Source organism: Anastrepha ludens, chromosome 3 (assembly GCF_028408465.1).
Source record: "Anastrepha ludens isolate Willacy chromosome 3, idAnaLude1.1, whole genome shotgun sequence".
Taxonomy (NCBI): domain Eukaryota; kingdom Metazoa; phylum Arthropoda; class Insecta; order Diptera; family Tephritidae; genus Anastrepha; species Anastrepha ludens.
In genome coordinates this window covers 24,273,369-24,417,547 of record NC_071499.1, presented here as the reverse complement: position 1 = coordinate 24,417,547, position 144,179 = coordinate 24,273,369, and the positions used below count along the sequence as shown (strand labels likewise).

The 144,179-nt window shown below is 35.8% G+C and overlaps 4 protein-coding genes and 1 pseudogene across 12 annotated transcripts; 1 reads left to right on the top strand and 4 right to left on the bottom strand.

The window, feature by feature from the left end:
* Positions 1 to 23,217: 23,217 nt before the first annotated feature.
* On the bottom strand, positions 23,218 to 34,057 carry LOC128857182 (transferrin-like). The gene is made up of 3 exons (XM_054092818.1): positions 33,109 to 34,057; positions 32,647 to 33,025; positions 23,218 to 23,460 (listed from the first exon to the last, which is right to left on the bottom strand). The coding sequence occupies exons 1-3, from the start codon at positions 34,032 to 34,034 to the stop codon at positions 23,365 to 23,367; spliced, it is 1,401 nt and encodes a 466-aa protein (XP_053948793.1). The 5' UTR covers positions 34,035 to 34,057; the 3' UTR covers positions 23,218 to 23,364.
* Positions 27,780 to 27,964, bottom strand: LOC128859458 (U2 spliceosomal RNA; annotated as a pseudogene).
* Positions 34,058 to 47,568: 13,511 nt separating the features above from the next.
* On the top strand, positions 47,569 to 114,850 carry LOC128857181 (programmed cell death protein 4). Of its 8 annotated transcripts, none has more exons than XM_054092810.1 (6): positions 47,570 to 47,734; positions 47,977 to 48,293; positions 85,926 to 86,957; positions 87,088 to 87,515; positions 90,067 to 90,206; positions 114,492 to 114,850. In XM_054092810.1, the coding sequence occupies exons 3-6, from the start codon at positions 86,153 to 86,155 to the stop codon at positions 114,562 to 114,564; spliced, it is 1,446 nt and encodes a 481-aa protein (XP_053948785.1). In that variant the 5' UTR covers positions 47,570 to 47,734; positions 47,977 to 48,293; positions 85,926 to 86,152; the 3' UTR covers positions 114,565 to 114,850. The 8 variants fall into 8 exon arrangements, with proteins under 8 accessions (XP_053948792.1, XP_053948785.1, XP_053948788.1 ...); XM_054092813.1 differs by having other exon boundaries at positions 47,570 to 47,951; positions 48,077 to 48,293; XM_054092811.1 differs by having other exon boundaries at positions 47,570 to 47,951; positions 48,049 to 48,293.
* Positions 114,851 to 122,158: 7,308 nt separating this feature from the next.
* On the bottom strand, positions 122,159 to 123,268 carry LOC128856313 (mediator of RNA polymerase II transcription subunit 20). Its single transcript, XM_054091607.1, has 2 exons — positions 123,162 to 123,268; positions 122,159 to 123,104 (listed from the first exon to the last, which is right to left on the bottom strand). Exon 2 carries the CDS (start codon positions 123,100 to 123,102, stop codon positions 122,359 to 122,361), a length of 744 nt encoding a protein of 247 aa, XP_053947582.1. The 5' UTR covers positions 123,103 to 123,104; positions 123,162 to 123,268; the 3' UTR covers positions 122,159 to 122,358.
* A 4,958-nt stretch (positions 123,269 to 128,226) lies between these two features.
* Positions 128,227 to 138,146, bottom strand: LOC128857177 (uncharacterized). 2 transcript variants are annotated; one of them, XM_054092805.1, is made up of 4 exons: positions 136,368 to 138,146; positions 130,589 to 131,170; positions 128,516 to 129,126; positions 128,227 to 128,454 (listed from the first exon to the last, which is right to left on the bottom strand). In XM_054092805.1, the coding sequence occupies exons 1-4, from the start codon at positions 137,634 to 137,636 to the stop codon at positions 128,403 to 128,405; spliced, it is 2,514 nt and encodes an 837-aa protein (XP_053948780.1). In that variant the 5' UTR covers positions 137,637 to 138,146; the 3' UTR covers positions 128,227 to 128,402. The 2 variants fall into 2 exon arrangements, with proteins under 2 accessions (XP_053948780.1, XP_053948781.1); XM_054092806.1 differs by having other exon boundaries at positions 128,227 to 129,126; positions 136,368 to 138,144.
* Between the last annotated feature and the right edge of the window lie 6,033 nt (positions 138,147 to 144,179).

Below are 144,179 nucleotides of genomic sequence, written 5' to 3'. Positions count from 1 at the left end.
TTCGCCTATTTCCACAACCCAAGTCACCATTTCACAGAAGTGATTTTAAGGCGATTGAGTCGATATATGTACATAGGAGAATTGCCAGACGTTTGAAAAGGTTTCCAACAGCCAAAGTATTGAAAAAAAGCATTGCCTTTTTTGTCATGAAGATTCACTTTGAAGTAAATACAATCAATATCAGTAAATATTTTATTGAACCATTTGCGTTTTGTTGACAAATTTCCAGTTACTTTTTGAACAGAAGTTATATGCAGTTACATACGCACACATACATACATATTTATGTTTGTGTTGTTGTTTCCATGTTTTCTGCTTAATTTGCTGTTTTGCTCAAAACCTCAAACGGTCATCACAAATCGTGACATCGCCGCAGATTAGTCTCTGCTGCTGCTGATGCTGCTGCTGAGCCGGTGTCGGCGCCGGTGCAATGCTCGTTCTCAAATGTACTGCCTTTTGTTGTCACCTCTGCGGGATAACGACTTCGGCCTGGTACCTTCACGACTTGCTCTGCCTTATTTGTTATTGTATTTCCGCAATGAATGTCATTATCAGCGCCGTGTTCCCCTCAGACCTCTCGAAAAGTGCGCACCTTTCACAGCGTAAAAACCGGTTTGTTCTCTACCTATTTTTTGCCCTAAGCTTTCATAATAATTCTAGTTTGTTATTTCTGATTTGTTTTAAAATATGCAAAAAGACCATATGAAAAGTTTATTTACAAACACTTATGTGCTAGTATATATACATACATACATACATATATGTGCATATATTTGTGTATATAAATGGCCTACCTACATAATAAGTGGAAATATTTGTTATTACTTGTTTTTTTCTTTTTTGCCGGCCGGCATCGCTAATCACGGAACGAATTACCCAACAGATGTGCATTGCTATGCAGCAGGAATCAAGCGGGCAACCAGACATGCAGGCAGACCGGCAGAGCTCCAAATTTACTGTATGATTGGGGTGTATTATTGAATTAATAATTCTTCTATACTACAAACTATGCAGTCAACTGGTTTTAAAAGAGTATTTCCATAAGGTACACAGTTCGATGGGCTTAAAAGGCTGATCTGACCTACATTTGGCACAAAATTCAATCGGATTTTAAGCTCGAGGAGTGCAGCTTCTGGCTCCATAAAGCTTCAAAAGTTAGTCGGTGCGCCTTAGCCCTTTCGCGATATTGTTGCCATATGGCAACAGTAAACTTTAAAAGGCCGTCAACACTCTCTTGTAAAAAATATCAACTTTTTTGTTACATATTTTCAAAAATTGAAGTTTAATGGTTAAACAGAAATAAAATAAATAATAACCGCCCATTATATATCGGTAATACAACATTTTTAAAGAAAGCCTTTTGGCATATAGCACTTCACTCTGAAATTTGTATTTTGCATTTTTAGATTTTTGAGGCATTTTGGGCAAATGTTTTCAACAATTTTTGAATAAAGTATCTATATAGAAAAATGTTTAATCTGTCATTTGGCATATAAATATTTTTTCGCTCGCAGCTTTAAAAGCTGTGCTAATTTTTAAAACTAAGCTTGTTGCCATATGGCAACAAATTTCTCATAAGGTGTTAACTTGCATTAGATTGCAGTAGAAGTTTATTTGCGATTGAAACCAATACAAAACATTTGTTGCCGTATGGCAACATTAAAAAAAAGCACTTAACAAAAAAAAAAAAAAAAAAATTATTTGTATTGTTATTGATCCTAAAATAAATACTCAGACAAAAATTTCGATTTTTTGGATGGCGCAATAAAAAGATGTAGCAAAAGGGTTAAGGGGGTATTCTAGTCTAGAGGCCAGAGCTTTGAGCATTTTGACGGTGAATAAAAAAAAAGCTATTGAAATTTTTACTATCGACTTTTTTATTATTAATTTTTTTATATAATATATTAAGAGCACACAAAATGAATTAAAAAAAAAGAAAAATTTTTCTTGGAATTATGCGTCTTTGAAGTGGAAGGGGAAAACAAAAGACAGTGTCCTCGTCGTCACGATTTCTACCCTTGTGGTCATCGGAAGAAAAAAGATGACAAATTCTTAATTAATGTGAATGTCATTATCGTGTGACGCAGAAAAAAAGGGGAAACATTTTTTTTTTTCATAAAATGGGGGCTACTCAAAAATTGAGGTCGATTGTTCCCTAATTTTTAAGCTTTCTGGAATTGTTTACACATATTAAAAAATTGAAATTTTCAGTTTTTCGTGCGTCATGCGATAGAGATATATTTGAGGAATATTCATGATAAACTTCAAACAAATCGGTTGATTAGAATTTAAGATATCGTGCTGACCGTATCGAAAGAAGTAGTTTCGAGAAAAACACGCCTATTGTTACAGCCGTCCGCTCAAACCAGTTAGCTGTCGCGACACTAAAATAGTTGTAACTTCGAAAATAATAATTCGAATTTTGAAAAATCATTTTAGAGAGATATTTTTGAATTCTTAAACTATCGAATTTTGAAAAAAAAATCGATTTTTTCAAATTTCTTGACTAAGGGGTATTCTAAGGGGTTATTAACTGTATAAGTCCAAAAAAAGCGAATTTTCTACAACTTTTTCTGAGAAAACTTTTAAATTTATTGATCTAAAAATTTGTACATCTTTTAACTGTATTTTAAACTTAGTATTAGTAAAAATATTTATTTGGAAAGGAGGTACAGCTGATCTTCGGGAGCTTCTCTTAAAAAAGACGTTTTGAGGTGACCTCTATATCTCTGAACTGGATGCTCTGAAATTAAAAAACCAAACAGATTTCGTTAAAGTAATGTTAAATCTCTCAGCTCCGGCTCTGAAAGTATTCGATGCGGTACCAGCTGGTGGTAGCAGAGGAAGAGGAAGGTCTCCTTTGCGTTAGAAAGATTAGGTGGAGAAGGACTTGACTTCACTTGGTATGTCCAACTGGCGCCGGTTAGCATAAGAAAGAAACGACTAGCGCGCTTTGTTAAACTCGGCCAAAATCGCGTAAGCGATTAACGCGCCAATTAAGAAGAAGAAGAAGACCTGTCAGAAAACCAACTATTTTCATTCTAATCTACTTCCTATTGCACGTAAAAGGTCTTATAAGCCTTTTGATCTGACGGAGTTCCTGTGTGACTTCCGAATGGGATTTTAAGAGGGAGGGAAGAAGTATTTTATTCCTGGTTTAATCGAAGCTGCCCATTTGAATACAACCTCTTGAGCCCTCGAAAAATGTATATCTTCCTTCTTTTTACATAAAATGGTGTTACACAATTTGATCTTTAATCAAGAGTTCAGTTGAAGATTTCCCAGACAAATCTTTTGCATGTACTTACTAGCCTGATCTTTGGCGAATCGAATCAGAACGTTTCCAAAAACTTCCGCTCGAACTATCCAGTTCTTCGCAGAAATATTGATAATAATTGGCGCGTACACGTCTGTCAGGTGTTTAGCCGAGTTCCTCCTTCTGTTTATGGTGTGCGTCTAGATGTTATTCCACAAATGGAGAGACCTACAGTTTCAAGCCAATTCCGACCGGCAAATGGTTTTTATGAGGAGCTTTTTCATGGCAGAAATACATTCTGAGGTTTGCCATTGCTTGCCGCCTCTATTAGAAAAACTTTTTCTTCATATTTGGTGTTTCATACACGGAGATTCGGATCTATCTCCCGAATGGTAGCCACGCAACAACCCATTCGACTACGGCGGTCGAAGAAATGGTCTCCCAGAAATCTAAAAGTCATTCCTTGAAGTGGTGGGCATACGCACCGGCAGTAGAGTAGAATGGGGTAAGATAGGTATGGGGGCACAATAGGTAGGTGGGATTTTCGTCGCACTGTTTTTGCAGAGGTCACTCGTCTTATGTGAATTGAATACGTGGTATGGAACAACGTTCGCGACTGTCATTTCGGCCGTCACCATTGATTAGTTATCCTAGTTCTGGCGTCGTTTAGTTTTTTGAGAGCTTTTCTGCGACTTAGCATTTTTTTCATTCTACGGTGCAGTGCATTCAATGATTGTAAATATTTGTCAGGTGAGTTTTATTTTACGTAGAAAATAATGCTGAACACGAATATTGTGTTAGTTTTTTGATATTTTTGTTTTTAAAAAAAATATCGACACTAACATAAAACATGTGCTTGGGGGCACTATAGGTCAGTTGTCTTGGGGCATTATAGGTCACTACTTTTAATTGGATAAAATAAATTTTAATTGTTTTTGCATCTAAATGCTGCGTAATTATGTGCGAAAAACGCCGAAACGAAGTGAAGAGGACGTAAAAAAGGCAATCGCGGCAGTCCGAGATGGCGCTAGTGTTCGATCAGCCTCTAAACAATTTAAAATTCCGTTCGAAACATTACGTGCTCGCGTGATGAATTAAAGAAAAATTCCTAACTTTTATAACATGTGCAGTGTTCATACTCTATAAATAAAAGTTAAAACGTTAATTTCCATGCCATGTACATTGTTCTTTTCTCCTCACATATAGTGACCTATCGTGCCCCCCGATTTTGAAAATATCGAAAAAAAGTAAATTTGCCTTATTGAATGCAGCTTCTAAAATATTTAGCCAAACATAAGTCAGTATAACCAAAATGTTAGCAGATAAATAACCTTTCAAAATCTTGCTTATTTTTCAAAATCAATGCAAAAACACCGTAGCAAGAGCTCTCCAAAAAAAATGACCTATCTTACCCCATTCTACTCTACTTAATGGATTTTGTCACTTCCTTAACTTTACAGCTTCTACTGAAATCCTTATGAGAGACTACGAATTTGGCGATCATACTGCGAATTGTATAGAGTCCTGTTAGTATTCCCGTAAGAAGCGGCAAGTTCGGTTTAGAAAGCCTCAGTAAGCAGTGTTCGTCGTTCATCGCGTTTTTGACAAATTGAACCCGATACTAAGCATATTGTTAGTAAGCACTCTAGAATTCATCTATTTATCTTGTGAAATCAGGCATCTTGGATGGGCTTGTTTGAGACACTTTCTCCGTGCACTCGTATGCTTTCTAATTTTTTCGAACATCACTGCGTACACGAACGTCTGAAAAACCTTTTACCGACTTCCCAAATGTCATCCCAGCAGACGAGTTGAAACACCATTCGGAAGGAGCGATTTTGATTAAAATAAGTTGGTTTTTCCGAAACAATTTATTTAATTTTTTAATTTTTTTTTTTCTAAATCTTGCTTACACTTTGGATCGTGCCTTATGACCAGGCTTTTGTCGTGAAAATTATTTGTAAGTAAATATCAATTAGGAAGTTTTTCAGTTCTTTCTAATACTGGTCGCCCCTCCGCAGGCAATGGCAAGCCTCCGAGTGTATTTCTGCCATGAAAAAGCTCTTCATAAAAATATCTGCCGTTCGGAGTCGGCTTGAAACTGTAGGTCCCTCCATTTGTGGAACAACATCAAGACGCACACCTCAAATAGGAGGAGAAGCTCGGCCAAACACCCAAAGAGGGTGTACGCGCCAATTATTTATTTTTATTTATTTAAGTTTTTCACTCAGCGTCTCAAGTCTCCTCTTTTCATTCTCCTTTAAAATTGCGAACTTTTTGCTCACGTCTAATAAAATTAAAAAAAAAAACAACGAAACAATGTAGTGGATACACCCGTGCATGATTCAGACAACCGCACTTAATGTAGTCAGTCTCCAGATTTATGAGCTAATTGAAAGTGACGCCACGTAGTTGGTTCCACAGGCATCTCGGTGTGTTTGTGGTGTCTAAAGCAGTCGCTGGTAATTATTTAGCTTCTTATTTTTTTTATTCGTTTCTTGGAATTTTACTCGTCTTACAACTTTTCTAGAACACCTAGAGGAGAAAAGCAGTATTTGTTTTGTATGCTTTTGTAAATACACCGACTGTAATGGCATACATACGAATGCACGTACATATATCTTTTAATACAAAAATATACGCATTTACATATCTAAGTAAGTATATATGAAGTTCACAAATATATGCGTATATACAAATGTATGTGTGTATGTGTGCATAGTTGAAACGGCGACGCGCCTTGCAATATCAAGCCTGAGCTCTGCTAACTGAATATTCTCTTAAGGTCATATTGCTGATGCACTTGCCTTTTTATCCATGCTCTTAGGTCTGGAAGACAAACCTTGCTTGAGCACTTCAGGTTTTCTCCGACTAATTCGTTGTCACTTCGTTTCGTGTCGCCGATGTGTCAGTGATCAGTCCGCTTAATTCATTTTACTGGGGGCTAACTGCTGGCGTTTTTCAAAAGAGCTCTGCATTATTGGAGCGAGACTGGGCTTTGGTTTTGAAAGCCGCAAAAGTCAAACCGTCTTAGAGGTGATGAGAGTTATTCAATCGCTGTTGTTTACTCAGGATATTGTTCTCAGTTCTATTGATTGTCAGGAACTTCTTGAACAGTTAAGCTTCAATGTTACACACAGAACACTGCGCTTTCAGTTCCCGTTCCATACCAAAGCTCACCATCATAAGTGTGGTGTTATTGCAAGAGTTCTTATTGAACTCAATAAAATTTTCAAGGTCTTTCCGTCAATCCGAACAAAACTACCATAGTCTTGTTCACGAGAATATGGAAATTGGATGGACTTAGTCTTCCAACACTAAAAGGTGTGACACTTGGTATCTCCGATGAAGTTAAATGTGTAGGAGTAATCTTGGATAAGAAGCTGACTTGGCAGACACACGTTTCACTGAAGACGAGTCGCGCATTAAGGATATTTCAGCAATGCCGTAGAGCCTTTGGTAAAACCTGGAGTCTGAAACCTGCTGTGGTCCTATGGTTATGCACAGCACTTATCAGACCAATCATCACTTACGCCTCTGTGGTCTGGTGGCGACGGAGCATGGTTAAGTCCCCACTCTGGGAACTACACAGGCTGCAAAGAAGTGTACGTTTATGCGTTACGGGTGCCATGAGTACACTCTCCGGGGATGCTCTAATTGCTGTGCTTGATTTGCTGCCCCTTGGATCTTAAGATACAACAGGAAGCAATAAAAGCTATGCGCAGACTCCATAAATATGGTTTCTGGCACGAAGACGGAACTTCGGAACACAGAGAAATCTTTAAGTTGCTATCTGAGCAGTATCCACTGTTTTTGGCACCTAAAGACGAATGAAATATAGACTGGAGCCGGATGGTACTTAAACGATAATAATAAGAATCACTATGCTATGGGGGAAAGGGCAGCTGTTTTACAAGCGGAAATTTTTGCCATCCTAAAAGTAGCCGAATGGATAACCGAGAGGATATGGAGCGGGAAAAAATTGGAGTTTTCAGTGACAGTCAGGCTGCACTGAAGGCCCTGGAGAACGCAAAGCAAACCTCAAAGTTTGTTCAAGAATGTAAGAAGAAGCTTAATTCTGTCGCAAGACAGACAGGTGGCTACGCTCATTTCCTGATAAGAGAGGAGGACATTATAAGGCTGGTTTCAAATTAGGAAGGTTCGCTATAGATCAAATTTTTACCCTAAGACAAATACATGGAAAATCCCAAGAAAACAACGTAACCACATTTCATTTGTTTATTGACTTCAAAGCTGCATGTGATTGTATTATACGAACCCATCTCTTCGCTGCTATGGGCGAATTTGGATCCACTAGAAAATATTAGAGACGTTGTAAAAATTGGAAATAAGCTGTCATCTGGATGATGGTCTTTCATACCTGCTGTTTAAACTCGCCTTTGGAATAGTTTTAAGGGAAGCTGGCGTAACTATAGACGGAACTATATTCTACAAATCGGTACAAGTCCTGGCATTTGCAGATGATTTGGACATTATAGTGACATCCCTTGATGACCTTAAATAAGTCTTTATAAAATTTAATGGAGCGGCAAGATGAATGGGATTATCACTTAATACGGACAAGACGAAGGTGATGGTGATATCCCCACAAGGACAAGCAGTGCAGAACATCGACCAAAGTCTTAAAAGAGGCCCCTACATCTTCGAAATTGTTCAAGAATTCAAATATCTAGGTGTCCAAATGGACAATAAAAACAACATAAGGACTGCAATTGAACAAAGAATACTTGCCGCGAACCGATGCTGCTTTGCATTACAAAAACACGTAAAACATCCCATTCTTGGAAGACCAGCGAAAATATCAATTTATCGTACTCTTATCGGTCCACTGCTTATATACTAATAGTAAAACTTCGACACTAAGCAAGACCGATGAGCAAACCCCCAAAAAAAAATTCGTAGATCCGTCCCTGAAAATTCAAGCCGATTATATAGATGACTGATAATTCAAACATGTCTCGTTCTGCTCTAAATGCTAGAAACGTAGCAGCGACAAGTTCAGGTACTTCCCAAATATCTACAGATTATATTTTCACGTCCTTATGAAGCATGCATAATAGTAATGTATGATACACATAATTTTATGTAAAAGGTGATTTTTTAGCTATTATCTTTTTAAACAGTCGGTTTAAACAGCTGACGCACGTTTCGTGTTTTGTTTCACCATCAAATATCTTCAGTTTGGTCTATAATTTAACCATGAATCGTCTTACCAACGATCAACCTTGCAAATCATTGAATTTTATTATAAAAATGCGTGTTATCTTAAGAGGGTTTAAGATTCACTTTTTTATCGAAAAATTGTGTTCAGCGACGAAACTCATTTTTGGGTCAATGGGTACGTAAATAAGCAGAATTGTCGATTTTGGAGTGAACATCAGCCAGAAGAATTGCAAGAGCTACCAATGTATTCAGAAAAGTTCACAGTTTGGTGCGGTTTATGGGGTGGAGGTATCATTGGACCGGACTTCTTCAAAGATGCTGCGAATCGTAACGTAACTGTGAATGGGGGCGCTACCGTGAAATGATAGCCAACTTTTTTTTGCCCAAAATGCAAGACCTTGACTTGCATGACATGTGGTTTCAGTGAGACGGTGCCACATGCCACACAGCAGGCGTAACAATGGATTTGTTGGGAGGCGAGTTCGGTGAACATTTTATTTCTCGTTCGGGATCTGTCAATTGGCCACCCAGATCGTGCGACATAACGCCTTTAGATTATTTTTTGTGGGGCTATGTTAAAGCTCATGTCTATTCAGACAAGTCTGCTTCAGTTAACGCATTGGAAGACAACATGAAAGCATTTATATGTGAGATACCGGCCGAATCATTGGAAAGAGTATGCCGAAATTGGACTAAGCGGATGGACCATTTGAAGCGCAGTCGCGGTCAACATTTGATTATATGGCCTGTACTATCGATTTAAATAAAACCTTCATGCATTTTTCCGAATTTTACGTATGTTTTTTTGAAAAACTTTCCTATAGCTCTTAAAAAATCACCCATTATATATGTATGAATATACTCGTACTGTATGAGAATATTGATTTGAGTTGATTGTAATTGATTTGAACAAGTTTTTGAAGGCGCACAAAATGAATTATGCAAACAGGTGTTTCACTTTGTCTACCTACAAATGAATACGAACTTATATACGTAAGTATATAGTTATATTATAATGTTACATACTACTATACTTAGTTACATGATCACCCTATTCCTATATTATACCTACTCTTAATTCTAACTTAATCTTACTCTTATATTTAATTACTTATGCTAACTGTTATTTAAACCAACAACTGTTTTACATACTTTCTTACACTCTACACCCACACGCTTACTCACGCACTCAACATACACTCAACATACTTTCTCCCATTCTCATAAATGTAAAATATTAGTTAAGCTTTAGGTTAAGAAGAGTTTTTGTTAAACTGGGAGTTGAAATAAAGTTCTTGGAAGAAGAAGACGTGTTTCACTTCGTTATTATATATATCATATATGTACATATATACATACTTACATATAAATACTACGTAGCCCCAATTTACTTTCATTGAGTCCCACCACCAGATTATTTACAAGTCAAATAAGTCAGTTAGCGAGATATTTCCCATAATTAGCATGTAATTTCTCTGCGGCCATAAATTTTAGCAACCCTTCTTCTTCTTTGTTGAACATCTGCGGGCATTGGCTAAAAAAAATTTATTAGTTTTTAGCGCTTTTTAGAGATTCTTCTTTACATTTGCTTACCTTTTAGCATTTAATTGTAGTTTTTGTTTTTGCTTTGCTTGAATTTACATTTTTCTTTGTTTATTTCTTTTCACATTTTATCGCTTTGTCGCTTGTCGCTTGTCGACTTAACCCGCTTAATTGGTGAAGCTGAGTAAATTTGTGCGTTAGTTAGCGGACAAACTTCAATAGACGGCATGAGTTCGAAACACACCGCGAAAATACATAAAACATCAGAATGTAGAACAAATTTCCATTTTCTCTCAATAGCGGCCGCCCATCGGCAGGCTATGACAGGCAAAGCGCACAAAGTGAACAACGAATTTGGTAGGGAATCTCGACCTATCCAAATTGAAAGCGTCATGCGATTATACAAGATGGGACAAAATTAATCATCCAATGTTGCCTTTGAATAACATTTTTACTGAATAAAAAAAAAAGATTTTGAGTGATGGAAATCATTATTTTGCCCTTTACGTGACCCATTGCTTCTCTGTTCGCTGCAGTGCACAAGCTGTCTTGTTCACTTTTAATTGCTGTACTCCCTCTACAAAACGCATCCAACGGTCACGATCCTTCGCGATCACTTTGATTTCTTTGAAACATATCCTTGCAGTCTTAAGCTCTTTTTCGAGAGTTCTCTTCCTGCACCTAGGGCGTCCTTCTTTCCACTGCCTTGCGTGTTCCAAGCGAATACTTTCCTGCACATTTCTGTGGGATCCTTTCGATGGGTATGGCCAATTCACCTTCACTTCCTCTGCTTTATTTTAGTCTAGATGGGTAACTGCTCACAATTCGCACAAAGCAGTCTGTTTTTGATTTTTCTAGGCTATCAAATTCGCAATAAATATCTTAAAGAATTGTTGACGAAAACTGGCAGGTTATTTGCGATCAAGTCTGTCATGAGCCGGGTCTTAAAACCATACAAAAGGACCGATTTTGTCTACGTACAACGCCAATCGCAAAAATTATAAATCTTCCAAAAGGGTGATTAATTTTGCGTCACCTTGTATCACATACAGGGTGAACGATATGAAGTGTTACCTATTCAAAACACCATAACTTTTTTGTGTGAAATTAGTTTTTATTGATTTCCAAGACAAAATTGTTCAAAAATGATTACAATTTTGACATACATATATTCACTTTAGCTCGATACGACCACCTTTTGCCTTGACTATAGCCTTCAAACGGTCAAAAAATGAGTTGTATGCTGCACGAATGTGATCTTGAGGTATTTTGGCCCATTCTCGTATAATCGCTTTTTTCAGCACATCCATGCTGGCATATTTTTTAGTCCTCACTTCCTCTCTCTCTCCAAAATGGACCAGATGGAATAGTGATTTTTTAACCATTCTTGGTTCACACGAGCTTTATGAGACGGTGCCGAGTCCGGTTGGAACGTCCATGGTCTACGACCGAAATGCTTACGTGTCCACGGCTCTAAAGCAGCTTCTAAAATATTTTCCCGATAATTCCCGTAAACGATTGGAGAGCGTCCATGAGCGGTCACTGCGGCCCAAACCATTACTTGCGATGGGAAATTGCTTCGACTGGCCATACGTAGGCTCAAATTCTCGTATGAGCGTTCGGTCAAGTAAACCCGATAGTTTTGAGTGTTTATGAACTGCTCAATTGGGACATTTTTTTCATCAGAAAACACAATGTTAGGAATTCCCTACGTTCGTGCAAGCGCAACAACTCCTTTTCTCTTTCGCACCGAACTTTTGTTTTGCTGCAGTGAAAGATCGTGTGCTTTTTGGAACTTGTAAGCCTTGACCTTGAGCTCACTTTTCAATATGCGTCGAATGCTGTATTGCGATATTTTCAGTTCTTTGGCAATTTTTCTTCCACTTCGACGTGGATTTCGTTCAAGTCGAGCCTTCACTTTCCGAACCAGTTCTGGCGTTGTTGCGGTTTTTTTTTGGTCCACCTCCATAGCGTTTTGCAATGCTACCAGTATCATTGTAACGTCTTATAGTGCGATACACAAATATTTTATTCACTTGAGGTGCCTGGCTGGTGCCGAAAAATGGCTGGTTGTGATTTTCCAGCCAAATATAACGCAATCACACAATTACGTTTGAATTCCATCACAGAAAAAAAAATTTCAACAAAACTGAGACGCAAATGCTTTTGATGGCTTGTAAACAATATATTGAACTGTCATTAGAACAATTTTGACGTTGATGTCATGAGCTGTTTTACAGATACATATCGTTCACCCTGTATATAGCATTTTCCAAACAAAGGTGTTATTTTGATATTCAAAGAAAAATGTTATTTTTTAATATAAATGGTCGGATGTTTATTTCATAATAAAGAGGAAGGTTTGACCACGAGGACCACGTTTACAGGACAATATCCTTTTCATGAAATTTTCCATAACCGAATTGCAGAGTGGCTACCCTATGCTCTCGATAGCCTCATGAATTCCATCTTTGAGGTTTTGAATCGACCCTGGGCTGTTGGCGTAGACCTTCTCTTTCACGTGAGCCCAAAGAAAAAAGTTACAAGGTGTTAAATCACAAGATCTCGGTGGCCGATTGTGATTTTATATGGAGAAAATTAGCAACACCGTCAAAGAAAAAAATTATATAAAATCAACGGGATTTTCGAGCAACTTCCCTAAAATTTAGTAAACCATAAAACTGCATACCAAAACTTTTTCTTGAAATTCTAAATAAAAACTGTGGAATTGTAATAAAACGATTGGATTGTGGATTTTTTCAAATTTTTTTATTAAGTTTGTAGATTTGATTAAATGACTTTGTTCGACAATGAGCTATGCTTTTATAAAAAAAAAATAATAAGGAAAAATAGAAAAAACTGGCCACAATGTTGATGTGCTATCGTTTCGTCGCGGGTTTTATTATACGAGGGTCGTTTGAAAACTCCTTGCAAGATATTCCACTACTGGCGCGTATCAAGGTTATATTTAGTTAGTAGCATCTGTTGGAAGAAAACACACGACGTATCAGCCAAATCGGCCTAATTCTTGGTATTTGAGACTCATTTGAATCGAGGAAGTCGAGTCATTTTCCTTTTCCATCACCACAACGCACCAGCTCGCGCCTCAGCAACTGTGGTCGCAAAATTAATGAAAATAGAGTTCCAACTTGTTTCACATCCCCCCTATTCTACAGACTTGGCTCCCTCGGATCCGTCAGAGTTCTAATTGTTCCCCAATTTGAAGATATGGCCGGTGGAAAAAAAATTTTGTTCAAACAAGAAAGTGATTGCAGAAACTAATGGCTATTTTACAGACTTCCCTAGTTGGCTGATAAGCTGGCTAATAAAGGCTCAGCAAGCATACCACAAGGCCCTGAACCCTTTCTAGGTGTCAGCTCTGTATCGATAGGATTGACGACTTCATGAGGTATACCCATAGAAGACGTTTGTCAGAGTAGCCAACTGCTTTGTAAAAGAACCAAACAGGAAAGTAGCGAACTTTCTCCTAAAATTTAGTAGGAAAGACCTGAGAGTACTGGTGGGTGTAATCACAGGGCACAACGCTTGTAGTCAGCATAAGGCTACCATAAGAATCTTTTTTTTTTCTTGTTCACTTCTCTCGGGAGCATAGGGCCTCGACGATTGGTTTCGTTAATCTATTTGATTTCTGGCAGGGTAGGTGATTAGCCTGCCGCTACTAGTCCTAAGTGGTGGAAATGCCCAACTGTCGTTGATTAGGAATAACCCCTTCTTTTACTGCTTGAAGCGCCATCTGTGTGTCACATTTTTCTGGCAAAAGGATCGCACAGATGGTTGAGGACTTCGCTAAATTTGGTGACTGCACTATTACCGCGACTGTCCGCTTCCTCTTGCTGGCGCCACTGATGCAATGTGTAATTGTGTCTTTTTCTTTTTGTTTGTTGCTTGTTTTAGCAGGAATGAGATTTTTTGTTTGTATAGAAACGGGGAAAGTAGGGAAATTCGGAAAAGTGCAAGGGCCGTGCTTTACGTGGGACTCGAACTCACAAGCTCTGGGACTTTAGTGCACTTAGACTAGACTACCGATGCCGTACTATAAGAATCATAAACGACCCAATATTCCTATCTTGCCGGGAAAACGAGGTCACTGCAGAACATTTTCTCTGTAGCTGTCCAGCGTTTCCTAAAATCAGACTTAGGCTGTTGGGCTGTGATGAACTGAGTATGGGTAAAGTTCATACTCTTCCTCTTGAGGATCTCTTAAAATTCATCAATAGATCAAAAAGATGCACGGTAGAGTGAACTCAAACCAAAATTTTTAGTCTAACCATCCATATAATATCTATCCTTCCCCTCTATTTTTCCACTATAATCTACCCGGGTGTAGTAAAATGGTCTTCCTGACTGCATGCTTGGACTTGTCACACTACATTTAGAGGGGCCTGCAGTTTTTTTCCGCCTCCAAACGGCAGATGCTTCTTCATGAGAAGCTTTTTCATGGCTGAAGTACGAGAAGCGACCTCTATTACCAAAACTCTTTTATATTTTCTGGTTTTTCATGCCCACAATGGGTAGCGAACCCGGGCCCAAACGAATAGTTACGCATAAACCATTCAGCTAAAGCGGCCACCAGGCGCTTACTATTTTTAATTAAAGCCAGTTAACGTATTTTTATCACACAAAGTAGGGCTTTAAATCTGTTTTACGATTTGTTTAAAACAAATTAGTGTAAAAACGAGAACACCGACAAATGATATGGAAATTTATTTTTGCAAGTAGTAAATTATAAGTGGAGCAACATCGAGACACACGCCACAAAATAGAAGGAGCTCGGCCTAACACGTAACAGAAGTGTACGCACCAATTAATATTTTTTTTTATTTTTATTTTTTTAATTATGAGTGAAAGGAATGAAGTGAAAGTGGTGGAAAATTATTTATGAAATTATTTTTGTATTTTGATTTACGTTTTTTTTCTTTTTTAGTCTAAGACACAGCCCAGAGTTCTCATACAATTTGTTTATGCCATCAAAAAATATATTTGCTATATGCAGAAATAGCGAAAAAGAGTCCGAAGGAGCTCATATGAGTTAAAGAAAATTCCGTTAAATGTTCCCAAAACACTTGCGTTTCTTTAGAAAATCTCACATCGAATGTATTTTACCCTTCTTTTTCCTTAACCCATTTGAAACCAAACTGAAGTTCGCAGTGGAGATATGAAAATTGTTTCTTATTTACTAAGAACTATTTTTTAGGGAATGACTGAACATCGATTTTTAAGGCCGCACCGAACATTTTCAAGGTCCCAAGTAATAAAAAAGCAATGGATTCTTAAAAATCCAGTATTTTTATGATATTAATAAGACAAAATCCAGTATTTTTTTTAACAAAATCACAGTTGCTCGACAGCAAAGGTTAAGATACTAGACGATATTCGAATTAGTTTTGACAACAGTGACTTGACTCTACTCTGTTTACTTGATTTTTCTAAAGCATTTGTCACAGTGGATCACAAATTGTTATGTGTGAAGCTTAAAAACAATTTCGGCTTCAAAGACAGTGCGGTGAAGCTCATGGCCAGCTACCTTGGGGGCAAAACGCAGAAGGTCAAGACCAGTAAATTAACCTCTCAGTCTAAATATGTACACACTGATGTTCCGCAAGGGTTTATCATTGATCCACTTCTAACGGGTGATTTTTTAGCTATTATCTTTTTAAACAGTTGGTTTAAACAGGTGACGCACGTTTCGTGTTTTGTTTCACTGTCAAGCATCTTCAGTTTGGTCTATAATTTAACCATGAATCGTCTTACAAACGAACAACGCTTGCAAATCATTGAATTTTATTATAAAAATGCGTGTTCTGTTAAGAAAGTTTATCGCGCGCTTCTTCCATTTTATGGTCAGCTTAATCGATCCACTGAAGCGGCTATTCGAGCTATTGAGACTAAATTTAGAACCAAATTTACATTATTGGACATCAAACCACCAACCCGCGTACGTAGCGTGCGAACTGAAGAAAATATCGCAGCTGTATCGGCCAGTGTTAATGACGACCATCAATTATCGATTCGTCGCCGTTCGCAGCAATTGGGCCTCTGTTACTCAACAATGTGGAAAATTTTGCGAAAGGATTTAGATGTGAAGCCTTTCAAAATACAGCTGGTGCAAGAATTGAAGCCGAACGACCTACCGCAACGCAGAATTTTTGGTGAATGGGCTCTTGGAAAGTTGGCCGAAGATCCACTTTTTTATCGAAAAATTGTGTTCAGCGACGAAGCTCATTTTTGGATCAATGGGTACGTAAATAAGCAGAATTGTCGATTTTGGAGTGAAGATCAGCCAGAAGAATTGCAAGAGCTACCAATGTATTCAGAAAAGTTCACAGTTTGGTGCGGTTTATGGGCTGGAGGTATCATTGGATCAGACTTCTTCAAAGATGCTGCGAATCGTAACGTAACTGTGAATGGTGAGCGCTACCGTGAAATGATATCCAACTTTTTTTTGCCCAAAATGCAAGAGCTTGACTTGCATGACATGTGGTTTCAGCAAGAGAGTGCCACATGCCACACAGCACGCGTAAAAATGGACTTGGTGAGAGGCGAGTTCGGTGAACATTTTATTTCACGTTCGGGACCTGTCAATTGGCCTCCCAGATCGTGCGATGTAGGTTAGGTTAGGTTGGTATGGTTGCCCAGGGAGTGAGCACACTTGGACGAAGAAGGATTCGTCCTTTGTGATACCATTGTCAAGGAAGTGAGGTGAAGGGAAGGACCGATGAGGTGCAGGGAGAGGGCGGGGAGAGGTGGTGATGGAATGGTTAGAAGCGTGCGGATTATGAACGATGACTATGTTTGCGTCAACTGCTTTGTGCTGCTGATGAAACTCATCAGATATTTAATGTCAGTGCCAGCAGGCGTAGCAAAGAAGTAAGAGCCAAGATGCCTGAATCTTAGCCCCGCCAGAGCAGGGCAGCTAAGGAGAAGGTGCTGAGATAATTCCACCTCATCCTCCATACATCCAGCACAAAATGGACTCGAGGTGATTCTAAGTCTCACAGCATGCATTCCTCGCGCATTGTGTCCTGTGAGAGATGCGATGTAACACCTTTAGAATATTTTTTGTGGGGCTACCTTAAAGCTCATGTCTATTCAGACAAGCCTGCTTCAATTAACGCATTGGAAGCCAACATTAAAGCATTTATATGTGAGATACCGGCCGAAACATTGGAAAGAGTATGCCAAAATTGGAGTAAGCAGATGGACCATTTGAAGCGCAGTTGCGATCAACATTTGCATGAAATAATCTTCAAACATTAAATTATATGGGCTGTACTATCGGTTTAAATAAAAATTTCACTTTCCTATAGCTCTTAAAAGACCACCCTTTTTATTATAAATCACCATTTATATGATAATGGCTTCAGCGCTTCGTGTTTGAGAAATCCTAAGACAGGTTTTTTGAACTGCTCATTACAGCTAGCTTCCCAGCATTATTGTATGTTTTTTTTTATTTCGACTTCGGCCTTATTTCTTAGAAGAGAAAGGTTTACATCGAATCCTAACACTTTCCAAGTCTCCCAGAGCTGCTCACTGCGGACTGTAAACCCAATTGATAGGTTTCAAATATTGGACCACTGGATTCCATTGCGCCATCTACCTCACCTAATAACCCAGCTCATCTCAAACATTTCTTCAATTTCCGGAGCTCAAGTAGTATAGGTATGAATACCCTATGAAAGAATAATTTGCTCAACTATTAGAACACCCCTTCATTGACTGGCTTCAGGAAACGATTTCTTGCTTAGCCTTTAAGTCTGGTCAGTGCGAAAAAGCATTACTAGAAAACTTTAAAGCCTATTTAAAAATAAATTTGCTTAATTAGCTAATTAAAATTTATTGCTAAAACCTAAATGTGAATGTTTGCAAAGGCGTCACAGCTACAATCAAAATTACAAAGTAAAAAATATTAGCGGAAACCTTCGCTGTACTCCTTCCTAAAACTAGACAAATTAGATGCAATTTTAATCTATCAATATTAATTATAAATATAATACATATCTACATACTTTTATTGTAAATAAAGTGGAATTTTTCATCTGCCAGCTGAGCGAAGTCATTATCAGAATTAGGCTTAATTTGTGTTTATGCGTTTTTCCTATTAAAAATAAGTCATGCCTTACATACATACCCACACACATAGGTGTGTACTTTGTGCCTGATTGTCTAACTATGAATTTACATTCTGAGTTCTCGCTAAATTGCATAATATAATCATCAAATGAAAAATTCTGTTTCCAACTGCGGTTAGATCGTTCGAGACTTGAAAATGATTGCGGCTAATGAATAAAGAAGAAGAATATAGCGCCAGCGGGGTTTTTCTGAATTTGATAACACTAATCTTCCCAGGTTGCCGTAGCCGAATGGGTTGGGGCGCGACTATCTTTCGGTAGTGCCCGGTTCGAAACCACAATGATCTCAAATATAGCGGTCGCCCCTCGGCAGTCAATGCACATACCGGTATTTTGATAATCTAGGCGGCCAAAACTATTTTAACGTTTTTTATAGTCTTAAATACTTTTATTCATCATCATTTAGACAATGGACTTTTTTTATTGAACTGTTATATTATTAACCCTTAAATGACCGTGGTATCTTTAAAGATACAACCATTTTGTACTAGAATAAATAGAAAATGAATTTTTTTTTGGGTATTTATAGGTGAAATTATATAAAATATACATCATTATTAATGTTTTAATTATTTATTATCAAATGCCAAGTTTCACAGAAGGTGTCAAATAAAATACATTATTTGAACCAAAAAACAATTTTTAATTCAATTAATAATCTTACGTCAATAAGAACTAAAGCAAAATGAAACAAATTAAAGGAAAAAATTACAAATTTTCATTATCTGATGAATCAGATTCGTTAGGTTGGGCAGGAATGAGTAAACTTAACGTTTCCGGTAAATATGATTTTAATTTTCCTCTTTTCACATTTCTAGTGCTGCTAAATAAAGGGTCTGAACTTAAAAAAAGTCGATTAAAAATACCTCTATTGCAGGAAAATTTTCTTGCGAAGTCTTGGCGGTAAGTTCTAAAATGTTTATTCCTTGCTTCTGCAGCTTCCTCCGAAAGTTGCCCAATCGGCACCAATGCATTTTTTATGATTAATGCACCATGCACAAGTATTTTGTGCATTGTCGGTGTCATCGGGTGACATAGGTATAATTCAACGTACAACTGACCTGTGTCAAATGCATATTTATCATACTGCTCCGAGTCCACTTTATGTCCGCATGAAATTGTCTCCAATATGACTTTTAACCGATAAATGAGATCATAGTTGATTCCGGTTATTTCAGCAGCTAACTTTGAATCTTCGAAAAATCTCCTGCTTGTGTTACCATCATTCGTGTTTCCAAAGTTAGCTTTTGGCATATCAACAAGCAAACCAGTCTCGTTACGGAATCTCCGTTGGATTTCAAGTTTCCTGTCTTTCTCGAGCGTTTTTTCCGCTTCTGTCTTTCTTTTTCTGTATTTTCGAACAGGCAACTTGTAGGCAAGATGGAGAATACTCTCAAAGAGTCTTATCCTGGCGTGCAAAACAGATAAACCAAACTCAAGGCATTCGTGGTTAATATCGTGCTTTAAATGCAGCTGATTAAAATTTTTGGATGTAGCGCCACAATATAGCACTTATTGGTAGAAGTTGTGCCAGAAGCAGCGTTGCACACCTTGCCATCTATCATTGTTTTGACGAAAACGTGACTGACTTTAAAGGTTAAACTATTTAATTCTATATCCGTAGCTGACAGCGATTTCAAAGATTCAGTTACAAAGTTTGGGATTTTCCCAAACGACTTTATCACTTTTTCCACAGACTAACCTTAATGGAACAAAACAGGTTTGGAAGATATTTGAATCACAATCAGTATCACTTTCTTGTTTTTGTTTAAACTGTGACTGCTGTGAGCCGTCGCATCCCGATTTAGAAATAAGTTTCAGGGACAATCTTTCTTGTTATTTAAGGGCTGAAAGAACTACTTCCAAATAAGTTAATAAGCGTTTCACTGTAACATCGACCAAGGGCTGTAAATCACATTCGGCACTAGTGCATGTAATTCTGATAGATTCAGTAGGCGGATACAATTCATTTCTTGCTTTTTGAATAAGTGTGTAGCAGGGAAAAATTTTTTTACATGTGTTCCTTATAACTTCGTACTGAGCACTTGTTAGATCAGCATCAATCATCATTTTCAATGCTTGCATTGGTGATAAAGAGTGGATTTCTTTTTTCCTAGTGTTTGAAAATGCCTTTTTGTATTTTGTCGCACGTATCGGAGAGTTTTGAATGTCTTTTAATACTTGAGAAGCATCTCTCTTTCCACTTTTGATTAACTCTACTGAAGCAGCATGCATAATCAAGTTTTTGTCCTTTACTGTAGATCTGAGTTCTGCAGTTTTGCGTCTTTTAGATCTTTCACCTGAGTCACTGAAATGTTTCCGAGGACGTTCACATCGTTTCGGTATTGCTGCAACAGTTAATTCAAAACCTCCTTCCAACCAAGACTTGTACTTTGATAGGAAAACATCTTCCGTTTTATGTACTTGTTGCCACTTTTTCTTGATTTGTGATTTAAAATGTGAAAAATTGTGCTTAAGAGCAGATATCTGTTCGTCAGAGTATTTTTCACTTGACAAAAGCTCCTGTTGTAAAGAGTTTAATTTTTCGTCCAAATTTGGTAAATTCTGAGCTTGGATGTGGTCGAATAGGTATTTTCGAGTCACAATTCGAACCCCTGAAGTGCCTTGAGAACCTTAAACAAACCAAAAAATAACAAGTATAGAAAACGCTTTTAAAAAAAACTGTTCCATGAAACTTTTGAAATTCCACAATTAATTAATCTGCGGTTTTCTGCGGCTAAGTCTACTTTATTCTACATCTCAAAGCATGTGTACACAATCTGAAAAAAAATTCAAGCTTGGACGGACTTGGAAGTATAACTTTCAGCTTAACAAATAAAAAAAAAATATGTGTAAAAAATGCACTATTTCTCCTTGTACGGAATTCAATAAATTACGTTATTAATGAACAAAATCTAAAATGTATTTATTAAATTGCAATGGCAAAACTCCGAGTGTATTTTTGCCGTGAAAAAGCTCCTCATAAAAAAACATCAGCCATTCAGAGGTGGCATGAAACCGTAGGTCCCTCTATTTGTGGGACAACACCAAGACGCACAACTTAAATAGGAGGTGGAGCTCGGCCAAACAACCAACCACCTCGATCGAAAAGTTCCCGAAACAACCTTTAAGTCAACTGACTTTTTTTTTGTTTTTGTTAGGCAAAAAAGGGACTGAAAGGGAAGACAGCATCCGACCCAACATTCATGAACTGCATCCTTACTGGAGACAAGACGTAGATTTATGCGTACGACACGCAATCCAGACGTCAGGCGAGTAAGTGGAAAGATCCGAATGAACCGAAGTCAAAGAAGCACGTCGTTTTCAGTCAAAAGAGAAAGCGATACTTATGGTTTTATGAATTACAGCGGTATTTTACACCACCAATTTTTTCCCAGTAGGTCAGCCAGTTAATAAAAACTATTATTTGGCCATTATGAGGTGTTTACGTGAAGCAATTCGCCAAAAAGAAATTATTTGTGGGAAAACACTTCATAGATTTTGCACCATAATAACGCACTGTCACACAGTGCATCATTATCCGTGATTTTTTTACCAAGAACGACATCAAATACCATCCAACAGCCATCGGATGGCCACCTGATATGGCTCCCTGCGATTTTTTTCTGTTTGTTCGAATCAGCCCTTACGGGGAACGCGTCGCGATTTAACCGCCGAAAGGAATTAATGAAAAACTTGAAGACAACTCTGATGGCTATACCGAAAACAATTGTTGTTGTTGAGGTGGTTGAGTAATTGGCTAAATAATCTTAATTAGCGTCTCGCCCCGTTTTATTACCACTGTTCGTGTGATGTGCCTTTATTTTTTTTAAGTCAGAACCATTTCGTGAGATATAATAGCACATTTTTTATATTAATTTGCGGTAGGAAAAGTTTACCGAATGAGCGAAATCTTGTTCTAGCTAGGCCTGGACATTCGCTCAAATAGTGGAAAATACTTTATCGGTGGTACAAAATGTTCTCAGAAGGCCGAGAAGATGTGAACGATGAAAAGCGTGCCGGACGCCCGAGCACTTCAACAACACACACACAACGAAAAAATTGATGAAGTGAAGAAAATGGTATTGGCCAATTGTCGAACCACCATTAGAGAAGTTGCTGAGACACCTAGACATATCGATTGGCTCGTGCCATTCGATTCTTTTCAATGATTTGGGCATGAGACGGGTCGTCGTAAAATTCGTACCAAAACTGCTCAATTTCGACCAAAAGCAGCATCGCATGAACATTGCTAGTGAAATGTTGGACCCTGTCCGCGACCCGCGACAACCCAAATTTGCTCCAGAGTGTCATAACTGGTGACGAATCGTGGGTTTATGGTTATGACGTGGAAACCAAAGCTCAATCATCTCAATGGAAGCTGCCGCATGAACCAAGACCGAAAAAGCGCGCCAAGTTCGGTCGAATGAAAAAGTTTTGTTTACCGTTTTCTTCGATTGCAGGGGCGTTGTGCATCATGAGTTCTTGCCACGGGATAAAACGGTCAATAAGGAATATTACCTGCAAGTCATGCGCAATTTGCGCGAAGCAATCCGCAATCCGCCAGAAAGGCCCGGATTTGAGGAAGAACAAAAATTGGTTCTTGCATCACGATGACGCCCCTGCTCACACATCGTTGCTTGTGCGCGACTTTTTGGCCAAAAACAACACGCTAATGATGCCACAGCTTTCTTGTTCCCGAAACTGAAGGGGCCCATGAAAGGACAACGCTACGCTACGATTGACGAGATAAAGACGGCATCGAAGGAGGAGCTAAACAAGACAAAAAAATGATTTTTTCAAGTGCTTCGAAGATTGGAACAAAGTTGGCACAAGTGCATAAAATCTCATGGGGATCTCTTTGAAAGGGACAAAATAGATATTAATGAATAAATAAATAATTTTTGAAAAAAACACAAAATTCGCGATACTTTTTGAACATACCTCGTGTATATGTATGTGCATATCTGCATGTCTGCATATAAATCTCAGTGTTCAAACTGGTTTTTTCCCATCAAAATGTAAACTTGTGGAAAAGACATTTCGATTGAATTAAATTAAACTAGCAGCAGGTCACGAGATCGATTAAAACATTGGGATATATAAATTTATTTTTTCTGATAGTTGTTATATATTGTATAATAATTATTATGTACATATATTATGTGTGTATGCACATTCATATAAAGAATTTTAAATTTAAATTTGCTCACTCCAGTTCGCTTGAAAATGTTACTGGCTCCCTGTATTGCAGAGCAAATCGTTGAATACCTCCTCAGTAACGCCATTAATGTAGACAGGGCTTTCCGAAAATCCGATTGTGTTGTTCTATAATTTAAGAAAAAAAGAGTTTTTACGCTTTAATAAATTTCTTCTAGTACATATATGTACATTAGGGTGTCCCAAAAAAATTAAAGTGTTTTTTTTTAACGCATACCCTCTAAATTTGTTTGAATGGTCTCAAAACATCTAAAAATAAAGTTTCGTTTATTTAGAATCAAGGTAACCCGTGCCGAGTTGCGCGGAAACCTAACGGTACTTGTATAGTACGGCGCGCGCAAAGTGTCGGATTGATTGCGTGTAATTACTTGTTTGTTTTATTAGTAATCGCGGTTTTTTCATGTAGTCAACATGTCAGTGGAGTTACGAAGTTCCAAGAAGGAGATATTTTTAATAGGGGACGTAAAACATCAAATTACCGGTTCTAAACTTCCCTCTAACGGGCAAGTACTGGCAGTTTTGTTCTATAATATTCGTGAAGTGAACTTAAGTGTCAATGAAAGTGCAAATCTCACAATTCGTGAGTGTATTATTTATTGGGAAAAGGCACGTATACCGACCAGATCAATATCTAACTGTGTTGAGAACCTAGTTAACTTATACCAAGTTTGGAGAGAATTGCAAAAAAATGCGAAAAAAACTCAAGAAGTGTTTGAACAGCGTCGACAGGAGTTTGTTTCAAACTTAAACAATTTGTTTGACATCGCACATGCCAATGCTCTTCAATCGATTAAAATAAATGAAGATAAGATCTTCTTGCAGCGCCAAAGAGAACCAGGTCGGCCCGGTCACTTAGCCGGAGTGGACAAAAAACTAACAAACAAAGAGGAAAAGACACGCCTTAGAATCATCGAGGAGGAAAAGCGACGTGCTAAAAATTGTTCATCCTTAGCACCATCAACATCAACTTGCGAACCACTACTAGAAAAGTCATCTTCTGATTCTGAAATAATAGAATTAGAAGAAAATAGGCCCAGCGCAAGAGAAGCCTCCTCTCAGCCCGATAAAACTTCTATGCGGAAAAATATCATAACTCCCAAGTTAGTTGCCGCATTAGACAGGTGTCAGTTAAGTGTGAGGGATTCTGTCTTTATAATTGAAGCTACTATTGAGGCTCTTGGGCACAATACGGATGAATTCCCTATAAGCAAGTCCTCTATCCATAGAGTTCGTACGGAAATGCGAAAAGAACGGGCTGAAGCTATAAAAATTGATTTTCAAAACTAGGTCCCGGACACGGTAACTGTCCACTGGGACGGAAAACTGTTGCCAGCTGTAGATTCACGTAAATGTAAAGAAGAACGCCTACCGGTAGTTATTACGTACGATAATAAAGAACAAATTATTGCTGTTCTTAAATTGGATAGCTCGACAGGAACAGGCAGACGCAGTTTGGGATGCTATTACGAACTGGAACCTTGAAGACAAAGCGCAGATTCTCTGTTGTGATACTACTGCTTCTAACACAGGCCGCATAAATGGAGCATGTGTGCTTCTCGAACAAAAACTGGGTAGAGAAGTGCTTATTTTTGCTTGCCGTCATCACGTTTACGAATTAGTACTTAACCCTGGAGTACGAATGATCGACGATTCGACGAACATTGTTTTTTTTTTTACTAAATTGCTTTTAAATGTGTGTGTCTAACACTCTCAAATTTTGCATGGTGTTAGTAGGTCATTGCCTCTTGTTGCAAGCAGTCGTGTTTTTTAAACCGCGTTGCTAGAACATTACTTATTTTTGTTTTGTGCTCGTCGAATCGTCGAAGGTTAGTACTAGCGTGACTTTTATGTCTGGATTAATATCATTGCTTATTTGTATTTTTATATTGCGGAATTATTTACTTTGTCCTTTTTTACTTTAGTTGAAAAACAAAATGGCTATAATAAAAAAACATTAACCGATAATGAAATTGAAAAGTTTTTTGAGTGTTGTGATTATTCTGATAATGAGGATGTAATTGAAGGCGATGCAGACGAAAGCGACGTGGTGTTAAGTGACGACAGCTTTTCAAAAACTTCTTCTGAATCAGAAGAAGACAATGTTTCCCCGTTTGTTTCTAGAAACTCAGGCAGTGATATTGAAATATCAAATGAAACTGAAGAAGCAACTAGTTCACAAAACTTGGGATTAAGACCGAATACACACATCATAACATTTTCGAAAAATATATTACGTGGAAAAAACCTCCACAAATGGTCAACCGTTAAGCCTAAATCTCATCATACAGCATGTAACATAGTGCACAAAGCTCGTGGACCTACTCACAACTGCAAAAATATCGTTGATCCCCTTAAATGTTTTGAAATGTTTATAAGTGAGGAAATATTAAACGAAATTGTACAATGGACAAATGCCGAAATAAATTTAAGACACAATAATTCTAAATCTGCTACAGCCACAAATAGAATAACAAACGCAAAGGAAATAAAAGCTCTGCTTGGAATATTAGTCCTCTCAGCTGCAAGAAGAGATAATCATCTCGCCGCTAGAGAGCTCTTTGATAGTACTTATTCTGGATCACGATATGTGGCAACGATGAGTAAAGACCGTTTTTTGTTTCTTCAAACACGTTTAAGATTTGATGACAAAACGCATCGTATCCAAAGCGTCTCTGACAAATTTGCTCCAATTAGAAACGTTTGGGATTCTTTTATACAAAAGTGTATTGAAAACTATATTCCAGGTAATTATGTAACAATAGATGAACAACTCCTGGCATTTAGAGGTAGATCGTCTTTTCGCATGTACATACCCAACAAGCCAGCTAAGTATGGCTTAAAAATTATTATGATGTGTGACAGCGGCACTAAGTATATGGTTAATGCTATACCATATTTGGGAAAGGATTCAAGTAGAGGAAATATACCGATTGGAGAATATTATGTGAAGGAACTTACAAAAAGCATTCAAGGAACAAACAGAAATGTAACGATGGATAACTGGTTTACTTCGGTTCCCTTGGCAAAATCGCTATTTAGGTCACCGTATAATCTAACACTTGTAGGAACCTTGCGTAAGAATAAAAAAGAAATACCCAAAGAGCTGCTGAACATGAAAGGACGTAAATGCCAAACTTCGATTTTCTGCTACGACCAGGAATTGACATTACTTTCATATAAACCAAAGCCCAATAAAGTTGTGTGTCTGTTGTCATCATGCAATGAGGAAGGAACGGTTAATATTGATAATAAAAAGCCGCATATGATCGAATTTTATAACTCAACAAAAGGCGGAGTCGATACGCTGGACCAAATGTGCAGTGTCATGTCGTGTTCACGAAAGACAAATAGATGGCCAATGTGTATATTTTATGGTATGCTAAATATAGCATTTATTAACAGCTACGTAATTTATACACACAATATGTTTACTGCCGGAATAAAACCTCTCAACCGTAGACAATTCATGAAAGAGCTCCACAAGAGTCTTGTTGAACCATGGCAAAAAGAAAGACTGGAAATGCCAAAGTTACTTAGCAAGACAAGAGCAAATATTGAAAGCATTGTTACTCCGAATTGCAGTAAAAACAACGGGGAGTTAACCAAAAAGGATAAAAAAGAAAATAAAAGAAGCATGTGCAGATCATGTCCGTACTAAAAACGACGAATGACGAAGTCAAAATGTAATAAATGCGAAAAACCTACATATATGTGGAGAGCACAAAGTTGAACTGTGTGACTCTTGATCAATGTGATAATTTTTTGAACTTTTCTTTAACTTTTTTTCAAGCTAAGAATGTGTAATTTTTAAGTTTTTACTGCTTTTATTTGTTTATTTTTGTTTTACAATAATATTTAGTTGCATTTTTTATGATCTCAAAATTTTGTACAACATGAAATGAGTTAGTACAAAAATTAAATAAATCCTTTCCCTATGAATAAAAATTGAATTTCTTGTTTATATAGATTAATCGGATGTCAAAATAATTAAAATCATTTATTAACAGATTATGTTTGGTTTTAAGCTATAGCTGTAGTCAATTAAAAAAAATACCAGTCTAACGGTTAGACGGGATAGAAATGAAACCTTCCGTAAAACAAACTGAGAGAGAATAAGACGAAAGCAGCATTAGGAGCGGGATAATTATAGGTTCATTATAATATTGCTATAAAGTTCATATTTTATTTTCTTCATTTTATCATTATTCATCCTCAATGTTTTCAATTTCAACAAATGATACGAGTGGCTTATGATAGATAAAATATGATACAAATGCTTTGGTTTCGATGTTGTCAAAAAAAAATACCCAAACGGACCGAAGAAACAGACTTACAAATTTCTTCCATTTTCGTCTATTTGTATTCATATAAAAATGTATGTCTCTTCCCACCGAAGCTAAATGTATTTGTATATTTCTTTTTGTATTTATTCAACGCCGAAATCCCGGCGGTACTGCAATACCGGGTCAAACCGTGGCAGAGATGGAGCAGGCCCCTAAAACACTCCGCCCATCTCCAAAAATCAGTTTAACATTTGTTGCCCTCCGATGGAGGATCTATCAGATGTTAAGCTGATAGGAACAGATACCACACTACCTACTTCAATAGATTTTCTAATAAACCTTTTGAGAATTACACGCTCACAAAAATTATTTATATCAACATATAATATAACGCTTCGTAACTAAATAACTTTTAGGCCAGCGATGACAGCATGGCGCGGTAGCCGAGCGACTAGCAATGTGAACTTCCGATCCAAAATCCTTGGTTCGAATCATAAGAAAAAATAAAAGTTATTTTTATTTAGTTCGTCGCTACTTTTATATCAACATATAATATAACGCTTCGTAGCCAAGAGGGTCGCTTTTTCGTTTCACTTTTCCTCAAATCACTCCCAACGATTCTAAAGAAGTTTTCACTTCAAAAATTCGTCGTCGATTAGACAATCATTCGTTACAACGTAAGTAAAATATGTTTCGTACTCTAGGGTTAAAGGCGTGTTTGAAGCGAAAATCAGTCAAGTAACTACAAGCCCAGACATCCCATTATTCAAGAAATTCCGAGAAAACTGGAAAAATATCGATCCCGAGAAAAAACAAAGCTGTACAGAAAAGCTATGTTGTTTTAATGTTTCGGAAATTGACAAGCTGCTAGAATTCTACAAAACTGAATTAACCAAAGAAATCGTTAGAGATGACTATCGCGAATTAATTGAGCTTTCAATTATATTTCTTGGCGGAGATTCAGAGAAGAAATATAAGATTCGGCCTCCAGGTGCTATACACCAGGCTCGATGGATGGCGAGAGCCATTTATTCATTAAAAATATCGTTACTTAGCTCTCAATTCAGAATTTCAAACAAGGATAAGGCAGCTCTGTTGCACGTATGTCTGTTCATCGTGACATCCTACGTAAAACCCTGGCTCCAATGTATTTTAGCAGTAAAGGCGCCGTATCAGGATTTGTGTTTTTTGAAGGCCATGAAAAATTACGAAACAATAGACAAAAGCAATTCAAAAGCAGCTTTGCAGAAGTTTTGCCAGCATTTGTGGTATTTGACAGATGAAGTATCTATTCTGGCTTTATTTGTTGATGATGTCGATCTAGAAACTAAAGTAAAAATGATTGCTAACTTAACTAGAGAAAACCCAACAGCCCACAATAAACGTTACATTGCATCCAAAGAAGAATTCTGTAGCCCACTTTTTGGTACGTTAATTAAGCTTGGATTTTGTTCTATGACTAAGTTTGCTAATTGGTATAATTGATAACTGATCTATCTGTTTTAATTTCAGAGAGAAACATTGATGTCTTCGTCTCTGTCAAAAGCAAGCTCCTGTTTAATCGACTACAAATTGCCGACAGTTTTCTGAACAAGTGCCCCTCTTCGTGGTCAAATGATGATTCTTTTCTACAGGCTAAAAAGAAGCTGCTAGGACTGAAAGCAGTTAATGATACGGCAGAAAGAGCGGTTAAGTTAATGCAAGACTTCCATGGTTTGATCACTGTTCAAGAGGAGCAAAAACAATTTTTATTACGTTGCGTACAAGAACACAGACAGGTATATCCCGACTGTAAAAAGCAAACTTTGAAAAGAAAATTCGATGATTGATGTCCCTTTTATAATAAAAAGAAAATAAATACGGAATATGTGTTTTATTTTTATTTATTTAACTAATCTAAAAATTCAATTAAACTTTTCTCTATTGTGAGCCTATAGCTTTCATACTAACTTGTAAACTTAAAGTTTGACATCAAGTCGACACGGGTTAATGACATCCGATCTCAATAAAATTTTATATTTAAGTTTTTAGAGTCAAATGGAAAAAAAATAAAGGGTATGCGTATTGAAATTCCGAAAAAAAAAAATTCCCCCTTGTAGCCTGGGACACCCTAATATACATATAATTTAATTTCTTTCTTATATATATCTATATAACCACCGGAAAAATTATAACTAAAGAAATTAAAATAAAAAAAGTTTCTAATCGATTAATGCCAGTCCACCCAATACAATTCATTTTTGGTGGCAATTAATTCTTGCTCTGCTGGCCTATAGTCTTAGTTGCTAGTGCCTTTTCGGTTATTTTAATATAATTATTTATAATTGTATTAGGTGCGCAACTAAGTTCTCACTGTTTTTTTTTGAAGAAAATACAACTTTATTCTGAAAAAATGGTTACAAGTGAATCATTAAAAGTATTGCCCATCGCTGGCTACTATATTACTTTTCCCCATCTTTCTGGTAGATCTCGTATACCGTCGCGGTAAAACTGTTCATCTTTGAGGCTATCCACGGATCAAGCCATTTTTGATGTCTTCATACGAATGGAACTGCTGGTCAGCTGGACCATGTGCCATCGATCGGAATAAGTGATAATCGGACGGCGCAATATCTGGAGAATATGGCGGGTGGGGTAGGATTTCCCATTTCAGTGTTTCCAGATGGGGTTTTAACGGGTTTGGCAACGTGAGGCCGAGCGTTGTCATGCTGTAGAATCACTTTTTCATGCCGCTCCGCGTATTGCGGCCGCTTCTCGCGCAGTGCTCGGCTAAATAGCATCAATTGAAGTCAATTCCGATCCCAGTGATGGCTTCGCTTAGTTTCAACCGTTCATAATAAATAACACCAACTTGGTCCCACCAAATACATAGCATAACCGACGGAGAAGCATGACCGGGCAGGCCCCATGACTTTCTTTTCTTTGAATTGCTGTAGTGAATCCATTTTTCATCAGCCGCCACGATGCGATGAAGAAAACCCTTCCTTTTTTGCCGCTGGAGCAGTTGTTCACAGGCGAAAAAATGACGTTCAACATCCCTTGGTTTTAACTCATAAGGAACCCAAGCCCCCTGTTTCTGAATCATTGCAATCGCTTGGAAATGGATTGGCGGGTAACTCCTAATACTGAAGCACGCTCTTTTTGTATTTGACGCGGATCCTCATTGAGCAATTCCTCCAATTCAGCGTCTTCGAAGGTTTTTGGCCTGCCTTCACGAGGACGAAGGTCTTGGCCTTCCTTCACGAGGTCTTTGAAGCGACAAAACCAATCTCGTATTGTTGTTTCACTTAAAGAAGCATCTCCATACACTTTTTGTAGCTCTCGATGCGCTTCAGTCGCCGTTTTTTTTCGAATGAAAGAGGAAAATCAACACCTCCCGCAAATGACGATTATTCGGCACAAAATCAGACATTTTCACAAAACCAAAATTATATGATACCAAAACAAAATCAGTAATGTGTGGAAGCAGTTTGTTTACCATATATCTGAGCTTGGTTTATGACGTTAGAATCGACTAGCCCACACTACTGGCAGCATCTATTGACAAACAGCGGGAACTTAGTTGCGCACCTAATATTTCTACTAAATAAATAAACAAAATAAAACCCATCTATAGGTAACTCTAACTTCGAGTATTCCTTTTTTAAACACAAAAAAGTGATTGTTACAAATTCTGTTTCGGGAATAGATCATATACCTATATAAACGGTGGTTAAATTTCAAGGGCCGATGTTGAATGTGAACCACATTTAAACGTCAACGACACCGTTGGACTTCTTTCTTTGGGGTTATTTGAAAGATAATGCGTACGTTTCAAAATTTTTGCATTATGGGTTTTCGAAAACTTTTTTAAGAATATTTTTTGAAAAACTATTATATTATATTAATAAATATTAGCTTTTTCTGCCCAAAAATTAAACGAAAGTGTTCCGAGAGCTTGGAAGCTACATTGCTTTTGAATGCCTAACTGCTGGGATGATAAAGCATGCCATTGTGACTTAAACACAGCACTGACTTTTTTTGTGAAATCTGTTTAGAGAACAAGCCGCTAGTTTAATATTTAAATAATTCAATTCGCACATTAACTGTACATCGACGTTTTCGAAAGTGAAACCAGTGGGCTTCGAAGTTTTCATCCACCAACTAGCGGATCAAATATGCAGGATCGATAGATATCGCTTTGCTTATGCATTTTTTAGTAATTTCACAACAGCCACCCTAACCTAACCTGACCTAAAGCAACATAGCCTAAGCTAAACGAACCCAACCAGGGAATATTTCAGTAAAGAAAGTAGTACTTTAGACAGGTCTAAGTGTGTCATTACGACAACCAACCTACCGACATATCTACCTAAGCAGTAATTTGAAGTTCTTCGCACCGGAACGACCCGTACTTATATCCGGCCAAGGACTGCCCCTTCAGCAACATTCCCGTATATGTATGAGGAATGTTTTTGCTGCTACGACAACAACAACAATATATATTTTACAATAGGAATCATTTAGAATACCCAAATCTACGGAAGACGGCAAAATTCAATTCAGAAATGTTAGCCGATCTCTGTCTTACTACCCGCCTCCTTTCTCTTTTTGCTCTGCCTAATCCAATTGCTTATTGTTAATTGCTTTCACAAGCGAGGTTTTCAACGCGTCTTAGTTATTCCCGGAGTACAGTTATCTTTAACTTTAAGAACATTTGGTGTAACAAATCTTATAAATGCAAACAGAAAATGAAATTTGCAGAGCTCGCTGACCTTTTCGGCCTCGCTATCAAATACAAATGGCAAAAGCATGTTTTTTCAAAGCAAACAATTGCTGAACAACCACATTTGCCATAGATGCATACATACATACATATGCAGATATACACTTTTGCCCGGGAATACCCTGCCGCAGCTGATAGCACTGCCTGCACTGCAGCGTGGAGTGTAATTTTCAATTTGTCACAAAGACTTGCTTTGCATTGCCCATCTGCCATCCCACTTTGCTCCCCTCCCCCCAAATCACTTACCTTGAAGATAAGATCAGTAGCATTGTTGAAATCACTAAAGAAATTCCAGTTTGCACTCTGTGGACCCAAGCTCGATATCAGCGTATTGAAGACATTTTGAAGGAGACTCCTAAAATTGGAATTGGCAGCACACCGTTTGGCTGCGAAAACTGCACGCTCCAAACTGGCTTCGACATTGCACGTGCTATTATCGGCGAACGCGCCCACTGTGAGATTAGCGCAAATCAATACCTCATCGTCGGTGGGTGTATACTCGGCAGTATTTCGAATATTAATAGTTGCATTTCCCACAATAACCTCGGCACAGGTGTCATGGCCACGTTGGCGATTAAAGAAAGCAGCCGCATGAAAAGCGCGCGCAGTTGAAATGTTCACACCTCTAGAAGGAGAAGAAATATATGGAAAATATATGAAAAGTTTTCAAAAAGTACCACACTTCAACAATTTTAAAGCGCCACTCACATGGTTGCCTCGTTCAATCCCACAAGTGTAATATTTCTGGGTGCCACGGCTATATAATAGTCCGACAAGCGTTCGTGAGCATAGAGCACCGGTGTTAGACCCGCCTCCCGTGCCGACTTGTATTCGTCGTCGTCGGCCACTACCAAATCAGCCGCAGAACTTTGAACCACAAACACACAGGTTTCAAACGAATCGGCTTGGATGCATTGCAGCTTCAGATCGATGGAGTTGTTGGCGGCTACTTCCAATGCATAGAGGCACTTGTTTTGAGCCAATTGTGAGGGATTGCAAAGACGCAAGCTCTGTAGTTGGGGTTGGGGTTGGGGCTGTGGTTGCGGACGTGGAGGTATTGGACGGGGAGGACGTGGTCGTAGAAAAGAAGGAGGACCACCGGGTCCACCAGGGCCGCCAAATCCACCAGGTCCACCGGGTCCGCCAAATCCACCTGGTCCACCAAATCCACCTGGGCCGCCGAATCCACCTGGACCGCCGAATCTACCAGGTCCGCCAAATCCACCTGGGCCGCCGAATCCTCCTGGTCCACCAAATCCGCCAAATCTACTAGAGCCGCCGAATCCACCAGAAGCACCAAATCCACCAGAACCGCCAAATCCACCTGGCTGACCAAATCCACCAGAACCACCTAATCCACCAGAGCCACCGAAACCTCCAGGAGGGCCAAATCCACCAGGGCCCCCAAATCCACCATTACCACCAAATCCACCATTACCACCTAATCCACCAGATCCTCCAGGAGGTCCAAATCCACCGGGGACTCCAAACCCACCTGCGCCTCCAAATCCACCAGAGCCGCCAAATCCACCAGAACCACCTTGACCGAATCGATTTGGGGAGCGGCTTTCGAATTGAGCCTCTGTATTTGCTAGAAGCAAAAGTGTAACTGTAGCGAAAACCAGTTTCACCATTTTGGATATGGTTATACTTAAAGGTTTAGGTGTTATTTATACTTTCGGCTAAACTAAACAGGAAATCGAAGTAATTACTTTTTGATTACCTGTAAACTTCCTTATCATAGAAAAATTTTCCAAAGTCATAAATAAGATAACCGAGCTAAGTATCCCCTTATTGAGGCGCGTGAAATATTTCTTTGTTTTAAAAAGGCCAAAAAATAATAATAATAAATTAAAATTATTTCCGATATGGAAAGTTTTATGAGTTCAAAGTGGAAGTCAACTAATGACTTGCGTGTAGGTTATAGGAGAATTTACAGCGGTGATCAAATCATAAGCAACTATTGCCCTAATAGAATAATTACTTCTTTTTTAAGTTGACTTTTGTAGAATGTTGATTGGAAGAAAAAATTATTTGAGTTTTCGAATAAAAACAAATAATTAAATTTCTTATAAAAACTCTGAAAATGCATTGCATAAACTGCTGAGAGGACTTTAGAGGATATGCCTTTTCTTCTGTTCCTCCAGTCCCTTCAGCCCGTGGTGAGCTATGATTCAGTTCTAGTCTGGCGCCATGAGCACTAAATACTCCGCGACCTTCGCCAGTACTCGTCAGTCTGCATAAAGCTTCCTCATTCTTTCTATTGATGGTTGAATATCTTTTGGTGCAGTAGGTTAGGTTGAGGCGGCTGCTCTGTGGGACACACTGAGGCTCCCTATGTCCCCTAAAGTCAGTGCCACATTTCAAAATTTGTAGAATATCCCTGCTTTCTGCAGAACTGAGATCTTGCAATTCATTAAAAACTTGTCTACCTAGAATAGTAAACCTACGGCTATATAGAGCAGGATAATGGTACAGAAGGTTCCGATCATCCTCTGGTTGTTGTTGTTGTTGCAAAAACTTTGCCCTCTCAGTGTAGTGTAATCACCGGTCGACTTCGTCTAGCTCATCTAATGGTGGGCCCAGGAAACTTGCTAACCTTTTGGGTCCAGAGACTTTTTTGGACTTTTGGACTTTTTTGGTTTTTTTTTGGTGGCGAGGTTGAGTTAAAAATGCCTTCGCACCATAAGTAACCGTCGCTCCTACGTGTGTCGTGATTCCACTAAAAATATCCCGCCTCTTCTCTTGGATTTTACGCATTGCTTCGAGGTAGAGGGCCAAGACGGCATCCTAAGAAGGACACTTACTTACTCACCCTGCGTCCAGGGTCGCTTGTCTTGAGAAACCTATGCTCAATGCTCTTCAGCATAACTTTCCATTTCACGCTTCTTTTTTCGGATAATAGCCTCCACGAAATTTGAGACGGCATTACATTTTTCTTCGTCTATCATCATTTTCTCGATAATTAATATATATATTATGATTAAGATATGAGGTAGGAATGTTTGAAGTATTAAAGTTTTTTAAATTATCAATAATTTTTTTTTGACAAAATCATTAAATGATGTTATCAAACTAGGAAACTTTGAAGTTTGTTTAATATTCAATGCTGGAATATTGTGCACAGAATGTTTCGTGTCTCTGTCGTGCACTCTGAAAGCGTGGGCAGTCGTGCAAAAGATGATGCATACTTTGCACAGTGAATTGGTCACACGAACACCAGTCTTCGTCAATGATTTTGAATCGCTTTAAGTGTGCCTTATTGAAACCATGGACTGACCAAAAAGCTGTGTCAATTCGAATGATATCCCAAAGAGTTGTCGGTATGGTTGAGTATCTTCAAGAATTGGGAAGAAAGTCTTTGTAATGGAGCCAGTGGAATCGTCGGCATACTCCTGCTGTCATGAATCGAATATTTTAAGACGTATTTGCCGTATTCCACATAGCTTAAAGGAAATGCAGTGTGTACTAGATCGACCCCTTGATTTGCAGCTTATTTTGCCTGCTCATCTGCGCGCTCTTTTCCTTCAATGCCGATGTGTGATTTGACCCAGTGGGAGTCAATTCTGTGTTCCTGGCGAAGAAGGTGCAGGTGCTGATGAATTGATGCAATTAAGGCATTAGGATTGCTCCGATTTTCCTAAAGCTTCCAAATAAGAGCGACTGTTGCTATATATGACTAGTTTTTCCGTTTTCAATTCTGTAATCTCCGGTCGTCTTCGTCTAGCTCATCTAACAGTAGGCCCAGGAAACTTGCTGACCCTTTGGGTCCAGATGGAGAGGGGTGTAAGATGAGTAGGTTGCGAGTAAGGCATGTGAAAAGGTGGTTAGTGACGTTCAGGGTGCCTTCACATGCCGGGCATATGTTTGGTATGTCGGGGTCGATTCTGGATCCAGAACGTAATTGTGCCAAGGTTACGCGGGACTCTCGGGGAAGTTGGAGCTCTTCGTCTGCAATGGGTGGTGATTGGACTCCGATGACGGCATTCGGGGGTCGGTGGTAAGAGTCTCCCGATGAATGTCGTTAATTGTCTGCCTGTACACTGTCCGATCCAGTAATTATCGGTCTGTTTTGTCCTGGATCTCGTCCGCGTATTTAAGGAGGTGCCTCCTGATAAGCCTGGGAGATGACTCAGGCTCAAGCAGGTGTCTGCATAAGTGGGACCTGCAGTAACACCCTAACAGTAACTGCTTGCTGAGCAGTTTATCATGTTCCTTCATCCTGTCGCAGTCCTAATGGCAGAGTTTTGACAAGTCTATAGGTTCGTTCACAGCGAATCACTGGTTCCAGGCGACCAGACAGGCGCAGCATAGTTTACACCCGGCCGGTCAATTGCCTTAAATGTCGATAGCAACATTTCTTTGTCTTTGGCTCAAGTGCTGCCGGTAAGCGATTTGAGGGCATTGTTGCGATTCTGGACTTTAGTGGGAATAGCGATAGTATGCGCTGAGAAGGAGGGAAAACTGCCATCCTCGGGTCGTGTCTGCCTATTAGACAGTGCCCCGTTATGACTGAAATCAATGTGCTAAGACAAGACTGTGCCTATTTCTGCTTAGCATTCAGAGGCGGCCACATTTATCGGGCGATTCTGCAGGTGGTTTCATTACGCCAGCTTTCAATCGCTGCTCTAACAGTTCCTTCAAAGATAAATAGCTTACATGTTTGTAAGGGTATGCCTATGCTAGTGCCTGTGGTCTCATCAGACAATTTAGTGCCGAGTCTCGCTAGCTGATGGGCTATGCAGTTACCCTCAATGTCGCAATGGTCAGGAAACTATGTTACCTTTAGGTGAAATGACTCTGCCATCTCGCTAAAAGATGTGCGGCATTTCATGGCTACCTTGGAGGTTGTCAACTGTTTTGTGACGGATTTTCTCGCCGCTTGGCTATCAGTGGAAATGTAGATATCATCTCGAGGTATCGCATCAAAGTGTACCAGTGTCGTGGCTTTCGTTATTGCCATCAGTTTAGCTTGAAAGACACTGCTGTAGTCAGGGAGCCGAAAACTGAAGGAGATCCCCAGATGTTCGGAATACACATATACCTCCGCCCACCCTGTCTACGAGTTTTGAGCCATCTGTGTATACATGGATACACTCGTTCTGTCTTACCTCGTCCCGTTTCCACTCTTTCCTTGAGAGTAGAAGGATCGTGAACGTTGTAATGGCCAGTGTAGGTGGGAGTGCATAGTCCACCAGCCCGGGTAGCTCCAAAATGCCAGCCAGGATTTTACCGTGACCGTAATCCGGGTTTGACCTCTTACTTAGAGTGTGCAGCCTTATTGCCGAACTGCGCCAAATATATATTGCCTGCAGATCTACCGAAAGGAAGTTTAATGTCACATATTTCGATGGTGTGATTGACATCGCACCGGTTATAAGAACAGATGCTCGTCCTTGAACCTTATCAATTATAGTGAAGTAACAAGGCTATTTCCCCAAAATTCTATTGCTCCAGCTCGTAATGATTGCACGAGTCGGCAGAAGGGGTTTACCTGAGGATTCCCTGACATCTATCTTGTCTGTCAACAGAATCAACTGGGTAATCGAATGCTTTTCCCCTCTTCAAATCTCCAGGTATTGATGGTATCATGCCAGTGAGGCTTCAGAGGATTAAAATCTTGCTGGTTCTTGCTCTTTATAAGATCTTTTTGGCTTGTATTACCTTAAACCATGTTCCCGCTTGCTCAAAGAAAATCAGGATGGTCTTCATTCCTAAGGCAGGAAGGAGAGGTCACATATTAGCCAAGGACTTCAGGGCTATAAGTCTTTTATTCTGAAGGTGTTTGAGATAGTGATCGCCTATCATATTCGAGGTTACTCTGAAGCCACATTATCTCCAGCTCGGCACGTTTACCTGAAAGGGAAATCTACTGGAACAGCCTTAGGGACCGTAGAGAAATCACTGGAAAGGAAACCATTCACTTTGGTGGCCTTTATGAACTTAGAGGTCGCTTTCAATGATGTTAGGGCTGAGTCAATTGTCACTGCACTAAATAGGCTAGAGGTAGAAAAATCTCTGTCTCTGGAACTCGTCCCTGCTAGGCTGTAGAGAAATTAGTAATATGGCGGGGAAGCCACAAAGGTAAGCTACATAGCAGACCGTTATTCGACTCTGAGCGAATTTAACAGAATCAGCTGATAGGCTGACGGTCCTTGGGTGTGTTTACGAAAAAAACTGAGATTGTGTGGGTGATATGCGAAAAAATCAACCAATGGCCCTTCGATGCCGTTTGAACAACGACTGATCGGACGAGTGTGTGAATGCATGTGAAATTATTGTACAGAACTCGGCGGCCGAATCCCCAATTGATGCGACGTCCAATGTCCCTCTCACAATTTTCTTTTTCACCATAGTTAAATAGAAAATCTGGTAATATATCATCTTTGTGTCAGTTTTAAAATCGACAGTTCATTTTATTCACTGTGAGAATTTATTTTACGTGGTGAAGATCCCGATACCCCAATCGTTGACGACGGAATTGTCGTTTCGCTACCCGACTATGACGAGGTGAGAATAGCAATATCACGGCTAAAGAACAACAAAGCCGCGGGCGCCGACAGACTACCGGCTGAGCTATTCAAACATGACGGCGAGGAGCTGGTAAGGTGCATGCATCAGCTTCTATGCAAAATATAGTCGGATGAAAGCATGCCTGCCGACTGCAACTTAAGATAAGAATCCACTTAAGATAAGTGATCCTGCAATCTGTGCCAATTACCGCGAGATTAGTCTTCTAAATATCGCCTATAAGGTTCTAGCGAGCGTATTGCGTGAAAGGCTGAAGCCCACCGTGAACCAACTGATTGGACCTTATCAGTGTGGCTTTAGACCTGGAAAGTCTACCATCGACCAAATATTCACAATATGCCAAATCTTGGAAAAGACCCATGAAAGGAGAATCGACACATACCATCTTTTCGTCGATTTCAAAGCTGCATTCGACAGTACGGAAAGGAGTTGCTTGTATTTGTAATTTGGTATCCCCAAAAAGCCTTAGCTACGTCAAGAAATATAGCAGAACAAACTTGTTGGTTTTCAAAAGTTTTTTTCAATTTTACTACAATAATTATTCGATGAATTTGGCTGTGAAAAGCTATGATAATTTTAAATTTTCACAGGTTTAACCAAAATTTCATTAAAACCCATTACAATTAATAATAATAATATATGCCTAGAAAATTTGTATCTGATCTCCCTTTTCTCCATAAAATGCGGCTGCTTTTGAACGTGACTACTATACGTTGGGCTTAGTTTCGATGCCTATGACATTGGTTGCATTTAACACCTTTAATAAAAAATCATAAAATTCCTCAAAAACGTTAAAATTGTATTTGTTTTGTATTTGAAAGTTAAAACTGTATTTGTATTTGAAAGTGTTCATAGCATCGAACATCAGCATAATTAATAAACACTAAAGCAGAAATGTCAATTATTTTGATAAGCAAGGCAGTTGCCATGCGTGAGCAGTACCAAAAGAGAATTCCCAAAATTGAAGCAAAAAAGTTGCCCTGTGTAAACACGGTCTTATTAGAAAGCATTCATTACATGTACAAAAGCTCATTTAGGTTTCACTTTATCCTAGACACAAACCAACAAATGAATGGTTGCAAATTAACGCAGTGAAGTAACATCAAAATTATATTTGTATTATAGGCTACAATCAAATCTTTGTTTACAAAAAATTATTACGATTGCAACAAAAATATATGAAACACAATTCGTTAACACCGAATTTGATGCATAATGCAACACAACTACAAACGAACATTGATTAAACTGAGGAGGTTCAACGGGAATTTGAAGGAGAACAAAACTGAGAGGTCGAATCACAAAAGTTACTTTTTTCACTTCAAATTAACATAAAGAGACTTAATAAGAATATATGTATGTATAAGAGATTGTAAAAATTAAAACATAGAGAAAAGCAACTTTGCAACAGTATGTAAATGAACGTTCTCTGCATACTATCGCAAGTTAATTTACATTAACGTTCTCTGCAGTATGTGTTCGCTCTGCATTGGTCTTGCATTGGAATCTGTACAAGGTGAAATCACTAGAGCAAAAACTGCATTTCTATGCAATTTTGATATTTGAATGGGAAAATTTCAAACAAAACAACAACAAAAACCCGTATCAATTTGATATTGAAAACATCAAATAGCAAGAAAAGGTACCAAATAGCAAGAAAAAGTACCAAATAGCAAGAAAAAGTACCAAATCCATGATTTGCTCACAACACCTTGTATGAATTCGTCTTGGCATTGGTATTTCTCACACACCCATGGAGAACACATAAGTATGTGTTAAAAGTCACGTACGCCAATTGGTGGACAAAAACAAAGCTCTTGTGGGGGGGATATTGCGGCAGAAATACATTTTACACACACTACCATTCGGAAGTCCGCTAGTTCTCCATGCATGAAACATCAAATGATAGAAAGTTTTTTCCTAATAGCATTCGCCTCTCGACAGGCAATGGCGAACCTCCGAGCACATTTCTGCCATGAAAAGGCTTCTCATATAAAAACTATTTGGCGTTCGGAGTGGGATTAAAATATTTGTACATGTATATGTATATGTGTATGTAGATAAGAAAAATGAAATACCACCACAGCTGCGACCAATTCGCTGAGAAGAATATAAAAATCAAAACAGAAATATCAAAATATAGTAGACATAAATAAGGTAAAATACCCCTCCCGTTACCGGTTCGCTAAACTCTACGTATTGGAGAGAAAACACACACTTTTTATATTGAAAAGTTCGCTTACACTGGCGACATAAAAAATGTGGACATGTTGAAATTTTATATGTATATACATTTTTACTGCTGTTTATTTATACCTATTTTTGCAACTTATAGTTAATTAATAATTCAAATTAATAGTTTAGTCATACTCTCGTGCAGTGACAATCAAAATCAGTAAAAGTTCTCTCAGTAAAACGTAAATTTCTGCGACCAACTATGCCTCCTAAAAAAGGCACCCGGCTGTTCACGCCAGAGCATCTAGTATTTTGTGTGTAGCCTGCCGTACGTGGACTCATGCCAATTGTACGGGGCTTACCAAATCCGTATTCACTGATTTAGCAAACAAAGTTAAATTACAGGGGTTCCTGTGGAAATGTGATTCCTGCAAATTGGAGGTTAGTGTCGTCACCACGGACGATCTTGAATCCGATGATGATGATGAAGATAACGATAATATTACCATGAATAAGCTAAGAAGACTGCTCGACGACCAATGCTTGAAGCTGAAGAACACATCTACGTAAAATTGAAGTGCAATAGTTCTGATATCATCGTCGGGTGCGTCTACTTTCCTCCGAGAGCTTCACTCGCAGCTTTCCAGACATTCATTGATACGCTTCACTATCTGAAGGAAAAACACCCTGCACTGACTGTGAAAATCTTATATACGAAAGTTTCTCTTCGCTGGAATGCCAACAATTTAACAATGTCCATATCGATAATAATAACTTGCTTGATCTCTGCTTTAGTAACATTTCTATTCAGGTAGAATATACTCAGGCAATCACCACGATGAATCTGTATCACCCTGCTCTTGATATCACTATCGAGCTCCAGCCCAGTCTAAAGCCTGCAACACCGACTTACTATGATTTCAAGAACGGTGACTATGATAATCTCAATAACTTCTTCGTAAACGCTGACTGGTCTAACTTACTTATATTCATCAAGCACTTTAGACTGCAAAATAAACCCATGGCGGGCGATGGCCATGTCTCGTCGATAATAATCTTAAGGGCAGTCAATTGTCTTTTGCAAAATGCGGCGCATTTGTAAATTGAAGAAGCTATCTTAGGAGTCCGTGTACGCACAGCTGCCGAGTGAAAGAATTTCTGTAGAAAAGCACTAGAAGTGAGAGCAAGCTTAGTTTCCTTATGTTCAAAGTATATTAAGCGTTTCCACGACAGCCGGTTCTACTTTACCGAAACGACCCGGATTTATATCCGGCCAAGGACTGTCACTCCAGCAGCATTCCCCGTATGAATGTTTATGTTGCTACAACAACAACAACAGACCAAGCTTAGGATAAAGTTTCCTTATATTGTCGATTAGTGATGGTAGACCGTTAGAAACATTATTTTGCACCGGACCAGCTGTGAAAAATGTTTATGATAATTTTTAATTTCCATATATTTAACCAAAATTTCTTTAACAAATTATAGTAATTAATAATAATAAAGAAATAATAATAATAAATAAATAAATAATAATAATGTATGACTAAGAAAATTTTTATCTAATATAGTGCATTTTTCTTCTTTTTGCAAACAGCAAAGTCCATTGAAATTTAGATGAAAATGTTAGCTAACCCAACAAACATTTAATTGAAAATTTATTTTGAGGTTAAGTTGAGACATCCATAAAATACGGCTGGTTTTGAACGTGACTTCAAAAAGTTGGTTCCAGTTTTCGACGCCAATTACCTTATCTTCAAACATTGATCGCATATAATATCCGTAATAACAAATCATAAATTTCCCCAAAAAACGTGAAAATTATGCACATATGTTTATTTGATAATACTTAATTATGGTTATATTCGAAGATTCTCAAAAAATTCGTTTAATTAGTTCATTTCAGTGTTCATTGCATCGGTCATTAACCTAATTAATACGCAATAACGCAACAGTGGCCAATTTTTTTGATAAACAAAACACCCATACCGCACCAAGCCGCCCAACAACGGGCAAAGGGGTGGCGCTCGTGGGGAAGTGTCAATAGTCACGAACCATCAGCGCGTTTCTAATGAATGTACATTTACATATACATATGTATATATTTTTATACATACTGAGAAAACACGCATCCCAGCAAGAAGAGTGCCGGTCACGTTCCCGATCACGTATCCGGCACGCGTGACCGTTAAACGGTCACTAACCACGCCTCTTTACAATCACGTTGTTAAGAGCGTTGGGAAAATCGTGCCAAAAACTTTGTGTACGTGTGATTTTCTATCCCTTTTATACATATGGATTCGTTTCAGTGCCAGTTTCATATAAACGTAGCGACGAACAAAATAACTTTTAGGCCGGCGCCGACAGCACAGCGCGATAGCCCAGCGGCTAGCAATGTGGGCTTCCGATCCAAAATCCTTGGTTCGAATCACAAAAAAAATTTTTTTTTATACATTTATTTTATTTTGTTTTATGATATGTTTATGGAGATTTTTTTCATGGCAGAAATACACTCGGTGTTTTGCCATTGCCTTCTGAGGGGTGAGCGCTATTAGAAAAATAGTTTTCCTTAATTTTGGTGTTTTCACCGAGATTCGAACTGACGTTCTCTCTGTGAATTCTGAATAGTAGTCACGCACCAACCCATTCGGCTACGGCGTTTGTTTACTTTGACTGATGCAAAAACGAGGAAAAATATATGAATGAAGTTTGCTTACTGCTTATACATTTTCCAAAGGTGACGGAGAATCAAAAAAAAGTCGATTGTGTTAGAGTTTCGGTCACGCCCCAGCAAAACCTGCGTGCATATGTGTTTGTAACAAATAAAAAAGTGTAATTGTGTAATTGAGTTTCGGTCACGCAAGTTTTGCTGGGATGAGAGAACTTACACATATACATACATACATACGTGAAGGGTAACGTGACCGCCACTCTTCTTGCTGGGTAACAAATTAATAATAAATGCGTAGAGAATATATTTCTCATACATGTATGTATGTATGCATGAAACTTTGCATATTACTTACATACATTCAATATATTTTTCCACCTGCATTTTAATCGTTATCTATATACAATAACATATTATATGTATGTATGTAGTATATTAAGTGTCTTTGACACTGTTTTTATGTTCAAACACCTACTAAATTAGTTAATATCGCTGCTGAAATTCGCACAGCATGAAAAAAAGGAAACAGCTGATGCAATAATTGTGGTTTTTGCCTACACAAAATATTATATGTTTCATGCTACGTGCCGGAAAACACAAAATGAATACAATTTATGAGTAAAACAAAGGCACGAAGTGAAATTAAAGTTGCCTTAAGTTTAAATATTGGTTACCAATAAATATTTTATATTTTAATGATTTTGATCTATTTTTTTATTTTTTAAAAGCTTAAATAACAAAAGAATTGTTATATAAACAAAAAGATAACGCAGCGCTAGCAACGGATGCTTTCAGCTGATTTTAGTGATTAATAATTTAACTAATTAATAGTTTAAACTTTATTTGAAATATTAGAAATAAGTTCCATTGGCAGTTGCAGTCAACGATTGCCGATGAGCAACATATTTAAAATCAAGAAACGGTTAACTTTCATCCCCTTTACGCCAACAAAATTTAAACTCTGTTTGTAGACTACAAAAAAAATTCAATGGAAAAAACAAAATAAAATAATAGCAAAACAAACAGTAAAATAGGGGAAGCATGCAGGTATCACAAAGAGGCCTGCCATATTTAGATAACTAAAATGTATTTTATTTTAACTTAATTCAAAAATGTATACTTAAATTTCATTTTTATTAAAAATATTAATTTTTATTAAAAAAAAAATTTACTTAAATTTGGTTATTTAAAAAAAAAAAAACTTAATAAATAAATTTAACTATTGTAAATTGTTTAAATTTTTAATTAATTAAAAGCATTTTTTTGTAGTGAAACTTCTTAGGGGTCGCTGGACGAGCGAGAATGGAGAGTAAAATTTCAAGGCCATGCAACGTTTTGGGCATTTTCGTTCCGCGAGAGAGAAAAAAGATATAACGTAGAGGAAAAGCAGAGAGAGAGCCATACCTTATAGAAATCTTAGGCTCTTTAGGCTATTTTTCCTGAGTTTTTCCTTGTGGTTGCTAATTTCTAGTGAGAAACAACACTGCCTACTTTTTGGCGCTTATTTCCATTTCCTGGCTAGTGCTTGTGCGTACTATAAGGTGCTATTCATTGCGGCGTCGGATTAATTGGTATTGCCTTGCGGTAATTTGTGCCGTTGCTGCGGTCTTGGAATATTTATGCTGTTAAAACACCAATAAACCTCATATTGCCGATTTGAAATTGGGTTTAATTGCATTACATAGGTAGGACTAAACAATAGTTACGTAATAAATTTCATGGTAATACGTGAGTTGAAACCAAAGAAATCCTATTTCTTACGTCTTTTTAGCCCACAAGGCCCGATAAGATCTTCAGCAGTATTTGAAACACGTAGCTACACCTACAAGGGTTAATAAAAAAAAATAATTGGCGCGTACACTTCTGTTAGGTGTTTGGCCGAGCTCCTCCTCCTATTTGTGGTGTGCGTCTTGATGTTGTTCCACAAATGGAGGGACCTACAGTTTCAAGCCGACTCCGAACGGCAGATATTTTTATGAGGAGCTTTTTCATGGCAGAAATACACTCGGAGGTTTGCCATTGCCTGCCGAGGGGCGACAGATATTAGAAAAATGTTTTTATTACAATAATTTTGCTTTCACCGAGATTCGAACCAACGACCTCACTGTGAATTCCGAATGGTAATCACGCACCAACCCATTCGGCTACGGCGGCCGCCCCTACAAGGGTTAGTTTAAAGAATTATTCTCAAACAAAGTATTCCCTTGCAAGGTTTAGTAAATTGTGAAATTGGCAATGCATTGTATTTTGAAGAACTAGAAAATAATGCGACTGGCCTGTTTTCACTTAAGATGTTACATACATCTAGAATTTTCAAAAACTCGTATTTTTTTGTTTCGATATTTCGCAAGTATAAGAAGAATTAAGAATACACTGTGAAATTTTCATGCGGAAATTCCCAATACTATAGCTTCTACAACTCATTAACTGGAAACTACTTTTTCCGGCACGGTCTGCATGATAACTCATACAGTTTTTAATATTTTTTGATGAGATTTTTTTTTTTTAATATTCGAAAGTGTTTTCACCATAGTCTGGAGCTTTGATATTTTTATTACAAATTTTTTATAAACATAATTAAAGTGTGACATTTATGAGGTACAACACATACGTTTTTTAAAATGGCGTTAATTGCAAAATTTTTTTAAATTCAAAAGTCGGGCTCGATAGCTCGATAGCTTCAATTTTAGTTTACAGGATTTTTTTTACTTTTTACAGATTCACCAACATTTCAGGGAGAAATGATGCAGACTGTGGAGTAACTTTTTTTCATTTTACTTTGGGTCACGTGATTTTTTATGTACCAATTTTTGTAAAGAAAAATTAAAATAATTTTTTTATAAAGTAAAGAACAATGAAAATACATTTTTTTTATAAAGTAAAGAAAAATTAAAATAATTTTTTTTATACTAATAAACAATGAATACAATTTTTTTATATTTATTTTAATTGCTTTAATATTTATATTCATTTGCCTGTATATGCATGATAAGGTATTATGCTACGAAATTTTCGCCTGAGGGTTGGGGTTTTATAACAACATTTTTATGTATTTGTTCGCATATATATCTCTCATAAAATATTATTTTATAGTGCAAATTTGGATTAAAATAATACAAAACAATTTTCCAATAATATAAAAGGTTTTTTTTTTTGGTAAAAGGAAGAAAAACTTCACTTTGCCCCTTCAGATTATTAGACTCTTTTCATTAGTTTTCCATATGCTATAAACTATATAACTACCCTTTTGTATTATAATAATAAAAACTTGTCAAGGGGCAATGATTATTCAACATTTTTGATTAAATTTTCCATATTCTATAACCCTATTGAATTATAAGTAAAAATAATTTTGGAAAAGGTCTGGCAGCCTTATGCTCAAATATATAGTTGGTATGAGAAATTTTGGAGGGGCAAATTGAGCAGCGAAAAATGGAATATTCATGAAAAACAAAAACAATCGAAAAATGTCATCAGGGGAACTGAGCAAGAAAAACAACACCAGGGTTGCATTGAACAACCATTTAACGCATGCTAGGTGAATTAAATTCCTAACTTTCTAAAATTAACTTTACAGTCTATTTAAGTATTCCGTGCAATTCTACAGCTCTAATTTAACAATGTTCAATGATTTTTATTCTTATTCAAACTAATTAGGTGGGGCTAAAAATTTAAATAAATAAATGTTTTCAAGTACTCTTTTCAATTTACTCAGTGTGTCATTTCACGATATTTTTCTTGCCAGCTATGCAACCCTGCCGTCATTGTCGAGCGGAGAATTCAGCAGATGGTTAATACTTTGAGTAACACTTCACCAGAATTTGTTGAACCACGAAAGTGAATTTTTGTAAGAGCGCATTGCGATCCAATGACAAGGAAGATTTAAATTTTCTGATATTGAAAAACAATTTTCTTATCTTAAAAAATAAATCTTCTTTAAAAGTGAATTGCAACAAGGTGGAGCCTTTGATTTCCGTTTGCAAAAGCAACGGCAAATCGATTTGTACTTTTAATATTTTTGCACCCAGTTATTATAAACTAATTGGAGTGAAAAATAAACTTGTGTAAAGAATTCATGTGAAAAGCTGTTCATGAAAACTTGAACGCGAGGACGAAAGTTTTGCTAAAAATTCGTTCGACGTAAAAAGCTGCATGCACAGAGAAAATCCAATAGGTATATCCTGCTTTTTTTTCTCTAGTGTGTCGAAAAAAAAATTGTATAAAAGAATTTTGAAGAAAGAAAAAACTAAAACTGGAAATTTTAAACGCAGTTACTGTTTGAACTGTTTTTCGTCTCAGGTACGGGAATCATAAAAAAAAATCTTATTCGATTGTGTACATCCTGTGTATCCTGTTAAAAAAAAAACAAGTATTTTCCAGAAAAAAGTGATAAGTTCGCCCTTTTGTGTTGTCATTGCCAACGATTAAGCGTTCGCAGACGAACAACAATAAAACAAACTGTAAAGTACAATAACTGTTAGAGAGTAAAGACTTCCTTGGCGATTTGTGGACGAAGGTAAGTCATATTTATTTTGCTTTCTCCATAATTCAGTTCGATTTGTACCACAGTTTTGTTTTATTTTGTACATTTATTTAGTGATTTTCTAGAATTTACGAAACAACTGTGCGCTACTTCTCTCATTATGTGCGGAGATCGTAAGAAATTCGCTGTCGTGGCCACAAAGTTCCAGTCAGCTTGTAAATCTGTAGATCAAACAATAATCCCGTTTATTTATACGGCACTTCGCCAGCAAAGTGCTGATGTAATGTTATTCTCATCCAGGCAATGTATGTACATGCATACGTGGTTGTGCAGAAATGTATGCACATAAAACAAACATGCCTCGTTCTTCGCCAGTCACTTTGCCAAAAACTAGCAAGAAGCAATTTTAATCAAAATTACATCTTTCGCCATAACTATTAATTAAAACAGCTCATGAGGCATATAAAGTAACAAGAGATAATGTATTAAACGTTGCCTATCCTACGTTGTTTTTTTTCCAAAACAATGCAACGTAAAGTTTCTATCTTTAAACCGCACTATTTCTGTGGATTTTTCGAGAATCTTTTTCACTCTTCTCGCTTTCATCAATATGGTACATACACACGTTTGTTTGCACGCCACCGAATCGAGCTGAAAAGCAGGGCGATAACATTTCTTATTGGCGTTTGTTGTTGCCGGCCTCTCCAGCTGTTGTGCTACTAGTTGTGTAGGAATGAGGAATGGTGGAGTAAATAGATGTGAATATACAGTGAAATTTCAATCTTGATAAAGAAAAGAACATAAAATGTTTGACGAATTCACTGGAAAAGCCTCATTGTTGAGAAATTTTCCAAACAAAAATGCTTCGTAGATATAACAAAAACACTTTAAACTGATCACCCCTAATTATTATAACTTAATAGTAAATTGATAAAATATTTAGATTTAATTACGAAAAAAAAAAAATAGTTCAAATAGCATTTTATTGCTGTTGGTTTTTTACCTCAAAGCAAGTTATCAAAACATATCGTTTTCCCCGTTACCGTAACCTCTACATAGCGAATTCTGAATACATACATACATATGTATGTTAACGGTGGTACATTGAGCGCATTGTTTCAGGTAGGGGTTAGGGGTAATCAGAGGCTCGAAAAATGTTGATTTTTAATAATTATTTTCTGCTAGTCAATTGCTTTATTTTACAAAAATAAAAACATAGCATTAATGACAAGTGTAGCAAAATTTCAAAAACAAAAAAATTTATCAAAAATAAATTTTGATTATAAGTAAATAAATGATAAATTTATAAATTAAAGAAGTGAAAGTTATCGCTGTATGCGTGGAGGCCGTTTCTCCAGAAGTCCCTTGCGGTGATGTTGTTGTAGCAGCATAAACATTCCCCATACTTACATACGGGGATTGCTGCTGGAGTGACAGTCCTTGGCTGTATATAAATCCGGGTCGTTTCGGTAACGTAGAACCGAAAAAAAACCTGCGATCAGGCACGAGTTTTTTATGTTTTTCAAAAGCAGTATACATTTTATTGAAATCCGCCAAGTGGTTTTTAAGTTACATTGATCACATCTTCAAAAAACTTAGTTTTGAGAAATACCCATTTATTGTTTTTTTTATTTATTTTATTTTATTTTTTTTTTTTTTGTATTTTTTTTTTCTTTGTTGCACGAGCGCCCTTTGTTAAAAAAAACTTAGTTTTGCAAAATACCCATTTATTGTTTTTTTTGTTATTTTATTTTATTTTATTTTTTTTGTATTTTTTTTTTTTTTTTGTATTTTTTTTTTTTTGTATTTTTTTTTTTTTTTGTATTTTTGTTTTTGTATTTTATTTTTGTTTTTGTATTTTATTTTTTTTGTACTTTTTTTTTTTGTAGTTTTTTTTGTATTTTTTTTTAAATTTTTTGTTTTTTTGTATTTTTTTTTTGTTTTTGTTTTGTATTTTATTTTTTTTTGTATTTTATTTTTTTTTTGTATTTTATTTTTTTTTTGTATTTTTTTTTTTTTGTATTGTTTTTTTTTTTTTGTATTTTTTTTTTTTTTTGTATTTTATTATTTTTTTTTGTATTTTTTTGTTTTTTATTTTATGTTTTTGTTGCACGAGCGCCCTTTGTTAATTGTTGAATAACTCGAAAAGTATTTGTCGGATTCACTTCAGATTTTCACAAATCTGGGAAAAGTGGACTCCACTTGCTTTAGATCGTATAAAAAAATTGCCATGCGATCATCGTACGCATTACAGACAGCAAGAGGTAACAAAAAAGTGCAAGTTTCGAGAGACTAACGAATATCGCTGATTTTTAACATTTTATTTCGCTGAGCTGTCAAGCCTTTTCTTCCCTACAAACTGCAAAAGCTCGAAGTTCTGAGACCGTTAACCAATTTTCTTCTTATGAGCTCAATTTCAAGAAATTTTTAAATTTCTTTTGTGTAAATCCGATCGAAAAACGTCCCTCTGGCAACAACACCAAAGGTGTACGGATATTTTTTATTTTGTTTTAACAGCACTTCCAGATACTAATTTTCATTAATTATGAATCTTCGGACAATCATTCAGTTCTCATAATAAAACCACTAGTAGAGGATGCCACGTGAGCAGATTTGGTTTACGTAGGTAGCAACATTCACCACATCCAATTTTATTGTATGTTTCCTTTTTTTTTTTTTTTGTAAATCCTTCTGCGTAAACCTTTGCAACAAATTGTGTCTGTGAAATACTCGTAAATGTAACTTGTACAATGAAGCTATAAATGAAATATATTTTGGCGCGATAACGTCTTATAATCCGATATAGTCGGCTGCACGCACAAAAAAAATGCGGCGTTATCTTGCTCATTCGTCGTTACCTTGCTTGAACTGCACGCGAAAGCGCGGAACGAACGACAAGGAGCACAATCGACCCCCGCTTTCGGCAACGTTCGACATCTGGCTCTCTCCTATTTGAGTGAGCATATATATGAATGTATATGTGTATGCGCATATGTATGTATATAAATTAACATATTTGTATTTGCATATGCCTTCTTCCTGTGTGCATTGGTAATGAACCATTTCTCTATGAGGATTATTCATTTGATTTACTTGAAGAATTCAAAATAAAACCAATTGTATCATTATCATCCTTACCGAATTTATAATTAGAGACGACTAATGACGAAACATTTATCAAATCCATGAAAGATATGTTCAATTTCGATTGTGCATCAGACGTTAAAAAGTCAACAACACTAAGAGGCTTTGACTTTTTTAAGACACTCAGAAATACTCCCTTTCATTTCCTACTTTTCTTATCATATCAAATCGTAGAGAATAGATTCGTACATAGGTATGATTTGTATGCATCTTTACATTTAGATTTGTTCTTATTGTTTGAAAATTGCGCGAAATTGTATATTTGCATGGTTGTATATATTGGCATAGGACATATTTATTTTAGACTATGAAAATTGCACCAAAGTATATGTATGTATGCATGTTTATATGCATATTTTTCTTCATATAAAGGGTGGTTAAATTTCAAGGGCCGATGTTGAATGTGAACCACACCTATAAACGTCAAGTTTTTTTCTGCATTTCATTTAAATTTTTCAATTTCAGACTAACTCAATTTCAACAATGGAAAGATACACAATCCAGCAACGCGTTAAAGTTATTCAGGCATATTATGTAAACGGGCGTTCAAATCAAAATGCATATCGCGCACTTCGTGCTTTTTTCGGTCAATTTAATCGTCCAAATGTGCGTACAATCGGAAAAATTGTGAAAAAGTTTGAGCAAACCGGGTCTGTAAGAGATGTGAAAAGACCAGTGCATGCTCGTAGAGCTCGTACTGCAGAAAATATTGCTGCTGTTCGCAAAAGTGTAGTCGAAGAGCCATCCACCTCAACTCGTCGTCGTGCCCAACAATTGCACCTCTCACGCTCGTCTTTGATGAACATTTTGCAAAAAGACTTGCATTTATATAAACATAATAACGCACACACGTACACAAACCAAAATATAACACAACAAAACACAACATAACACAACATAACATAACATAACATAACACAACACAACATAACATGACATGACATAAGAAAACATAACATAACATAGTACAACATAACATAACGCAGCATAACACAACATAACAGAACACAACATAACATAACACAACATAACACAACATAACATAACACAACATAACATAACATGACATGACATAAGAAAACATAACATAACAAAACATACTAAACATAACATAACATAACTTGCAGTTCAAGCAAGGTAACGCTGCATGAGCAAGATAACGACGCATTTTTTGGTGCGTGCACGTCAAAAAAAAACTGTAAAAAAAAACATTAAAAAATATTAATAAAAAAAATTGTGGTGTGTTAATAATTTTTCAACGAGGGATATATGAGAAGATATAGTAGTGGTACGAATTAATAGGGCAAGTATGACAATAACTTCAGGCTTCATTTAATCTTATTTAACTTTTTCCACATCTTCTAAAATGTTTTGTATTCACTCCAGAAAAAAAACCAAACTTCTAATTACAAAATAGAATGTAAATAACAGACGCCTATAACCAGCGAAACCCGGCATAAATAAACAGCGAAAAGAGTAAAGCGGAACAGTAAACACTTTTTTATTCGCTATTCGCTTGCTTTCTATGCTTACCGGCAAAAATGATTATATACATACAACAATTATTCGTTGGCTTGGTGTGGGTTGATACAAATGGAATTTTATTGTATTACATAAGTGAATACATACATACAAGTACACACATACATGTGAGTACATATGTACACATATCTATATGTATGTATTTGGTTATCCACATGTGTATGCATGTCCGTGTGTGTACTCTAAGATTTTAATTGAACGATGAAGTTTCTGCAATAAATTCTGTTTAGACCGCACTTTTTATGCCTATGTTTTTTTGGTCTGTTGGTGTGGAAGACACCGTAGCTGAAATTTTTTCAAACATTTATTCGTATGTATTTGTATTGCGCATTTATATTTCTGTAGACATAAAAGTTCAATTTTGAACTGGCTCAAAATTTTGGCAGATTTTTGACAATTTTTTCCGCATGAGTAAAGTGTGTGCAACACCGTCAAGGAAAAAAAAATGTAAAAAATCAAAAATAATTTGTAGTCATTTTAAACTCGTACTTTATTATACTAAAATTAATGGGTTATTAAATTGCATAGGTACACTATTTTTTTTTTTTTTAATTTTGTTTTAAAAAAATTTCGGATTTTTTAAAAACTTGTACAAAATCTGAAACTTTAATTTGTACGATATTTGTTGCAAAGGGTGGTTAAGTTTCAAGGGCCGGTGTTGATTTTGAATAAAATACAATTTTTTAGGAAATTATTGTCATTTCTCTTTATTATGATAATATTGGTATGGCTCAATTACGTATGGAACAAAATATTGGCCAAATGGCCGCGGCCTCGGCGGCACACCTCCATCCGATGGTCCAAATTTTCGATGACCCTGAGGCATAATTGAATTTCTATGCCGTTAATGTGCCGAATTATCTCATCCTTTAGCTCTTAAATTGTTGCTGGCTTATCGTCTTGTACACCTTTTCTTTCAAATAACCCCAAAGAAAGGAGTCCAACTGTGTCAAATCACATGATCTTGGCGGCCAATTGACATCGCCGCAACGTGAGATTATTCGGCCATCAAATTTTTCGCGCAAAAGAGCCATTGTTTCGTTAGCTGTGTGACAAGCGGCACCGTCCTGTTGAAACCACATATCGTCCACATCCTTATCTTCCAATTCGGGCCATAAAAAGTTCGTTATCATCTCACGATAGCGAGCACTATTCATAGTAACTGCCTCGCCTGACCGGCCTCAGTTTTGGAAAAAATACGGCCCAATAATGCCGCCGGCCCATAAACCGCACCAAACAGTCACTCTTTGTAGGTGCATTGGTTTTTAGGCAATCACTCATGGATTATCATTCGCCCAAATGCGGCAATTCTGCTTATTGACGAATCCACTCCACTGAGGTGAAAATGTGCCTCATCACTGAAGATGATTTTCTTCACGAAATGCGTGATATGCATTTTGATTTGAACGCCCGTTTTCATAATAAGCATGAATAACTTTAACGCGTTGCTCGATTGTGTATCTTTTCATGGTTCAAATTGAGTTAGTCTGAAATTGAAAAATGTCAAATGAAATGCAGAAAAAAACTTGACGTTTAGGTGTGGTTCACATTCAACATCGGCCCTTGAAATTTAACCACTCTTTATAAAAATAAATATCTAAGTCACCGCGTACCGTAATTCTCCGTCAGAAGTGCCATTAGAATTAATATTTACAATTTTTGGTAAATATATGCCAGTTTTCACCTTGACTTCAAATTGCACTCAAACTTGAATGCTTCAAAAACTGTGTTGCAAGTCCAACCGAAATTTTATATCTTACAAAATTAATTTATTACTTTAGGTTCCAGCACTTTTTGCTTCAATTAAAAATGTGTTAAAAATTTAGTATCAAGTTGCGCTTGCCTTCCATGTACAAAAAGCATCTAAAACAAACTTAGCAAGCGTTAATTAGATGAAAGTGAAAGGCTGACGCCCAGTTATTAAGTCATATTGCGCAGTTAAAAAACTTAATAATTAATATCCTAGTTATGCATTCATATGTATGTCTGTACACGGAATTTTATTGAAATGGACTTGGCTATAAAATAGTTTAACAAACGCGACCTAAAATTCTTAAATTGAATTAAGTCGTGCGCCACTCGAAAAAAAAAAAATAAAAACAAACTGTCAATTAGACCCGTAATGTGTAGCATAATTTGAATAATTCACTTGAATAGAATTCACATAAAAAGTTTTGTTTTTGTTTTCATTAACTCTCCGCGACGGTGTGGACTTTTTTCTAATGAGATGCACAATTATTCAAATGCAAATTATTCAATATATTTGTAGTAGGTACACAGATTCGAGTCGGCATAATGTTGTTTATCGAATATGCTAACTAAATACACAAGAGTATGTAAATGCAGGCATACAGTATGCGGTAGAAAGATTGATACACGAAGCAGAATTGTAAAATTTTCTTGATAATTTGTTTAATATTTTTTTAAATTTTTTTTCTGATGACTTTTCTATTGACTTTTTAATTTAGAGTTGTATTCATGTAAAACAGATACGTTTTATAACGGGTTCCATTCTGCATAAGTGCATGATGGAAAGAATATTGAGATGGCGCCTCTTTTGGTCCCGTTACTTGGGTCTCAGCGAATTTAATAACGAGTTACGTGATTTTAGCTCCAGTATGGCCAGATTATCATTTTCGTAACTTGATTTAGCATTTTTTTTTTTTATTTAGTCTCGGAGTTTTAGTTCTTTCTTCATGACATCTTTCTAGCCTTTTCTAATTAAAAGTGATGTTTATATTTTGGTTAAATATACATTTTTTAAAAATTAGTTCAATAATTCACTCAGTTTTTTTTAGCTTTACTTTTTTTAACATCTGTTAGCATTGCCCGCGATGGCAGTTGTTGTTGGTGTTCTTCTGCTTTCGGCAGTCAAATCTCTCTCTCGCTACTGCAGTGTTGCCTAGCTTTGGATATAAAAACGCACTAAAATGCCCATTTAAGGAAAATGAAAGAACAAATACTTTGTCACTTTGTATGCGTGACAAATTGTCTTTAGAATGTGTGTTTTTTTTAATAAATGTGTTATGGTTATGTACAATTTAATTTATGAGTTTTTTTTTTGTTAAGCGAGACTCCTTTGTTAAGGGAACGACTTATTTGCTATGTTTGAGGTTATGTAACTAGATAAGGTACTCTTTTTGTAAAAATGTCAGTATGGTTTTTTTAGTATTTTCTGGTGTTTTGTTGTTTTTTTACAATGAATATAACTCTTAATGTCCTATGTCTCACTAAGGATTGATGATCGGAAGAAACGATTACACCTCTATGGCTTTAATTCGCATTCAATAAATTCAAAGGCTTTTTAAAATGTGTAAAAAGGTTTTCAATCTTAAGAAGAGCTGAGAGAGGGGCATTTAATATTTTTGCATAACCTTAAATGGAGCCAAAAATTAAATTTGCACTTTCAAATTATCAAATTTTTTAAGAGTAAAAAAATTTTCATTAGCACTAAAATCTTCTCAAAATGACCTTCTTTTGTATAATAATACAGTTTTTTTTTTAACTTAAAGCTTTGGTAGCTTTAAATAAAAAAAAAGAAACAAACACGAAACTTCAAAATTTTCGCATTTTCGGTATAAAAAAGTACAAAATTTATTGCGAAGAGCAAATGGTTGGCAATACTGCACCACTTGGAAAAACGTGACATCACGTACTCTCTGAGGGGTGCAATCTTCTTTCTATCATGCTTGGCATAAGTGTGAGTGGAACCTTTTACGGTACACAGAAAAATAGAGATACAAAAAATATAACCAACACACATTTGTGAGCTGGAAGTAAGAGAGGAAACGAGAGCCAGTTTGTTGTTGTATTGAACAAATGGAGGCAACGGATCTCCTATATATAGATTAAGCACATTAGCATATCGTGCTTGGTCGGTCGGTCGCAAGCAATAATAGCTCGCAGAGCGAGTGGATCTTAATACTACGTCTACATATGCTCCATACCATCTTAAAGAGATTTTTAAATGACTCCTTTCGTTGCAGAAATCATCTCATTTGAACGAAGTAGTTCGGCGAGCAGTTAGAAAAAAACAACAATTTGATTTTGTACTTCCAATCAAAGATGATGGATATCAAGATTTGCGACATCTGTGAGAGTATTTTTGGTTAAGAGTAACAATTTAATGAATAAGGAAAACGGCATTGTAGGGGGCATTCGCGAGTATTTGTGTGAGAGTAATGCTGGCTGAGACAAAACAATTGAATAAATAAGAAAGAGAATGGTCTTGTAGGATAAATTCCCACGTGAATAGCAATAAAAGTGGAAAAAACAGTGTAACAAAAAAATGAACACAAATATTACTACATGAGTAAATCAACTGATTTTGTAAAATTTTATAAGGACACTATTCAAGTTGAATAAGCCTTAATTTCTAGGTTATTAAATGTAGGTATAGGTTAACTATATCTAGCTGATCTGAATAGATCTCACATAGACCACAAGGGTATGTAGTGTTAGCAGTGTTGTGTTGTGTTGAAGTCGTTTATCTTTCCATGGTTCAAATTGAGTTAGTCTGAAATTGAAAAATGTCAAATGAAATGCAGAAAAAAACTTGACGTTTTAGGTGTCATTCACATTCAACATCGGCCCTTGAAATTTAACCACCCTTTATATAAAAAAATTTACTTCTCGAAAAAATTCACTCACAAGAGCAGCAATAAATAAAGGCTCGAAAAACATTTGTTAACGGCAAAACAAAAAAAAAACTTCAAGCCAAAAATTTATTTGTTTAACAACTTTTTTTAGATGTTTGTGTTCTTTTTTTCTTGTAGTAATTATTGTTATTTACCTTTAATATAGTTTCTCCATTATGGTTTCTATATTCGTTTTCATTTTCTTGATAGCCATATACCTACATAATTTTTTGGTGGCCTACGTGATCAAGTTGACGGGCGTACAGAGCCGATCAGAGTACACACCCGCCAACAAAATTCACTTGTGATTTGATTGAGCATACATACATACATACATTCATACATACAATACATCTGCATACATACAAAGTAGATACATATTTTTGAGGGTCTTTGCTCAATGCTGCTCCACCTTCGGAGGGGAAGAAAAGATATGGAAGCATAATAATAAAATTGTGACGCATAAAATAACAAACAGAACGCGTGCAACAGTTACGTAGACATACCTGCAGACAGTTGCCGTCAAAATAATAACAGTGGATTGAGAGGAATATCAGAAGAGCAAATGTAAATAAATTACATTGTTTTTAATATTCCAAGCTAACAAAATTGTAAATAAAGTTTCGCCAGAAGTTTTTGCCATTCAGTTTTCTTTAATGTGATCCAATGCAAAGTACGCTAAGGAGCAAAAATTGACACACAAATCTTGATATGAAACGATAACAAAAAAAAATTATTCATATATTTGCACTTGTAGTCAAAACTGTTAGAGATTATTTGCAGCAGGTGGACCTTTGGGAAAATAAGAAATTACCAAAACAGCAACTACTACTTGTAAACAAAGCTAACCACTAGTGTATTGTTCCCACGACAGTCGGTTGTACGTTACCGGAACGACCCGGATTTATATCCGGCCAAGGACTGTCACTTCAGCAACATTAACCGTGCATGTATGGGGAATGTTTTTGCTGCTACAACAACAACAACTAGTGTATTTTAACGAGTCGAGTGCTGGGAGTATAGTACTAAGTAAAACGAAGTTTCCCCTTCTGCCGCCCATTTCGAAGACTTGTTTAAAAGCGAAAATTGCTCTCATTGTCCTGTTGGCGACGATAGGCATTAGGGTAGATTCACACTATGGTGCCGATCACGGTTCGTTCTCGGTCTAGTCTCGGTTCGGTAAAATCTTTCGACATCTACATTTGTGTTCTTACATCGGTCCAGTCGCGATTCATCGTTCGTTGAAAATGAAAATGAAATTGAAAATTTTTTCAATTCTCCAATAGGTTGCTATTGTCGAAAGACTGAACCGAGAACGCAACGTTATTCACACTATCAGTACAAGTCGCGGCAAGTTCGATCACGCTCCAGCAAAATATTCTTCGAACTTGATCGATGCTGGAGTGTGACTGTACCGAAACTTGAACAGCACGGATAGTGTGAATACAGTCATTGTTTTTCGTTTGTGAATATTTTACCGGACCGAGACTGGACCGAGAGCGGACCGTGATCGGCATCATAGTGTGAATCCGGCCTTACTCTTTTTTTTTGACCGCAACTGACCGAATTAATTCTAGGGGTTTTAATTGTAACTTCTAGAAATATTTTTGGTATGCAATTTTGTAGTTCTTTTTCTATAATCTATTATTTTATTTATTTATTAATTTTTTTAATAGTTTTTGATATTATTTTATATTTCTTTATATATTTTTTTTAATAGTTTTTGATATTATTTTATATTTCTTTATATATTTTTTTTTTATATACTTTTTATATATATAGTTTTTATTTTTGCTTTATTTTTTATATTTATTTATTTTTTTTTTATTTTTTATATTTATTTATTTTTTTTTTATTTTTTATATTTATTTATTTTTTTTTTTATTTTTTATATTTATTTTTTTATTTTTTATATTTATTTTTATTTTTGTCATATATTTTTAAATATTTTTTTATACATTTTTTTTATATATTGGGTGTGCAACTAAGTTTTAAAAGTTTTTTGTTTCGATTTCAAAAATTTATTGTTAAAAATTGGTACAACCTATTTTATCCAAAATACTGTCCATCACTAGCTATAACTTTTTCCCACTTCTCTGGTAATGCATGGATTCCGACCCAATAAAACTGCTCGCTTTTGGAGGCGAAGAACTCATCAAGCCAATTTTGGATACCTTCAACCGAAGTGAAACGCACTCCCGTAAGGGCATTCTGCATCGACCGGAACAAATGGTAATCTGATGGTGCAAGATCTCGGCTATAAGGCGGGTGGGGTAGAACTTCCCATCCGCTACCATCGAGATAGGTTTTGACCACTTGTGCGACATGCGGCCGAGCATTGTCATGATGAAAGATCAATGTCTCATGTCTAGTTTCCCATTCCGGACGTTTTTCCGCGATTGCTCGCTTCAATCGCATAAGTTGTTGTCTGTAGAGTGCTCCGTTTATCGTCTGACCACTTTTCAGTAGTTCGTGGTAAACGATTCCCTTCTGGTCCCACCAAAGGCAGAGCATTACCTTGCTGCCATGGATATTTGGCTTTGGCGTCGATGGTCCGGGTTCGCCACGCTTAACATACGCTGCCTTGCGCTTCGGATTGTCGTAGTGAATCCATTTCTCATCGCCAGTAATAATGCGATGCAAAAACGACTTCGCTTTGTATCGTTGAAGCAGCATTTCGGAAGCAGTGACACGGCGTTCGATATCCCTTGGTTTGAGTTCGTAAGGCACCCAGTTTCCGACTTTCTGGACCATTCCAATGGCTTTCAGCCGCTTTGAAATGGCTTGATGAGTCACGCCTAACGTTGTCGCAAGTTCTTCTTGGGTTTGACACGGATCTTCGTCCAATTCGGCGTCTTCAAAAGTTGGTTGCATTCCTTCGCGCTCCTTGTCGGCTGTGTCAAAGTCACCACTTTTGAATCGTCGGAACCAGTACTCGCAGGTTGAAATTGATGGAGCATTCTCACCGTAAGCCTCACACAGCATCCGATAACTTTCCGCTGCACTTTTCTTCAGATGGAAGCAAAATAGCAATGCTTCCCGCGAATGAAGTTTTGTAGGCACAAAAGCTGACATAGTCTTTGTATAAAAAAATTTTTTGTTTACACTTCGACGAAATGACACAAACTAAGAAACGACATATACTTTTTATATATTTTTTATTTTCTCTTATTTTTTTTGTATATATTTTTTACATATTTTTTTTATAAATTTGTTTATAAATTTTTTTATATATTAAAAAATATTTTATTATATTTTTATATATTGTTTATATAGTTTTTACATATTTTTATACATATATTTTTTATATTTTTTTATATAGTGTTTTACATTTGTTTATACTCATTTTAATTCATTTTTTTATATATTAAAAAAAAAATATTTTATGTTTTTTTTATATTTTATTTATATATTGTTTTATATATTTTTTTATATATATTTTTTTATATATATTTTTTTATATATATTTTTTATATATATTTTTTATATATTTTGTATATTTTTTATAAATTTTGTATATTTTTTATAAATTTTTTATATAATTTGTAATATTTTTTATACATTTTTTATATAATTTGTAATATTTTTTATATATTTTTTATTTTTAATGTATTTATATATTTTTTTAATATATTTTTTTGTATAGTTTTTAAATTTTTTTTATAATTTGCTTTATATTTTTTTGTATATTTTGACGGTGCTGCGCATTTGCTCAATATAAAAAGTGCATGTAAAAATGTTAAGTAATACCAAAACAATAGCCACAACAACACACACGTTAGCCAACATAACTATCTATGTATGTATGTGGCGTCTAGTCTATGCTTGCCGCCTCCTACTCTCCACCCACAACAATTGGCTGTTGTGCATGAGTTCAAACTATGCGTGTGCTCCCTCTGGCAACGAGCCATTTGGCTTCGTGCTTATTTTCATTAAGTAAACATTTTATTGGGAAAAACATAAAAGAAATGCTGAAAATCTTTTATTTGCGACGCACTTTTCGTTGCTTGGGTAAAAAGTTTCAATAAAAATGTTTTTAAAGGATTTTGATGGCATAAATTGCGACTGTTAAAAGAAAGTTTCCTATAAATAAATATAGTGCAAATATAATTATTTTTATAAACGAATTCCGTTTTCTTAAAATCTAACTGCTTGGCATAATTATAAAATTGTGAATTTTTTTCTAACTACATCCTGTGGATATTCAAATTCACATTGGTGAGTATCACCCGGCATTTATTTTTGCGACGCAGTTTCATTCTCAAACACACACACACTCGGGTCGTATTTCTCCTTATTTACTGTTGTGCATACATACCTACATATGTATATGAATATAATACATATTCCCGCCAATGGGTGGAATTGTTTGCACAGGGTCTTTCAGTTTAGAGTTTATTTTTTAAACTCTCGTTAAACGGGTTCTTGTCTTGTTGTCAGTTATAGTGGAGGAGGGAGGGGTATTAATGAATTACATATATGTAGTCCAAAGGCTTAAAATTGGGCTTTATTGCCGGTCAAAGTTATTTGGAATATTGCGAAATTATTCCTTCTTGTAATCTAGTTCGCAATCTATCATCCTTTACTTGAAATCACGACCAACTATGTATTTTTTAATTATCTGAAAATTCCTAATAATGTTTGTACGGTACTTTGGAAATACCCTAAATATATTTTAGCCGTTCAATTGCCAATGGCCACACTTCAATAACATTTTCAGTTGAACCGTCGTAACGAATATGCGTTGGTATTTTGAAGTCTTGTCAGTCGATTAAATTTTTTCGATTGATTTTTTTTCGCTCCTGGCTCTTGAACTAATTTTTGTATGTATTGTAAATATTCTAATTAACATCTGTCAAACGAGACGCCATCAAATTTGGGCAGCTGTCAAAATAATCCACTGGTAAAAGGAAACTCGAACTTGAAAACGCCCATAGAAATGTTCATACACGAAATACAATTAATATACCCCTGTGCATATATCCATACATATGTATGTATATGCGTACACTTTATATAATATATGTTTGTATATACGTTTGCATGTGTACTTAGCTTTTTTGATGTATACAAATTTTCAAGGTCATGCGCTGTACGTTCCACATAAACATATTTATATTTATGCATATATACGTACATAAACATATAAGTTTCCCAAGCAGTAATTACTCCCCTAACTTATTCCCGATGCGACGTGCTACTCTAAAGTCAAATGGTGACATAAAGCAACTACGTGTTTGTAGATATACTTTGCAAAGGCTTTCCCGAAAATGCTGTTATAGTAAATTGAATCAGAGCACAAACTTTAATAGAAACCTTTAATATCAATTCAATGCAAGCGACTTATGGTGCCTGGAATCAGTGCATTTTGCAGGTATTAGTTAGAAGCTAACGGAAAAAGCGCTCGCGTGGGCAAAGATCCTGCAATTAAGAGCAGATGTGAGAGTGAGAGTAACTTAGGCTTCCCCTCACTTAGAAGTTGTTGGATTTAGTGCAGACAAACTCTTGAAAGCTGACAAGCACAGAGAACGTTAAATATAGAGAAGTCTCACGAGCTACGAATGGTGTGAATTGTCAAAAATGAAGTCTAACCGCGGCCGGGGTTTAACAGAGCTGATTGCAGTGAATTCTCTCTTGCTATATTGGCTCTGCACACAGAGAACGTTCTCTGTATATCATAACGTTCTCTGCTTTTACTTCTGTAGAAAATCAAATTGACGATTAGCCGACGGCATTTTGCAAAGAATTTGCTTGTTCATTTCTACATATGTTCCCTTGATGAATGAAAATTTATTCAACTAAATGATTATTGATGAATAATTTGAATATTTATTATATGCGCCAACATTTCAAATCAAAGTAACTTTAATATTTTGATTTAATTTAAAAAAATGCACTATAAAACGACCTCTCACATCTTGGTATGTGCATTTTAGTAAATTGAAAACTATACAAATTTGATGAAAATTTTTACATACAAGTGCTTTGGTATTTTGACATATGTATGTAAATATATGTATATCAATATATACATACATATGTATATGTATTATGTTAGCTATGTTTGTGCAAAAGTTCCATTGGATCTTCAATTCTTATAGTGTTACATATGTATGTACATATCATATTTACATTTGAATATGCATTCATTTGTTCCTTTGCAAACGAAATTTTTTTCAATTTAGATTTATTACTTGGAATAATAATATATATGTATGCATTTTATAGATAGTATAAAACTTTGAAATTTAAAATAAATAAAGGAAAACTTCAAAGAAACGTATGTATTTGCATATACAAAAAGAAATTGGGCATTGTTATACATACATTTGTTTGAAATAAAATTGACCGACAGCATTTTGCAAGGCATTTAAGGCATTACGTTTTTATTTCTGTTCTGTAATTTTTCATCCACATCCTATTGCAGGAGGTATACAAGCATGGTTTGTATACAAGTTTTGATATTCAAAATAAATAAAAGAATAATTTTAACAAACCCAAGATATCCTCCATATTTACATATTTTATAGGATAAAAAAGCATATTCGTATGTTACCGTAAGTATGTATATTTGGATTAATAACAAAATCTGTTTAAACTGTTTCTTACTACAAACATATGTATGTACATGTATGCATACACATGTAAGAAACAATTAAGCAAAAGTTCAATGTACTGAAGCAACCATGACCTACCTCACGTATTGGCATATTGATGCCCTATTGTGTATGTCCGTACATACATATACATACATTCTCGACTCCCAGCAAAACTATGCTTATTAGTATATACATACATATGTATGTACATACAACAGCACACACAAAGCACTGGCTTTATGCCTCTGCACGCGTATGTTTCCAAAGCTAAAATTATAAGCCGAGCGACTGCAAGAACAAAATACATTCATAGGCGCAGTCGCAGCGGTCAGATTTTTTTAGTCGCAACGACGCTGAAAAATCCAAAATATTCTATAACACTAAGTTCGAGCTCATATGCTCATATGCCCATATGCCAATTTTCTCGCCAATTCGAAAATAGTCAATATTGTAATATTTCGCGTTGAATTATTTGCCAATATTTGGTAAATCTTGAATTTTTGTCAAGTCGAGTGGCCGCGGCTCCGTACATATGTATGCATCAATATATGTATGTAAATATGTGTTCTAAATTCTCGACAGCAATAGCAAATCGAAATATTTTTTCTGTCGCAAGTGCTCGCAGCTTCATATGTATGTATGGCTATGGCAGTTTGTATGCATGTATTTATGTACTATATATGCGCGTTTGCTTTTGCATGTCCATAGGAACGATTTTTCATATGCAGATATTTATTTTATTGAGCTGAACGAATATATTGCTATTGTAATGAAATCCTGTCAATTATATTATTGGTATATGTTTCTTTAAGATCCTCTTACCAAATAAATATTGCTATCCTTAAGAAAATGAAATACTATTTTTTTTAATTTTAATTTTTTATTTTTATTCACAAGCAATTTAAGTAATCTTATATGTACATGTATATATATTACAATGCTATAAATAATAGGTATTTACATGTCCTGAAATGAAAAAAAAAAATATAAAATTGAGAAAGCACGAATTACGAAATTGTTCTCATACTATAACAATTTCTCACACGACTTCGATATTGACATCGATTAAGTCATTGCGATTTACCTGATTTTTAAAACACTACTCTCAATCCATCATGATTAAGAAAAAATTGTAGTGCTTAAAAATCTAGGCTCGGGTGCTAGCTGAAAGAGAAGAAAAAATAAAAAAGAAACCTGTAAAATAGACTAAAAAATAGAGAAAACCTGAAACGGAAAATACCTGTAAAATATATAAATAAAAAAAAACCTGAAATATAGAAAAGTGGAAAACCCTGAAATAAAAGAATAGGTATCATCATATGCAAAAGATAGCTAATAGATTATTAATTACCTGTGTGAACGGCGAATCTCTTTTCGTGGGGCCCTGGCTTACAACCTACAGCTTTTTTAATTTATTTTGTAGTTTTCTTTCTTTGACTTTATTGACCTCATTTCGCAAGAGCCACTTTGCATTCTTGAATAAAAGGACAGTTAAGAGAAAATCTAATAGCTTCTCGCGATGATCTCTACACTCGCCAGATCCTACAAACCAGTCGGGAAACACTTTTTGTGTTTTTTCTTTTAGAGCGGACAACATTAAACACCTAAGACCTGCAATGTGGGCATATTTTGCGAAGAGCTGACGGTACCACACCATTTGGAGTCGACACACTTCGAAAACCCTGTCTTCAGGATTGACAAGCCTTAAATCGCTGTCATCCGTGAAGTTTTTTGATCTTATCAGGGCTTCTGAATGCAACTTCAGCTCCCCTTTTGTTTTCGTCATGGCGTGGGTGCACTTTTCACATTTCAACTTGCACAGCATTTTCTGGTAAATACCATAGCCTGTGAAGTAACGCTGCACTTGTACCTCAGCCTTATTACTTTCTTCAGCAAAATGTATGTCTTCCACATCAATCTCTTCTAAAACGAGATCCTCATTTCGCTGGTCTCCTACCTCTGTCTCAAGATGACGATCCTCGGGGCCTATATACCAATCTAAATTTAAATCGTCATCATCTGTACAATTAGAACCTTTCTTCTCAAATCTCTGGCGTAAAATTTTCATTGAGATCAGTCGCGCAACTATGTATTGAATTTCGTGAGCTGAGGGATGGGTATTCATACCCTGACTAGCTCGTATGCGATAGAAAAAGTTTTCTAACGCATCTTGATTCATTTTCCCGGTGAAAATAAATTTGAGGGAGCTGTGCTCAATGAAAAGTTCCTCGCATAACATTTGCATCGCTGAAATCGTTATGCGGAAACCTTCGATGCACTGCACGCGTGCGTTTTCCGGCAACTGGAATGACCGCAAAAAATCTAGATGTTCATTCAATCTATCAATTTTTTTGCTGTCACCCCGCCTAATCGGACATTTTGAAGGATTTTTCGACTGGAATCTTTTTGCATCCAATTCATCGAACAGATCATTCATTTTTTTAACGAACATCTGTGTGGGCTTAGCGCATTTTATCACGTAGTCGTCACTGCCTAATAAATTTTGGGACAAGGCCATGTCGATACCAGAGGCTACCGAATTGCTCAGGACCTGAGTCGCGCGTGAAACGCTCATTTTATCCATAAAATTGGGATATATATGGGCCTCCGTTAGTTTCGGACAAATTTTAAAATGGGGATTCATTTGATCTATATCAAACAATTTTTCAATCACCTTGAAGCTTGTCACTCCATCTGATGTTAAGATGTCATATTTCATCAAGGTATTTCGGACGGACTTTATCAAGTGACAGTAATCGAACATGCAAAAAATTGTTGTGCCTTCGTGCACGTAAAAGGGGCTATCCTCATAAATCCCCAAAGATTTAAAGATACTACTGTTGGAGGGCCCTTGATCGCAAACTATACCTTTCAAATTTAACCCCATTTTTTTTAGTTGTGCGACATTTTTGTCCAAAATGGACATCAATGTCTCCGTACGTATACCACCACTGGAGATATAATACGAAAACACGTATTTCCATTTGGAGCACAATCCCTTAACCATAAAAAATAAACATTTATTCCCAATTTTGTTTTCGCGTTGACCTTCCCCATGGTCTACAAACCCATCGATAACATCTCTAGCTTTATTATAGCTCAAGTCCGACTTGATGATAATTTCATCGAATAATAGAACGCTTATGCGTTCGGTGTCGGACATATTTGAAACAATTTTTTCTAAATTATCACAGACATTGGCATCGAACCCCGGAACAACATATTTGATGGGGCGCCAACGCGAAAGGGATGATTTATGGGGCAAAGCAAAACCTAGATCGTCACGCATAAACGTATATGCTTTGATGTTTTGAGCCAATGTCTTTTCCTCCTCGCTATAACGATTTTTTTGGCCACTGACGATCATTCTTGCGAAAGTTACAGCATCACTGCTTGAAGTTTCTTCCGCAAGAACTGCACGAGTACACAAATATTTATATTTTTGCAGTAGCTTCTCATTTTCTGCTTCTAACTCTTGAATTCTTTTTTTTAATTTTATTTCATTGCTCCGATAATAACGAGCAGCCTGAGCAAATCGTTCGCTACTGCTTGTGATTTCTAAGTCCTCACAGATGTTTTTGTTTTTGGGTACCTGCCTTGTTTCCTCTAGCATAGAATATTTTTCGAATTCTTCTAACGTGAGATCATTTGCTACACCTACACCTACTGTACGATTTACGTACACTTTAGTAACGGGCGGGCAAACCCAATCAGAGCCAGTACTAGGTGAGCGACTTCTAGTAACTGGCTCTAATCTTAAAGATGGAACAGCCCCATCTAAAACTTTATAACGAGTTACTTGCTCTGGACTAAAGTGGCGCTTACAAACATATAGCCTGTCAGAATCTGCTGGTTGCACGTTGCAAGCCAGGGCCCAACTAATTCGAGCCTCTCCTCGTCGAGGAAATTCGTACAACGTATGACCCTTTTCCACCACGCATCCTACCACGCAACAGCTCCGTTGCTTTTTTGGAATTGTACAGCTGTATGTAGGGTCATCGTCGTGCCCTATTAAGAAAATTTATTTTATAATATAATATAAACGTATAATAATTCAAAGAAGGTTATAGGCATGTTTTTATGATGGAACTCCCTTCCCACAGCCCCCAGGCCGCGCCACCACTCTCATTCATCACTAATAATCGAATGTTGCTGAATGTACTTTAAATCTCTTCCTATTAGTCCCTACTCCTACTACTACTATTTTTACCTTACTTTCCTTTTAATACTTTATCTTTACTACTATCTGTAATTTTAATTTTAATTTTGATTTTACTGTTTATCTTTTTATGTAAACTATTCTTAAGGTCAATCATTGTAAAAATAACCTATGGTTGTATGTTTTGACTTAGTAATAATAAATAATAATAAATAAATAATATTTGCTTAAATTTAATCTAAAAACTCTTAGTTTTCCCTATTTCCCACTATTTATAGCACACTCTAGACTTCACAATCCGCATAAGCTGTTCAAATGCAAAGTTCAAAAACGGTTTGAGATAGAAAATTAATAAAAATAATTTTGCTTGATATTTTTCTGATTGGTTGTTTTGATTTTATTCAACAAGGCATAGTAACGGATGCCGGGTATTGTAATATTATGGTTATTAATAAAAAATTATTTTCTATGAAATATATGCACATACACATTCAAAAATAATTTCAATTTCTTAACTTCCTCCACTTTCCTGCCTCAAAACTCTAATGCTACCAGTTAGCAAACCTCACCCTCAATAAAACCTATCCACCCTAATATTATATCAAATGCATGCAATAAAACCTATCCACCCTAATATTAAATCAAATGTATGCAATACATATGTAGGTATGTGTGTTTGATATTCTTGTAGGTTCGCTTTAGCGAAATATAAAAACACACATACCTACTTATGTATTGCGCAAAAACTTACCTAAACGAAGGGTGGGGATGGCACCCTTTTTCAAACATTGTCCCCCCACAACACATGCCTCAAAGTGTTTTACACACACAAATGAGTTGTGGGATGGAAGATGTTCCGTCCTGGCAATATGTAAATTCTCCCTCCATTTGTCTGCTAATATGGGGTCCTGTGGGAAAGAAAATAATTTCACTTCACTGTTTTTTAAATAACACCCGCGCACACGACACGTTCTGCTCATTTTTAAATCGAAAAAGTTTAAAAAAATTCGGAAAATCGAAAGCGTTTGAAAATTGCGCGACGTCAATCAAAAGTTTTTCTCAAACTAAAGTTCATTAGACTCTTTTGGTTTGACATGGAAATTTTGGCGCAAATTACGCAAAATCAATTCAAATTCAAAAATGAATTTTCATGCAAATAAAGAGACAAAAAGCACCTGTAACCTAACTTTGCCACAAAACGGAAAGTTTCCAAAAAAAAAGCTCTTAATTCTCAAAAGCTGTTAAATTTCTGCAGTTGAGCATATTTCTGTTAACGTTCTGTGAAAAATGTCGCTGTTGTGTACCACGCGCGCAAAACGAGTACCCCTGAAAAGTGCTGCCATTTCAGTCATTGAGACTTCTCTATATTTAACGTTCTCTGACAAGCAGCGCTGCATTTGTATACAAACAGTGAGTACAAAAACGAAATATTGGAAGTTTTGAGAAATTGTTCTTATTTGAAAGAATTTTTTTTGAAATGCTTTCATAAATTTCTAACCAATTAAGTGTGTGGTGCACGTGAAGAGTTGCGGGCTCGAACATATAATAAAGATCCGTTCCTTTTGACGGTAACTTTATTAATTAATTCAAATATTCAAAATATATCAACAATGGTTGGGCTATTTGCGAATAAAATTTTCCGAAAATTTATTAGATACTCAATTAATTATTTTATAGGTAAAATTTGCAGAAATTTGTAAACAAACCGTTTGACGTTTACATATATTCTTGCAGAAAAATATTTGCGCTCCAGCACTTTTTACCGTTACTCTCTCTTTTGAGAGTTGTTTTGCTATTTACCAGTTCTACAGGTTTTGGTCAAAAAATCGCTGGGAGTACAGCGAATAACTCAAAACTTACATACCTATGTACATACATATACATAGTTACATACACACATATTTAAGTGTTGAGACTTAATAAACCTTTTGCGTAGTTCTAAATAAGCTTTGCTTTCTTGTCGGGTCAGTTTTTGCAAAAAATTTAGCTGTTAGAATCCATAGAAGTTGACACGTGGGATGTTTGGATTTTTTTGTTTGACTTCTTTGAGAATATGGGTATATATTTATTTTATGTTGTATTAGCTTTTGAATTTGCACTCAAACCGGTTAACAGTCATTAATATTCCGGAAATAAAAACAAAATCTAAGACAAATAATTCTTCCGCGTACACCGCGCCGCTTAGGCGATTTTGTTTTTTTTTTACGATTTTTTTTTATTATTAAAATTAAATTTTTTTTTTTTGTTTTTTGTTTTTTTTTTTTTTATTTATGGTTTTTTTATGGTTTCTTGTTTTGTCTGTTTTTATGGTTTATTGTTTTATTTTTTCCTGTGTTTTTTTTTCCTTTATTTTTTTTTACTTCGTCATTTTTGTTATTCTTTTATTTTATTTTTTTATTCTTCAGTTTTTTACTTCCTAGTTTTTGTACTTTTTTTTATTCCTTAATTTTTGTTAACATTTTTTTTTAATTTTGCTTTAAAAATTTTTGTTGTTTTTTTTAATTTTTGCTTTAACATTTTTTATTGTTTTTTATTTTATTTATTTATTTTTAATTTTTGTTTTATTCTTGTTTTGTATGGTTTTTTGTTTTATTTTTATTTATGGTTTAATTTTTTTATGTTTTATTGTTTTATTTTTTTCATTTATTTATTTTTTTTATGTTTTATTCCTTTATTACGTTTATTTTTATTCCCTAATTTTTTTTATTCCTTAATTTTTTTTATTCTTTAGTTGTTTATTCCCTAATTTTTATTATTGTTTTTTATTCCTTTATTTTTCTGTATTCCTTAATTTTCGTTAAAATTTTTTTTAATTTTTGCTTTACATGTTTTTTTTGTTTATTCTTTTTTTGATGGTTTTTAGTTTTATTTTTATTTATGGTTTTATTTTGTTTTTTTTGAAGTTTTATTGTTGGTTTTTTTTCTTTAATTAATTTTGTTCAGTTTTTTACTTCTTAATTTTTTTTTTTTATTCCTTTATTCATTAATTTTTGTTAACATTTTTTTATAATTTTGCTTTAAAATTTTTTTTTTTAATTTTTGCTTTAAAAAAATTTTAATTTCAATTTAATTTTTATTGTTCAATTTGATGGTGTTTTCAAATATATGTATCTTTGAATGTACTTTTAAGCTTTTTTGAAAATACTTTATAAGTTAAACAAAAGTTATCACACATTTCCATTAGAATAAAGCACCACACAAAATAAGCTGTGCCCCACTATATTTATGAAGATATGTAAATATGTGTGCGTCTACCGCATGTTGCACATACATTTTGCTCTTACATATATTTTATTTATATTTACATATATTTATTTGTTTTTATACCTATTTACAAACATACATACATACATATGTGTGTATGTATAAAATACATATTCAAGTCACTCTGTTGTTGACATGCTATCAGAAGGGTTTGTTGTTTTTATTGTAACCGGTTTCTGTTTTCCATTACCTTATTTTTATCCCACACCACATCCGTGCTTCCCTTTCACGCAAACCCCACACAGTCTGTTTTGTGACGCGTACTCGTTCTCGCCTGCTCAATTCTGCCCTGCTCAATAATATTCCAGTCTAATCTGTTTTATATGTACATATCGACATATGTATGTAGGCATTTTGTATGCTCTCCCCTCTTTGGTTTTCGCCTTTCTGTTTTGACCGGCTTAACCTTGAAAAATTCGTTGTTGATATTTTTGCTTTCATTACAATGTTCAATTTTCGTGTTTCGTTTTTGTTGTGTTCAGTTTTCTTTTCGGTGGTGTGTTGGTTTGTCGTTCCGAAAATATTTTGCGTTTTAATTTGTCTTATCGTTTGATATGTACGTGTGAATGTTGTTGATTTCATTAACTGCCGGACGGACGCTACTCAAATGCTCAGGGTCACTCAAATTTCCATCCACCTGCGTTTGCATCTTCCCAAGATTTACTTTTATTTTCACTTTGCCTTTTGTGGCTGTTAGATAGGGTGTGTCAGCTGCTCTAAAGAACCCGCACCGCCCTTCCTTCCTGCCGCTTTTAGTTACACATTGGTGTATGTATGTGTATACGTTAATAGAATATCTTGAAAGTTTTACAGTGACGTGCGATGAAATAGAGCCTGTTTTAACTAAAGTCTTCAAAGCAAAGCCGGCTTTACACGACTTGTGGATTTTAGTATTTTATTTTTGAATTTTTTTTTTAAGAATTATATTTAGTGATTCTTGTTAAAAAACTATTTAACCCTCCGTTTGATACCTTTCTTAAAACCTGCGGTTGGGCACCCGGGTCTGGCCTTTTTTCCTCCTGTTCGAGGATCCTTTTTAAAAAGTTATATCCTTTATTATATTCGATATATAAATCGATAGAAAATTAAATTTTAGGCAGCTACCTAGAAGCTCAAGTCGGAAAAGTCTAGTCAAACTTGGGTGCCCAACGAGGGTTAAAAAATTAAAATTATGAAAGCTCTCTAGTTTTATAAGTAAGTAAATATAACTACAGCGGCCGCCGTAGCCCCGAATAGTTGTGCGTGACTATCAAGCGGAATTTAGAGAGAACGTAGGGTCGAATCTCGATGGAACACCAAAATGAAGAAAAACATTTTCCTAATAGCGGTCGCCCCTCGGTAGGCAATGGCAAACCTTCGATTGTATTTCTGCCATGAAAAAGCTCCTCATAAAAATATCTGTCGTTCGGAGTCGGCTTGAAACTGTAGGTCCCCCTCATTTGTGCAACAACAGCAAGACGCGCAGCCACAAATAGGACTTTTATTAATAATATTTGAGCATGTTTTATAAACATGCACTTTTTATTTCGAGTCTTTCTTAGTTGTGCTATTGTACGCCCATAAGTGCTTAATTTTAATTATTAAATATTGCGAGGAATCGAACCAGCTCCTTAGGAGGAAGCATTTGTAAGTTTTCATCCTCTAGTAGGTACGAGCCCAGCATTCTGTGTCTCCTGTGACCTAATGCTTTACAATTGGTGATTAAGTGTTCCATGGACTCCTCTTCATTACAGCAGAACCTACACAAACTAATGCTAGATAGTCCTATTGCATTGAAATGCTTATTTTAAGTGGCTTGTAAGTGCTCCATAGAGTAATCTGAGGCTCTTTTTATCTAGGATTAGAGCAGATTTTGATCTGTTGGTATTCAAGTTCAGCAATTTTTGGAGTGATAAAGGCTGTTTGTGTCGTTTCAGTATTCCTTGGTTTTTATTTGGATCCATTTTTTGATTTTAGGTTGTTTTTGTTCAAGCCGAAAATGGCTCTCTCCGCTGCTTGTTTGGCATAAAAGTCTGCCTTCTCGTTTCCTTCATGTCCCTCACGTCCTGATAACCAAATAAAGGAAGCCGCCTGATTAAGAGTCGTCAGTTTGTTGAGTGCATTGCAACAATCCAAAAGGACTTTTGAATTAAACGTAAAGCTACTTAAGGCGTTGAGGACTGATAAACTGTCGACAATTATTTTAATTTGTTACTTTCCCGAACCCTCTTTTGTTTGATACGATTTCCACTATTCACGTCAAAAAGCTCCGCATGGCAAATTGTAGTATCTGTAATCAGTGTTAAAGATTTGTGTGCTCTGGACCCCCACTATTTCAGCCCCTACTCCCTGGAGCGTTTTAGATTCATCTATATACCATTTTTGCAAGTTATCATGTAGCCATGTTGGGCTAGTGTTCCGCTCTTCCCTAGACGGGTAGATATCGATAGTGTATCTCTTAGTAAAATTGAGTATGGGTTCCGTATGGTCATTCCCCTGGGTCATGCATGCTGCATGTTCAACCGTGTTTAGGATATTCTAGTGTCCAGTAAGATCTGGTTTAAATTTGCCTTTTAAATTAAAGGAGAGCGCCTGCTTCCTCTTGTATTGCTAAGTGTAGTGGTGGTAGATTTAAAAGCGCTTCCATCCCAACAGTTGGGGTAGTTCTCATAGCCCTTGTTGTGCTTAGGCATGCCAGCCTCTTTTTGTTGTCTATATCGTTTTGATATAGCTGTAATTTTATTGGTTTTTGTCTACCATACCAATGCATGGGCGCATAGCAGGATATGCCCTCCAAGTCATTTTAGAGCTCAGGCCCCAGGTCTTACCCAAAAGTTCTTTTGTACAGGGTTTGATTGAAAAGTAATGAGCCTTCCCGCGCAGAGCGTCTGCCAATCGATCAACCGAATCGGCTGGTGGGGGAAAATTATCGTTGGACCTTCCCGGTCCCAGTTCGCTGGCAACAGCGGTGCAGTCAACATCGCCCCACGCGTGAAAGCTGTTTTAAAAGTGTGTTGGGATTTTGCAGTGGCGAAAATGCAGCGATCGTTGGAGCAACGTTACTCGACCAAATTTTGCGTAAAGCTAAACAAAACGAGTACCGAAACCATTGAGCTACTCAAGGAGGCTTACGGGGACCAATCTCTGTCCAGTGCCCAGGTAAATCGTTCAAGGAAGGCCGGGAGGACATCGAAGACGAACAGCGATCTGGAAGGCCTTCGACGACGCAAACAGACGAAGATGTGAGCCGGGTTCGTGAATTTTTGAACATTGACCATCGTGCTAGTCTACGTCAGATCAGTGAATTGAACGCGATTCCGGCGGATGAGTTTAAAAAATGTTTCCTGCAGTGGAAGGACCGCTACCAGCGGTGTATTGACGCTAAGGCTCCTATTTTGAAGAATATTAGTTGTACAAGCCAAAAGGTTTAATAAAACTGCTTAAAAAAATAAGGCTCGTTACTTTCCAATCAAACCCTATAGTCTAAAGGTTTTTCATTGCTTTTTTTAATACTGAGTACTGAGGTGTACCTCTCAGGAGATTGTTTTTTATCCAGGATAATTCCTAAATATTTAACCACAGTAAGATAAATTAATTTCAATCTTATCCGACCAAAGATTATGCCGCCAAATTCAACAAACTTCTGTGCAAATTCTCATATTTGGCTTTAACATGATTGACAGTTTCAGTAAAACTCTTGTCCGTAACTTACTTTTAAACTGATTTTTTCCTATTGTAAAGGTGTTAAAATTCACGGGTATAAAATATACCTGTAAACATCAAAAAGTGTGTGTGGCTCTATTCTATCACACATCACTGTATGTGTGCATGTACGTATCTGGAATTTGCCTCCCTCTCCTTTCACTCACATACTTACATACATTTCTCTCTCTCCACCAGTTACAAGAAATTGCGCAGTATTTTTAGCATCCGTAAAATTGCCAATTCCTCTTATCATTTTTCTTGCAATATTGTCATTTGTAATTGTGGCATCGCGGCGTGTTGTTTGTGCTAGTTGCAAGTGTTGGCCTCCGTGAAAAGACTGAAAAGACGTTATAGCGTACGAACGCAATTAATTCGCTAGAGCATGCAATTTGCTTCTTAAGTGTTTTCAATGTGATTCTAGTGATTTTGAGTGGAGGTAGGTCAGTTCTAAAAAGGGAAAGCTCAGTGATGATGATGACTATTACATGAGATCTAGTACACACATACATACATACATACATATGCACATGTGCACTATCAACAAGCAGCAAGCAATTTGTAATTTGTATTTGAAAAACGTCAGCACTTAAAAAATACTCGACACATTTCGTTTGACGTTTTCTATTTTTATTTATTGCACGTCAGTTTTGGTAGAAAAGGAACTCGATTTAAATATCCCAAAAGTATTAAACGAGTGGTGTGTTTTGCATTCCATTACTGCATTGTTGTAATAATAAAATAAAAAAATATTATTAATAGCCATAATGCCATGTCGAGGCAGGCCAGGCAAAGTACAGTACCGAAGGCGTGATATCAAACGTGTTAATTGAGTGACTGTGAGTGACTAGTGTAACTATTTCATGGGTCCCGTGTCATGAAATGATATAAATAATTTTTCCCAATAGTGACAGCGGTTTTGATTTTTATTACGGTGGAGAAAGCTCAGAAGGTGTGGCCAACATCAGAACGTTAAACGACTCTCAGCGAATTTGAAGGAATCAGCTGACTTGCTGACGTATCAGGGGGTGTGGCAGCGGTAGGCAAAAACTAAGAGTGTGTTGGTGATTTAAGAAAAAATCAACGCAGAACCAAAGCGAATCTATTAAAGGTGATATCAGTAGATCAGCTGGGTTGGCTTTCCATTGCTTCCATGATAAATTTGCTTCTAATGTCTAAGTGCGTGGACCGAATTTGTAAATTATAACACGCAAATGTAGTCACTATATCAGCCTTTTGATTCATAGTACTTTTTATAAGTTATCATTAAGAATTAATAAAACATTTAACGTTAAAAATGCTTCTTTTTTGCATAATCTTAAAAAAATTCCCTATTACAGACTCATATTTTACTTAATATATGTAAGTACAGAAAAGTAACAATATTCGCTTATAAACACTCTTGGCCGGGATTCGCAATTATGTCTATTGGGCTATTTTTGGCAAACTATAATGTCTTTTTTAATGAAACTTGGTGGAGGTGTTAAAGAACACTCTTTATAATTCCAAATTATTCGGGGAAATCATAATTTCGTAATTATTTGCCTTCAAAATGCCCTCGGGAACTTCACTATAATTTGACACTTCACTAAAATTCACCAAATATACACTCACACGCGTGTTTTTACTTATTTTTATCCTTATATTCGAATTATTTTTATTAAAATTAAATGCAAATTCATTTGTCCATACAATCACTTTCCAATTTTAATCGCGAATAAGAAGAAGATTGGAATTACAATAGTATGGTGTTGCAGGATGCCCGCAAATGAAAACAAAAATATGAACAATAATTAAGTATTTGAGTTTAGTGTTAATGATGGGGATGGGGGTTATTGTGCCTCCTTACTACATACACGCATATGACGTTTTAATTTTGGGTTCAATGGTTTTAACACGGAAAGGAGTTCTAAGCAAAAATACTGTGGATTGCGTAGCCGGAGTTGGACTGATGAGGGTTATTTTTTTGAAGCGCGGTCGAAAGCCGCCCATGCGGATAAAATTCGATGCAAAAATTCTACAAATTTACAAAAAATATTTCTCAATTTTAAATTACAGCAAAAAATACTGCAATTTTACAATCAACCCTCCACTGAACATCTTTGCATACGAACTTCGTTTTTATTTCAGGTGGATGGCAACAACAACTTTTCGCTAAATTACAGAACTTAAACATTAAATACTTAAAAACTATAAGCCTCCGGCTGGTGCGGTTTTCAGTTTTAAGATGGGGATATACACCTCTATCGGCCCGTTTTAACATTTTCTTTCAAAGCAATATACATTATACTAAATATTTCCCACACTCTTCATTAATTCAAGTTTTGAGTTGAAGCTATTATTACTCAATAATACTACGAATTTTATTAAAATTCTATTATTAAATAAATGTGCGGGACGAACTGTCAAAGGAACGGCAGTGAGAAAAGAATAAAGCGAAACCGAAAAAACCCAGTGAACCTATGAGGTTGAGGTTCGATAGAACTTTGTTGTTTTTAAAAATAGTTAAATTAACCTTCGATAAATCATTATTTTAAAAAATAGTGAAAATGTGGAAGAAAAATTCGCGCAATTTTCCCATTATAAAAATCCATGCCTCGCAATTTCAGTGTCAAGATCTTTGTAGAAGTGAAGTTACAGCTTATTGAAAGAACTCTGTAAATTTTCCTCTTTATTTCATTATCACAGTAGTATTATTTTTATTGGTCCGATGTGCATTTTCCTCTGTATAAACCACGGCTATAAACAAATAAAATATAATCAGCTGTTAACTTTGATAAATTACATGGCTGGAATTTCGCGGTTTCATGTTTTTTTTTTTACCTTATCAACTTTGGTTGCTTTGATACATTTTTAAAATACGACGCAATTTAAACTGTAAAAAAAGAGAAAATACGAAATGTAAAAATATTGCATTTGGAGTACTCACGAGCTCGTTTGTACCTTAATACATATGCACGCACATATATTTTTATTACAAGATTAAGAACCCGTTTTTTAGAGTCACGCGAAGCATTGGCTTAATTTTTCATACAAAGAAAAATATGAAAATAAATAACTTGCATAAATATTTGTAGTTGTCAAAAAAATAAAAATAAAGTGAAAATAAAAAAAATATATATAAAAAAATATATACATATATAAAAGTATGTATAAAAAATATATATATAAAAAAATATATACAAATGTATATAAATAAAAAAAAAATAAATACAAAACAAATATAAAAAAATATATAAAAATATATATAAATGAAAGTATGTATAAAAATATATATATATAAAAACTATATTATAAAAATAAATAAATAAAAAATATATAAAAAAAATAAACACAAAATATATATAAAAAATAAATACAAATATATATAAAAAAAATAAATACAAAATATATATAAAAAAATATAAAAAACTGTATATAAAAAAAATAAATACAAAACAAATATAAAAAAATAAATACACAACAAATATAAAAAAAATATTTAAAACAAAAAATATATTGTATAAAAAAAATATTTAGAAAAATATATAAAAGTATATATAATATAAAAACATATAAAAGTATATATAATATAATATAAAAACATATAAAAAATGTAAAAGAAATACAATTCTTTTTTAATTAAAAAAATAAAAAAAACTGAAATAAAATAATAAAAAAATAACATAAAAAATAAAAAAAATAACACAAAAATATAAAAAAAATAACAAAAAAATAAAACAAAAAATTAAATTAATTTTGCGAAAAAATTGCTTCCGTATCCTTTACGACTTGCTATGTGTAATTTGAATTTTAATTTTACTGTTAATCCTTTTATGTAAACTATTCAACTATTGTAAAAATAACCTATGGTTGTATGTTTGGCTTTAATAAAAAAAAAATACACAAAAATTAAAAGGAAGAAAATAATAAGAAATAAAATAACATAAGGAAAAAAAGAAAAAAATTGAAATAAGGAAAAAAAGAAAAAATAAAATAAAATAAGGAAAAAAATTAAATGAAACAAGATTAAAAAAAATAAAAATAAAATAAAATAAAAATAAAATAAAACAAAATAAAATAAAATAAAATAAAAAAATTAAATAAAAATAAAAATAAATAAAAATACACAATTAATAATGATAATTATCTACTCGTAATATAGAATTACAGCGCACGGTTTCCAATATTTTCTTATACTCAATGAATTTTATATGACAATTTTATTGATATCAAACGAATGCTGTTTGAGAAAGATTTAATCTATTTTTTTTTTAATCTGTAAGTAAAGTTTTGCAAAACAGACATTAAATGTATCTCGGGAACAATTTTTGAGTGGTGTGTTTCTCGGGCACATTCGCATTAAAGCCCTAAATTGAGTTGTTGGAAGAGCGACTCGTCTATCTACATATATACTTAAGAATTTACATCAGTAACTACTTTTTCTTCCGAACTCGAACGGAAATTGAAAAACTCTACCTTCTTTAAGTAAATTCCGCAGCATAAGCACGAACTATAGATGCAGCTATGGGCATTTCCAGGTGTTGATATTTTTAATGAATAGCAGATATAAAAAGCTTTTTATCCAAACCGAATTACAATCGCTTCTTCTTCTTTGTTATTTTAATGTTTTCATTATATTTTTCGACTGCTTGCGTGCGTCTGGCGTGTCTATGCTTTGTTTTAGAATCGCATTTTATTTTTTTTTTCTGCTAAAAAGCTGCATTCTTTGCGCATTTTTGTTATTGACAAATGGTGCACTTGGCAGGTAAAACAAAAGAGAAACTACCAACACGCGCACAGACAGATCTGTCGGCCAGAATAGACGCATGAAAAAATAGATGGCGACGCACTTCTAAGGCCTTAAACTCGAACGTAACCATGCATACTTAGGTACATTTAAGTATGTACAGTGAGTGTTGCAGAAAATCGTACATGGAATGTTTATATAATGCCTATTTGAGATAATGTCGATAAAATCACAGAAATAATCGACCGGCTTGTTGCTGAGTCGGTTGTTAGTAGTCACAGCCTCGCTCAAAAGCTAAAGATCGATCATAAAACAGTTTTAAAAAAATTTCTACTTAAAAAATATAGTTGAAAATCTAACAAAAACAGCATGAATTCAAAAAATGTGTCAAAAAAACTACAAAAAAAAATTTAATTTTTGAATATGGTTTAATTGTACTTCCATTTTGTAATGCCTATTAACCTTAAAATATGTCCTCTTAGCCTATAAGAATCTATTATTCTATTCATTGGCCTAATAAATAAGTAAGTAAAACATTAAAACTCCACATAGAAAAATCTCATTTCTAAAGTTTTAAAAGTAACCACTTCAAATTTTACTAAAAGTGAATGTAAACGAAATTGAAAACTAAAAAAAATTTTAAGCAATCTTAAATTTAAAATCTTACGAATTTGACCTTGGTCTATTGCTTGAAAGTGTTTTTTTTTATTGCTCACAAATATTTTTTTTATTGCTCGAAAATATTTTTTTTATTGCTCGAAAATATTTTTTTTTTATTGGTCGAAATTTTTTTTGTATTGCTTGTGAAAGTACTGTTATTTTAATTGTTTGAAAGAACTGTTGTTTTTATTGTTTGAAAGTTTTTTTTTATTCCTTGAAAGCTTTTTTGTTGCTTGAAAGTGGTTTTTTGTTTGTTTTTTATTGCTTCTTAAATTTTTTTCTTATTGCTTGAAAGGTTTTTTCTTAATTTTACTTTTTGAAATTTTTTTTAAATTTTATTTTTGAAGGTTGTTTTTTTTTTTAATTTAATTTTTTTAGTTTTTCTTTAATTTTATTTTTTTAGTTTTTTTTTTTTAATTTTAGTTTTTTAGTTTTTTTTTAATTTTATTTTTTGTTTTTTAATTTTATTTTTTGCAAGTTGTTTTTTGAAAGTTTTTTTTTTAATTTTATTTTTTGAAAGTTTTTTTTTTAATTTTTTTTTAATTTAAGCTTTTTTTAATTAAATTTTGTTTTTTATTTAATTTTTTTGAAAGTTTTTTTTTAATTTATTTTTTTAAAGCTTTTTTTCTTAATTTTACTTTTCGAAAGTTTTTTTTCTTAATTTTATTTTTTGAAAGGTTTTTTTTAATTTTATTTTTTGAATTGTTTTATTTTTATTTTTTGAAATTTGTTTTTTATTTTATTTTTTTTAAGTTTTTTTTAAATTTTATTTTTTGAAAGTTGTTTTTGTTTTAATTTTATTTTTTGAAAGTTGTTTTTTTTTTAATTTTATTTTTTGAAAGTTGTTTTTTTTTTTTAATTTTATTATTTGAATGTTTTGTTTTTATTTTATTATTTGAATGTGTTTTTTTAATGTCATTTTTGAAAGCTTTTTTTTCTTAATTTATTTGTTGAAAGCTGTTTTTTTTAATTTTACGTTTTGAAAGTTTTTTTTTCTTAATTTGTTTTTTGAAAGTTGTTTTTTTAATTTTATTTTTTGAAAGTTTTTGTTTTTAATTTTAGTTTTTGAAAGTTTTTTGTTAGTTTTATTTTTTGAAACTTGTTTTTTATTTTATTTTTTTAAAGTTGTTTTTTAATTAAATTTTTTTTTTTTAATTTTATTGTTATTTTTATTTTATTTTTTGAAAGTTTTTTTTTTTATTTTTTTTTTTTTAAAGTTTTTTTTTTATAATTTGTGACTTGAATTTATAACAATTTTTTTTTAGAATGGGAACTATAATCTCGTAATAAATTAATAACAAACAAAAAATGTATAGCAAGTAGCAATGTAGCAAGTAAAGAAAAAAACGTACCATCCTTAGTGACACTCACTGTACACAGAATTCACGTACAGCAGATAGAGTGCAGTTAAAAACAAACCTTCAACTAGTACTTTGCCTCTAAGCGCATGCCGGTGCATAAACTATTTGCGCAAATGGCATCCAGGCCAGTCAGTTGGTGGTCGACTCCTACTCACCTCACCCGTCGCCTACTGCTTGCCACCGTGTCTAAGCAGTTACATAAGTACCTAACTACTTTGGCTAAGTATTGTCCGTAGCATTGAAACACTTGGGTGTTCGTGTGCCATACATTTACATACTTACACATAATATTTCTGTGCTCTATACGTCTCAGTGACTGTAAGTTCATATTGCATTGTAATAAGTCAAGATTGGATTCGCTCGCTGCTATTGGCAGTATCAAATGACGGTTGGAATCGCTTTAGGTGTAGTTAAGTTTGGATTGGTTGGCTGGATTCGTGATTGTTTGGTGCATTGAACGCGCCGTAGAACTGTGTTGTTGTCGTATCTCGGTTGACCTTTAGCGACGCATCAAGTTTTTACCCGGTGAAATGCTTGACTTGTGCGTTTTAGTTTAAGGCCAAAATGAGAGAGCTCCTTACTTTTACAAGGTTAGGGTGAAGCTGATTTCGAGTAGCCGTATTTCTTCAAGAATGAAAGGACAGCGAAAATTGAGGGGGGAAATATTATAATTTTCCAGCGGCGGCACTCTTCTAGATGTTGTTTACGAGAGAGCTACAAAGAGTGTCAAAATAGCAAGAAAAATGAAAAGTTAGGTTAGGTTATGGGTAACCAAGGAAGAGATAATAGAAAAAATACTATTTAAATTTATTATTAAGAAAAAGATTTGCTTGCAAGTAAAGCTTTAAAATTTCGCCAGTAATTTGACAAACTTTTTTTTTAAATTTAAAATTGACCATAAAGTTCCCGGAATGTATTTAGAAAACTCAAAATACAAATTCAAAATTCAATATTACAAATTCTTCAAAAGTAATATTATCGCCTTCAAATTACCTCCCATCAAGTGCAACGCACCTTTTCTAGCGTTTGATCAGCTTCCGAAACATTTCCGGAACTCTATTTTCGGTATGGCCATCCGAGCCGTCTACGATTTTCCCTTTACTTCCTTTCGGCTGTAAAAAGAGGGTTTTTTACTCGATCAAACAGAAAAAAGTCGCAGGGAGCCATATCAAGTAGCCATCCGATGGCTGTTGGATGGAATTCGTTTCGTTCTTGGTTTAAAATTCACGGATAATGATGGAACTGATTTTTTTTCTAAAAATCCCTTCTCATTTGGCGAATTGCTTCACGTAAACGTCTCATAACGCCCAAATAATAGTCCTTATTAACTGGCTGACCTTCCGGCAAAAATTTGTGGTGTAAAATACCGTTATAATCCATAAAAACCGTTAGCCGCGCTTTCTTTTTTTTTGACTGAAAACATTTTGTTTCTTTCGCTCGTGGTTCATTTGGAGCTTTCCACTCACTCGCCTGATGTCTGGATTGCGTGTCATATTCATAAACCTAAACCCACGTCTCGTTGTTGTTGCTGTTGTTGTTGTAAATCATAAATATTCCCCATACATTTACGGGGAATGCTGGTGAAGTGACAATCCTTGGCCGGATCGGATATAAATCCGGGTCGTTACGGTTGCGGACTGTCGAGGGAACGTCTCGTCTTCAGTTGTGATACGTTTGATGAATGTTGGGTCGGACTCAGCCCTGGAAATCATGTCTTTGGCGGTATCAACGCGTTCCCTTTGTTGCATGAAATCCACGCCTTTTGGGAGCAACTTTGCAAAAACACGGCGTAAACACAAACCATTAATTGGTTCTACGACAGTCGTTCTACGTTATCGGAACGACCCGGCCAAGGACTGTCACTTCAGCAGCATTTCTGGGGAATGTTTATGCTGCTACAACAACAACAACAAACCATTAATCTCATTGTGCTGAGCGGATCCATAAGCAATGTTCAAATCCTCTGCCACAGCCTTTTGTTGGTTAATTTGTGGTTATTGATTAGCTTTTTTTTCTCACTTTATTGATGTTTTCATCCGTTTTCGATGTCGACGCGGCCTGCCACTACTTTCGTCAAGCTCGTTGGACCACGATTCCAAATATTAACAGCCAGTCCAAATGATCTTCTACTGAAATGTAGGCGAATACAGGGTGGCTGATGAAAGCCGCTACCAAAAAAAAATTGAATAACTTGTTTTCTTTTTAAGTTATCTGTTCCATTTTTGTTTTAATTTGCAGATTGATCTTTAAAATTTATTCAAATGGATAACTGGGACACGCAAACAAGAATTTGGATAGTCCGCCGCTATCACGCACTGGAGTCCGTAGTTTTGGTACAGAGAGAGTACAGGCGGATGTTTGGCGGCGATCCCCCGAGCAGATGGACCATAATGAGACTGGTGAATAATTTTGCTGAGCAAGGAACAGTCGCAAGAAGGCCTTATCATCGAAACCCACCAGTTCGGACGGAGGAAACGATCGCTGCTGTAGCTGCAGCTATACAAAGCAATCCAAGGGTTTCAACAAGAAGCTTATCTGCTCAACTTGGTGTCAGCCGACAGTCTTTGCAAACAATAATGCACAAAGATTTAGACTTATTTCCCTACAAAATTCAAATGGTTAACAAACTGAATGCAGCAGACTTGCCGATTCGCTTGGAATTTTGCCAGAAGATCCTGCAAATGGTGGAAGAAGACCAAAACATGTTAAACTGCCTTTTCATGTCTGATGAGGCCCATTTAGATTTAAAAGGCAATGTGAACAAACAAAATTGTCGAATATGGAGTACTTCTAACCCACAGATACTCCACGAGACGGAATTGCATCCTCTTCGCGTGACAGTGTGGTGTGCGGTTTCTTCACGCTGTATTGTCGGGCCTTATTTTTTTGAAGAAAATGGTCGCACCGTTACGGTTACTGGAGACCGTTATTTGAAAATGCTGAAAGAATTTTTCTATCCAGAACTACGCCGAAAGAGAATTCCTTTCAACTCTGTGTGGTTTCAACAAGATGGGGCAACGTCTCACATAGCCCAGACTGTTATGACAGAGTTGCGACGAAAATTTCCCAATAAACTGATTTCAAGAAACTCCGAATTTCGTTGGCCCCCCAGGTCGCCTGACCTTACTGCACCTGACTTTTTCTTGTGGGGTTTATGTAAACAAGAAGTTTATAAAACAAAGCCAACAAATTTGGATGAACTAAAACAATCCATTCGGGCAACAATTGCGGCTATTCCTGTCGCAACTCTCAAAGCAGCAATGAACAACTTTTTACTAAGATGCCGCACTTGTGTCAACGAGCATGGGGGGCATTTAAATTCAATTATTTTTAAAACTAGTTAAGCTACATTTAATAAAATTTAATGACCTTCAACTTGAAAAAAAAAATAAATGAATTCCATACACTAAAAAAAAAGTTATTTGAGTTTCTTAATGTAGCAAAATTCATCAGCCACCCTGTATATAAAAGTTCGGTCCGAATCAAATTTTTTTTTTTTTTTAGTTAATTTTTATTTCTTCCTTTAAGTTTCCTACTTTTTAGCTACTCTAAATCAGGTGGCGGATATCGACTGTAGGGATCGACGAGATTCATCAGGAAATTTCTGCAAATATTGGAAATCTCTGTAATTTATTATATAATTTAAAGTAACCACTAGTAATGACAAACCTTCTCATTAAAACCAACTATCTTTCCGAAAACTAGGGAATTTTTGAGAAACTATCCAAAGTGAATTCTAAGTTGATCTTCATTTTTTTTTTTTTTTTGAAAGTTTTGCATACAATTTTCTTTTTATTAATAAATAAAATAAATAAATAATAACTTTTAAATATAAATAAATATTTTGCCTTTCCTTTTCTAATAATTTGATCTATTTTCTCTCTTTCAGCAACAAGGCTGGATTCCTAAATTGCCATTGTGAGGCCCTAAACGTACGACATTGCGGCTTTTAAAAACTCCACCTTTAAGCACATTTTGAGTACAATTAGCTAACGGGTTTCTAAGCACCTGCTATAACAGTACAATTTGTGTGTGACATACATACATACCCAAAAAATATCTACACACATACAACTCAGGCAAAGTTTGGGAAGCGTTTAACCTCTATTAGCAGAAATGGAGGTCGAAACCACTCAGCAAAATGGTAATACGAGCTCACGCGAAAGCTCCATCGAGCGTGAGCTTAACGAAGATGTGCAGCAGGCTGTGCTAAACGGCTCTTCAGGGTCGCCGAAAGTTACGAATGGGCACATGAAGAAGCCGTTGCCTGTAGGTGATGGTCATGATCGCATCAAGCGCAGGGCCAGACGTCTTATACACCGACAAAATAGTCGTGGCGAAACAAATGGCGTTACCGGTTCAGCTATAGCTGTTATGAATGGAACTGCTGGCGGCTATGTGGTGCCACATCGTCGTTGGAAGAATAGTCGACGTTCGCGCAACGGCCATGGTCGTGGTTTGCCGAAGAAGGGCGGCGCCGGTGGTAAAGGCGTTTGGGGCGTGTTCGGTTCCGAATTGTTGTGTGATGTGATTGTTGAGGATGAGAATGATCCCAACTACGATAGCGAATATAATGACAGGAATATCGAGCTGCGTGAGGTTATTCCCGAGATGACTCCGGAAGAATTCTTCAAAAAAGCTGAACCTATTATATTGGAGTATTATGAGCACGGCGGTACCGATGAGGTGGCGGTAAGTTTTGATGAAATACTTACCGGGCCGTTGCGACCATATGTGACAAGCGTTGTGGTAGAGATATCAATGGATCATAAGGATTCGCAGCGTGAAATGACTTCGGTATTAATTTCCGATTTGTATGGACGCGTCATAACCGGCAAAGATATCGAAAAAGGGTTCGAAATTTTGCTGAATAATTTGCCTGACTTGACACTGGACACACCAGACGCGCCTACCATACTAGGTAAGTTGGAGTGGTTGGTGATGTTGCCAGATACGTCCACAATAATGATATTTGAGTGAAATGGTTAAAAATGTTGTCATTCATGTTTTGTTTTTTGTTTTGCTGTTTACTTTTTTACTACAATTCGCAGGCAATTTTCTCGCACGTGCTGTCGCCGATGACTGCCTCCCACCCAAATTCGTCACAAAGCCGACTGATCTCGATGCGCAGAGTCAACAAGCTGCCGCAGCTATACGTCGGGCTGACACCCTACTGCACATGAAGCAGGGATGGGCTCATTTGGACAATGTTTGGGGCATGGGCGGGCCGTTGCGACCAGTAAAGACCATTACCAAGGAGATGACTTTGCTATTGAAGGAGTATTTGTCATCTCGTGACATTCAAGAGGCACATCGCTGTCTACGCGCACTCGAAGTACCACATTTCCATCATGAATTGGTGTATGAAGCCATTGTCATGACACTTGAATCCCTCAGCCATACAACTGAGGAAGCCATGTGTGAGCTACTCAAGTCATTGGATCAGGCATGCTTGGTGTTGCCAGCCGGCATGGAACAGGTGTGTAATTGAATTGTGCAGAGTTAAACGAATTTATGTGTTAAAGAAAGGAAGCGTGATGTGTGTGTGTATTACAAAAAAAAAGAACGATTTAAAATGAGTTTATATTCAAAGTTAAGAATAAAGTCGCGTTTGACTCTCGTTTCACTTCCAGTTAAAAAAAATAATTAAAAAACAAAAATGAAAATCATAAAATTAAAACAAAAACGATATTAAATTATAAAAAGTAAAAAACAAAATGATATAAACTTATAAAAATTGAAAAAAATGATATAAAATTATAAAAATAAAAAAAAAATATATAAATTTATAAAAATTAAAAAAAAAAAAAATGATATAAAATTATAAAAATTAAAAAAAAAAAACGATTTAAACTAAATTTATATTTAAATATAAGAAGTCTCGTTTCACTTCTAACCAGTTAAAAAAATACTTTTTAGTAATTAAAAAAAAATTATAAAATAAAGAAAAATTATATAAAATAAAAAAAAATTATATAAAAGAAAAGAAATTATATAAAATAAAAAAAATTATATAAAATAAAAGAAATTATATAAAATAAAAAAAATATATAAAATAAAAAAAATTATATAAAATGAAAAAGGTTATATAAAATAAAAAAAATTATATAAATAAAAAAAAATATATAAATAAAAAAAAATATATAAATAAAAAAAATATTATATAAATAAAAAAAAATATTATATAAATAAAAAAAAATTGTATGTAAGATTAAAAAAAATTTATATAAAATTAGAAAACTTAATAAAATTATAAAAAATAAAAAATATTATAAAGTTATGAAAATTAAAAAAAAATGATATAAAATTATAAAAATTAAAAAAAAAAGATAAGGACGAATTATAATTTTTAATTTTTTTTTTATAAAATTTATACATATTTTTTAGTAATAAAAAATTAAAAAAATTTTTTTTTTTTAACAATTCTGATACTTTCCTATACCGAAACGTATAAGAAAATTGAGATTTTACATAATTTTCGAAAACAACAATTCAGTTTTAAAAAAATTTCAAAAACGCATTTTTTAGAAGTAAATTTTCTTCACACAAATTGCCTGAAAAACGCATACGAAATGGGGAACTATTTGACCATTATTAACGGAGATAATGACAGATTATTTAAGAAATTTGAATGGTGACGTTTTAAAAAAGTAAAATTTTTCTTTAAACATATTTTTGTTTTACAAGTTGCATAAAAAGTACGAAAACGAGCATAAAAATTAACATTACGTTCAAATATAAAACAGGATAAGAAAGGCAGTTTTTAAAATTTTTTTTTTTGTTTATTTTTATTTGTATTTAAATTTTTTTTTTTTTTATTTTTTTTATTTAATTTTGTTTTTTTTATTTTTTTTTTTATTTAATTTTTGTTTTTTTATTTTATTTTTTGTTTTATTTTATTTATTTTTTATTTTATTTTTTTTTATTTTATTTATTTTTTAATTATTTTTTTTTTTAATTAATTTTTTTAATAAGACAAAAATTTACATAAAAAGTACGAAAGACATTTTTTTTAATGTTAAATTTTTACAACTTTTTTCCTTCGCAAAAGTTAGTTGCATCGAAAATATCAAAATGTATAATAAATTGAAGGGTAATTCAACATTATTTTCGTTTAGGGTAATTTCTTTTTTTTTAAAGGCAAATATTTTTTATTCATTATTTTTTTGAATTAATCTCTTTGTTTTGTACTCTTTTTCTGCCTACCTGAAATATTGCTAAAAAATCTTTTTTTAATTCAAACTTTTTTTTAACAAAACACCCTTTTTTTAATCATTTTTTTTTTTGTGAATAAATTTTTTTTTTTTAATTTTTTAAAATAAATTTTTTTTAAAAAATTTTTTTTTAAAATAATCTTTCTTTAACAAAATACATTTTTTTAATAACAATTCTTTTTTTTTGGTAAATGATATTTTTTTTAAATTTTTTAAAATGAATTTTATTTTAATTATTTGTTTTTTAATTAACCATTTTGCTTTGTTTTTTTTTTAATTAATCTTTTTTTTTAATTAATCTTCTTTTTAATTAATTTTTGTTAATTAATATGTTTTTAATTATAATTTTTTTTTATTATTCTTTTTTTTATTATACTTTTTTTTTTATTTATTCATTTTTTTAATTAGCCTTTTTTAGTTTCAAATTAATTAAATAACATTTTTTTAATAACCGCGTTTTTGTAAATAACTTTGTTTTTTAATTAGTAAATTTTTTTTATTTATTAAATAATTTTTGTAATTCACCTTTTTTTGTTTAACTAACCATTTTTATTTTTCAATAATCACTTTTTTTTTATATAAATATAATTTTTTTTTAGTTTTTTAAGTAATAATGTTTTTGTTTTTACTTTTTCTGCCTACCTGAAATATTGATAAAAAACAACTTTTTTTAATTCACAACGTAATCTATATTTTGTTTGTTATAGAAATACATTTTTTTAATAAAATCAGTTTTTTTTTCTAATTACCTTAAATTTCTCCAAATAATTGTCTAAACTTCTGAAAATAAGTGCCTATTTCTAATTCCTTCCACAGGGCTTCCTGCGCGTATTTGACGACATGGCTGACATTGTCTTGGATGTGCCTCTTGCATACATAATATTGGATCGCCTTGTAGAGCGGTGCAATCGTGCTGGTTTTATAACTGATAAGATTTTATGTAATATGCCCTCTAGGTAAGTTGCCAAATTTCACTTTTTCCAAACTCAGTTAAAAGAATTACCTTCAAAATATTTAAATACCTATTCGATTGTTGTAAGCTGGTGGCTCTAGCGCTCTAAGCAATGTATAGCAATTCCTCACATTTGTTGTACATTGCGCCAAAAATAGTTTACATTGTTTATTGAAGAGACAAAAACACACACACACGTTTGTGTTAGAGGCTCAATGCCTGAAGTGATAACATGAGTACGTTTGCATTAGCTACATAATTGCAGCAGTAGGAGTGGGGCGATAACACCACTGGTACTTAACCGCTTATCAATATTTACTATAGGTGGCTTAGACCCGGCGAGAAACCCATTAGTTCCGCACTACTTAGTGCCAATAGTTCCTCGCAACATTTCTTGCGTTTGCGTATTAATGCGGCCTTTCGTCCGATATGATTTGAGAGTTTCTTTGCCTTGTCTACAGAACCCTACCAAAATTTCATAAGTGAGAATCCTAGCTCACTATTTGTTGGTGATAATTCAACTTCGCTTTAGAGCGCTTTAAACCTGGAACGAATAAAATTCACACCAGGCTACCGGGAATGGCGCGCTTAGCTCATGAAGTTACCCGATCAGTAGTTGAGAGAGGATACTTAGCATCGCCACTTGACTATGTTGAGTTTGAGGTCAAAGAAAATGCAAAATGGTAAAATTTTCCGGGACCATTTATGTACCACTTTTTTTTTAAATTTTATTTTATTTTAACAAAGCTCGCAATATGTGTCTACATAGTTGAGACTTTTCCTGCAGGGTACCCACACTCGTGTTTACGTGCAAAACATCAACTGATACGATTTTTTCGGTGACCCACTTCAAACGCGCAGTCTAGCAAATACAGCTGTTATTCTTGTACAAATTTACTATGGAAATTTATTATGCCGCTTATATTAGGATTGTATTTTAATAATATATTGTGCCGATAAGCGTCTGTTTGGAAAAACGCCAGATTTTTTAACAGCAGCACTAAATAAATAGGACGCACACACAAACGTATTTTTCCACTGATTCTCATGGGAAAGAGAGAGTGTTTTAAGGCGACAGAAATAGATTAGATTTATAATACCGAAATTAGTCTATTTCTATCTTGAAAATATACACAACAACTGTGGGCTCTTGGCAAAACAACTTAAATCGACTTAACATTTTATGCCTGTTGAGCACCAACAACAGTTTTGAATTCTGATGCAATATTTAAACTATTAATATTTAATCATTTGCAGCTTCAGCTTAGAAATCTATTTGAATAAAATTTGCATAAAAATATTAAATGTTTTTGTGAAAGATCCATGAATTATTAATGTAAAAGCAAAACTTGCTGAAGCCAGCTAAGTTGTTTGCTTTGCAAACAGCCGCAGATTTACATACATGTATGTGTGTGTCTATATGTACATATGTATGTATGTATGTGTGAATGTCTTTCGAAAATGTTTCTTCTGGAAAAGTTTTGCTTTTGAATTTCATGTAAATTTAATTTTTTTATCATCATCAAACAAACCTGACAAAAGTAGTGGCTTGTAAGAAAAATCGAGAAAATTTTTATAAGAAAATTATTAAAAATGAGAACAAATGCGAATATCGATTTCTTGAATATTTTTTCAGGTTAGTAAATAAAAAAAGTAAAAAATAAAAAATAATACAAAAATAATAAAAAACAATAAAACAAAATATAAAAAAAATTAAAAAAAAAGTAAAAAATAAAAAAAATAATAATAAAAAGTAATAATAATAAATACTAAAAAAATAATAAAAGGAAAATAATGAAATAATAAAAAAATAATAAAAGGAAAATAATGAAAAAATAAAAAAAAAAATATAAAAAAAATTAAAAAAATAATAAAAAAATAATAAAAAAAAATTAAAAAAAAAATTAAAAAAAATAATAAAAAAAAATAATAAAAATAATAAAAAAAAAAAAATAATAAAAAGTAATAATAATAAATAATAAAAAAATAATAAAAGGAAAATAATGAAATTATAAAAAAATAATACAAAAATAATAAAACAAATAATAAAAAATAATAATAAAAAAATATTAAAAATTAATAAAAAAATAATGGAAAGTAATAAAAAATAATAAAAATGATAAATAATAAAAAATATAAAAAATAATAAAAAATAATAAAAAATTATAAAAAATAATAAAAAATTATAATAGGACTCTGAATAAGTTCGTGCGGTTTTTTTTCGAAATTTGAAACTTTATTGACGTAAAATGGTTACAAATTTAATATTCAAAATATTGTCCATCGCTTACTACTACTTTTTCCCATCTTTCTGGCAATTCACGGATTCCCTTTGTGAAAAATTCGGTCGGTTTTGCCGCAATCCACGAATCGATCCATTTTTTGACTTCATCGTAATTACGGAAGTGCTGGTCAGCCAGGCCATGTTGCATCGATCGGAAGAGATAGTAATCGGATGGCGCAAGGTCTGGACTATACGGCGGGTGGGGTAGGACATCCCATTTGAGCGTTTCTAAGTATGTTTTGACCACTTGTGCAACATGTGGCCGAGCATTGTCATGTTGCAAAATAACTTTGTCGTGTCTATCGGCGTATTGCGGCCGTTTTTTTCGCAGTGCTCGGCTCAAACGCATCAATTGTCGTCGGTAGACATCCCCCGTAATCGTTTCATTCGGTTTCAGTAGCTCATAATACACAACACCCAGCTGGTCCCACCAGATACACAGCATAACCTTCAGGCCATGAATATTCTGCGCCGACGTCGATGTTGAAGCATGGCCAGGGTATCCATACGTTGTCCGACGTTTTGGATTGTCGTAATGGACCCACTTTTCATCGCCAGTCACAATTCGATGCAAAAAACCCTTTCTTTTGTGCCGTTGAAGCAGTTGTTCGCATGCAATAAAACGGCGTTCAACGTCTCTTGGCTTCAATTCATATGGCACCCAATGGCCTACCTTTCGGATCATTCCCATGGCTTTTAAACGTTTGGAAATGGTTGATTGATCAACTCCCAAAGTTTTTGCAACCTCTTCTTGCGTTTGAGCCGGATCTTGATCGAGCAATTCCTCCAATTCGGTATCCATGAACTTTGGCTGGCGGCGCACCCTCGCGTTCTTCGTCTTCCAAGCCAAAATCACCACTTTTAAAGCGTGCAAACCACTTCTGGCACGTTCGCTCAGATAGAGCATGCTCACCATAAACTTCCACCAAGATACGATGACTTTCGGCTGCTTTTTTCTTCATATTAAAATAATGAAGAAGAATTCCCCGCAAAAACACATTATTTGGCACGAAATTCGACATTTTCAAGTGTGGTAAAAATATTGTTGTTTACGCTTCAAATAAAAAACTTATACTGACGTTTGTGCCTTACGACAGTAGCTCTCCAATGAATGTTTGGAAATGTGGATCGATGGAATAATAATCAAGTTACGCCATCTGTTGTAAAACCGCACGAACTTATTCATAGTCCTATTAAAAAATTATAAAAGATAATAAAAAATTATAAAAGATAATAAAAAAATGAAATAAAAACTAAAAAGAAAAAAATAAAAAAATGAAATAAAAACTAAAAAGAAAAAAATAAAAAAATGAAATAAAAACTAAAAAGAAAAAAATAAAAATATAAAAAGAAAAAAAAGAAAAAAATATATATAAAAAAAATTAAAAAATAAGAAAAAAAATATAAAAGAAGAAGAAAAATATATGTAAAGAGAAAAAAAAAAACAAAAAATATTTTTTAACATAAAAATTATTATAGTGCAAAGAACGCAAAGCTGTCGCAGATTGACCGGACAACTTGCAAAATAACTTATAATCTGGACGAGCAAAGCAATTTTTCGTGATGCCGTATGTTGTAAGAACACCACTAAATTAATAAGAGTGCAGAGGACTGCATGTATTGGCATCACGAGGGTGTGTATAACATGTCTCACTCCCGCCCTTAACGTCATTCTGTACTTTCATCCCGTTGATCTTCAAATTCAATCCATTGCTGCTCACAGAGCGCTATTAGGTTGAAGGACGTTGGCCTCTGGAGGCAATCTCCCGTAGGACACATGTAATAGCGTATTGAGGCAGATCTCTCCATCCACCAACTGGGTTTTGAGGGTTGTGCTAGGGCTGTCTTTCTAAGCAGGCTGTGTGGCACATCTTTCAATTCAAAAAGAAAATGAAGTTGTTTGTAATTTCAAACAGTTGGGCTTTGTTTTATAAAAACGTGTAGGAAAAAAAATTTTCGAATATGAACAGGAGTTTTTAACCACTTCACTCTTGCAGCTTATTATACCAAAATTCCGTGGGCTCGAAAACTGCATATGCCAAAATTTTCTGTTAACCCCTTGCCTTACTATTACATCTCGAAGAATAGTACACGTGCAGACAATTAAATTTAGCGCAATTCTATGAGTGAATTTATTATAAAATAACTCTTGAAACCGTTATCTATATTAAGGTCAATTTAGCTAGAATATAAAAAAGACCATGTGCAACAATAATAATATTTTTATGTTTACAAGTTTAAAGAAATTCGTATGATTTTAAACATTAAAATATACTGCGGGCGACGCCCGTCAAACTCGAATTTAGTACAGAAAATCTTGACGGGCGAGGCCCGTCATTTCCGCTCAAGGGGTTAATGTTTTTTTTTTTTTTTTATAAAAAAAATTGTCAGAAATGAACGCGATGTTTGAGCCATTTTAAACATTTGCACCTTATTATGCCAAAATTCGATGGACTACAAAACTGTATAGATGCGTTAACATTTTCTAAAAATTCTGTTTAATATTTATCTATTGAAATTTCTATAAAAGTTTATACGTATTATTTTTTTAATTCGCACAAAGTTTCAAACTTGCATTTATATGGTTTTTGTACGAGAATAAACCACATACATATATTTTCATAAAATATATTAAAATTAATTAAGAAGGAAATAAACTGTCAAAACTTGTCAGTAAGCCCCTGTGCTATAGTTATTAAATGCACTGTATGCCACATTTCAAATTACTTATAATTTTGCGCGGTGCCTATTACTTTTGGTCAAGGCTCTGTATACTTTTTTCAGTTCACTTCGTATTTGTTCAGCACTTTTTTTTTTGCTGGGTTTTTTGTGCAGTGAGCTAATGCAAGCAAGCGCTTTTGTTTATTGGCGTTGCGCCGTTTTGTTGATATGCATTAATTAATGCAATTTACTTTGCTACACAAACGCAGTGCATACAGAAATATAATAAAAACAAAATGTGTGTGTTCGTGTTCTAGTGCGATGCAATAAAATGTATTTGTATATATATATGGGCTTACATTTACCGGCCGGCCGGCCGGCGTTTTGCTTTCGTTCATTGTTCATTCGCTCACTAGGTATTTTTCATTTTTCTATCTCTGCCTTACATAAGAGACCCCCAGCTCTGTCAATAGCGTCGCAATTTGTCTTGATGAAGTGCACACACATACGCAAACATACAAACATACATACATTTATAGCATAAAGAATTTCTGTTTCTATTTAAAAAATCCATACATTTTTATTACTTTTTGCCAACATTAAATTTTAGTGGAACAATAAAAAAATTATAGTTTTGCTTCTGACACTTTCGCAGCCGAGCTGAGCCGAGCCGCAAGAGCCATTAAACATTTTCTCTTTCTCGCTCACTCAACAATTCTTCTGTACTATACTACACCTGTGTTTGTATGTACATATGTGAAAGTTATGTAGCTACTTGTACATGCGCATGTACATACAAATTTGTTTTTGTTGCTTATGGCGGTTGTAGTGGTAATTATTATCGCAGCGATTGCATAATCATTGTATACATTCTCTGCTTCTATTTTACCGGCAATTTGTTGCTATTGTTGATTCGTTGCTCGTCCTCCATTTGCCCCAACTTGTCACGACGACGACGACGACGCCACTTTGTTCGTCTCGTTTTTGCGAATGTGTTTGATTTTCGTATGTTATGTTTCTTATGTTTTCATTTTCATTTTTTTTTTTTCTTTTGTGTTCGCTCAACCTGCTGTGCCTTTTGTTTATTTGCATTATTCTGCTTTCAGCACGTTTATAAACTTAATTTTCTGCTGCGCAATTTTCGTTTTGACTTTTATCTGTGGACGGTGCGCACAAGGCTGGGGGATTTTTGATGTACATACATACATATAATATAAAAATATACATAAGTAAGCACATCCGTGTAAGGGTGTGTGCTTTTATTTTAAATATATATAATATTTATTTTTATAATGTGTATGTATGTATGTGCGTACAAACTCACAATTCTTGTTTACGACTTGTTTTCTCCACATTTTTGCCGGTTTATCGTCGGTTGTCATACTGTGTGGCCTCGCGTACATACCTACATACATATATAGATATGTATATGTATGTGTCTGGTAATAAGCAGTGACAGCCAGTACTTCATACGTGTATGTTGTCAATCAGCTTTAACCCTGTACTGATAGTGTTAATCTAATATATTTAGCACTCAGTTGGGCACCCGGGTCTGGCCAGACTGGCCTCTTAATTTTTAACATAATTCTGAATTGAATTTAACTTATTTCCTGTGTAGCTAACGACTTGAGCTTCCTAAAATTTAATTTTCTATCGATTTATGTATGTATATATCGAATATAATAACGGGCATAACCTTTTAAAAAGGATCCTCGAACAGGACCAAAAAAAAAAAGACCAGAACCGGCTGCTCAACAGAAGGTTTTAAAAAGCTGTCCAATGGAGGGTTAATGTAGTAATTATTTTAATTTTAATTAATTTTATTTTTATTCAAGACCCTTGTATTGCACATGGTTCTAGGCTGTTCTGTTTGCGCCGTCCCATGTGATGTCGGCATCTGCTAGCTCGCGAAACATTGACATTCTCCAAGTGTTTGTTGTTGTTGTTGTAGCAGCATAAACATTCCCCATACATAAACGGGGAATGAATGCTGCTGAAGTGACAGTCCTTGGCCGAATTTAAATCCGGGTCGGTCTGGTTACGTAGAATCGACTGTCTGGGGGACGCGTCGTTGCTGATGGTGTTCGGTATTCTACAAATGATGCGGAGGCATTTGTTGAAGAAAGATTGTAGCCTCTGTGTAATGGTTTTAGAGGCCAGACCAAAACAAATTTACCCGAGGCGAATTAAACAAATATGTAAATGTTAGAAATGTGTTGGATCGACAAAGGTTAGGTATCTAGGGTTAAATTGTAAACGATCTTTCAAAAGTAACGCGAAGGGTTAAGAAAAAAAAATAAAAAATATTAGGAACTCTAATTAATTATAACAAAGGTTTTCTTCCTCTTCTTGAGGCTGAGTGTAATAAAGCGCGCCAGTCGTTTCTTTCTCGTGCTAACCGGCGTCAGATGTTTTTTATTATTATTCGGCCGCCGTAGCCGAATGGGTTGGTGCGTGACTACCATTCGGAATTCACAGAGAGAACATCGGTTCGAATCTCGGTGAAAAACCAAAATTAAGAAAAATATTTTTCTAATAGCGGTCGCCCCTCGGCAGGCAATGGCAAACCTCCGAGTGTATTTCTGCCATGAAAGAGCTCCTCATAAAAAACAAAATATCTGCCTTTCGGAGTCGGCTTGAAACTGTAGGTCCCTCCATTTGTGGAGCAACATCAAAACGCACACCACAAATAGGAGGAGGAGCTCGGCCAAACACCCATAAAGGGTGTACGCGCCAATTATATGTATGTATATTAGTTTTTTTTTATATTATATTATTATATTTTTTTATAATATAAATTTAATATATTTTTTTATATTATTATATTTTTTTGATGGGTGAGGTAGGGTTCAAAATGTCTTCGAACTTACAGCGACTGTCGTCGTCTGCGTTGAGTGCTGTGGCCACTAAAACAATCATTCCTCTTCTTTGAGACTTCCTTCCCGGGACTACTTTCTGCATCCCTTCGAGCGGGCCTAAAACGGTGTCCATAACTCACGTCTCGGTATACCATATTTATAGCCGGCTTCATACTCCTCTTATGTCTCTATCTGTGAGGTTTCACTCTGTTGTACTGTTGTAATAGAACATCTTCAATGTATATTTTAAACGCATTTCAGCTGTTCTTGCGTTCAGCATTTTCATGTTTGGCGGCACGATTTTGGTATAGGTATTTCCGGGAGTATTCGCGGCCCAAGTAGAACTGAGTCATGAAAAAGTTCACTTCCCCGAAGTGCCTTTGAGCTCTTTTGCCTATTGTTGGAATGATTTTCTCCGCCGTTCATCTGCCTCTCGATTCAGCGTCCCCTCGGCTTTGCCACCGCAGCATGGTTTGACATCTCCGTTCCGCGACGCTGGTGATGACGTGTTTCTTCTTGGAGTCCCACGCATCCATTCGTTCCCGGGCCATGAGGTCGACGGGAATCTCCCCGCTGATCACGAAGACTACAGCGCAAGAGACAGTGCGATAGGCTGAAGCAACTCTGAGTGCCGCTGTTCGTTGCATTGGCTCCAGTTCTTTGCGCGTGGTTTTAGTTTTTTTTTTTGTATGATTTTGTTGCTATTATTTGTTAATGATTATTTTTTATATTTTTTTATTTATTTTTAATTAATTATTTTTTATTTATTCATTATTGCTTTTATATTAATTAATTTTTATTTTTATATCTATATTATTTATTATTGTTTTCAATTAATTTACTTTTTTATATACGTTTTTTTTATTTAATTAATTTATTTTTATTTATTTAACTAATTTGTTTTTTATTCAATTTTTTTTTATTAAATTTATTTATTTTTATATTATAAAAATTTTTTTTATTAAATTTTTTTTATATAATATATTTTTTATTTTTTTTTTGTAATTTAGTTTTATATATATATGTATATATATTTGTTTTATATATATATTTTTTTTTGTTTTGTGAATATAAAATATCTCAAGAATATTGTGTAAAATTTGACGAACAACGGACGCGTTCCAGGCCGAGTTTCTATACCTGCTCGACTTTAAAGCATTTTTCGGACAATTATTTATTTTTATTTTTTTATTTTTAAAAGCTTACATGATATACAATTATAAGTAAACTCAAGCAAACGCAGTGCTAGCAGCAGAGGCTTTCGGCTGACTGGTGGTGATATGTGTTGGATCAGATACGACGGAGTAGGTCGGTGTCCTTTAGAAATTTGTAGGTTTTTTTAATGTTATCTTCAGTGACATCTTTTAAAAGTTGAAGAGGATCTGTGTTGCTGAAGTGGTGATGCCTTTGAGAAGCAAGTTCTGGGCAGAATACCAGTAGGTGATCCACACTGACTGTGGCTTGGCAGAAGGGGCAGGTGTTGGATGTATTTCTACCCTGTAATAGGTGTACGCTAGTTATTATGGTGTGCCCAATACGGGGTCGTGTGTATGGGGTAATGTGGTTGGTGGGTACCGATGATGGATAGGCAAGTTTTGTACGTTTGGGGTTAATGTTCGAATAATGGTGTTTGTAATGCGACCATTCACGAAGTAACTTTGTTTGCCTCTGTTCATGAATAAGCCGGTATATGTCGCTGGGTAGGATGACTTCTGATGTGACTGTTGGTATAACGGAAATATCCTTGGCAATTGTATCTGCCCTGGTTATTCTTTTCCGTCTACGCCATAACTCAACTGGACCACTTTTGGACCAACCGTTTTGAAATTTTGCTCAGTACTTCTTCACGACATTCAGCAGGCTTCCTTGGGAGCCATTTTGTTTGGTTTTTAAAAATCGTTTAACTTACAATAAAAAATTAAACAATTTTTTTCAATGAAGGTCTGTTTTTCGACTTCCAAATACTACGAAAGAAATTGTTTCAGAATATCAATATTTTGGAATGAAAATTGAGGAACATTCAAATGTTGTATTGTTATATGGAAACTGACTAAATAAACTAACACTAAAATATTCTTAAAAATATGGACTTTTTCACCAAGTTTCACCCGCCGTCCCTTAACTAAGATTCGAAATTCATACAATTAAATACTGCTAGCGCCATGCGAGAAGTCATAGGTATGCATACACCTGGTGGTAAATGCGTTGAAGTGGCTCCAGGCAGCAGCGTGAAAATTAGATTTTTTTTTTTTTTTTTTCAAAAAACTATTGCTAATATTTGAAACTATTTCTATTCATTTTAATTTTTTTTTTTTTTTTTTTTTTTTTTTTGAGTCAGTAAAATTCAGACCGCTAACGCGCCAACTGGCCACGTTCTCATGTGACAAAAGTTTGCTTACATACCTGAATACCTCTTTGTGTGTGAGACAAAGAGAGAGAGAGCGCGAAATAGAGCTTTTGTGCAGTGCAACAACCTGCATTTGGTTCAAGATCGCTTCAAAGCTATATGACAAATGCAACACCAACCTCCAGCAGCTGGCGGCGAACAACTCACCCACTCCCACCCGCCCGTCATGGAGGCACACACTACAGCGCAGTGCACTTATCAATTATTCGCACCTCACTGCGCGTACTCCCCCTATAGTGCACACACATACCGCGATTTGTACATTTTCGGCTTGCATTTGTGTGTGTGAGTGTGAGTGTGAATGCGAGTTTGTTTGTGAGTGCAATGATAAAGCTTTTTATTTAACTGCAGTTGTTGTTGTTTGTTGTTTGTGGTAGGCAGCAGTAATAAGTAGGTGCAGTTATTCAATAGCTGTTGTGATGTGGTTGTTAGTGCGCCACTCCCACTTTTTTACAGTTGTCGACGAGGCAGACGCATTTATTTATTGGCTCTGCTCAACTCTGTTGTTCACAAATACATACGAATAAAGCTCTTTTGAAAGCTCCAATATTGGGAATGCACAACATGTTCGTGTGAGTTTGTGGTTATGTTTTATCACAAATTTCATTATACGCATATATACATACGTGCATATACATATATACGTTGAGTGGATATACAATTTGTAGTTGCTTGCATGGTATCGCTAAACGCAATTCGCCTTGATTGAGGCTATTGCACTTTAGCACTCCATTGCTGCAACTCTGTTTATTATGCGTTTATCGTAATTTTCAATGCAAGTTTGCTATAAATATTACATATATTTATTTATTTTTATTTCCAAAGCCATTACGTATGCAGGCGGACACGTAGTGCGCTAAGTGAAATGTTGTAATTTTGCTGACATTTCGAACTTACTTGTATTTGTCATATTCGTGGCAGGTGTTTTATTTCGAAAGTGTCAAACAAAAAAGTAAAATATACAATACAACTTTTTTAAACTAACTTCACTTGAAAATTTAGTATGTAGTTACCGAAGCGGGAATGGAATTAAGCATCTTTTGCAAGTACTTTGAAATCCTAACATTTTTGGAAGTTAATAATATCCAGTCACAAATAAAATCTAATTATTATTTACAAACAATTTTAGTGCTAAATGTAGCAAAGTCAAAAAATGTAGGTTTTTACCAAAGGCACTTAAGCCGTTAATGTATGCCTTTGAGCGTATATTGAATGAAAATTACAGTACCATTACAGATTAGAATTGAATGTTGATCTCTATGTAATATGCAAAATACGGCATTTAACTAAATTCATAAATTTACGCTCACGCTCAAAATAATGAGCACACACTATTTTTACCAGTTTTGACTACTTTTTTTTAATTCATAATTTTTTTTCTCAATATTCATAATTTTTTCTTAATATTCATATATTTTTTTTTTAATATTCATAATTTTTGTTGTTTTAATATTCATATTTTGTTTTTTTTTTAATATTCATAATATTTTTTTCTTAATATTCTTAATTTTTTTTTAATATCCATATTTTTTTTTAATATTCATATTTTTTTTTAATATTCATAATTTTTTTTCTTAATATTCATAAGTCTTTCTTAATATTCATATATTTTTTTTTTAATATTCTTAATTTTTTTTTAATATCAATATTTTTTTTTTTAATATTGATATTTTTTTTTTAATATTCATAATTTTTGTTTTTTTTTATATTCATAATTTTTTTTTTAATATTCATATTGTCTTTTTAATGTTCATAATTTTTTTTTTTTAATAGTGGGTAAGACTCCGTCAGAAAATATGAGATTTGCAAGTGGTCTTTCGATTTCTTTGAAACTTTGGGAAATATTAGTTCTAGTTAAGATACATTCGAGCCTAAAAGGATTTTGAAAAATTTTCAAAATTGAGTCATCTACGCCATGTTGAAAATCGGGACCGTGTTTTTTTCAAAAATCAATATTTCTTGAACCGTTGGATGGATTTCAATGCAATTTACAGACAATATAGAAACAAATAAGTAGTTTAAATTAGTATTATGTTAAAAAAAAAATTTCGAAATTTTGACCAAAAAAAAAAGTCAAAAAAATTTTTTTAATCAATTTTTAGTTGATTTGGCCAGTTTTTTAGATTTTCTGTTATACACGTAACGATTCCTTATGATTTAACCTTTATTTTGAAAAAAAAAATTTATGGTGTCTATAATAGTTCTCGAGATATTGCGATTTTAGTGGAAGCGCGCACCGTGAAGTTCGCGGTTACGCAGCGCGGGAGTAGAAAAACGCGCACAGACGTGCAGCAGTCTGCTCCAGTCACTTCATACAGGAACACATAACGCAGCGCGCATTGCACACCTGTTACCTAAACCGTGCGTGCGCGCTTCCACTAAAATCGCAATATCTCGAGAACTATTATAGACACCATAAATTTTTTTTTTTCAAAATAAAGGTTAAATCATAAGGAATCATTACGTGTATAACAGAAAATCTAAAAAACTGGCCAAATCAACTAAAAATTGATTAAAAAAATTTTTTTGACTTTTTTTTTTGGTCAAAATTTCGAAATTTTTTTTTTAACATAATACTAATTTAAACTACTTATTTGTTTCTATATTGTCTGTAAATTGCATTGAAATCCATCCAACGGTTCAAGAAATATTGATTTTTGAAAAAAACACGGTCCCGATTTTCAACATGGCGTAGATGACTCAATTTTGAAAATTTTTCAAAATCCTTTTAGGCTCGAATGTATCTTACCTAGAACTAATATTTCCCAAAGTTTCAAAGAAATCGAAAGACCACTTGCAAATCTCATATTTTCTGACGGAGTCTTACCCTAGTCGTAATTTTTTTTAATATTCTTATTTTTTTTTGTTTTAATATTCATAATTTTTTATTAATATTCATAATTTTTTTTTAATATTCTAATTTTTTTGTTTTAATATTCATAATTTTTTTTAATATTCGTAATTGGTTTTTTCTTAACATTCATAATTTTTTTTTTTTAATATTCATAGTTTTTTTTAACCCTCCGTTGGGCACCCGAGTCTGGCCAGACAGGCTTTTTCGACTTTGGACGTTAATTTAACATATTTCTGATATAGCTAACTACTTGAACTTTCTAAAATTTAATTTTCTATCGATTTATGGATGATATAAACTATAAAAAGGATTCTCGAGCAGGACGAAAACAAGGCCAGAGCAGACCCGGGAACTGAAGTTAATTTCGGAAAAATGCGTTTAGAAAAATGTGTGATTAGATTATTAACCTTTTGGGGACGAGTGTCGGCGTATAGCCGCCCAAGCCATTTTAGCGTTGCGGACGCGTGTCGGCATTTAGCTGCTTAAATTAGTTCGTAGCTGTAAGGCTCGCGACGTCTGTCGTTCTAAGCGATAAGATATGCATAGATATAGGTTTTCATTCAAAGACATTAGGGCCATTAACGATGAAGTCTCATCTTCCTTATAATGTAAACTTACGATGCGAGAGTCAGTCTGTCGGTAAAGTCACAACGAATTTCAGTTCCTCGATTAAGTCTCTCAGTGTTGCTGCCAGAGGAACCAGCAGGCTTTTTATATAATAGGACTATGAATAAGTTCGTGCGGTTTTTTTGAAATTTGAAACTTTATTGACGTAAAATGGTTACAAATTTAATATTCAAAATATTGTCCATCGCTTACTACTACTTTTTCCCATCTTTCTGGCAATTCACGGATTCCCTTTGTGAAAAATTCGGTCGGTTTTGCCGCAATCCACGAATCGATCCATTTTTTGACTTCATCGTAATTACGGAAGTGCTGGTCAGCCAGGCCATGTTGCATCGATCGGAAGAGATAGTAATCGGATGGCGCAAGGTCTGGACTATACGGCGGGTGGGGTAGGACATCCCATTTGAGCGTTTCTAAGTATGTTTTGACCACTTGTGCAACATGTGGCCGAGCATTGTCATGTTGCAAAATAACTTTGTCGTGTCTATCGGCGTATTGCGGCCGTTTTTCTCGCAGTGCTCGGCTCAAACGCATCAATTGTCGTCGGTAGACATCCCCCGTAATCGTTTCATTCGGTTTCAGTAGCTCATAATACACAACACCCAGCTGGTCCCACCAGATACACAGCATAACCTTCAGGCCATGAATATTCTGCGCCGACGTCGATGTTGAAGCATGGCCAGGGTATCCATACGTTGCCCGACGTTTTGGATTGTCGTAATGGACCCACTTTTCATCGCCAGTCACAATTCGATGCAAAAAACCCTTTCTTTTGTGCCGTTGAAGCAGTTGTTCGCATGCCATAAAACGGCGTTCAACGTCTCTTGGCTTCAATTCATACGGCACCCAATGGCCTACCTTTCGGATCATTCCCATGGCTTTTAAACGTTTGGAAATGGTTGATTGATCAACTCCCAAAGTTTTTGCAACCTCTTCTTGCGTTTGAGCCGGATCTTGATCGAACAATTCCTCCAATTCGGTATCCATGAACTTTGGCGGCGCACCCTCGCGTTCTTCGTCTTCCAAGCCAAAATCACCACTTTTAAAGCGTGCAAACCACTTCTGGCACGTTCGCTCAGATAGAGCATGCTCACCATAAACTTCCACCAAGATACGATGACTTTCGGCTGCTTTTTTCTTCATATTAAAATAATGAAGAAGAATTCCCCGCAAAAACACATTATTTGGCACGAAATTCGACATTTTCAAGTGTGGTAAAAATATTGTTGTTTACGCTTCAAATAAAAAACTTATACTGACGTTTGTGCCTTACGACAGTAGCTCTCCAATGAATGTTTGGAAATGTGGATCGATGGAATAATAATCAAGTTACGCCATCTGTTGTAAAACCGCACGAACTTATAAATAGACCTATTATTTTATGTTTTATCCTGCGCACGATGGCTAAGCGATCTAGAGATTATACGTTAGATAGTGACAGTTCTAACGAATATTACTTTGAATCTGATTAGACGAAAGATGACGGCATTGCTTCGTCAATTTGAACGATATCACAGAATGCCGGAATATAAAACGTATACGTAAATACAACATAACTTCTTTTTGTTGCTGTTTTTTTTTTTTAATTTGTTTGTTTATAATTAGGTATTTCTTGAGTATATGAAAAAATTTTCTTGGGTTAAATAAAGCCTTAGTTTTTATAACCTTCAACGTAATTATTTTCTTTACTGCGCACTTCAATACCGTCCTCAGCGACGCTCGCCCGTCGAGCGGCTCCGTCCCAAAGAGCTAATTGGCAGAAATGTATCATATTATTAATTCAGAAGAGGCCTACTTTGAAGGCAATGAAATAAATTCTAAAGATAAACAAAAAAAAAAATTTTTTTTTAATCAATTCCCGCCACATTTTTGATATAATATTGCGTGACCTCATTTTATATTTCTATAAATAGAATACAATATAGTACATACATACATATTAAGAATATATGTATATCGCCATGTTCTTAATCAAAATTGTGTCCCGCGTGTGCTACTTTATTGTGCTTGTGATAGCAAGTCTTTCTATTTTTGCAAACACGAATCTGGAGAAACAAAACAAAAGCTGTGGGAATGGGAACACAAATGTTGGCTAAATACGCCCACGTTTTTTGAAAAGATATTAAGGAAATATGCAATTTTCGTATGAGATATATTCTCTTAAATGAATATAAAAATCTGATTTCTAAATTGGCGATAAGGTGGCAAATGCGTTGTTGTTGCGTGAATGTTGTCATAGAAGAAGCGATTTGAAATTTAGTAGTTCCCACTATTTTATAAGTAATATTTTTATGAATTCATTTAGAAATACAAAGTTTTGGTCATTTGATGGATTTGCAAGGTCTGTGCAAACAAATCAAGGCTTCTAACTAAATTGAAATCCAATGCCAATATGATGTGAAATCGTCGCCAGATCCCCGTGAGGTAAAACTAATAAAGCAACTTTGGCAATCAGTACAAAAGGTTGTTGTTGTAGCTATAACTACACAGGAAAAGCTGCTGAAGAGACAGTCCTTGGCTGGATATAAATACGGTTACGTATAATAAAATAAATCGTAATCCAAATGGTCAAGAAAAACATATTTTTGGTTTTTTTTTCAGAAACTATTCGCAGAAAGGTGCGCAACTAAGTTCTCGCTGTTTTTTTTTTAAGAAAATACAACTTTATTCTGAAAAAATGGTTACAACTGAATCATTGAAAGTATTGCCCATCGCTGGCTACTACTTTTTCCCATCTTTCTGGTAGATCTCGTATACTGTCGCGGTAAAACTGTTCATCTTTTGAGGCTATCCACGGATCAAGCCGTGAGAAGATAAATTGAAAGTGGCTCAAAATGAATCATCCTATCGGAAGATTTATAATCTTTACAAATGGCGTCGTACATCAATCATATTTGAACCCTCTGAACTAAACAACTGGATAGCTGTAGTATACAAACAGACAGCAATGGAGCGCGTAAAGGTCAAAATGAAGCTTCCCATACCCAAAATCATTTTTATTTAGTAGAAAAGTTATACAAAAACAAAATCGGATGACTAATTTTGCGCCACCTTGTACCTATGTATGTATTTTTTCACCTATTAATAAGTTTCGCCATGAATTTTTTACAATGTAGGGATCCCAGGTTCTTCTTCGTCTTAATTGGCGCGATAACCGCTTACGCGATTTTGGCCGAGTTTAACAAAGCGCGCCAGTCGTTTCTTTCTCGTGCTAACCCCGGCGCCAGTGGCAACACACCAAGTGAAGCCAAGTCCTTCTCCGCCTGGTTCAGATTTTCTTCATTTTGAGAAACTTTTTTTTTTTTTTTACAAGTTCACTCTTACAGCTTCAGTTTGTAGAATAAATGGACTTATAGTATATTTTATTTTGGTTTTATTTCACCTACTTGCCTGACTAGTCTCTACATGGGCTGCTCCTTAAAAAGCAGCTTAATAGCAATAAAATACTTTCTGTTAAGGTCGACATTTCTCAGAAATATCAAAACCGCTATAAGGTATTCCAATTTTCTTTTCTTTTTTTTATTGTTTTTAGGAAATTCTAAAATCGCTTATAATCTATTTATTTGTGAGACAAAAAGATTTTTAAATTTTTTGGATTTTTTTTTAATACATTTTTGTAACCTTTTTTTTAAATTTTTGGAACTTTTTTTTTAATTCGTTGGAATTTTTCATTAAATATTTTTCCTTTGGCTTCACATTTTTCAATTTTATATATATGTATGTACATATATATTTGTTTTAACATTTTTTGTGTTTGCTTTTTTTAAATTGTTTTTTTTTTATTTATTTTTTGTTTTTTTTTATTTTTTTTTTGTTTTTTTTTTTTATTTATTTTTTATTTTTTTTTTAATTTTTTTTTGTTTATTAAAATTTTTTTTTCTTAACTTTTTTTGTTTTCTTTTTTTAATTTTTTTGTGTGTTTGCTTGTTTTAATTTTTATTTTCTTTTTAATTTTTTGTTTTTATTTTTTTAATTTTTTTGTCATTTCTTTTAAATTTTTTTGTTATTTTTGTTTTAATTTTTTTTGTTTGTTTTTTGTTTTAATTTTTTTGTTTCTTTTTTTTAATAATTTTTTGGTTTTTTTTATAATTTTTTTTAACTTTTTTTGTTCTTTTTTCCTTCTAAATTCTTAGATTTTTCTATTTATGTAAATTTTTTTTGTTAACTTTAAATTTGTATTTCTTTCTTAAAGAACATAAATTCTCCAAATAACCACGTAAATACGAAGTAAATCCCTTCAAATATTTCAGAAATATAGTCGTAAAAAATTCACGCCTAAAAATGTTGCGACCTGCATCTTCTAGAATTTTTTAAAATTTTTGGCCTAAAAATATATTCTCTGTACTTTGCACAAAAATTTGTTCAAAATATTTTTGTTAGATTATTATTTTTATTTATTTATGTATATTACTTTCATGTATCGGAGAAAGTTTGACAAATTAGTAGCCGTGCTTTTGGTTTGATATCTTTTTTTTTTGTTTTTATATTTATTCATTTTGTTTTTTTTATTTTATTTTATTAAATTTAATTTTTTATTTAATTTTTAGTTTTTTTAAATTATCTTTACTCCGTCTCGAACGAAGCCAAAGACCTCTATAAATGTTTGTAATATATGCTTACATATTTGTATATAAAATAGCTTTCATATATCAGGGAAATTTAGACCTATAAATATTCACCGCCTTGGTTAGAATTTTTTTTTTAGTTTTTTTTATGTTTTTGTCCAATTTTTTTATATTTTGTTTTTTGTTTGTTTTTTCTTTCCTCGTTTTTTATTTTTTGTTTTATTTAAATTTTTTTTATTTTTGTCTAATTTATCATTTTTTGTTTTTTTTTTTTAGTTTACATTTTTTGTTTTTTATTTATTTTCTTTTATATTTTTCTTTTGTTTGCCTTAATTTTTTCTTTTTTTTTGTCTTAATGTTTTTTTATTAATTTTATTTTTTCTTTTTTAATTTATTTTATGTTTTTAATTATTTTTGTTTTTGTCTTTCCTTGTTTTTTATTTATTTTCTTTTATATTTTTTTGTTTTATTTAATTTTTTTTATTTTTGTTTTAATTTTTTTATTAATTTTATTTTGTTGTTTTTAACTTTATTTTATGGTTTTAATTTTTTTCTTAAAATTTCTTTTAAATTTTTTATTTATTTTATTTAATTTTTTTAATTTATTTTTTATTTCTTTTTTATTACTATTTTTATTTTTTTATTTACTTAATTTTATTATTTATTTAGTTTTTTATTATTTTTAATTTTGTGTTTTTTTTTATGTATTTTATATATTTTATTTTTTATTTACTCATTTCATTTTATTTTTAGTTATTTATTTAATTTTATTTATTTTTTTCTTTTATATATTTTTTCTTTTGGTTTTTATTATTTTTATTTAGTTTATTTATTTTTTTTTAGTTTTTTTTTTTAAATTCGTTCTATTTCGTCTCGCTCGAAGCCAAATACGTCGTCCTCCAATGCGTACATATTCTTATATAAAATAATATGTGGAAATTTTCAATTTGCCTGTTACAACAACAAACATTTTCTACTTAACACCAACCATTTTCTGTCTGAGCAATACTTATTGCGCCACCTCCATCTCCCCGTTGTCATAAAGCTTCTCGTAAACAAGTTTGCTTCGCACGAATTGTATTGATCAGCCGTAATAGGGCAGGGGATGGCGGCAAGCGCTGAACTGCAGCCCAAAATCTCGTTGGAAGTGAAAAATTTGTCGATTGCGTCGATTTGTGCACCAATGAAGGGGTTCGATGAACTTAGGTTTGTGGTAGCTCACTTTTAGAAAACACATAAACAATAAAAAAAACAAAATTGTGCTACCGAAGAAACGCATGAAAACAACGGGTGTGGCCCTTGTTTTCCGCCAACCATGTAACAAAGTTTTGAAATTTCGAGTTAATCGAATTAATTTTGTGTTTGCTTTGTTTTAAATGCCTTTATTGGTTTTTTTGATATATCTTGCGTTTACACCGAATCAACCAGCGGTGACATACTAAGTTGTTGTGCGGCTGTTTGGCGTTTAGCGGTGCAACACATCAAACAGCTGAAACTTACAACCGAATAAACAATTTGGGTCGCTGCTCTGTATTTTTATTTTTGCTTCTTTTTTAAGCTGCGTTACCGGTTAGTCATTATTTGGTTAAGATTTCACATCGTCGATGCTGTTTCAAGCCACCGAGGTGCAAAAAAAATTAGCTTCAAGGCATTAAAGTGATCTGGCGGCGATCTGGCGGCAGTCTAGGTAGGGGTGGTGGGTATCAGCATTTGGCGCGGGTGGCCGGTGCTATCGGCTCCAGTGTGGACAAAACGTAAGCAACAAATGAAGAAAACTAGTTTCAGTTTATGATGGCAAGAAAGAAACGCAAATATGGCAGCAGCAAAACGAAAGAATGACACAAAAAAGTTCAGGCGACGACGACGGCGACGAACAACGTGAAGCAGAAAAGGCTCGCGGTTGCTGATAAATACACATACATACACACACACGACGGCACACGTGCAGTTTGCATTGCAGCCAGCTGTTTTGCTGCTCTCGCTAGTTGTGGATGCGTTAGTTGGTGTTGCTGTGGCGAGTGAGAAAATGAGGGAATGCAAAAAAAGGTCAACGGGTGAATGAACTCCCTGCAATCAGCCAGCTATAGTTCGCCATGACTGTAGTAGTAGCAGTACTCGAGATGTAAAAAGAGGAAATCGGCAAATGTTGAGAGATCAACTGACAGCTCACGCAAAGAAAGCCGATGGCGGTGCGGTACTCAAGAAATTCGCACTGGCCGCGACCGACGAAGTCTAATCGTTTAGATTTGAAAATTCGCTTATTTGTGGTGCGTTGCAAAATGTTTATAGATGTTGGGCTTTTGTAGTAGAAGTCGGTGTGGGGTTATTGAATAACAGACTAAAACTGAAGCACTTAGGCATATACATCACTTTCAATATATACGCAACTTTCCTTCCTCTATTCCTATTCCTATGGTCCATGCAAATCTGCTATTGATCGAAAAGGTCTATTGTGGAAGTATTCTATCAGCTCTAATCTTGGTAATTTTAGGGCAAATTTCACTTCCTTAATCACGAGATTTTACCGATAGTCTAATACTTGGTTACTGTACTTGGCTAGAAACCTCTTGACTGGGGAATGAGAAATGAGCTTGGCGCATTACCTTTGTAGAGAACACCTGACTTGTACACCACAACTCAGATCGTAATTTCGTTGTTCTTTCACAGAGAACGGCAAGAGCGTGAAAGTTTTTGTATGGATTAATAGTTTGACTATCAGTTTCAGGGGTTTCAGCTTCCACGATTGAAGTGAATTTTAGGTTTTTCGATAAAAACTAGAATTTTCTTCAAATGTTTACAAAGCCCAATCGGAGAACTTTTCTGGGCTTTAGATGATCATAACTTCTTGACCTCATTTCACATGGTAAGGACCTAGGCTAAGATTTTTAAGTCAAGTTCGTCACAAAATGGTCGGTTTTTTTTTTAAACTGGGTTTTTTTTTAATTTTTTTTTTTATTATTATTTTTTTTTTTTAATTTTTTTGTTCATTTAGTCATTGTTCCCACGACAGTCTGTTTTACGTAACCGGAACGACCCGGTTGCTTTTTGATATCTGTGTTATTGTTGTTCAATCTGTTTTTTTGTTTTAATTTTTCTTTGTTTTTAAACTTGGTTTTGTTTTAATTTCTTTTTTTTTTTGTAATTGATTTTTTTTGTTTTAAAATTTTTTTTTTTTGAATTTTTTTTTTGAATTTTTTTATTTTTATTTTTTTGTTTTTTTATGTTTTTTTGTTTTTTTATGTTTTTTTGTTTTTTTTTGTTTTTTTATTTTTTTTATTTGGTTAGTCATCGTTCCCACGACCGTCGGTTCTGCTTAACCAGCACGACCCGCATTTATATCCAGTCAAGGATTGTCGCTTCAGCTGCATTCCCCGTATATGTATGAGAAATGTTTATACCGCTACAACAACAACCATAAAAATAATCATGTACATTTATTTTATTTTCCATTTTGTTCATATGTAAAGAGTATTTTGAGACAGTGCCGAATATAAGATTTTTTAAATCCTTTTTTTATCTGGATTATTTCAAATAAATTTTTATTTTTCTCATAAATCGCGGAAAGTAGAAAAAGTTTGTTTTGTTATAAAAATAAATAAATAAATCAATCAATACCTTTCCAAATCCACTTCAAAAATGTTTCCTTGTCGAATATTTTCATATGAAAAGATTTACTAGACAAACGGTATTTATGTAAAGCCTCATTCGAATATCCTGCCATATAATTTCCAAACCTCTGTAATTTATACAGTTACCTGTACCAGTAAATGCGAATTATATACATACCTATATAATTATTTATATTATCCCCACACAAATGCAAGTAACCAGCAGCAACGGTCGAGAAACTGCATTGACCCAATGCGCCTGTAGTGAACTTTGCAATGCCGCTCAGCGAGAAAAGCTCACCTTACGTTGAGATGCACTCGACAATCTGCTGTGTAGAGTTGGTGGTTGTACTTTACGTCAATACGACAAAAGCTTTCGTCTCTGAACCCAGAAACCGGTGCAAGTTGCAACAGCCCACGTTTTGCTACCAATAACAAGGCGAAACAACAACAACAACAACAACAACCTTTTCGCGCGCTTTTCATTCATGCATCCCTGCTATCCGAAATAGTGTAAGTGTGCGTTGTTGTCAAAAGCAGCCAAAGCTGCGTGAGTGAGAGATAGTGTGGGCGGCGGGACGTTGGCGTTGGGTTTGGTCCTACCTTTGGCACTGGCGCAGCTGCCCACGTGGGTGGGAGTGCTCCACCATTTGTGTAGATGCTTAGGTGTGCTTTTGGTATTGTGTTGTGCGCGCGCATTCGGTAAATGCAGCGGCTGTGAAATCAATGCTTCTTTAATTTAATGCAGGGGCTCTTACTTTCACTTTTCATTAACCTTAGCCTATATGGCTGGCTAGCTGGCTGGCTGGCTGTGGAGGTTAATGGCGAATATGCGCCGATTGAATGGAATAAATTTGGCGGTGGTGGTGTGTTGTGGAAAGGGCATTGAAGCGTGTGTGCATTTTTGAGTTTTGTGGACAATAAAAATTTAAAATTTTCAGCAAATATTTGTATGCCAAAATAAAATGTCATTAATAATTGTAAAAGGTATCGCCGTGTGTGTGGAGCCCGTTTCTCCAGAAGTCCCTTGCGTTGATCTTCACTGGTCCTTAGAGATTCATAGAAAATCAATCGGACAAGAGAAATTAGTTTTATTAATAAATAGATAATTTTGTGCCTGATCGAAGCTTTTTTTTTTTTCAAAATTAACAATATGGCGGCCTCTGGAAATTAATTGTTTACAAAAAATCGAAATTTTGAAAAAAAAAAGTCCTTCGACCAGGTAAAAGTTTTTATGTTTTTCAAAAGCAGTATAAATTTTATTGAATTCTGCCAAGCGGTTTTTAGGTTACATTGATCACCAGTTCAGAAAACATAGTTTTGAGAAAAACGCATTGAAGGTTTTTGTTTTTCTTTGTTTTTGCCCGAGCGCCCTTTGATAATTGTTGAATAATTCTAAAAGTATTTGTCGGATTCACTTCAAATTTTCACACAATATTTTTAAGATACTTTACTTTAAGAAAATGCAAAAAATCAAAAAACGTGTGTGTAGCGTAGTACATATAACAGAAGTGAAACTTTCAAGGCAGGGAAAGATGAGAGAGACAGAGACCCGAGAGAGAATGAGAGAGAGAGAGAGAAAAGAATATATATCTAAATAAATTCACAACATAAGGAGAGAATACAAATAGACAAAATTTACAAAAAACTGAGAAGGGTCGACCGGTGTAGGTAAACGCCGGGCACAAACCATGGCAACAACGCGCACTACTCCGAGCGATTATCACCCGCACAAACGCAGCGATTCTAGAATCTCAGCAACGGCACAAATTACCGCACAGCAATACCAATAAATCCGACACCGCAATGGACAGCACTTTATAGTATGCACCAGTACTAGCCAGGAAACGGACATAAGCGCCAAAAAATAGGCTCAAAAAAAGAAACGCCAAAAAATAGGCTCAAAAAAAGAAACGCCAAAAAATTGGGACCAAAAAACGCCCCAAACAGTAGGCACCAAGGAAATATAACGCCAAAAAGTGGACACCAAAATATATTTCCTACAAGTTTACACCAACAAACAAGCGCCAAAAAGTAGGCAGTGTTATTTCTCACTAGAAATTAGCAATCACAAGTAAAAACTCAGGAAAAATAGCCTAAAGTGTATCTAAGATATATATAAGGTATATAGCTCTCTTTCTCCTTTTCCTCTACGTTATATCTTTTTTCTCTCTCGCGGAAGGAAAATACCCAAAACGTTGCACGGCCTTGAAATTTTACTCTGCATTCTCGCTCGTCCATCGACGCCTAAGAAGTTTTACTTCAAAAATCCAATTTTTTGAAAATTCTAACTACCCTTAAGGGGGTTAAAGTGATGGTATTAAATTTTATATTTAAGTGATATTTTATATACAAACAACAACAATTTATCAAAAAAATATATATCTGTAACACTCTCTCTTTCTCTCTTCTTCTTTCTTTGCAGAGGACGTAAACGATTTGTCTCCGAAGGAGACGGTGGCCATATTAAGCCACAAACTATTCCGCTACGCGACTAGTGGAGTACGTGGCTATTAACTATAACTAAAGCAACATACACAACAACAACAAAAACCAGAATCCGAACTTTTTAACCACAAAATAAATGCATTCTTTCTACAAATCAACCGACAAATATTAAAAAACAAAATTAAAAAAAAATTTTAAAACAAAAAAAAGTATTAAAAAACGTAAAAAAAAAAAAATAAAATGAAAAAAAAAATTAAAAAAAAAAAGAAAAAACTCTTACAACTATAACCGACAGCAAAAGTAATAATAAATCAAATAGTATTATCATCCGCTGCTCTAATAAAACCGAGTAAGAACTGTGAGGATAAAACGATACCGACCAGCAACAAACAAATAAGTGAATGCTACAAATTTGAACTACTTCATATGACACACATTTTTCCACACCCACACATACACACACATGGACAGCAGGCGTATAATAAATCGCAAGAAAATCAATCAACGAAGGAGGAAAAAACACTGGAAAGCAAATTTGGTAAAAAAGTAATATAATTGACAACAACAACAAAACAGGAACAAGTAAAGAATACGCACCATTCCCACACGAACCACACCACAAACCTAAAAATAAAAATGTATTGACACCTTCAGTAGTTTTGCTCCAGTTTTTGAGGGGAATGTATGAAAATTATATATAAGTATTTGTTAGTGGCCTCGCTAGTAAATTTGTATGTAATTGGAGCAAGAGAAAGGAACAGGAATAACCAAGAAAAAACAAAAACCAATATGTAATGAAAATATGTAACTGTACTACTCGAAAAGAGCACACACACTGCATAGCCTATCAGCAACAACAGCAAAACTATTAGTAAAACTTAGCAATCAGTAAAGCTTAGCATCAACCCGACACTCACTTTTCCGCTATCATTTAAAGCCCGTTTATTGTAATTCCCTTTTTTATTAATTGAAACTAAATGTAATATTTTTTAAGTCTTCATTGGTATGATTTAGATTTTCGCAAATTTATTATACGCGCCTAATAATGGAGTTGTTTTGTATTTTTACTTAAAAAACTTTTGTAAAAAAAAAAAATAACCAAAAAATTGCCATCCCTAACAATAGAAATTAATTGAACCACATAAAAACAATAGAAGATGCAAAATAAAATAAAAATACACAACACAAAAAACTAAATGAGTATTGCAGTAGTTTTTTTTTTCTTCAGATTTTCCGCGTTGTTTGTGCGACGACGACACAAAGAAATTGCAAATTTGTGTAGTAAAAATGAAAAATTGCAATCTTCTTGAAAAATGTAAATGTTTCTACAAACGTACGTTAAATTGGCAAACAAAAAAACAAAACATTAAAAAAAAGAACAACCAAAAAAACAAAAGAAAAACCATAAGAATATTGTAAAAAAATTGGTGACACAAGAAACGAAAAAAATGCTTATAATTAATTTGGCGCTAATAAGTGGCGAAACAAGCAAAATATACATACACATTTTCGCACTTTTAACTGCATAGCAAGAAACAAAACAAAAAAAAAAACAACAACAAACAAAAAATTTACTCAAACCAAGTAGTAGCGTTGCAAAAATCACCAAAAGCAGCAAAGCGGCTATGGTTTTTATGTAAGCAAAGTTGTATTTTGTGTAAAGAATGAATTATATATGTAAGAGAAGAAGGGTATAATATATACATACATATTTTCTCAATACCGGAAAATGCATGCGCACAAAAGTAGAGAACCGAGAACCAGCAGCCAGTTTTGTTGGTTGGTTGCTTAGCAGCGGAGCAGCAGCTTAAATACTTTTAACAGCTGCGCGCGCGTATTTACAAATTTACATTTGGTGTTAGTCCCTAGAGTGGGTTGAAAATAAAGAAGACGAAGACGAAGAAGAAGAAGAAGAAAGTCAAGAATTTGCGTTACTTCGATTATCATCAATTTCAATACTATGTAAAATTAACTACTTTTTAGAAATACTACATTTACGAGTATATTTTAAGAAGAATGCTTTCTCATAAATTGTATTCGCGTTTTTTTTTTTTTTTTGTGTACTAAAACTAAGGAAAATTGTAAACTTTTGAAGCAATTACGTTTAAGTGTTAATAACGTGACAAATTGCATGCATTCAAAAAACAAGAGAAAATTTATCGCATGCGAATATATTTAGTGAGCATTTAACAAAGAGTCGAATAATTTCTCTCTCATGAAAATAACTCGTTACCTACTTTAAGACGAAAGTTTAGAGTGTAGGAAAAATGTAACTCACCTGTTGTGATGCTGTGTGGGGGAGCATATTTTAAGGAAGCAAGTTAATAGAGCGAAAAATTGCAAAAAAAAAAAGTCTACTCAGTGAGTGACAAACAGATGAATTGTGGCAAAGATAGAAAAAAACGCAGGTGCGCAAGAGCGAAATTTGATAATTACATACAAATAGATGGGGTAAAATATGCGCGCATGCATGCATTTATATGTTTGTAATTACGCCATGAAAAGGCGATTTTCTTTGTTCAATTTTTTGCTATCAAATTTATTAAGGGCACAGATACCTGTAAAATTTCGAAAAAAAAAATTTGTTTTTTGTTTTTTTTGTTTTCATAAAATGTTAATATAATCCTTTAAGAGCAGAGTAGCGGTGCAACGATGTGCGTAAGCTTGAAACATTTTCTTAATTTTGGTGTTTCACCGAGATTCGAACCAACGTTCGTTCTCTCTGCGAGTTCCGAATGGTAGTCACGCACCAACCTATTCGGCTACGGCAGCGCACCTACCATACACACAATTTCGCTAGTAGGTTAGAGGTTAAGTTGAATTGTCCTGTAGGGCGGCAAACTCAGGCTCATAACCCATAGTGATGTCGCATGGGGTGCTTGTGCCTATCACTCCAAAAACCAGAGTGTGTGCTTTTTAAAAATTTTAGAACATCTCTGATTTCTGCAGAACTGCGATCTTCCAGATCACTAAAAAATTGTCAACCTAGAATAATAAACCCACGTGTGGATAGAGTGGATAGAGCAGGACAATGAATGGCACAGTAGTTGCGAGATTGTCTCTTCCTCCACCTGATCAAGACAAGTTCTACAACAGAAGTCATGTGTTTGCACACACATTCTTTGGGCGTGTCTACCTTTTAAGCAGTGCCGCGTTATGACTGAAATCAGTGTGCTAAGACTGTGTCAAGGCGAATTTATTACAGGTGACAGCAAACACATATAAGTAAAACACGCGTAACTTCGGATGCCACCGGCAGCCGATTTCAGTTCGCTCGTTTCACACACTCGTTCAAACGACAACGAAGCAACCTGAGGGAGAGGCTGCATTGATTTTTTTTCTCCCATATATCACTAACACAATCACGGTTTCTTCGTAAGCAAAGCGTTGTCTTGATGACGCCTATTACATCAGCCAATCAGCTGATTCTTTCAAATTCGCTGAGAGCTAGTTAACGGTCTGATACTTGGCCACACCTCTGATTGATGTGGTATAAAATTGGATTGAAGTATAAGATTCGGCATAAGCGCACAGTGTTGCTAAAATTGGTCCAGTTACTTTACTGAGAGTGTCGGCGCTTCTTCTCCATAAAATGCATTCACAATCACGTGGTTAGCAGCAAAAAATCTCATAACTTCTAAACCCCCTTGACATTGCTTAAACGGAGAGGGACAGACTACAAACTCACTTACCGAAAATCTCTAAACAATTTTTCTTTGATATTTGCACTTTTGTCAATTATTTTTTTTTAATATTTGAATTTCTTAAATTTTGTAAATTTTTTTTTTTTTTAATATTTCAATTTCTTAAATTTTGTAAATTTTTTTTTTTAAATATTTGAACTTATTACCATACATTTTATCAATCGATAACTTCAAAAATCGATTATTTCGATTTTAACTGATTTTTTTTTTATTATTTGAACTTATTAAATTTTATGAATTTTTTTATTGCCTTAAAAACAAGTAACTCGCTAAGTTTGTTTATTCTGTGCTGTCTGTCTGCTCTCAAATTCGCCGAAAACAAAGCAGCGGCACTGCGCGCCACCCTGTGTACTCTCTGCAGTTTGCACACTAGGGGGTACCAACAAAAGTTTCCGTTAAATGCTTTACTCCAAAAGAGAAAATTTGAACATACCGACAATTCAAATTTATTTATTAAATAAGTTGCACGTAAATTTAAATTGTAATTCTACAAAAACTTGCTAATTAATGTCGAAATTTATATATTAACTCTTTGTTATGCTCACAATAATGCGAAGTTTTGCTGTAGATGTCACTCTTACAAACACACACACACACACACACGCAATCAATTCCATCGTGCTCTAATAAGCATTTACTTGAAAATTATGCAAATTGTGGACTTGTGGGGGAAATTTCACCCAATAATTATACGCAGCTTCATGCGAAGACACACACACACACATGAATGCGTGAGAGAGTGAATTTTATTCCTAATCTACTCTAACTGTTAACTATAAGCATTTCTTGAAAAACAATAAGCTAATAAAATGAACAGAGCCAACAAATACATTTAAACCACAACAACAGTGCTAAGTTAGCCGAGGCGGCGAGACGTAGTAACAAACATGAAAATCATCAGCATCAGCGGCAGCAGTTCCCTCCATCCTCCATCCTTCATACGTACATACATAAATATCTGCAGGACAAAGAAAAAATGCAAAATTTTGTGACGATAAAGTTTGGCTTACGCACGAAGTGACTAAGAAAAAGTAAAACAAAAGAAAAATAAGTAAATTAAATAAATAAGTCGCACTTATTGTTGAATGTAACTAATAATTACTTTGTACTTCTTTTCAGTTTTGGAATTTCTTTTTTAGAATATATGGTAATTGTAATAAGGAAAATTATGCATAATTTATTTAAATTTAAATAAAATTTTGGCTAGAAAATCGGCTGCTTTTTACTTTTGTTCAACTAAAAAAAAATTTACATATATTATTAGATTTTATGCCTTTGCAAAATTGAAATTCTTTTTTGTATTAATTAAAGTAAAGATCAATAATTAGAAGAGCGAAAAGTGCTGCGCTAAGCGTAGCTTACTACCACTACAGACGTAAACCGCATACTATAAAACTTACTACTAATTCTACTTTTTAATTAAACGTTATTACTATAAATTTGCATATACATAAATACATACATACAAACATATATCTTTAATTATATATATAAAAATATGATATAACAACATACCTACGTATGCTACATATTTACATGTATTTCAACAAAATTACTTACCAAGTAAAAAATAAAGTTCGTACTACATATTGCAAATATTGAAGAATGATAAATGAAGTGCGTTGTTATTTCGAGAAGAAGGGATAGATGAATCTAGTGAGTATGTGAAGCGCTGAGGGGCCTTAGGTGGTAATAGGTAGAAGTGGCAGTCGGTCTTTACACCTTAGGTAATGGGGTTATATAAATAGTTGTAGAGTTTGTTGTTGTAGCAGCATAAACATTCCCCAAGCATATATACATGCGAGGAATGCTGCTGAAGTGACAGTCCTTGGCCGGATATAAATCCGGGTCGTTCCGGTTGCGAAGAACCGACTGTCGTGGGATCTCCTATTTGTCACTAGACGGTTGGGTCGATGCGTAACTGGCATTCGGAAGTGTATAGTTTCGAAAACTCTGGCATGAAATATCAATTGATGGAAACAGTTTTTTCTAATAGCAGACGTCCTTCGGCAGGCAACGAAGCAAACATGCGAGTATATTTTGGGTCCTGAAGTATATTGAGTCATTCGCTTTTTGTTGTATTTATCAATGATATAAGTAGTTGTTTTTCTTCCTTCTGAATGCAGATGAGTTAAAACTATATTCTATATATTCTATTATTTCAAAGCCGACGGCGATATACATAAACTTCAAGCTGATGTTAACCGTTTAGTTAATTGCTGTAGTGTCTGTGGTTGTTGTTGTTGTAGCAGCATAAACATTCCCCATACATGCACGGTTAATGTTGCTGGAGTGACTGTCCTTGGCCGGAGGTAAATCCGGGTCGTTCCGGTTGCGAAGAACCGACTGTCGTGGGACCGGTGTAGTGTCTCTCGACTATCGCTTAATATTAAAAAATGGTTTAAACTCACGTTTTCAAAAATAACTAACATCATTCGTACTTCTTATAACATCGGGGATGATGTACTTCACTCTGTTGAAGAAACCAAAGACCTAGGGGTTGGCTTTTGTTGCACGTTTTACATTTCTTAATCACACAGATTTTATTCTATCTAAAGCGTGCTCTATACTTGGTTTTATAAGAAGGAATAGCTCGAGCTTTACACACCCTATACTTTTAAATTGATATTTACAGCATTTGTTCGATCTAATTACATTAGAATATGCCGTGTTTATTTGGAGGCCTTGCCACCAATTCTCTATCAACAGAACTGAACGAATCCAAAAAGTTTTTCTTAAATATGCTCTCTCTTCCGGGAATTTCTTTGATCCTGTCCCGGCATATAATTTTCGCAAGTGCAAATCAGTGAAGGCTGTGCAACAAACAGCGGCACGCAGAGTTGCTTCAGCCGACCGCACTGTCTCTGGCGCCGCAGTCTTTGTGATCAACGGGGAGATACCCGTCGTCCTCATGGTCAGGGAACGAATGGATGTGTTGGACTCCAAAAAGAAATACCAAACCATGCAGCGGTGGCAAAGCCGATGGGACACTGAAACGAGTGACAGATGGAAGGCGAAACTTATTCCATCAATAGGCAAATGCATCGAAGCATTGAAAGCCAATATTTAAACCACAATTGACGCCATACGGCCAGATTTATTGGAGAGTAATCGAAAACTCGACTGATCGAATGGACGATGTAACTTGTGGTAGCGGCGAACAATTGCCGGAAATCATATTCCAAAAATAAATACCATGAAATCAGCTACCAGATTATAATACAAAAAATGCATTCCAACAATATTTATATTTCGAATTATTGTATCATTTTAAGTCCTCGAGCTCTTAAAAACGCACCCTATACTGGTACTGCTATAGCTGTTTGCGCATCTTGATATACCCATCCCTAATAAATTTTTCTGTTCAATATTTTTTTAGAAAATTTTAACCCGCCAACTGTCCTTTTAATGAACTTTCATAAAACTGCTTTAAAAAAAGCATTTGTCCGAACTCCCTTCGTTTAGTTGTGCGTCCTTATTTTGTTCCACAAAATCCATTCCACAGTGTTTTTTTTCTGAGATATAATAATTATAATTTGGCTCACACAGATACCTGTGTGGCGACGCTGGAATCGAGAGATTTATTTATATAAAATATTCCCCTATATTTTTCATAATTTTTTTTAAATAACGAAAAAGTCGTTTTAAAGTACTGAAATTGATTATACTGATTAGAATCCTTCGCGAATTCCGAAGATTGCGCTAATTTTTTAAATTTATAAACCACAGTCCTTTCTCAGATATACAACCGACTCGTACCGCTGCTACAACTCGGTGATATATTTTGATAGGGTGATTAATTTTGTGCCACCTTTTGTTGATGCTTTATTAGCATAGTGGAACTGCCATTTTTGGAGCTCAACTAAAAAAACGCCAAGCGTAAGTACCCATTGTTCCAATTATCAATTCGTCGTGGAAAATTTTAAATAAAAATCTTGGCTTATGTGCAGCTGCTACAACGCGTCCCGGCAACGACAACCCGCTACTAGGAAAGCGAGGTATACACCGTACAAATTTATTTAATTTAAAATGAAATTTTGACCAGTTTCTGAGCCCTTGCGCTATCATTTCTTCTATGTTACTTAACTATTTTAAAAATAAAACTCTTAAATTACCGCCAACTAAAAAAGGTAACTACTACTACAAGAGCCGCATTCGTTGATTGCCGCCTTGCATGCCAGCTGCCGAATTTTGCGCTGATGCTGCACCGCCACTGCTCGCCACCGGCAGCACATTTTGTTTGCGATAATTTGTAAAACTCTCCAAATACTGATTGATCGTATCGATCGGTTCGTAGACATCATTTTGTTTTGGATGTATCTGCTGCTGGCCTATAGGATTCAATATTTGTTGTGAAAAGTAAGCGGGGTATTCTTTGGCGATTTGCATGCCTAGAAAGCCTTGCAGCATTTCACGTATCATTTCCCAACAATACGAAAGTACTACACACGGCCGATATTCGATCTCAATGAGTATGCCTTTGAAGTTCTCCATCATTGTCACCGAACCTAGTTTTATGAGGAAATCACCATATTCAAAACGTGCACCCTTTGATTCGATTTTCGTTTGCTTTTTAGACGTGTACACCGTTGTCATTTTGAGCATAAGCAAATCGAAGAGGTTGTCTGCCACTAGTGGTATTTGCTTGCCAGCACCATTGTCTAATGTAGCGAAGGTGGTTGCTGGATATTCGGAATCGTGAAGTACATGCACAGTTTTGGCTGGGCCATGGGGTGGTGTGGAAATGTAGGTTTCGCAATCTACCAGGAATTGGCCGGTATGGATGGCACCCAGCGCCAAAAGGCGCTTTGTAAGGTAGTCAATTGCTTGCGCGCCAGTTTTCCCCTCAGGTATCTGATATGGCAGCAATACAGTGACACCCATTGCTAAGGAAGAAAACATTTTAATGAATTTATATTTACGGCGAAAGACACTTTATTTACCTTCTTCTAATTTGAGGCCGGTTTGTTTAGATTCACAAATTAAATATATTTTGCATGGTCACAGCTGATACGGAGGGCCATAATGGGATGGAAATGGAACACAGTATGCAGCAAGTGGTTCATAATTAGATTTTTTCATTTCGTTGGAAATTTACTGTGAACTTGAAATTACTTATTTATTATATTATATATTCGAACTCTTTCGAAGAAAATCCTTTTTATTATTTTTTTGGGTTGACTTTGCATTATGGCAACGAAAGTTTTGCTTATAATGTCTCAATGTGTGGATCTAATTTAAAAATTACTACACACAAATGCAGTCAAATATCAGTTTTCTGATATATACTATTTTCTTCATAAATTATCATTAAAAACTATAGCAAAATTTAACGCTAAAAATTATAATTTTTAGCATAATACAAACACCGAAACAGAGTAATATTCACTTATAATCATTTTTATTGGGTGAGCATTTGATATTCAACTTTGTTTTATTCAAAGTCTATTATTAAATTGCAAAATAAGCACAATAAAGAACAAAGTAATTGATAATAAAAATAATAAATAAGACGAAATAAAAAACATGCCCGTGGCAGCCGGTTCTACGTACCAGAATAACTCGACGAAGGGCGGATGCGCCAGTAAACTATTCCTATCTAGTGCCTCTAGCTGAATCTCACGCCTCGTTTATCTTTACTGGAGCATCTCTATGCAGCAATACTGACATTGAGTCTAACCTTAGGCCCGAAGTTTTTTTCTGCTGCATTTGTCAAAGACGGCTCCACCCAAACTTCGCATCGGTCAGGTACAATTAGTTCGACAGGTGGTGCCTCTTCAATACCCGATTAGACCTTATTACACATGGGGAGTGGCCCACTCGGTTTTTAGCCACATGTTGCTGCCTTCATTAGGCGTCTGTACCCATCCCCATGGCCTCTTACTGGCGTAATGCACTGGCGCAACCATCTAGCACCACAAACGGAATCTCTACGGCTCTTCCAAGTTCACTTGAGCAACCTTTGTAATGGTAATGGTTGTACGGGTTAGGCTAGGGCCTTTATGCACTGCGACCAGATTGATTTATTTTGCGCCCCTAATTACTTAATTATAATTATTTAGAATACCGAGAAATCCAACTAGCTTCTTAGGAGGGAGCAATAGTAGGCCTTCCTGGTCTAGTAGGCACGAGTCCAGGATTCTGCGCCTCCTGTGGCCTAATGCCTCATAGTTGGTGATTAAGTGTTCCATAGACTCCTCTTCACAACAGCAGAACCTGCATAATCTTATACTAGTTAATCCTATTGTGTTAAAGTGTTTATTACAGGCAAAGTGACCAGTAAGTGCTCCACAGAGTAATCTGAGGCCTTTTTTATGTAGGGTTAGAGCAAATTTTGTTCTGTTGGCATTGAAGTTCAAAAACTTTTTGGAGTGGATAAGGCCCATTTTTTGGTTTCCTGTTTTATATTATTTTTGTAAAAGCCGAAAAATGGGGTTGGCCCAATAAAATGCCCTTCTGCCCCTTACATCCAGCCCGCTGCCAGCTTCTCGAAATTCACCAACGACACTTTCAGCGCTCTTCCCATCTTTACCGATGTGTACGTAGCCGAACGCGTATTCCGCAAGGCGATCATCGCTGCTATGGCTCGCTTCATCCTAGATGGAGAGATCCGTTATATACATCCCAATTTCCCAGTCGAGGCAGCCATGTTAGCACACGAGCGTGACCGCTTACGCCATACCGACCCCGGGGATCCCCGAACAAGGGATCTTAATTTGGAAGCGGATCAAATGGACGGAGCACCTGAAGACCTGCAACTTCACCTCCCATGTGAGTCAGCTGTGGTACACCGTAAGGTTTCTATCGAACCAGATAAAGCACAAAGACAGGGTGCTAATTACTTTCGGTGGTTGTATTTCGTCGGATCCGAAGAGAGGATTTTATAGTTTTTTAGCCGGTATTCTCTGGTCGATAGGTCCAAGTGCCGTGCCATCAGACGGCTGCACAAACTGCTACACAACATGACGTGTAAGTAGTCATCAACAAAGTGAAAGCTTCCAAAGCCAGTTTTTCAGAATGACTCGAATGGAATTAACATGCTGATGCTGAAAAACATGGACCCATTGCACGGAGGGTAGCCCCACTATTGAAACCCGCCAACCAAGGTCGTTTTTTCGCGCTATAACTCTCCTTTCCCAAATAGGGAAGGCACTTAAGGCCCTGTTACTCCTCCCACTCCTCACGAAACATCTGACCCAGCTCTACATAAACATGCCTTCCGTAGAGAGCATAGTAACCCCACAGCCTACCTACTTATCTACCTACCTTCCACAGCACTTACAGCTTTAAACACTCAGGTTAACCTCAGGCTTAACCAAAACCGCCCTAGCGAGAAGACTGCCTTAGTAGCTTGGATCTCTTGAAGGCTTTTGATACAGTCAGCCATTTCACGCTACTAGATCGCAACATTCTCATCTCCGCCACATGGTGTAACCACCGCTTTTTATTTGGCATATTTTTCTCACTCAAGACTCCTGAGACTGGGCGTCAACTTTGCCAGCTTTGAAACCCTCAGACGGGGATATCGTTTCGGCATCGACATGAAATTTTGGAATCTGGTCACTATTATTAAAGGCGAAAGTGGCGTGCTCTGTTTTCTGCTTATGCGTAAGCCATTTGCTTCCAAGACTTCAGCCCACTGTGACAATTTATTTTGTAAAGCATCAGCATTCTCTGATAGTAGAGCGACATCATCGGTGTACAACAGTGTCCAAGGCAATGCATCTTGTAGTTTGCGTGTTAGAGTATCTATAACCAGGTATAATAAGGGACTGAGGGCCGAGCCCTGATGTGCCCCTACGTTTATCGAGAACTTCTCAGATACATCGCTAGCACATAAGACTTGTGATGTCGTATGTAAGTCCTATGCATTTCTCTAAGTGTCTTCCATACTAGATCTCTTGGAGCTCGACCAATAAGTCGAATTTACCTTCTGGCTGCAAATCATCCAATGGGCACGGCGGCGCAAAACACCCTGGATTAGGAGGTGACAGCTCTTGGCCATTGTTCTCTAGCTATACCAGGCATCAGGGTGAGTTATCTTCTGAAAGACAATTCCTCCTGGTGTTTGGAGCCGTTTAGAGATTCGATTAAGCCCCTGCACCGCGTCAAGGTGCCTGCCGTAGCAGGAGTTTCAAGCTATACCAACGCGTCGTTCCGTAACGTTTTAGCCACTTCATAGCTACATCCGGTAAGTGATGAAATATTCCATGACGCAAAACGCATTTTATTTCTGTCGTTAGTATCATTTCTCTTTGACGTAAGTGTGAATGCATTGCTTCATTCATCGCTTCTGGGGGACGCCCTAGTATGTTGAGCACTCACTTTTTGGTTGCTATTCACAATAAGAAGGCGTTCGATCCTATCAAACGAGACGCAATATGGCTGGCACTGAGTAGAAAAGGAGTTCTCGCCAAGATAATCCGCCTCATCAAAGCCCTCTACGAGAACTCCGAACTGGCAGTGCTTCACAAAGGCGATATCAGCGATCCATTCACTACCAACGCAGGCGTAAGACAAGGTTGTCCCCTGTCACCCCTTCTCTTCGTCATCGTCCTTGATGACATCATGAGCTAACTGAACCTGGACAAAAAAGGCATCGTATGGAGCTTCCCCAAACATCTTGAGGACCTGGACTTCGCCGATAACATCTGCCTCCCCTCTCACAAACTCTCTGACATGCAAGCGAAGGTGGACAGACTAGTCGCGATGGCACGTACTGTCGTACTGGCTATGAGAGTTAACCACAATAACGCAAGGCAGATATTAGTTGACGGATGCCCGGTGAAATTTGTTGAAAACTACTGCTACCTCCGCTGCATCATAACGGCAGATGATGGAGCAGATGAAGATGTCAACTTCAGGCTAAATAAAGCAAGGGCGGCATTCGGGCGAATGCATACAGTATGGGAGAGTTCGTAAATTTCTAGACGCACTAAATTACGAATATTCGGTTCATGCGTGAAGTCCGTATTGTTGCGCGGAAGCGAAACATGGCTGGTCTCTAACACCATCACACAGAGTCTACAATCTTGCATCAACAAATGCCTCCGCATTATCTGCAGAATATTCCGGCCAAACACCATCAGTAACAACGCATTGTGGAGATTAACGGATGAGGAGCCCATCCTTAGGTAAATCAAACGCATTACACACATTGAGAAAACTACCAGATAGTATCATGAAAATGACACTGGACTGGAACCCGCAAGGAAGCAAAGGTCGCGGTCGACCAAAAAACACTTGGAGATGGTCGATGTTGCACAAACTAGCAGATGCCAACATCTCATGAGACGGTGCAAAAACAACAGCACAGAACCGTGTACGATGGAAGAGTCGTGTCGTGGCTCTATTCTCCCGAGAGGAGTGAGCAAGGAAAACAAAAATTCACATTTGTATGAGGATGTGTTTTTGGTCTTAGGTTTTGTGCTCTGTTTACCACCTGACGAGCAAGTTGGTAGCGCAATCTGTCTATGTAGAGTTGTAGGTGCTGCCATTGACATTTATAATATGTTCTTCCGTCACCACCTCACGTAAGCGCTGCCCCCAACAAATGCAGTCGCGACATGTCATTGACCTCACTTAGTGAGGTTCATCTGTCTTTGTGGAGAATTTTCTCAACCTGAGCACTCGTTTGCCCTTACTAGCAAGCTAGTTTTTATCACTTACACCGGTAATCGCTCGGTCCCCTTTCCTTGTTAGCCGCTCGAAGTTCGAAACGTTGCTCGCTCTGTGCCACTTGGAGTTGTGGATTAAGAGTTTTCCATCGAAGGCATTTCCTAGACTGTCCGAAGGTTTGAAGACTAGCAGTTTTTTTTACGACCTGGTCTGGTCGACTTGTTGGTTCGTGAGAGATGTGTATTTCATTTCCCTCTACCCACCTAACTATACAAGAGAGGGATCTCATATCCACCACGCGCCCTGTAGGGTTTGCAAGCTCCCCCTAGCGGCACTGACATTTCCTTGCTCAAAATAAATAAAGCAAAATTAGTTTAACTGATTTTTTATTTTATTTATTACATTAAATACACACATTCATACATACAAACAGACATATGTATCAATACAATTGTTTAATTTGGAACTAATACCTACTCATGAGATATTTGGTTGCCCTGTTATGTCCATCAAAAAGTGTAGGTAGAACAAAACAACAACAATACAAACAAAAGAGTCTATAGGCATCAATGAAAATCCAATAGTTTACCAACACATCTACGTAGACATTTAAAAATTCTGAAATAAATCTAATTTTGAGTGTCCACACACATTTGGTATCACTGCTTCTGTACTCTACTTGCTGTCTTTGATATCGTCGACCGTCTTTTTGCCAAATAGCTGCGGCGTCTTGAAACCACGGAAACTTTTGCGCAGTGAGTTGGTCACTCGCTTCTTGTAGCTCGTACTGGTGCTGGTCACTGAAATCTTGTCGTCCGGCACAAATCGCCGATCAAATCGACGCGCACTGTCCGCTTCTTCTGTTGAATTGCTCTCATCGGAATTGTTTTTCAAAAACTTTCTATTGAAATGCAATTGTGGTGTTCCCCATTTTTTCGCTATGAAAGCTTCAAATTCCGGATCACTTTCTGAGCCACTCTCATTGCTGGAAAATTTTCCATTGTAAATGTTTTTAAGTTTGACGCGCTCACCATCTGTTTCACTCACGCCTTCAGTCGATTGGGCACCGCCACTTTTGGGCGTGGCACCGCTAGAGTTGTCCGCATAGGGTATGTCGTCCAGCTTACGCGTAACAATCACGTCGGCCGGTACACTCTTCAGGTTGACACCTTCGATTTGTGTCTGTTGAAAGTCTGTCGGATGTACGCCAGTATTGGGGCTGCTGCGTTGCGAATTTCGCGATTTACGTGGCGTTTTTATTTCCACAATACGTACGCGATAGTGCAATAACTGGAAATGGAAAGAAAAGGGGAGAGAGAGTGTGAAATGGTAAAAGTGATAAGAAAACAAATAAAATGCAAGGAAGCGTGGCGTGAAAGTGGAGAGATATTGGTTGCTCTCTTGTCAAACGTGACGTAAAGGTAGACGAAATGTGCGAGAGTTTTTAAAATGGCCAACTTTTGTAAACAAATATAAAAAGTTAGGTTAGTTTGATGTAAAGGAGGAGTTTAGTAACAGTAAAAAAAGTTATTTACAAAAAACTAAAAAAAATTTTTATACAAAACTCTACAATCTCCTTAGTTCAACAGCTTATTCTGTCAAACTCAGTAAGAGTCGAGTGGTGGTACCGCACTAAGCGCAACCTTATGTATTCTCTCAACCGTGAGTAGAAAAATAGGTACTGATTCAAGGATGATAGATACCACGTTTGCTCGTTAGGTATGGTGAAAAAAAAGTTTTTTTGAGGGGAACTTTGGATTCTTCGTCATTCGTTTTTTGTTTCACAAAATTTAGCTTTAGCTTAGTGAACCACAAAACGGATGACGCCGGCATATCTGTCAAATTCGCCATATAACGTTTGCTTTTTGAACCACCTATTTTTTTGAGAATGGTAACACAAATGGTGAGTCTTCTTCTTCTTCCGCGGTTACAGTAAATGGCGAGCGTCACTGTGGCATGCTCAACGAGTTTTTGTTTCCAAAAATTGAAGAGGATGACATGGACGACATTTGGTTTCAACAGGACGGTGCAACTTGTCACACTGCCAATGTTACACTCGAAATTTTGGCTACCGTTTTTGAAAACCGAATAATCAGCCGAAATTCCCATATCAATTGGCCGCCTCGGAGCTGTGATTTAAGCCCGTTGGACTATTTTTTGTGGGGAGCCGTTAAGGATCCAGAGACGATTGATGCTTGAAAATATGAAATCGAAGTTGCCATTCATGAAATTGGAGCCCAAACCATCGAAAATGTGCTTAAAAATTGGAGTGATCGAATGGCCTACTGTAAAGCCAGGCGTGGCAGTCATTTGAACGATATTATTTTTCATTCATAAATGACAATGTTCAATCTTCAAAAAAAAAAGTTTGAAAAAATATTAATTAGTTTTTTTTATAGCCGATTCAAAAAGCAAATTTTACATGGCCCACCCTATAGTAGACCTCTAAAAATCTTTTCACCATGATACTGATTCAATTTCAAGAACAATAGAAACACGATTGCGTCCATCAGAGAGTGCATGACGTCGCATTGGTGCAGTTGCATGAGAGAAATGTGAAAATGCGAACAAGAATACAAGAAAAAAAAGAAATTAAGAAATCACACAAACAACACACGATTTGCAAATGCACAAGTGCGACGTCACATACTCCTACACCGATTCTGTCAAATTCGCTGCGAACAAAGTGGCGGTACCACGATCGGCGCCACCTTATTCTCTTCATGAACTGCTGATTCAATGGATTGCTCACCCGATCTTCATCGATGAATTTGGCCAGATCTGTTAGTTGCATACTAATACAAGAGCCCTCCGCCAAAATGTCATTATCATATTCACTATGCACTGGATACTTTTGTGTGATGGCAATGGCTTCATTCTCCTGATGTACAATTGTCACCTCGAAGGCATAATTGTGCTTCTTCTCCTTGATGGTCGATGTGCAGGCCATGGTGAATAGGATGCGCTCCTTGTCGTAGACTTCATAGAAATTGAACATCTCATCGAATACAATGAAGACATAATAGCCGGTGAGCGGCTTCTGCTTTACACCCATATTCCAAATCATGTCTGTGGTTTGTGAATGGAACACCTTGTCGGCGTGATCTTTCTCCAGGTGGTCCTTCCAGTGTGCCTCACGTCCAGCCCAATCGCAATCACCCCAAACACGGCCCATAAAACATTTCATTGGCTTGTAGATGCATTGTTTCTCGTGCCAGCTCAGCAATTCAATTTGCAAACGTACCGTACAACCGCCTGAGGCATTCGAGCAACGGAAATGCGCCTTGGAGCATAGCGCTTCCACGGTGAGAGAGCGTATAGTGGTGAACGGTTCCTGGTGGAGGAGGGAGAAGTGAAGATGTTAGAAATATTCAAATTATATCAAAAAAAAAAAAATTATGTATATATGAGCTTTCTACATACAGGGTGGTCCACATAGTATTTGGAATTTTATTCGGTTATAAATAAAGGGTTTTCCAATAAGAGGTGTTATTTTGATATTCAAAGAAAAGTGCTTTTTTTAATATAAATGATCGGATGTTTATTTCATTATAAAAAGGAAGATTTGCCGTTAATAGTGGAAAATAACATCAGGCAAATGACCACCACGACCACGCGTCAGGACAATACCCTTTTCATGAAATTTTCCATAACCGAATTGCAAAGTGGCTGCTCTATGTCCTCGACAGCCTCATGAATCCCATCTTTGAGGTCTTGAATCGACCCTGGGCTGCTGGCGTAGATCTTCTCTTTCACGCGGCCCCAAAGAAAAAAGTCACAAAGTGTTAAATCACAAGATCTCGGTGGCCACGTAAAATATCAATGGTTTCGTTGCTTGTGTGGCACGTAGCGCCGTCTTGTTGAAAATAAACGTTGTCCAGATCAATACCATCCAATTCCGGCCATAAAAAATCGTTAATCATCTCTCGATAGCGATAGATAACACCTGTTATTGGAAAACCCTTTACTATAAAAGACATTTGACACATAACAAAGGGTGATCATATTGGATGTACTTTTTCCAACAAGGTTTTTTTGACAGTTAACGCGTGACTACTGTCAAACTAAATGCATACTTTTTTTCAGTATTCATTGACATTTCATCATGGAAAGACGTACGCGTCAATGACGTTTACAAATCATACAAATTTATTACGAAAATCAACGCTCTGTGAAAGGTTTTTATCGCGCGCTCAGGCCAACTCATGGTTTTCAGCCATGAGATCCATTCTCGGCTTATTGGATAGGTCAATAAGGAAAATTGCCACATTTGGGCTGAAGAGCAGCTCGAAGTCACTCAAGAACAGCCGTTATATCTATTGAAAATAACCGTTTGGTACGGCTTATGAGGTGGGGGAATCAGCGGCCCATATTTCTTCAAAGACGAGGCTGGTGCCATTGTAAAAATGAATGGCGAATGCTATCGTGCCTTGATAAACGACTTATTGATGCCGGAAATGGAAGCTCGTGATCTCCACATTATTTGATTTCAACAAGACGGCGGATGGCGCTACTTGCCAAACAGCCCGTGAAACAATGGATTCACTGCGTCATCGTATCGGTGAGCAATTTATATCTCGTCTTGGACCAGGGGATTGGGTACCAGGATCTTGTGATATCACACCTGTGGAGTTTTATTTTGGGGGGGCATGTAAAGGGTGAATGCTTTGTGCTTAAACAAGCTTCGATTGGGGCATTGGAAGTCAACTTTCAGCCAACTAAAGTTATTCACGAGATACCGACCGAGGTCCGCCAGCGAGTCATCCAAATTGGTGCTTACGGATGGCAGAATTACGGCGCAGTTGAGGCTAATATTTGAAAGGGATTAGCTTTAAAAAACGAATAATAAAGATCGCCAAATTAATTTGAATTTGTTGTTGTTGTTGTTTTCTTCAATTTAAAATACGATACCTCTAAGTTGATCACCCTTTACACTCGTCCAATCAGTCGTTATTCAAATCACGATGTAAAGAACGCAGAGGTGTGGCTAGCATCAGACCGTTAACTGGCTCGCAGCTATTTTGAAGGAACCAGTTGACTGGGTGACGTAACCAGTGTCATGACAGCTGTTGGCTTACGAAAAAACTGAGATTGTGTTGGTGATATACGAACAAATCAACGCACCCATGGCTACTTAAAACAGAGAGTACTGCAGTATGATACAGAGGAGGGCTACTGCGTGTCAGTTGGTGTACCGCAAGCATCTGTTTTTGCACCAACCCAATGGAACTCTATGTATGATGGCATTCTTAAAATCGAAATACCCGCTAATGCCCGTCGGGATACACCGACGATATCGCACTGGTAGTGATTGATAAGCATATAGACAGATTGCACCATGCATGTAATGATGCCATCATAACAAGAATACAAAGGTGATTGAATAATGCCAGCCTGGAACTAGCTGCCCAAAAAAACAGAACTGGTGCTGATCAACAGTAGCAAGCAGAAAGAAAAGCTGTCAATATCGGTTGGTGGCCACGATATAGAATCCCAGAACGCTATAAAATATCTTGTCATCTACATTGATGCCAGACTAACATTCAGGAAACATCTTATAGCTGTTAGTGTGAAGGCGACAAAGGTTAACAACGCACTTATGGGCATGCTAACGAACATAGGAGGACCACAGGGTGCCAGGGAAAAAAATCTTTCCATAGTGCTGTACACCTCTCCAATCTGGACTGGAGCAAAGAAATGACATTTTAAAGAAGTACTGCAGGTCAGTAGAACAAGTGCGTTGAAGGCCGCATGTGCCTATAGAATGGTGTCGGGCGATGCAATCTACGTCATAGCTAGCAAAATGCCAATAAACATCCGGGCAAACTTACAGAAGAGGTTGTACTGCTCGCAAGATACGAAGCCGGCAGAGAAACTCAAACAAGTAGAACGTTCTACCTCGATAGCTGACTGGCAATCAAAATGGGACCAGTCATCAAAAGGCTGATGGACGCATAAGTTGATCCCACGGATTAACAAGTGGATTTGTCGAAAACACGGAGACGTTGATTTCTTCCTAAAGCAGTTATTAAGTGGACACGGATGTTTCCAAAAATATTTGCATCGCCTAGACTGGACTGGTAGTCCTTATTGTCGAGAATGCTTGGTCGAAGAGGAGACCGTCGAACATGTGGCTTTTTGTTGCAACAGGTTCGTTGAGGAGCGCGATGACCTAGCAAGAACAACTGGGGTATTTCGGACGCCCAATAACCTACTACCACAAGTGTTTGAGTCGAATGAAAAATGGAGGGTGGTACAAGCTTTTGCAACACGAATTATCGTGGAACTTCGCAACATTGATTGGTGGCGAAGGGATGGTGCGAGATGAACGCGGCAGCAACCACAACTGTCGCATTGATAAAATACAGCAAGACGAAGAGCAGACGAATATAACTGACGATTGAGCTTATTGCACACGACGGCCTACAGACGTAATTACCAAAACGGTATCCTTTTTACAGCTCGTCAAGAAAAAAAAATGGCTCATGTTACATCGTTGCCGTTCGTTAATTTGTTTGTTTTTTCTTCTCTTTGGGAGAGAATCTTCTGCCTGATGATGGCTAATTTTGTTAACGAACACAACTTATATTTCCCATTTTTATTCAAGCGAAAAGCGATTTATTTTCGAACGTCCAACCATGATTTAAATTTTTGACAGGTCACGCATGTTATTTTAGCTCTCAAAGTAAAAAAAAGTATTTGATCAAATTTCAAATGCTAGGCGGACCACCCTGTATATGTATAGTATATAGATATTTAAATATAAATGAAAATTCAAGTGGATACGTTGACGTCAGTGATATCAAGTTTTCATTACATGAATTATAAAATGAAATTCTCTCGACTTTGACCATACGCATTTGCCGGTTTTTGTATAATAAATAAATTAAAAATAAAGCAAAATTCAATTACTCAAAATAAACATGTACGTCGCATTGATGAAATCATTTTGGCTATTTGATAAAAACAAAAATTGAAAAAAAATTACATAGTCACATAATTTGGCGCATTTTTGTGCGCTCAGATAAGATTACAATGAAATTAATAACGGAAATATTGCCGACTTGCCGGCCGACACTTCTACGTTTTTTGTAAATTTTGTATATTTGTATTCTCTGCAAATGTTGTGAATTTATTTAGATATATATTCTTTCCCTCTCTCTCTCTCATTCTCTCTCGGGTCTCTCCCTCTTTCTTTGTCTGCTTCGAAAGTTTCACTTCTGTTATGTGTACTACGCTACACGCACTTTTTTTTCATTGTACTTTCGGTCACGTGTTTTTTTATAAACTAATTTTTGTAAAAAAATGAAAATTAATTTTTTTTTATAAAGTGAAGGAAAATTAAAATAATTTTTTTAATAAAGTAAAGAAAAATTAAAATAATTTTTTTCATAAAGTAAAGAAAAATTAAAATAATTTTTTTCATTAAGTTCAAGTCCTAATAAACAATATATACAATTTTTTATATTTATTTCTGTTGTTTTCCTTTCTAAAAACTGTTTTCCTTTTAACGCATTTTTGGCGCTGCTGGACGTATGTAACCCCTTAAACCGCGATTGCCAAATCGTCAGCGTAAGCAGTGACGTAGCAAACCTCTCTCTCCCTCTCTAGGCTCAGCAACAAGGAGTGCACTGCACAAATCTAGAGGAGGCGGGAGAGGACACCTCCCTGAGGGGTTCCTCTGCAGACCTGTCTGCTTGTTCGTGCTCGATAACACAAAAATGTTTAATAGCTATTCCGAATTTTTTCAAGTAGGCGTTCGTTAATGTCAAAAAAAAAAAAAAACTCATCACTCAAAAATTGAGAGAACAAAGATAAATTTGCAAACAGGCAAATTATGTTTTTGTAAAATTTGGTCTTTTGTGCACTTCTGGCCTTACACCGGTTTGAAATTTCCAGTTTATAGTCAGATACGCTAAAATTAGCAATTTAACAATAAAAAAAAAGAAAATTACAAAGTACATTTGAGGTAATCTTTTTGGACAACACACAAATTTTTAAACAAACTCAGCTTTTATGCCTTCTTTTACCGGTTTCGCGAATTTTTGCTTTCCCCACTCTTTGGGAGAGAATTTTAGCTACGCTCTTTATTTGGTTTGACGGCTGGTGATGGCTAATTTCGTTATCGAACAGAACTATCATAATATAATAAATATAAAAAGTAGTGACGTCAAATAATATTCGATAACTGCACTCACTAAAATCACTTCACATCAAATGCAAATTGGAAAGCAAATTTGTTGCTGTCAAAAGCAAATAAGCAGATAATAAAATAAACCTTCAAAATACTGGTTAGAAACAGTAGTCGTTTTGGATGCGATTTCCATAGTCCATTGTTTTTAGTCTAAGCAAATTGTTGTTGTAAATTTAAAAACACAAAAACAAATCAACTCCTAGACTATTGAGCGCAAAGTTTGAAAAATCGTATACGAATACTACTCTACTTTATGGACACAAACGATTTCTTAGGTGCAACACACAAAATTATTATTATTCTACTCTATGTAGTTTGATTCAAATCTGGTACATACCTTACACAGCGGGCAGAGTAAGAGCACCCTTGTGCACTGCTGACAAATACTGTGCCCAGTCTTGCATAGCAAAATCGGTGTTTTCATCGGATATGCACAACCGGGGCATTTGAGTTCCTCGATCAGACGTTCATAGTGATTGACGGAAATCTGTTTGGGCGCTTCCGGCGATAGGGAGACAGGTCGTTCCACCACCCGACGCAGTGTCGGCGCAGTTTCTTCCCTTAGCTGTACGGTCGCCACTTTGATTGGTTGCGGCAGCATAGAGCTGGTAATTAAAGTAGGTGCCAAAGTCGTCTTCGGTGTTGCTAGGCCTGATGCAGTACTACTCGCACCACTAGAATTGGCTAAAGTTGGTGATGTTGGTGATGTTGGTGTAGTTGTGGGAGTGGGTACAGCGATTGGTGCAACCGGCGACGGCGGAACGCTTGCGATTGGTGATTTCGCCGCTGTCGCTGCTGCTGCTGTCGCCGTTGGCGTAGAAGGCACCGATGTGGCAGAGTAAGATTTCTGATCGCCAATACCAATGCTACGCGTACGACTCAACATAGGCGGTTTGGGTGGCGGTGAGCTCGTCTTACGCGGTAGCGTTGCATATTTAGTAGTGGAGAATTTTTCCGATGTCGTCTTTTCAAGGCCATTGATATCGGTTGCGCTGGAGCTACCCAAATTCGCACCGCCCACGTGCGCCTGTTCCTCGCGTGTATGTGTACGTATTTCATTGAGGACAGTTTCGGCGCCATTAATCGACTGGGTTTTGATCTCACTTTCGGTCTTCTCATCGATCGTATACTCGCTAATTGTGTTGTTGAGAAAGAGTCGGCGCTTCTCATTGATCTTCTCGATGCTCTTTAAATGACCAATTATTTTCAGATCTTCGTTGAGATCCTTACGTAAATTGTTGGAGTTGGCATTGATGGTGTTGTTGGCTGTTGCGGCTGTTGTTGTTGTTCTTGTTGTGGCTTCACTCTTGCTGCTGCTGCTAGCATGTGGACCATCACCAGCGCTCTGGTCGTTGCTGTCCGTTGACTTCTTATCGTTACCGTTTTTGGTTGGTTTGATGTCCTCTGCCTGCTCTTCCTTCTCAGTCGGCGGAACGTTGGTGTCACTGGTACTGGAGTTGATGGTGACTTTGGTGCTGTTGCTAGTGCTAGAAGTAGTACTCTTGGCATTAGTGAGGCTGGAGGTAGACACTACCGCTACAGTCGTAATTGCTTTGGCTTCATTGCCGTTCAGATCGCCGACCGGCACTTCGTGTATTACGTTCATTTTTTGGCTCAGATTTTGGGATTATATGCAATTGTAAATTTAGTTGTATGGTCTTTAATTATTTTTGTTCTTCAATTTGATTTGATTTACGGTAATTACGAATTAAATGAATATAAATACCGTACGTTTACTGCTCTGTTGGCAAAGTGAATTTTAAATTGTCGTTTCGATTTAATTTTCTGCTTCAAATTTTAGTTGAAAGCAACGCAATCATACATTTGCTACTTTTTAATATTCTTTATCTCTAAGGTATCTTATCAATTGCGGCCTGAGAACGCACCGGCAACTCCCCACCACCACAACCGCCGACACCATAACGGCAGTCGGAGAGTGTCAACGATAATCGATATAATAATTTGTAAACATCAATGAAATGGACTGGAAAAGAGTTTCAAGAGAGTGCCGTTAATTGGCTACACTCTGCCTATTCATTTCAAAGTTTACGCCAGCAGTTCTAATCTCGGCGCTAACAACCGAGCGACAGTTTGACATCATGAATTAACAAATCTACCATGACAAAAAGCGTTACCACCGTAAGTGATAATAAAAGGTGTAAATAAAGGCAAATTAAAGTGTTTATCTCATCCACTCACTCACGCCAAACAAAATCTGAAGAGATATGGAGCTGTTTGTTTGTTATGATAGTTCAGTTAGGGTGAGTCAGCGGTTGCTTTTTTATTACATAAATGCTGTAAAAAACGCCGTAATATATTGTATTTTCCAATAAAGTTTACTGCCTTGGCTAATCCCAAATGGGACTGAGAAATGTCACCGATCTCCAAACGAGATGACTGTGACTCAGATACCGAAACGACCCGGATTTATATCCGGCCAAGGACTGTCACTTCAGCAGCATTCCCCGTATGTAAGTATGGGGAATGTTTATGCTGCTACAACAACAACAACAACTGTGACTCAGAGGATAACTGCAAGGCTGAGGAGTTAGCTCGTCGTGAAACCAGCCTACATGTTACTAATATCAGGGATACATCAGGTGTTCCCTTCTTTTTCTTCTTAATTGGCGCAATAGCCGCTTACATGACTTTGGAGAAGTTCAATAACAGCGCGTTAATCGTTTCTTTTTCGTGCAAACCGGTACCGGTTAGAAACCCTAAGTGAAGTCAAGTCCATCTCCACCTGATCTTTCCAACGCAGAGGAAGCCTTCCTCTGCTACCACCAGCTGGTAGCGCATCGAATACTTTCAAAGTCGGCGCGTTTGTAGCCATTCGGATGACTTGACCTGGCCAACGTAGCCGCAAGATCTTTATTCGTTGCACCATGTCTATGTCATCGTAAACCTCATATAACTCATTGTTCCATTATCTGCGATACTCGCCTTCACCAACATGCAAAGGTCCAAAAATCTTCCGCAGAATCTTTCTCTCAAGCAGTCCAAGGGACCCTTATCGGATGTTGTCATCGTTCAAGCTTCTGCCCCATATGATATGTCGGACTTGATAAGAGCCTTATAAATTGTTAGTTTTGTTCGTCGAGAGAGGACTTCACTACTCAGTTGCCTACTTAGTCCAAAATAGCATTTATTGGCAAGAGAGAGACAGGCATTCCCTTGCAGGTCTGCAAACTGCAATCAAATTACGATGCAGAGGTGGCGTTTAGAACTCACCTGTGGCTCTCAAATTTTGTTCGGCAATAAGTGTTCAATGCACGAAATCTCTATTCACCCCCGATGGGCGTCATAAAGTAATTTTTCTTGATGACAATGCACCGCCGCATCGAACAAGAGCGACCCGGGAATTGGGGGAGACGTACGATTGGGAACCGCTGGTGCATGCGGCTTACTCACCAGACTTGGCGCCTTCCGATAATCACTTGTTTGCATCGATGGGCCACACACTTTCCGCTTCAATACTCACGACGAAGAAGCCAAAAAAATGCCTCGACGATTGGTTTGGGGCCCAAAATGGCCATTTTTTTTGGCGCGGCATCCACAAATTGCCTGAGAGATGGGGAAAATGTGTCGCTAGCGATGGCTTTATTTTGAAGATTAAATTTGTAACCATTTTTTGGTAATAAACGTTTGAAATTGAAAAAAGTCTCCTTTCATTGGTATACACCTGATATAGCTACTCTTGCACCAACTTCCTTATAGAGTTTTAGTGATTTGCATGCTTCTCAAGAGTTACCCTGCAGTATGATATATGCCTCATTTGAATAAAAGTTCTAAAACATATTTACAAAAAATTATGACAATCGTCCATTTTTTCGGGCTCACAAGGTATATAACCCCTTAACTTGTAACAGAACTTATGGCAGAACTTAGCAAGATAAGCAACAATTTAATTAAACAACACGGCGGCAATAATATTGAATAAAAAATAATGAACTATATAATTAAAATTAAATAACATTATTTTTTCTAGAATTAACACAATTTAAAAAAATGTTCACTTTTGAGTATATTAATTTAGATTCTTTAGTCTGATTATACCGATTTTCCCATAAAAAAATTTCTCTTTTCAAAAATAACAGAAAAACATCAGAGAAAATGATGTTTTAGGTGTTAACATTTTTAGGTCGCTCGCTGTAAGTAACGAGCTCGCTTTGATTAGCAGAGAATTAACGATAATATATAATAAGATTATGAATTAAGAAGAAAAATATAGGACGGAAATATTTATTACAATAGATATTTACTTTGCTGGCTACAATAAATTTTCCAATCACTCTAAATAACTGTCATCCTTATCTGGCTTGCGAAGAAGATGCGATGGTTTGTGGTTCTGAATGGGTTCGATGGATGGGTTCTGATTGTTTTAATCCGGTGCAAAAGGTGTGAAGTTGTGAAGCCAATGGATCCACAAATTAGTCAGACTGATTTATTTTTACCGCTTAGGAGATGCAAATGAGTCGGTGACGCATGGCGAAATGTAAAAATGTTACTTATCTATGAAAAATAAATACACATCTGCTATGCATGAACAAATTGGAGGTGAACGTGAGCTTACATTAAGTCTATTGATCAAGCAAATCATTTTTAACAGCTGTTACAAATTATCAACTTTTGGTGTTCATGTACCCAAAAAACTTGCAAAGTAGGGGAAAATGAGAGAGCAAGGTTAGGTTAGGTTTGGCAGCCGCATTGCACATAGAGACAGCGATGCCACTTAGACCACGAAATGGGTCCGTTGTGAGCCGCAGAGGCTCCCTTTCCATATTGAACCATCCATTCCATAGGAAGGCCCCAGGGAAATCGCAGACGGCTACTGTCATTGGTTGCTGACTCTATAATTCTATTTGCAGCACCTATCTGAGCGGGGACCAAAAAGTCTAATCTACAGGAAGTCACCCATACATACAGGCAAGGCGCGCTGCGTGTAGCTTGCGCGTATAGAACGGTGTCTGATGATGCAATCTGCGTAATAGCGAGAAAGATATCCCTAAACCTCTTGGCAGAGGAAATGTTTCGACTCTATAAAAGCAGCGGAGCGACTGCTCACAATAGGCCGGTGGCAGCAGCGGTGGCATGAGTTACAAAGCGGACGTTGGACCTACAAATTCATACCACGTGTTGATGAGTGGTTAATGAGAAAACATGGAGACACCGACTATCACCTTTCACAGTTGCTCAGCGGACATGGCTGTTTTCAGGAATACCTGCACCGTTTTAAGTTGGCAGGTATTCCTGAAAAGGTATTAAGGGCTGTCCCTTTCAGTCCAAACTGCCCGAATACAGACGAAAACGCAGAACACGTCATGTTTATTGCGACCGCTTTAGAGAGGAACGAGCTATACTGGAGCAAGCCCTGGGTCATCAACCGTTCTCCAGCACCCTCATACGAGATATGTGCGCAACCAGCGGTAAGTGGGAGGCAGCGCAAACGTTTGCAGGTAAGATTATGACGCGACTTCGCCATATTGATTGGAAACGCAAAGGTTTTCAGCTACAGAGAAGGCGGACAGTCTCTGACGAACCAACAACAAGCACAGACGTTTGAGTGAAACACTCAATACAGTATCATACAGAAGACAAGACGGTAGTGAATTAAGATAACACTACTGCAAGCTTTCCGATGCCTTCTTTACTTTGGAACCACCCATAAACATAGTGGGAGTAATTGGGACTATCGACGGTGTATAGCCTTCATACGCCTACAGGAGAGAAATCTAGACGCAGGTACCTGTTGTGTCTTCGGACATAAACTCGGCTCTACCCAGAACTTATACTTTTGTGCTCTCAGGGTAGAATTAGCCGAGGTGGAGGATTGTTATAGTATTAGTGGGAGCGTGCCGTACATACCATTGGAGTGACGGCACCTTTGAGATGTTTCTGACATTGTGATTTCAACCTCCTTAAAAAAAAAAATATTCAACCCACCTGAGCTTCTGACAAAGCGTAAAAAGTTATTGATACCCAAAGTGTATAGATTATTCATATTCGTTAAGAAGTAGGACCTTAAAAATCGGTTCCTGCTTCTGGCTAGAGCCGGGCATGTGCAAAAAAGGTGTTGAATTGTTTCCAACTCCTTCTCATTTCTGCAGCTACGACAGAAATCATGCTTGTAAAAGCCTAATCTCCCTGCATGATTTCCTATGCGACAATGTTCTGTGAGGGCCCCTACTTAGGTCCTAATTTGAAGTCTACTCAATTTTATAATACTCTTGGACAGACGTAGATTTAGCCTTGGCCATGTTTGCCTAGCAATTTCACAGGTATTGACACTAATCCATCTTCGACTTACGGAACTGATTAGTGCGTCCTTAATAAGAAGCTTACAAGTTACGAGAGGTGCCCCCATAAAATTACTTATGTTTGGCATATAAGGTACCTGTAACCTCTTGCAAGTTGGTCAGCCCTATAGTTCCCTGGTATATCTCTGTGGCCTGGAACCCAGCATAAGATGCTACGATATTGTTTGGCCATCTCATTAAGAGATTCGCGACAACGTAAGACACTCCTTGATGTTGTTCGGAATGCATCCAGGTCCCGTAGGGCAGCTTGGTTGTCTGATAGAATGCAGATATCTGTTGATAGGAATTCTGTTTATCTCTAAGCATTTCAAGGCTTCATGAATAGCGTTTATTTCCGCTTGAAAACACTACAGTGATTCGGTAGTTTAAACGATTCACTGATAGAAAGCTTTTTGCAATATAACCCTGGTCCTACACACCGGTATCCATTTTAGATCCGTCCGTCTAGATCTTAACGGGTGTGTTCGGTGATGGGTCTTCTTCAAGCCATTCCAATCTAGAAGGTATTTTCATTAAGAAATTCCTTTCGAGGCAGAGAATGGGAGGACGATAATCACAATCACTGGGTATATCCGTATAGGAGCCTAAGATGGTTGAATGTCCATGTGTGACAGTCTTGCATTATGCGCTCGTTCCGAGCTTTAAAGCGGAACAGGCCGCTGAGTATTTGCAGGAGAGATATATGGCGCCACATATTGCCAATTCCGCTGATCTCTGCACCTTATTCAATAAATTAGAACAGATTTTTTTCTGCATAGCACACCACCAGACAACTTTTCCATATAGAAGAATGGGTCTGGCGACAGCAGTGCAAAGCCAATGAGCAACCTTAGGTTTAATTCCCCTGGTCTTACCTAAAGCTCTCTTCCAGGCATAAAAAGCTAGGTGCGCTTTCCCAACTCTTTCTAAGATGTTTGACTTCCACTACCATTGGAATCGAAGTTCAAACCAGTTTTAGGCAAGGATGTGTGTTATCTCCACTCTTTTTCAACGTAGTCCTGAACCTAGCAATGCGATAAGCGTGTGCGGGCAGCAGGCGCATTTCCTGGGGTTTATGCTTGAAGATCTAGACTATGCGGACAACATTTGTTTACTATCGCACAAATACTCAGATGCATCAGCTAAACTGCAAGCGGTATGCCATGCACAAACGATGATGCGATGAAGCACAAGCAAGTCTAGAAATTAACATAGCAAAGACCAAATTAATGCGGATTAACACCACTGAAACTCAAGCCCTTCAAACTGCCGACACGCCGTTTAAAGATGTAGATGAATTTTGCTACCTTGGGAGCATAATTTCAAAAAACAGCGGATCAACAACTGACATGCGCAACCGAATTTCTAAGGACGCGTTGCATTTGGCAGGCAAAGTATGGAGATCAACCCACCTCTCCAGGCACACACAATTGAGTGTGTGTCAAATAAGTGTCTTTTACTCAAACTTTGAGAAAAGACTCAGAGAGCAACCGATTGCAACGGATCTTTAACGAGCTCGCTCGCGCTCGGCAAACAACCGTTTTTTTTTTTTGTTTTGCTTTGTTCTGGTTGTTCCCCAACCGTTTGGTTGAGTGAAATGAAGAAAAAGATCTGCATTGGTATGTATGCGAGTGTTGCTTTGGCTAAACATATTATTTGCGTTCGTGAATTGTGTGTGTGCGGTTAAATATTATATTTTGTGCAAAATGGGAAGAGATTTGAATAAAAAAGTGTATCAATTCTTTAAATTTAACCCACAAGAAAATAAATAAATTTGTAATGTATGCGGTTTGAAATTCTCAGGCACTCATGCTCCAAACTTAAACGGAATTTAACTACAAAACATGCAGAAA

Excerpts from the sequence above, each read along its gene's own strand:
- LOC128857182 (XM_054092818.1), bottom strand. The coding sequence starts at position 34,034 with ATGGTGAAACTGGTTTTCGCTACAGTTACACTTTTGCTTCTAGCAAAT. Across the intron at positions 33,026-33,108 it reads GGATTGAACGAGGCAACCAT|AGGTGTGAACATTTCAACTG; the intron begins GTGAGTGGCGCT and ends TTCTCCTTCTAG. Across the intron at positions 23,461-32,646 it reads CTACTGATCTTATCTTCAAG|AACAACACAATCGGATTTTC; the intron begins GTAAGTGATTTG and ends CTTAAATTATAG.
- LOC128857181 (XM_054092810.1), top strand. The coding sequence starts at position 86,153 with ATGGAGGTCGAAACCACTCAGCAAAATGGTAATACGAGCTCACGCGAA. Across the intron at positions 86,958-87,087 it reads AGACGCGCCTACCATACTAG|GCAATTTTCTCGCACGTGCT; the intron begins GTAAGTTGGAGT and ends TACAATTCGCAG. Across the intron at positions 87,516-90,066 it reads TGCCAGCCGGCATGGAACAG|GGCTTCCTGCGCGTATTTGA; the intron begins GTGTGTAATTGA and ends TTCCTTCCACAG.
- LOC128856313 (XM_054091607.1), bottom strand. The coding sequence starts at position 123,102 with ATGGGTGTCACTGTATTGCTGCCATATCAGATACCTGAGGGGAAAACT.
- LOC128857177 (XM_054092805.1), bottom strand. The coding sequence starts at position 137,636 with ATGAACGTAATACACGAAGTGCCGGTCGGCGATCTGAACGGCAATGAA. Across the intron at positions 129,127-130,588 it reads AATTCATCGATGAAGATCGG|TTATTGCACTATCGCGTACG; the intron begins GTGAGCAATCCA and ends TTCCATTTCCAG. Across the intron at positions 128,455-128,515 it reads GACGATATCAAAGACAGCAA|AATTTTTAAATGTCTACGTA; the intron begins GTAGAGTACAGA and ends GATTTATTTCAG.